A 144179-nucleotide genomic window follows, 5' to 3' on the forward strand; every position below is an offset into this window, starting at 1 on the left:
AGGAGCCACTAGGGAGCAAAGTAGCCAGAGAAATAACCATAAAGACAAGGCCCACAGGAAGGGCCAGCATGGGTGGCTAAAGATCCTGATGAATCTCCTGACCCGGACAGAGTCTGAGGAGCCAAGGGAAAAGGAAGAAAAAAAATCAAAGGAGAAATATATCTCCCCTCAAGACCCCAAATACGTAGAGGCATCTGTAGACCCACCAGAGCCAACCTTTAGGAAGAAAGACAGGGAAAGGGAAGACAAAAAATCAAAGGAGAAATGCATTTTCCCTCAAAGTCCAGAATCCCTAGAAGTACAAACTGAACCCCCACAGGTAACCTCCAAGAAGAAACACAAAGAAAAGGGAGACAAAAAGTTAAAGGAGAAATGCATCTTCCCTCAAGGTCCAGAATCTCTACAAACTGAACCATCAGAGGTAACCTCCAAGAAGAAACACAAAGAAAAGGGAGACAAAAAGTCAAAGGAGAAATGCACCTTCCCTCAAAGTCCAGAATCCCTAGAAGTACAAACTGAACCCCCACAGGTAACTTCTAAGAAGAAACACAAAGAAAAGGGAGACAAAAAATTAAAGGAGAAATGCATCTTACCTCAAGGTCCAGAATCTCTACAAACTGAACCATCAGAGGTAACCTCCAAGAAGAAACACAAAGAAAAGGGAGACAAAAAGTCAAAGGAGAAATGCATCTTCCCTCAAAGTCCAGAATCTCTACCAAATGAACCATCAGAGGTAGCCTCTAAGAAAAAAGACAAGACAAAGAAAGACAAAAAATCAAAGGAGAAATGCACTTTCCCTCAGTGTCAAGAACCTTTAGAGCCACTGGCAGAACCACTAGAGCCAATCTCTAGGAAGAAAGACAAGAAGTCTAGCCTCAAAAAAGCCTTTTCTTTTAAGAAACATAGTAATGAGGAAGCCAAAAGATCATCAGGCTTAGATTCTAGAAGCCCTGAGGCACGGAGACCTACAAAGCCTACTTTTCTTCCTTTGTGCTTCAGCTATAGACCTGCAAGTTTGACTACACTTGGTAAGCTGGACTAATTCATGTAGCTGTGTCAATTCTGCAGCTCCCTCCTTCCCCTCTCTCTCTCCCAAGTGACCAGACTTCTGAAAGGGTTGGTAACTTTTGAAGGGTGTCAAGTCCCATCTGTCCATCATTTGCTCTTTTGTGAGTAGGGAGAAAATTGAAGGGGGCCTTGAGAAGATCATCTTGACTTCCTCTAGGCAATTTCCCTATCCCCTCCCAAAAAGACTGCTGATTAAATGAGATTGGGAGTAACTAAGTTCATTAGCAGAATTGCTGTCAGGCACTACTCTTTCCCCAAGAAAATGAGAGGATAGTAGTGATAAGAGGACAGCAACTCATATTCCTAAAGTTTTCCTTATTTTAGCCCTTTTAGGAAGATAGTATAAATACCCCATCCCCATTTTACAGATGAGGAAACTAAGACTCAGATAGATGAAGGTCATATGGCCTATTAGTAGCAGAGTTGGACTAGAAGTCTCCCGACTTTTTATTCATGGTACACTACAGTTACTGAAGTGGTATGTTTCTAGGTCCATCACTTCCAGTTTCTGTTTACTGGGTCTTCTTTTATTTTTCTATTACATGCTCACCCGCCTACTTAAAAGAAACTTCCCTGCAAATCTTTTACCTTCACTCTGCTCTCTTAGCATGGAGGAAAGCATCAGATAATTCCAGGAACACAAAGTATTAGTAACTAATAACAAACAAATGTGTTCTCCTAATCAAAAGAACTAGCCTTTTAAAAGAGTGGGAAATATTTAACCCAAAGGAATAACTTTCTAATGATAAAATTTCTGGTACCTGAAAGGGAAAACTACTTTGGCTACAATGGAGTCTTCCTAGTGTATCAGATTATCCCATGTAGCTGCCCCATGTAGACAGCACTTAGTTTAACCTTTTTGTGAGTATAAGGAGGGTTTGGTAAATACCAAATCACCTAAGATAGTATCACTCTAATAGAAGGTGCTGGGAAACTTGATTCTGGAAACCAAGAGAATTGGCCATCTTAAGTGGTTTTGGTAATATTAAAAGAAAATATTCTAGGAATTGAGAAGCAAGGGAGAATAGGGAGAAAGAGAAAGCACTTAGAAAATATGCTGCAGAAATTCAAAGAGGAAAGATGAATTAATTTGAGGTCACTCAAAAAAATCAGGGATATGGAAGTATGAGTTAGCTATATGGGGTAGCTACATGAGATGATATCTTAAGGAAGCCCTGGAAAGACTCCACTGAAGCCAGAGTGCTGATTTGGAAGCCATAGTACATTAGAACTGGAAGAAACCTTAGATATCCACCTTCTCATTCTGTAGATGAAGAAATTAAGGTTCAAAGAATGGTCAATAAGTCAACACATTAAGTACTGTTTCCAATACCATGCTAAGCATTGTAGATACAAAGAAAAGCACAAACAGTCTCTGCTCTCAAGGAGCTTACATTTTAATGTAATAGATACATAAAAGAAATACACAGAGAAGAAGGCAGTGGAAGCCTGGAGACAAGGAAAGGCTTCCTAGAGAAGGTGGGACTTGAACTGAGCCACTTGCTCAAAGTAACACAACTTGGTAAAATATCAGAGCTGAGATTTGAACCCTTTTCCACTGTACCCCAAATCTGGAAATTTGAGTTTAACCTCTTACCAACTGTGGGCCTTTGGGCACAGCACCTAGGCTCTTTTGAGCTTCAGTTTCCTTATTTGTTGAATGAGAGTACAAGCCCTATTTACCACATTAAAAGGGCAATTGTGGGGATCAAATTGTGGGAATCAAATGAGATAATAGATTTCCAACCACTTTAAAAATCTAAAAGTGGTACAAAAATGAAGGATGCAATGATGATGATGATGATGATGACAACTACAATTATAATGCTATCTCTCCTTTTAGCATATATGCTCTTTGAAAATGGAGATTATTTTTGTTTGTTTGCCTTTGCTTAGATCCCCATTGTATAACACAGTTCCTAGAACATAGCAAGAGCTTAATAAATGCTTGCCAATTGATTGACATAATAACTGATAAAGGGTAGTTCCTCTCATGTTAATGTCTTCATGTGATAGGTGAGGCAGGACCCAGAGTCAGCTAGAACACTCATTCTATTGCTTTATTCTCAGTTATAAACTCCCTGGCCAATAAGTATATATGGATTTTTAAAAATATATTTTTTTTCTGTTTCCAGATTCTGATGAAGTGGAAGTACATGAGACAGTGTTTACAGAAGTCAGGACTCTTGATTCTACTGGACTTTCCACCCAAGATGGGCAGCCCCCACCAAGGGACCAGGGGCCTTCAAACAAAGGTTCGGAATCTAGTAAGCATGATTTTAACCCAGATCCTGCATGGACTTTTGCTCTGAGATCATAGGGTGAGAAGGCAGCATTTTTTCCCATTGTTAGTCACAGAATATTAAATCTGATCTCTAGGTCAGTTCCCTAGGGCAAGATCTATAAAACTTTGCAGGTTGTAACCATAAATAGGATTGCAGAGTTTTAAGAGACCTTGGAGAACAAATATTTCATTTTAAAGATGAAGCCATTGGTATAGTCCAGTGAAAAGCACCTTGTCTCTGGAGTCAGAGGACTTGGGTTTAAAGCTTGCCTCTAATAATCTACCTTGATAATCCTAGACAAGTTATTTCATCTCTTTCCTCATCACAAAATGATGGAGTTGGACTCAAGGTCCCACCCAGCTTTAGATCTGTGACCCTATGAAACTAAAAACCTAGATACATAAAGCAATTTGCTTAAGGTTGCCCAATTGGTTGGCTGGTGGCAGGCCTGAGAACAAAAACCAATTCTGATTCCCAATCCAGGGCTATTTTCTTTCTAATATATTGTTTTCTGTCTTGTTCATCTTTAAGCCTTAGAACAGGAAGAGTTCCATTTGTTTCAGAAAATTACCTAGGGAAACAAGACTCATATTCATTTGGTCAGTGAACAGAATTGCTAGGTAGCCAGAATTGCCAGGTAGCATAGCTATAGCCCTCCCCCATCCATATCTTCCTCTCTTCTTCGCCTATCCATGTCTTCCTTCTCCCCCAATCCCACCAATGTCCTGCCTGGTAGAAAGAGCTAAGTTTCCTCCTGAGATGCTTGATTAGGTTGAAAGTCAAGAGGAAAAGAATCTTGAGCACCAGATTTGGCTTCTAGAAAACAATGTGGTCATTTAAGGAGCATCTCTTTAGATGTTAAAAACTAATCTCTTTCTCTTCTCTTCCTTTAGATGAAATTATTCAGAACTTAGCCGTTCTTCTCAGAGAAAAAGGTGACAAGTGCAATGAAAAGGTGAGAAATGTGTCCTAGTCAGCTTCACTGACCTAATAACTCTGCCTATTCACAGCTTATTCTGTTTTCAAAACCCAACCTACATCCCATTCCTTTTATGAAATCTTCTTACAGGAGTATAGATTTAAAGCTAGAAAAAACTTTAAAGATCATCAGCTCTTATCTCTGTATCTTACATTTAGCTAACTGAAGCAAACATTAAATGATTTGTCCAATGTAAGTATCAGAGGCAAGATACAAACTCATATCCAAGTCTAATACTCTATACATTACAACAAAATACCTAGGGTAGCCCCTGCCCATCTCAGAGCTCAATTCTACCTGTATACTACCATTTAGCATACCAAAAAATCTACATACTTGTGCTACATACATGGGTATTGTAGTCATTGTTATTATATTTATTATATAATTAATGGTAACATGATACTTGATTTTTCTTTTTGTCATTCCATATACAAGATAGCCTAGTATAGCAGAAAGAGGAATGACCTACTTGGTTTTACTACTCATTGTATGACTATTATCACCTCCTCATCTGGTCTCATTTTCCTCTTCTGTAAGATGAAAGGATTGGATTAGATGGTCTCTAAAGTCCCTTCCAACAGTCTAAGTCTCTCAGTCTTCCTTTAAGACTGTGTCTCTCTAATTATATGCATACATTTCTTCAGGACCAGTAATTCATTTTTTCCTTTTTTTGAATTTCTCCATAAGGAAATCACAATCAATTGTGTGCCTCTGGAAATTTTACTCCCTCTATGTTACTCAACAGTGGAGGCTCTGAACCTTCAGTGTAGCAGATATGACTTGAGTGAACATAGATATGTGCAGTGGAAAGCAGCATTTTGGGCACTAAAATGTATCCATAGAAAATATTAAACTTAAATTAAATTTTGCAAAGTGTTCTTTCTTATACCTTCTGGGTGTCACACTTAACAACTGTTCATCTTGCCTAGCTCTTATCCCAGCCCTAGGGCTAAACAGAGGGTTGAACATGTAAGCATTTGGCTTCACATTTTTTGGTTAGTCGATGGATCAAGAATGAGTTTAATTTCTAAGGTTTCTTCCAATACTAATACTCTATTATTTTGTCCTTTTGTGATTAAGTATATCACTCAACAAGTATTTATTGAACACTTATTATGTACCAGGCACTATGCTATGAACTGAAATACAAGGAAAGGCAAAAACAGTCTTTGTCCTCAAGGAGCTAAAATGAGGGAGACTATATACAAGATGCATTTAGGATAGATGGAAAGTAACCTTTCAACAGCTGAAGGGATTGGGAAAAAGCTTCCTGTCCTCTACATAGAGAATGAAAAATGGGGCCATTTGATAAACAGAGACCATTTCACTTAACTTGGAATGCATGATTGGCAAATTTTTGCTTGTCAAGTCATTCTTCCTGCCTACTTCTGCCTCTTTCCTATTTGATATTTATGATAATGATAATAATTTGGCCCTCTTTTATATATATGTTTATATATATGAAAATATATACATATAAAATATAATATATTTATTTTTTATATGGATTTGTTATTTTATTGATGAGGAGAGCTTCCTTTGTAGAACTCTACCAATGGAGGCTGACAACTTATCTGTAACTTATAGATTAGAGAGAGAAAAGTGTTCAGAATTGCGCGAGAATTTAAATGATTCACCCATGGGCACATACATAGTGCAAGAGACAAGGTTTGATCTCATGCTCAGCCTTCTATCTACTATGCATTCTTTCTGTTTTTCTGTCTCTGTTTCTGTCTCTCTCTGTCTCTGTCTTTCTGTTTTCTCTCTCTCTCCCCTTGACCTTGACCTTCTCAGACAGATACCCCTTCTGCCAACTACAACTTACAGTTTTAAGTACAGAGAAATTAAATGACATATGGGCCATAAGTCATTAGACATCAGAGGTTAGCTTTGAACTCAGGTCTTAGAATTCTGAAATCTTTTCTCTGTCTTACTTCCTCTCCTCTTCCTCATAGGCGTATGAATTTGCGGGTCTTGGTCTATCTATTTAGTACATCTCATAGCCTGTTTTTGCTTTCATTTTCTGGTTGTCATCTCTTGGAAACTCTAAAAAAAATTCATGCCAGGAATGTGATGAGAAACCCAGCCTCTTTCTTAAAATGGAGAGGAGAGTCCAGGCCAGGAAAATGGTAGGATCTAAGACAGAAATAGAAATGAGATGGTCAGAGTATGTTCAGTCAGCCAGCATGGCTAGAACAGAGGGTTTTTATGAGACATTAAGATCATTGTATCTGGATGAGAAAGAGACCTTAGGGACTAGGAATTCTTCACTTTCCTGTGTGTGTGTGTGTGTGTGTGTGTGATGGATCCCCTTTGGCAGTCTAATGAAATTTATGGAACACTTCTCAGGGAAAAAAAAAAAATTAATGGATTTACATAGGATTATAAAGGAAACCAATTATTTTGAAATACAATTATCAAAATATTCTTAAAAAATAAATTCACTGACAGGTTAAGAACCCTTCATCTACTCCAACTTCCTTGTTTATTTTGACTTCCTCATTAATAAACAAGCAAATATTTATTAAGCAGCTATTATGTGTCAGGGACATTTTTATAGAGGAGGAAACTAAGACCTACAGTGAGAGGATGTGATTTTTCCAAGATAGTAAGTAGCAGAACCACATGTTCAGACTCAAAATCCTGTGCTTGCCTCCCAAACTCAGGCTGCGATGAATAATCTTATCTTTTGTTTCTGCATTGTAGATTAAAGACCTAAATTTTAATGCAGACTGGAACAACCTTTTCTTTACCTCCATCCAAACCTTGGCAGATGTTCTTAGAAATCAGGAAGAGAAGCAGGAGCCATCTGGGAATCAAATAGAGATACACTATCATTTCCTTAACAAATATGCAGGCAACACTAACCATGCTGTTCACCGAATCATGGGCTGGAGAGATCCTTCTGTCACACACACATTTGGTCATATATCTTACAATAATCAGCAGGTAAGTTGGGGGCAGGGGAAAGGGAATGAAAGAATGTCCAAGAGTTTTTATATGACCTCAGAAGATGATACCTATCCCAAAAAACAAGTCCTCCCTATTTTTCCTTTGAGGCAATTGGGGTTAAGTGACTTGCCCAGGGTCACACAGCCAGGAAGTGTAAATGTCTGAGACCAGGTTTTTGTTCCTCCTGACTCAGGGCTGGTGCTCTATCCACTGTGCCACCTAGCTGCCCCCAAGTCCTCCCTCTTTCTGTTCTCTGCTCATCCAAATCCTACCCAACATTCATAACACAGCTCAGTTTGTAGCTCTTCCGCTCTTTTCCTAATGATTCTAATCCATATGAGTCACGCCCTTATCTAATTTTTCTCTCAATTTCTATGGTGGCATAATACCACCATAGAATGATGGACGAAGCATTGAAGTCAGAACTGAAAGAATTGGATTCTAGATGTTGATTAAATCACTCAAATAAGCCTTAGTTTCCACACTTGTAAGAGAAATAGTTCCTTCTCTGTCTATCTCACAGAATTGTTCAGAAAAATCAAACAAGATTATAAGCATGAAAGTAATATGAATGAACGAATATTTTAGTTATGTGTCTATAGGTTGTATTTTAACTGTCATTCAATTAAATTCAATTTAATTCAAGTATGCACCCTGTGTTAAGCCCTAGGGAGAACTATAAAGATGAAATAACACACAAGTCCTGACCTTACCCTCTACTAAGTGGCCTCAAAATTCCACTAGTACAAGCAAAATAGAAAAGGAGCAAAGGAGAATAGTGACAATGTGTTTGAGAAACATGAGGAAAGAGAGATCACTTTTGCCTAGGGGAGGTTAGGGGAGGCTTTTTGCCAAACAGGACCCCTGTAAAGATGGGATAGGTTTCTGTAAGCAGAGGTATGGAGGAACTGGGCAGTATGGAATAGCAAAGGCTCAGGGACAAGAAAGGGCTGACAAAGAAGACCTTAAAAATAGTTTAGAGTGACTATAATGTAGAGTACATGAATAGTATGAGAAAAGTCTTAAAAAGTTAGTCAGAGACAACTGTAATCACCTTGATATCCCTCCATACCTATGGGAAAAATATGAACAAATTAAAAAAAATTTTTTTGTTCTGACATTTTGTTAATAGCTGACATTTGGATTACAATTTTAAAACTTTATAAAGTATTTTTCATACATTATCTTATTTAATCATTTGTAAATATTATAGGCAGTAGCTATGTAGAATAGTGGGCTTTGGGGCTGGAGTCAGGTAAATATGAGTTCATATCCAACCTCAGACATCCTCCCTTGCTATGTGATTCTGGGTGAATAACTTAACATATTTGCCTCACTTCCTTATGTGTAAGATAAGGGCAGACTCGAGAAAAAGATGGCAAGTCATTCTAGTATCTTTCCCAAGAAAATTCTATAGACCTTTTCACTTAGTCAGTACTTTGGATATACCCAGCATTCATTCATTAATTCAAATTCTTTCAGTATGGCTTCACCTGCCTCCCTACCTAGCCTTGGTGCTATGGCCTACTATGATAATGTATCACTAGCCATTCCTGAGTGGGGTCAGCCAGATACTGAAGGGTCTTGAAAAGTGATGGTCTCTATCTCAAGATGTCCATTTTCTCTTCACAGCAAGAGGCAAGTACGCCATTCCTAAGTCCAGACTGAATCTCAAGCCTCTTTCTTCCTTTGAATTACCAAACGTTGGAGCCATTAGGAGATGGGAAGATGCTTTCTTAAAACCATGGACCTGGTGGAAGCCTCTAGAATAAAATCGTTGAGTGCTCCCATGCCTTTTATAACTTGATCGAGAGGTCACTTCTTATTGAAATGAAGAATACACCAATATGGACATCGAGCCAGTTCTCTGGGAGAGTTTCCTGATGGAAAGAAATAGTGACGTGGTTTGGCAAATCCTCTAATGCATTTCAATAGACACCTGTATTGGCAGGCAGAGGCCTTCTGGTAGATGAGGATAGGCATACAAAAAGCCAGTGGTGGTTTGCTGACTTGGCAGTAAACCCAGAATCAGAAGATCTACTAGGTCTTACTAGTAAGGTGTGTGATCCTGAGGAAGTCCTTCTCTTCTCTGAGTCTCAGTTTCGCCATCTGTCATTTGTGAAGAAGAACATTTTTACTACATACTTCACAGGGTTGTTGTGAAGAAAGCAACTTGTAAACCTTAGTGATGCACTGCAAATTCTTATTACTATTACTCAAGGAACTCAGGGTCCAGTGGGGAAGATAAGACACTCACTACATTTTATAGTATGATATGATAATTGCCATGGTGGAATTGCAAAGGTCTGTGGGCATCTGAAAGAGTGGAGAGGGGATACTGAAGGTGTAAGGGAAGGAGGGAGGAAAGGAAGAAGAAAAAAATGGGAAGAGAAAGGATGAGAGAGAGTGAGAGGTGGAGGGAAATAGGGAAGGAGGGAGAAAGAAAGATCCCAACTTTATCACTAGCTTTATGTCTATGAACAAAGGAGCCTTATTCAGCCTCCTCATCCGTAAAATGATTGTGGGAGAGTTGGGACCCTTTCAGCTCTAAATCTATAATCCTATGATATTATATAATCAAAGGGATATTTATTATAAATTACTCCTTTGTGGAAGTAATAGGAAAATTTAGAAGAGGAGAGGGTTTGAAGAAAAAAACATTTTAGAAATGCTGAATTTGAGATGTCACTGAAATACTCAGTTGGAAATGTCAAATAATCAGTCTGTTATTGTAGCTGAGGAAAGAAATTAAGCCTAGATCTGGGAGCCATCTAGAGATATTAATGGAACCCAAGGGAGATTTTGAGCTGAATAAATAAAATAGCATAGAGTAAGAAAGAAGAACCCAAAGCAGAGACTTTAGGGACACTAAATTTCAAGAGTGTAACATAAGTGAAGAATGAACACGGGAGACTTGAGACGGAACAATCAGAAAGAGGATGTACGAGCAGAGTCACAAGAAAGAGAAGATAATCAACAATGTGAAATGCCACAGAGATCAAGAAGAAGGTTGAGGATTGAGAAAAAAGACCATTAGATTTGGCCATTAAGAGAACACTAGTATCTCTGGAAAGAGCAATTTCAGATATTTGATGAGGCCAAATTGCAGAGGATTCAGAAGAGAAGGAGAGGAAAGGGAGTAGAAACACTGATTTTAGATGGCTTTCTCAAAGGAGTTTACCTGAGAAAGGGAAGAGAAATCTCAGATGACTCTTAGGGATGATAGGATCAGGCCAGGGTTTCATAAAGACAGAGGACATGAGTATGTTAATAAGCAATAAGGAAGGAAGCAGGAGAAAGGGAGAAACTGATAAGAAAGAGTAAGGAGGATGGTAAGAGCTAACGGCCAGAGAAGTCAGAAGGGAATGGGATCAAGGGAACTTCTAGAAAGACTGATGTAGACAAGGAGAAGGGTTACTATCAGAGACCAGTGTAAATGAGAACATAAAGGGATGAGATGTCTGAATGATAAGGTGTGAGCAGGATGGAAAAAGTAGGATTCTTCTTACAATTGATTGATTTCGTGTGTGTGTGTGTGTGTGTGTGTGTGTGTGTGTGTGTGAAGGATAAAGTAAAGTCCTCAGCTGAGAGGATAGAGGAAGAGAGAGGCCATAAGAGTTTTAGAAGAGGAGAGTGGAGTAGCAAATGTGAAGGAAGAGAAGGCTGATGTGAAGTCAACATTAGGGTGACAAATTTTTAATGGATTCAAAAAACAGTTTTGTGATTTCCTCCAGTTCTGTTCAATATACATGAATAATAGGAGTGAAGAAAGTGGTGAGAGTAATATTAAGAGTAATCTAGCTAAGAGGGATCAGGAAAAGTCTGTTATAAATCGAGCTGAACTCTGAAGGAATTCAAGAGACAGTGGTGAAGAGGGAGCATATCCAAGGAATGGCTCTGTAGCTCCTGCAAAGACATGGCAATAGGAGATGAATAGTACATTGGATTGATTGTAATGTAAAGTCTGTGAAAGAGAGTAGTGTGTAATAAGACTGGAAAGATTGGAGCCATATTGAAAAGGATTTTATATATTATTTTTACTTTTTGTTTTTTGTTTCTTGTGTCTGATTTCAGTCTGATTTTTCTTTCACAATATGAATAAAATGGAAATATGTGTAAAATGATTGTACGTATATAATCTATATGAGATTGTTTGCTATCTTGGGGAGAGGGGAAGGTTAGGAAGGTAAGGGGAAAATTTGGAACTCAAAATTTTACAAATTACCAATTACATTCTATGTGACTTTGGCCAAGTCACAAATCCCCAGTTTCTTCATGTTAAAATAAAAATCCTAAAATCCTGGGATTTAAAGTAGGGAGGGATATCAATATCATTGTTAATAATGAGCTTTCTACTAATTTCATCTCTAAGGGATATTGTGAGAATGCCATGAGGGATGAGTGGTTGAGAAGGTACTCTTGCAAATTTGACTGTCACCCTGTTTGGGGTATATCTGATAGGATAGCATGAGGCATGTGGAAGGGAAAAGGCAAATGTCATCTGGGGAATTCAAAGGATTTTCAGATTTTAAATCTGCTTCTGTTGAACTTGAACATCTCCATCACAGGAAGCATAGGTGACCCCAAATTGGTCAAGAGTTTTAGTTTGATGACCAGCAGATGATTTCAGAGAGGCTTGGAGAGACTTATATGAACTGATGCTAAGTGAAATGAGCAGAACCAGGAGATCATTATACACTTCAACAACAATACTGTATGAGGATGTATTCTGATGGAAATGGATATCTTCAACAATGAGATGATTCAAACCAGTGCCACTTGTCAGTGATGAAGAGAGCCATCTACACCCAGGGAGAGAACTGTGGGAACAGAGTGTGGACCACAACATAGCATTCTCATTCTCTCTGTTATTCGCTTGCATTTTGTTTTCTTTCTCAGTTTTTCTTTTTCTTCCTTCTTGATCTGATTTTTCTTGTGCAACAAGATAACTGTATAAATATGTATACAAATATTAGATTTAACATGTATTTTAACATATTAAAATGTATTGGACTACCTGCCAGCGAGGGGAAAGATAGAGGAAAGGAGGGGAAAATTGGAATAAAAGGTCTTGCAAGGGTCAATGTTGAAAAATTTACTCATGCATATTGTTTTGAAAATAAAAAGCTTTAATAATAATAAAAAGTTTTAGTTTGAGTTGTCAGAAGACCCTTAAAGCTGGCATGTAGGGAGGGGGTGAAGTGGAGGTGATTAGGGAATGAAACAAAGGGCAGTTGCCTCAGTTCACCCAGGTGGAAGGATCTTCAGAAGTACAAATTATATTACAAATCACATCCAATCTGATTTTTCTTGTGTAACAAGATAATTGTATATATATATATGTACGCCTACTTGAGATTTAACATATATTTTTACTATGTTTAACATATATTGGATTATATGCCTTCTAGGGGAGGAGGTAAGAGAGAAGGGAGGAAAAATTAGGACACAAGGTTTTTCAAGGGTCAATGTTGAAAAATATATTTTTGCATATGTTTCAAAAATTAAAAAGAACAACAAAAAAAGAACCTAGAACTCAAAAGATTTAAAAACAAATGTAAAAAAAAAAAACCAAATTACATCACAAATAACATCACTACATTTAACAGGGAAGAAGATATGGAAAGGAAGAATCAGGATTTGTCTTGCCCTAGGACCCTACCTATTCTTATTCTTTTCTGTACAACACCACTGTACATTACAGAGGGAATAAAAACAGTATACTTATGCAAAGGTCTGTTCCACTCATCTATTTTTCTATTTTTTAACCAACATCAAATAGTTTTGATGTTTACTTCTATATAATATAGGTTGTCTCAAAAGTTTTAGCACAGTGTAAAATTTAAATAACTCTTAATAGTTTTAAAATGAATGAACATTTTAAAGAAATCCTATATAATTCAAGGACTGAAAGATGTGATTAATTTTGAGAGTCACCTTACTTTCTAAATATACTCTCCAAAAAAAATCTTTTTTATTCAATCAACAAGTATTTAGTAAGCTAGTTTCTATGCACCACTTTTAAAGACAAAATAAAATAGTTTCTACTCTCAAGAAACTTATGTTCTTGTGGAAAGACAATGTGTGTGGAATATATATATGTATATATTTTTATATACAAATATTTATAGTTAATGAATAATTAGCAGTTGAGGGAATCAAAAAAGTTTCATATTTGTTCATGAGTAGTTGAGCTAATATGATAAAAATGAAAATATTATCTAAATGAGCTTATTCAGTGATACGCAAAACTATTAAAAGAATATTTCATAGAGCTAAAAAATAATAAGGAAACCCATGCAGGGAAGCAAAAAGGTCAAGAATTTCAAGGGAAAATAATGGGGAAAAGTGGGAAGGAAGAGTTAGATCTTGAACTATGCTACAAAGTAGAAATCATAAAATGATTTGATACATAACATACAGAAACTTTTATGGTCAGTTAGTCAATAAACATTTATTAAGTATCTATTATGTGCCAGACATGGTTCTAAGCATTAAGGATACAAATAAGAAAAAAGACAATCCCTGCCTCAAAGAGTTTATAATCTAATGGAAGAAGATAACACATAAAGGAAGCTGAAAAAAATAAGAGCAGGGTAAAAGTCTGGGAAGTATAGTACTATATGTAAGAAAGAACCAACCATCTGGCTTGGGATTCTCCTTAAGTGGAGGTTTTGGGAATAGAAGGATGAAGAATAGGCATTTATATAGCATTTATAACATGCTAGATACTAGTCTAAATACTTTTCATAAATATCATGTCATTCAATGCTCACAACACAGTTACTACTAGATAAAGGCAGATAAAGGTTAGGTGACTTGCCTAGAATCATGGAACTAGTAAGTTTCTGAAGCTGAATTTGAATTCAGTTTTTCTAGCTTCCAGATGCCAAATCAGGGTAATCTCTAGTTGTCTTGATTTATATCTTGCCAGATCCAGATGGCTCTGGAGGGGAAAATGAGGCTGGTGACCTTGCCCAGCCCTCCCTCACTTAAATCCAACTCACTTGTAAGTCATGGTATCACCTCCCAGAGTCATGGTCCTCTTTGAGAACAAGGGCAAATAGCAATCATCTAGCTAATTCCTTTTGGGAGGAGTTCTTGGAGGCACCTTCCATTCAGTGGGGCCCCAGGGCAAGAAAGTAGGAAATCTAAGGATTCCAGGGCTATTATGTTCTTACAAAATAATGAGATTCCTGGGTGTAAAGGATTGCACCCAAGTGGGAAATGAATAGCATAAGGTTTGATAAGACCAAAGACCCCAGTTACCAGTGGAAAGAGAAAGTATATAAATGCATGTAAATATATATAAATACTTTTTTTAAAAGAAAAGTTTCATGTAGTAAGTGATCCTTGAGCTGTGACTTAAAGAAAGAGAGGGATCATATGAGGCAGAGTTAAGAAAGAAAGAAATGCATTCTAGGCTGAGGGAACAGCTAGAAAAAATGAGATGATTGGAGTGCTGAATATGGGGAACAAAGAGAAGGTTAGTTTGACTGGATCACAGAGTGTAAGAAGTATAAAATAGAAAAAATTTGGAAAGATGGCTTGTGGCCTGGTTGTGAAGGATTTTAAAAGTCAGACAGAGTAGTTTATATCATTATTGTCATCATCTTCCCCATCATCACCATCACCACCACCACTATCATCATCGTCATCATCATTGCTAACATTTATTTAGCTCTTTCTACGTACCAGACACTGTGCTCAGAGCTTTACAATTATTTTCTCATTTGATCCTCACAAAAACCCTGGAAGTTATTACTATCCCTGTTTTACAGATGAGGAAACTAAGATAGGCAGAGGTTAAGTGACTTTTTCAGATTCACTTAGTTAGGAAATGTTTAATGTTTACTGAAGTTTAAATGAATGGGAGGAATGACATGGTCAGATTTAAGTGTAGGGAAAATAATTTTAGCAACTTTTTGAAGAATGACTTGAAATGGGAAGAGACTTCAGGTGAGGAGACCACATAGGAGGCCATTGGAACAAGCTAGATAAGAGCTGATTACTGCTTCAGCTAACTTGATGATGGCTGTGTGAGTAGGGATAAGAGGATAGATGCAAGAGATGTATAGATATAAAAAGCAAGATTTAGCAACAGATTGGATTTTTATGGGATTGAGGATAATACCCAAGTTTATGAATCTGTATGAAAAGAAAAACTGTTGTGCTCTTTTCAAGAATATGGAAGTTCAGTAGAGGATGAATTTTCTATTGGATATCATGAATTTGAGATGGGACACCCAGGTTTGAAATGTTTAATAGGTGGTTTTTAACACAGAGAGAGACAAAAAGACAGAAAAAGATGGAGAGAAAGAGGTGAAATTGCAGCAGATGTGAGAAATATTGGATTTACTTGTTCCAACAGTATTAGTAGTACAAATCAATATTCCGACATCTGGGATGCAAACATGGTCATTATGGGTCACAGTGACAGTTTCTGTATCTGTGATATAGGTGTTGAGATGTGTGGCTAAGAGATCCTTTCTAACAGGGGACAGTCAGGTTAAAATTATTCCCCTGGAGGAGGGTAGCTAGTACATATGGGATGGCATCCAGGGTGGGGATGGCGACATTTGGGAATGGGGCCTTTGCAAATAATGCATCAGGTCCCATCTGTGGGCTCCTTGAGGATGCTGAGGGCACATCCAACAATCCTGAATGTCCCCACTGCCCATGGAGTTTCATAACCTGACTAAGGACTAAGGAGTTATCTCCCCACTGTCAGGGGACCCACAGAATGATACCAAGAGAGCTGGAGAGAAAATACTAGGCACAAAGCTCGCATTTTCAGAGTGTTATTAAAAGTACATCTGGAAAAGTAGAAAATAAGAAAGAAAGAAACCTAAAGTGAGGAGAGGCAATTTCACCCTTTCTATCCAGTCTGTTTCCAATGTTTCCAGGAGTCCCGTGGAAAAGTCCTCTATGGATCAGTCATGTCTGGGAGAGAAGAAGTAACAGGAGAGGCACTTTTAATTCTAGAGACATGAGTCCAGCTGAGGAAAACCTTTGAGTTTGACTGACATTGGAGTAGTCAGAATGACCTTATACGGTCCTTTCCACTTTATACCCACGGAGTCAGTATCTTGAGTCTTCCAAGATTTTAAGTACACCATGTCCCCTGAATTTGGTGACAGTCTGAGAAGGAGTATTTGTGGGTTTAAGGAGATGTTTATTTGCATATTCTGAAAGGGCTTTCTGAACTGCACCGAGCAGTGTGGCAAACTGAGTGGTGGGATGCTGTTCTGAATCTATAAGAAGTTCAAAGGGATTAAACTTAATGTTCTCCCAAGGTGCAATGCAGATTCTAAGAAGCCCTAATAGGAGATTCTTCACCCAATCCTCTCGAGTCTCTAAGCATAGTTTAGTAAGGACTTGCTTGAGGGTATGTTTCATTTTCTTCACCTTCCCAGAAGAAAGAAGATGCCAGGCAGAGTGGAGATAAGTAATCTTAGGTGCTTCAGACACTTTCTGAATTATTTGAGAAGTGAAGGTTGGGTCATTGTTACTCTTTAAAGAGCTGGGCAAGCCAAAGTAAGGTATGATTTCTTTTAGCAAACACTTTGATATTTTCTGAGTCTTCTCAGTCTTGCAAGGGAAGGCTTCTACCCAATTAGTAAAGGTGTCAACAGAAACTAAAAGCAGTTTGAAGCCCCTGAGAGGCAGCATGTATAAAATCTACCTGCCAGTCCTCCCCTGGACGTGTACCCCTCTTCTGGGTGAACTTGGGGGGGTAAAAGTCCTTTCAGGATTTACTTGGGCATAAACTGGACAGCCCTAACAGATCTGTTTAATTATTTCTCCTAGCTTGTGACCAGTGAAAATAGGTTTCACAAGGGATTGGAGAACATTTATTTTCCAAGTAAGTAGCTTGGTGGAAGCCAAAGAAAAGTTTTCACTGGCTTGCCTTTGGGATTAGAAATTTGTCTGAAGGTGTTTGAAACCACCCAGAAGGAAAAGGGTGTTAACCTCACTCCCCCCCCCCTTTTTTTTTTTTAGTAAGGGCTTGTTCCTGGGAGCTATACAAGAGAGTATAGGATTTGGGGAATTAAAGGTGCCATGGTAAGGAGCAAACCTGCAGCAGCATGAGCAGCTGAATCTGCAAGCTTCATTCTCTTGCCTAAAGTGAATCCCCTTTCTGTTGTCCTTTATAAAACATAACAGAAACCTCTTTAGGTACATGGACAGCTTGCCAATTGTTTTGCTGTCAAAAATTCCCTTTCTTTCCATATAGTCTCATGAGCATGAAAAACAGGTCAGTATAGAGGCTCATTCTCATTCCTTTCCCCAATTCTAAAACTCTGTAAGGACAAAAATGCTCTAAACCTAGTGGATGGTTAGATCCTCCAATGGTTGGCCTAGGGTAAGCTTAGAGGCTTTCTTACTTAGAAAGGCTATAGTGGCCAGTACTCTAAGGTAGGATGGTTGCCTCAAAGACAACAAGTTTCTTTGAGAAGTAAGCAAGGAGTCTGGAATAGGGTTCCAGAAACTGAGTCAAGACCCCTAGGACCTGGTCCCACCTTCCATCAATGAACAGTGTAAAAGGCTTTTGGTAGGACTAAGACTGGGCCAAGAGATGAATATAGCTTTCAGAATCTTAAAACCTGGCCAGATCAGGGCCCCCATTCAAGGGTAATTGTGTCAGGGTCTTGAATAGAATCATAGAGGGTTTTGGCAATAACTAAAGTTAGGTATAAAATCCATCCATGCCCAGGAAAGCACACATCTGTTTCTTTGAAGAAGGTTCAGGGGATGATTAAACAGACTGATAGGCAATGTGGGCCTTTAGACAAAGAAACTTCACAGATTTGGGTGGAGGGAGGGCCTGGAAGTTAGGGGTCTGTATGGTTGCAGCCAGAGAGGCCTCTTGGTTGGGGCTGCAGATCAAGATACCATCTACATAGTGGATAGCCAGGGCATGTCCAAATATGTGGAGGCTGTCATGGGAGCTCTGAGCTACCTCCATGTTATGGACATGACTGCCCATGTTAATTGGTAGAGGTTACATTCTTCTGGATTTGCTCCTTCAAGGGCAAAAAGAAATTGTGAATATTTATGCAATGGTGTGCAAAAGAAAGCATCTTTAAGATCTAGGGTAGAAAACCATTGTGTCCCCTAGGATACTTGTATTAGACCCATGGTTTCTACTGACCATTTGCCCTGTTTATAGGAATTTGCTATAAGAGGAAAAAGCAAGAGCCTGATTATAATAGCATCAAAACAGGTCTTTCAGGCTTCAGCCTGAGAGCACATTAATGACAGGTAAAGCATCCCTAGCTCTGTTTGACAACTGATCATGCAGTAACAATTCCAGCTCATAGTAAGACTGTGCAATAATCAGACGAGAAACAAAGAAACAGAACTGGGAAACTGAGTCAGAAGGATCCCACCCTAAACAGAGACTAAGGTTGTCCTCCCAACACTTGCCCAGATAAGCTATCCACCTGTGACAGTTCAGGAAGGCATTCCTCTGAGTAACTTATGGCATTTCTCTCAAATGGTGGGTTACTGACTTAATGATCAGGCAACTAAATTCAAAACTCAAAAAGAATATCAGTTACAGTCCAAAGAGATTGTATCTCTAATAGCAGATTCTACTAATGGCAGCTTACGGCTACATACATTATTTTAAAAGTTAACCAGGACTTACACACAAAGGAGATTTTATTTAACATGTTTTATATGTTTAAACTAATCCTAGTGCAAAGGATCAATCATTAAACAAGCTTATAGATTCTTAGTAAACACATTCCTTGTTTAGAAACTACAAATGCTAAACAGGCTCATTTCTCAGGGCTGATGACTTTGTTTACACTGATAGTTTCAAGAAAACTGGCAAGCTTACAAATCAAGGGGAGTTGACAAAGATTCCAGACAAGAGGCTGAGCTTGCTGTTGCCTACTGCAACTATTCTTAGTGTTTTCATGAGTTGTGCTGTTTTATACTCCCCACTCTGTGAAGGGGGAAAAGAGAGTAGCATATCTCATATTCTGAGGTGAACTGAGCTGGTAAGGATTTCACCTTATCCGTCTTGTTTCACACACAGTAATTACCAATTTTAAGTTTAACATGATGACAATAATTCCAAATAACTTAGTTAACAATTTTATAATTTTTCTAAGTAATAGCCAAAATAGTCTTAGCCATGGGATAAATTTTGGGAATTATTCCCCCATGTTTCAAGATTTTTTTTTTCTTGCAATCTTAAAGTGACTAATTGACAAACTTCTTAATCACTCCTCTCAAAACTTTGAGAATCTGCTAAGATGTTATTTTAATTTTACATAGCTAACTTTATTTTTATAGGCCCTAACTTAGCTGGAGCTGAAATCCACAGGAAAAAGTTAGTGTTTTTTCCATCAAGAATGTTAAGAAATCTTTCCCAGCATTCTAATTATAGCATAAAAGGTTTTTGCTTGTTTGTTTTTGCTGCCTGCATTTTAAATCTTTCCAGGTAACAAAAATCTAGCTCACAGGACAAACATGACACAGACATTTTACACAAAGATGCAGACACAAACAAAAATGACATGAAAAGGAACTGCCCCATCTTTGCCAAAAGCCATAAAATTTTGCCAAAAGCTAGACTATAGAGCCTATAGATCTTTTCTGATGTCCCAGAGAAGGTGAAAAGATGGCAAAGGTTTGCAAGAATTTCCAAGTTTGGATGGCCCCAGTCAAGGAAAACTTGCTGAGGGGAGCGTACAACACCCCAAACAAGCTTTCTCTTATTTGCTTGGGGTGTCCCAGCTATAGGATTGAAGGAGAAAAATGGGGAGGGAGCTTATCTTGACAAGGAGCGAATCAAGCCAAGGGAGGCCAAACTCTTCCTGTACAGGCCACCAAATGTTGAAATTGGGAAGGAACCCCAAAAGGACTGGTGCTATGAGGTGTCTCAAAAGTATTTGCAGGCTTGAACTCATATCCAAGTCAAGGAACAAAATTTATTGCAATTGTAATGCCAATTGAAGCAGACTAAGTTCCAAAAGAATTTAGCAAAGAACCTGCCGCAAGAAAACACATTTATCTAGTTCTTCAAGTCATTGATGTGCTAATTTTAAGGCCTAGAGGTAGAATTAAGGAGTGGTCTCAGGAATTTGGTTATCACTGACCAGTAAATCTAGGACTATCCTAAAGCCAGAAGACTTTAGAATCATTGACAGACAGATTGTTAGAACAATAATATCCTAAGGTTAGAGAGTCTCAGGATAACTAATATATCTTCCCTAAAGTTTAAGGGAAGAAATATTATTATATTCCTAGGCCAGAAGACTTTTATAATCATTGATAGACAGATTGCCAGAATAATAGCACTCCAAGGTTGGGGGTGGGTTGGGGCGGTAGGACCTCAGAATCACAGATTCCAAAACCAGAAGACTTTAGAATCATTTGACAGATTATTAGAATACAAACACTAAGATGGGGGGGACCTCCCTAGTGCTGTCTCCCCTCGAAGATATACTCCTTCAGAGTCAGGAAAAACTGAATTAAAATTCACTCTCAAATACTAATTAGCTGAATAGTGACTTAACCTCTGTCTCTGTCTGCAAAAAATAACATCTATCTCCCAGTATTGTTGTGAGATCAAATGAAATAATATTTGTAAAGTGTTTAGCACAGTATCTGGCACATAGTAGGCACTTAATAAGAGCTTATTTCCTTCCCCTTCAAGAAGTTGTGTCTTGCTCAAGCTAATGTAATAATCAGGAGATATCAAGGATATAACTTAGAGCAGAAGACTTTCTGACTGGCTAAGCTTGGAATGCTCTGCCACAGGTTTGTCCCTATGAACGTTTGGGGTGGCTTCTCTAACTTTGAGCATCAGCAAGAGAGTTCATCTATCTCTAAGAAGGTAACATTCAATTCCATCAAAAATAAAATGTAATCTAAACTTGGAGAGATGCAAAAAAGAATAAACAAGAAAGATTCCTTCCCTAAGGTCACATAAAAGGAGGATTTGAACACAGATTTTCTGACTTCAAATCACTTCCTCTTTCTATTGTTCCATAGTGCTTCTCAAGTGCACTGAGCTAAAGGCATTTTACACAAGCCTGTGACTATACTTTCCAATGATAAATAACACTAGTCATCCACTGACCTAACAAAATCTAATTCATATCTTGAAGGCTGAGAGAGAAGGGTGAATAATATATTCACTCTGTTAGAAAATCAAGGATATTCCCCTTAGAGAAAACTGGCAAGGAGAAGATGATCAAGGGACTCTGCCCCAGATCCCATCAAGCTAATAAACTTACCTGCCTCCTTGATGTAAATCTGCTCATTGGCACCTTATTAAGAGGACAAAGAAATCCTTAGATTGAATGATAGTGACTTGAGATGACATTAGGAACTACTTTTATATTTCTTATTCAGTCATTTCAGTTGTAACTGACTTTTCTTGAGTCCATCTCTTAGCAGAGATACTGGAGTGGTTTTGATGAGAATTAGGAAAAAGGTAACTCCTTTTGGTTCTGCGCAAGGATACATAGCTAAATGCAGTCTAGCACAGAATCCCCTGTAAAGGAATTTACAGGCCCAAAAACTTAGATTGATACAAAAGGTTTATTGTAAGGGTTTGGAAGTAAAGGTAAAGGTAGAAAGATGCCAGGGCCAGAGCTGGTCACTGGGCGGACAGGAACCTTTACATGGCCAGAAGGATACCATGTTTGGGGGCTCCTGCAAAAGAGATTGGGCTCCAGAGTTTCCTTTTTATAATGGGGACTCTTGGTAATATTGAAGGTGGGTGGAGTCCCAGGCTCCTGGCTGGTTTTGGCCAGGGTTAGCATTGAATAGAATTCAATGGGTTTTTAGATAAGGAAGAAGCTGTTTGTGGGGGTTGGGAAAACCTGAGCAGATAGTGGGGGGCTGGGAAAGCCCAAGTTAGCTCATATCCAGTGGGGGCTGGGAAAGTCTGGATATCATTGGGATTGGGTGCTTTTTGACCAGGATTTGTGAATCAAAGATCCAAGCTTCTTCAGCCATGGGGTGTTGGGAATCAGAAAGGAATCTTAAAGGGACCTCAACCCACATCAGTTTGCCATTTCTTTCTCCAGGTAATTTCTAGTTGAGAGAACTGAAACAAATAGGGTTTAAGCTCTTGCCTAAGGTCACACAGCTAGGAAATATGAGTCCAGATTTGAATTCAGGAAAATGAGTCCTCTTGACTCCAATTCTAGCTGTCTACTCATGTGCCACCCAACTGCCCTTTTTACACTTAAGACAATCACTAATAGCCTGAATTTCTGGAGGGGCAAACAGCATAAGATCTTTTTTCCTTTATTCAGAGGAATTGGGGATGGCCACCTTCCTCTGAATGAGTCTTAGAGATCTTAGAACACTGACGGGAGGTGGCTTCTGGGAAGCCATTTCATAGACTCCTCTAAAGTCTACTATTTTGTAGCTTCTTATTTTAATTAATTATTCTGGATTCCTACATGCTAAATTCTGGAATTTGGGGGTTTTGTTTGGGGGGGTGGAATAGCTATAAAAAGGCCTTCAAGTCTTCTGCCAACATCTTCTAAATCCGGTGCCTTGGGGGTAAATCTGTGTTCAACACAAAAGTGTTCATCCCAACTTGGTTATGGCTTAGCCAGATCCTTCCCTTCCAGTAACAATGCTGGAATGAGTTCAACCAAACAAATATGTTCTGGGCACTGGTGATACAAGATGTAGTTGAAGCAGCCAAGAACTTTGCATTCTAAAAGGGAAATAGCTTGTACATTTGTTTTAAGCCTGAAGATTGTTATGATATGTTTTGCAGTTGGTTTCCCTTCCTTTGAATTCCAACTTCTCTTTTATCATTCAGGAGTAGTTATGGGTTTTCACATTGCCCTCCCTTTTCCAAGACACTGCAAATAAGCCACAACCAATCCTTTGATTAATGTTCCCGTCCTCTTCCAGGCATGAATTGGGAAGAAAATGGAAGAAAAGCTCTTCCAGGGTATCCTGTGTACACTGTCAGACCAAATGCTTGAACGTACTCTGGTTCATACTCAAACCCCAAGTTTAAACCTTTGGACACTGTAACAATTGACCATGGGATCAAGAGCCAAAAGGAATTTTAGTTTAATCCCTTAATCTTTTAGATGAAGAGACAGCCCAGAGAGCAAAAGTGATTTACTCAACATCACACAGCTACTTAAGGGTAGGCCATTTTACAGATGAAGAGACTGAGGCAAACAGGGCGAGATGCTTGCCAGGGTTACACATTTAAAAAATGTTTGAGGCTGGATTTGAATTTATAAAGATGAGTCTCCTGGATGCCCAGTGTAGTGAAATCTCCACTGCACCATTTACCAAATATATAACTCAAAGCTCAGATACACAGACTTATCTTTTGATTGACTTGTTTTGAGTTCATACAGTGGTTCAGAAAGTATTAAGTGCCCATTATATGCCAGGCATTCTGCAAGGAGCTGGTGACCCAAAACCAAAAATGAAATGGACCTGCCCTCATGGAGTTTACATTCTGGGTTGGGGGCGGGAAAGAATATGATACATACATAAAAAGTGCAGTAAGTCCAGACCTAACAGCAATATGCAGACTACCACTCATTTATGCCCCAAGGAGAGTCTTGATGACATTTAAAATCTTGACTAGATTGGGAACATGCACAGACATTCTGTAAATAAATGGTAAACATGAGTTTCTTAGGCTTAGACTGTGTAGCTAGAACTGGGGGACATTCAAAAAGCACTAGTCTGCCTCATCCCTTCTTGGAAAAGGCTGCCCTTTCATTGGAGTGATTTATTCCCTTCATACTGATGACTTTCCAATTAGAGAAGAGAATCAACATGTACCGGGAGAGTGCAGGAGCCAGCTCAAACTGGGTCATGAGATAATAATATCCAACAGTTGTTTTTTTTTCTCCCCCATCCCCCTGAGGCTGGGGTTAACTTTCCCAGGGTCACACAGCTAGGAAGTGTCTCAGACCAGATTTGAACTCTGGTCCTCCTGAATTCAAGGCTGGTGCTCTATCCACTGCGCCCCCTAGCTGCCCCATATGCAACAGTTTTATAGCTTTTATTACCAGACACACTGTTAAGCACTTTACAATTATTTTATTTCACCTTCAAAACAATCGGGAGTCAGGTGCTATAGTGACTCCCCATTTTACAGATGAGAAAATCGAGGAAAACAGAATTAAGTCTCTTTGCCCAGGATCACTGAGATCACACATGTACTTTGAGGTCAAATTTGAACTCAAGTCATCTTGATTTTATAACCCGTATTCTATCTGCTACTGCCACCTAGTGGCTTATAAAAGTCAACTGTTAAATTTATTAAATGTGTAATATTGCATTATTGAAATGAAATATACTGAACACAATAAATAATACATTTAATCCAACAATTATTTAACTAATAATTTAATATAATAATTCATATAAACAATCATTACAAACAATTGTAAATAATTATTTGATATAGTAAATTTTTAGTATGAACATTTCAACCTTGCAAACTGGCAAATGCAAAATGACAAATTGTTTGGCTGATTGCCTAAACGTTAAGAAAGTGATGGAAAAAATGTTAACAATTCATATTAAACTTAGAAGAATGCCCTGTATACATTCCCACCCGCATCCCCAGGGAGATGTTGTTAAACATTTTAACAGAACACCACTCTCTCAGACGCTTCCTTATGGAAGCCAATTTTTTCCCTTGAGTAAAGGTTTTAGTTAGTTGCTTTAGCATTGTTCTTTCATTGTGTTTCTAGATGGGAAACTATAATCTTGTAAGCATCAAGAGGTCCGGAAAATGAGCCAAGAGTACAGGACAAGCTGGCTTTTGCAGCCAGTCCAATATCAGTGCCCCAAGGAGCAACGAGACCTTCAGGACTGTGGCTAAGATGAGGAATCCATGTCATATAGAAGCGGTGTTAAGTCTGAAACCGTTCTTCCCTGAGACAAGGGTCCTGCAGGGGAGAGTGTTCCCACACTGGGTGGGGAGGAGGAGAAAGAAATGTTTTTGCTTTGGGTCTTGTTATCTCTTTGAAATAAATATTCCTTTGTAACAGCTAATTGGTTAATTAAACTGATTATTAAAGCTAATTGTTAATTGGTTATACATATTGGAGTACTCCCTGGCAGTTAACAGAGAGACCCACAGTAGAATCCAGACTGAAGCTCATAGCATTAGACAAAACACGGCTCAGCCCTTCAGGGATAACTCTTGAACTCTGAGGGAGAGAAGTAGACTGACTCAGGAGAGTGAGGTCACATATATGTATATATATATATATGCAGAATACATATATGTATATACACATATATACATGCACACACAATACAGTATATATGCATGTATACACATGCATATATATACTTCACATATAGAGTTTATATTTGAATACATATAAGTACAATATATACATGCAAATATGTATATATAATATATGCATACAAATGTGTACAAATTTACACACATGTATGTGTGTGAAGGGAGGGATGGTTTCTTGATCTTATGGTGAAATTTGGTTAGACTCTATTCATAATTTCTTGCATGTAAAGATGATCAATGGGGTGGATATTAAATAATTTGTGACTCAGATGAAGGATGGGGGAGTTATTAAAAGCCAAGATTCATTATTCATTTAGAGTTAGAGAATCAGGATTGAGTACAGGAATCAGAACCCCGGCTTTGTTTCTAAGATTCAGTAAAAGAGAGGAAATCCTGGTTCCCACCTTGTTCGGGGGGGGGGGGTGTCTAAATAATGCAGAAAGTGACTGAAGAAGGCATCTAGGGAACTAATTGTTCCAGTTCATTACCTAGTGCTAAAATTTATGGGAGCATTTCCCCTCCACCCTTAATTAAAGCAAAGTGAGTAGGACTGAAAGTGCTGCCAGGCAACAAAATCCTATAATTATTTTCTCCTCTCCCACCCTATTCCCCTGGTACCAAAGCAACATGGGTGTGACCAGGATTGGCTGCCTGATACACACCCACTCAGGATTTGTGTCTCCCTACTGTGAAATTGCCTCTCTTACCCTTATTTCTTTTGCTCTTCAAGCTTTCCCTGGAAATTCATTCTAACCCAGATTTCACATGGATGAAATGTTGGGTAAGGAATCCACATAGCTTGATTCTCTCTTGCCTCCATAGTTCCTTAAGAATGATCTAGGACATTCAGAATTAGGAACTGGATGATATTCTAACTTAGTGGTCAGGTAAAGTTCTGTTTGCACTGAGGGTGGGGTAGAAGCAATATAGACTTAAAGGGATCATGGCTATACAGCAGAATGGGGCAGGGGAGGGAGGGGATCTTAGAAGCTTTATATATAAGTTAATTCCATTTTATAAATAACAAAATGTAGGTCCAGTGGTTTGGGAGTGGCTAGGTGGGCACAGTGGATAGAGTGAAAGATCTTAATTCAAGTGGGAGCTCAGGCACTTAGTGACTCTAGGGCAAGTTTTCTCACCTGTAAAATTAAGATGACAGTATTTATCTTCCAAGACTCTTGTAAAGGTCAAATGAGACCTATTTATAAAGCACTTTGCAAATCTTAAAACAATCACATAAATGCTAGCTATTATTACTGTTAATCAATGACATATTCTTGCTGAATATTCTTTCTATGTTACTGCTAAGTAAAACTACTTTTGTTAAAGGTTTAATAGACATTAGCATCCTGGGCCTGAATCAGGAAGACTAATTTTCCTAAGTTCAAATCTGGCCTCAGATACATATTACAATGCAAGTTGAGAAGGGCAAGTTTGTTTCAGTTTTCTTCTATATTAAATGAGCTGAAGACAGAAATGGCAAACAAATCCACTATCTCTGCAAGAAAACCCCAAATGGGGACACAAGGATTTGAACATGAATGAAAAGACTGAACAACAACAAAGACAGAAATTACAAGACCGTACTTCCTGATAGCCCTGAGTTAGGCTTAGTTCAGAACATTTTTCAGTCAGCAGTATTGGATTGCAATGACCTTGTGACTTTCCTCATGTCTGAAGTGGAGACAATAGTATAGAGGAAGGGTCTGTCCTGTACCATCTTCTTTTTGCTCTTTTACTTGGTATCCTCATCATGGTCCCCCATGGAATCAGGTGTTATCCCTATGCAGATGACTTCTAGATCTACAAACATAGTTCCAGTCTCTCTCCTAAGTTTGAGTCACCAATCATCTATTTGATATTTCAAAGTCATCACCAATTCAAAATGTCCAAAATAGTTTATTATTCTACCTATTTCTATCTATTCTCTATTTTCCCTCACAAACCTACTGTTCATCTGAACCTTCCTGTTTCGATCGAGGAGTCCATCATCCTTTCTGTCACCCAGGTCAGCAACCTCAGCATATATTCAACCTCTTACTCCAAGGAAAACCTTATCCCATATATTTAATTGGCTGCCATATTTTGGTGCTTTTTCCCCTTCTACAATGTGTTTTCTACATGGAACCTTGTTTCCACTTGAACAGCTACCACATCATCACCTGCTGTCTGTACTATTACAATAGCTTCTTAATGGTCTTCTTGTCTTGCAGCTAGATTTCTTCAAGTGTGGGTTAAAAGTTCTTCAACTTATACATCAACACTCAATGAATAGTATAGTGGTATGGAATAGCCTTTATCTTAACCATCACAAAAAAGTACAGTATGCAAAGGATTCCCATGTGCCCATGAACAAATGCAGAAACATAAAACAACCCAAATTGCCCATTTGTTGTTGTAGAATCATTTTAGAATGTCTAAATCTTCAAGACTCCTCCTGGAATTTTCTTGGCAAAGATGCTGGAGTGGTTTGCCATTTCCTTCTCAAGCTCATTTTACAGATGAGGAAACTGAAATAAACAGGGTAAAGTGACTTGCCCAAGATCACCCAGCTAGAAAGTATCTGAGACAGGATTTGAACTTATGAAGGAGTCTTCTTGATTCCAGGATTGCCACCTCCCTGCCCTAAACTAAAAAAAAAAAAATTAATTAGATTTCCCCTGAAATATAACCACATTTAAGAGGACTGATGAATATATACTTCCCTTTTTCTGACCTATACTTTTTCAGCAACTCATTGATTGAACAAGGTCTCCATGGCATGACAGGGCAGTGGTTCTCTTCCTTCCCAAAGGAACATGGTGCTGAAGAAATTTTCTTCCTAGGAGGATGTGTTTGACTTCTTAATTCAAGAACTCTTGAACACTTAATTCCCATAAAGTAATTTCTAAGGCACAGAAATATCCATTCTTGGAAACACTCTAATCTTTGACTTTTGCTCAAAAAAGGAAATAAGAAAGGCCGATGTCCAGGAACTTAAGGTCTATCAAGAGGTCATTGGGCAATACAGGCAACTTTCCATATGCATCTCCTGCCAATTTCCATTTTATGTTCCTGGGGAGGAGGAGGAAGAAATGCCCTTCTTTCCCCATCCCCTTTGATGAGCTTTGGTCTGGAAATGTAGGAAAAGAAAGGTCATGAAAAGAGAAAAAGCAAGATATTTCACAACTCATTTTTATAATAGGGAAAGACCATTTTTAAAGAGTCTCTTTCCCACTAAGTTTCTGTCAGTGTTCACACTCATTAAAAACCAATCAAGAGTTTCCTGCGTCTTCTGGGCAAAGTGCTAGGATATATGTGTACCCCCATTGGAGATATTCTTCCAGCAAAGGTCTTTTCTCTCTAACTTCATCAAGTTGATTTAGGGAACTCATCAAATTGACCAAGTAATCAACTTTCTTCCCCTCAACCCCCTCCCCCCCATTAAAATATTATCATGTGATTTCAAACTCGTAGTAATCTTAGATGCCATTTGGGAATGGGGCCATCTCCAGTCAACCTGATCTATATCTGGCCACTGGACCCAGATGGTTCTGGAGGAGAAAGTGAGGCAGGTGACTCTGCCCAGCCCATCCTCACTTACATCTACTTCACTTGCCTGTATGGTATCACCTTCCTGATGTCACAGTCCTCTTTGAGAACAAAGCAACAACTACAACTTTCTATCTATATTTTTTTCTATCTATTCCATATGTCTTGTTGTCTTCCTCATTAAATATAAGCTCTTTGAAGGTAGGAACAGTTTTTTACTTTTTTGTGTATATCCAGTGCTCAGTGTAGTGCTTAATAAATGTTGCTTAAGCACTTTTAATATTTCATAGATACCAGTACAAACTATGGCAGTTGTTTACCAAAATTAGGGGACACATCACTGTCAAGTTATACCACTGAAGTCTTTATCTTGTTTTTTTAAAAATCTACATAGCTGGGGCAGCTAGGCGGTGCAGTGGATAGAGCACCAGCCCTGAATTCAGGAGGACCCGAGTTCAAATCTGATCTCAGACACTTAACACTTCCTGGCTGTGAGACCCTGGGCAAGTCACTTAACCCCAGCCTCCCAAAAAAAAAAAAAAATCTACATAGCTGCTTAGTAACAAAAGGGAAACTTAAAATAAAATGGAAATGATTTATCCTAAGTTAACATATCTATTCCTGCTATACTTTCCAATCAATTCCCCACTTAGGGATTTTTATCTATTTTGTTGTTTTTGAGAAATAGCTAAGTGGTACAGTAAATAGAGGACAGATTAAAGCGCTTTAATTTTAAATTTATTTGAAGACTTGTTCACACCTAATTTATACTTTTGATTGTCTACACTTTAGGGGATTACACTTTTTAAAGTGGGTATAAAACCCTATACTATCCTACCATCATATATATGCATATACTACATACATATAGATATGCATATACAGTCAATCCTCCTTATTTGCAAATTCAACTATTAGCCAAATTTTATTTGTGACCATCCCCCATGAAAATCAATTCTGGGATAGCTACAGTAACAAAAAATTTTCCCTATCTGAAGTAGAATACAATTTTAGTGCTTAAACTACAAGTAAGTGTCCTTTTCAAAATCTATTTAGTGTATTTTATGCATTTTGCTTTTGCTTTGGGGGGTAATTTTGCTGTTTAAACAGACCTTTAAGTATAATATTGAAGAGCTGTCTAGTATTCTTAAGTTGCAAGAAAGCTGTGAGGTGCTTCATAGAGATATGTGTAAGATAAGCTTTGTTCAAGCACAAGTCTATTAACCATGAGTTCCCTGTTAATGAATCAACATCATGGTACATACAGAAAAAGGAAAAGGAAATTTGCTGATCTATATATGATACCACTCTGGAAAGTGCTACAGCAAATGTTGTAGATAGAGGTTCTCAGGGACCTAAACCTATATTTCCCTTAGGAGGTTAGGATGAGGGTTCCTTTAGTATTCACTAATTCATTGTTCATGATTCTTTTTAGAGATTAAGTACCATGAATGATGAGAAATGGCAAGGTATGTATACATTTATTCCAATTGTGAACTAAGATATTGATATACAGGAAACTGGGGCAAATAGGTGATTTGTCAAAGATCACACAGCTAGTGCCTGCGGCCAGATTTAAACCCAGGAAAATGAGTCTTCTTAACTCCAGAACCAGCACTCTATGCACAGTTTGCACTGTTCCACATAAATAGGGGGGTGTGTGTGTGTGTGTGTGTGTGTGTGTGTGTGTGAATGCAGATAGCATCTTCCTTCACATGTTCTTTGTAGTTAATTTGAATATTTATAATAGTCAAAATGACTTATTCACTCAAAGTTGTTAAAATATTGCTGCTACGGTATTCAATGTTCTCTTGGTTCTGCTTATTTCACTCTTGATTATTGAAAGTCAATCCATGGTTTTTTAGAAGCTTATTGAACTCATCATTTTTTTTAGCCCTGTATTATTCCATCACAATCATACCACAATTTGTTTAGGCATCCCCCAATTGATGAGTATCTCTGTAGTTTCTAGTGCTTTGCCACTACAAAAAAAAGAGTTGCTATAAACCTTTTAGAACATATAGGTTCTTTTCTGTTTTCCCTAAGCATCTTTGAAAATAGACTTAGGAGTGATATTGTTGGGTTAAAGGATATAGCCAGTTTAATAATTCTTGGGCATAATTCCATATTATTCCCCAAAATGATTGGATCAGTTCACAATTTCACCCACAATGAATTAGTGCCCCAATTTTTCTATATGCCTTTCAATATTCGTCCCTTTCCCCTTCAATCATTTTAGCCAACCTATTAAGTATAAAATAGTGTCTCAAAGTTGTTTTAACTTGCATTTCTCTAATCAATCATAATGTATAGCATTTTTCCACATGACTACAAATTATTTTGGTTTCTTCATCAGAAAAAAACTGCCTATTCATATGCTTTGACCATTTATCAATTATACTTGAGACTATTTTCATAAAGATTTTCTAAAGATGAAAAAAGAATTCGATGCTCTGTCTCCTTCCCCAGTTTGCCTTGGAAGGCCATCTATTTTCTTGTATGAATTAAAAGTTGTTGATGTCCTCTTATTGATGGCTATAAGGTTACTATCATCTCAGAAGTGGAAGTACTAGGTAGTATGGTGGGTTCAATTTGATTGGAAGATCAGAGTTCAAATTGCATCTTAGATAATTATTAGCTGTGTGACTTTGAACAAGTTTTCTAATCCATATTTGCATCAGTTTCCTTATCTGCAAAATTTGGTCTATGGGAAGATCAAATGAGGTAAATTATAAACAACACCTTACAAAAGTGTTATTTAAATGCTAGCTGTTGTTTTTATTAGTTTTGTTTATTACTATCATTTTTATCTGTTTTATGGGTAAAATCCCAAATTTCATCTAGCATACAAAGTTCTAGTGATAAGTTTCTTTATATTTGACTAGTGTAGTTTTTAGGCAGCAAAGTTTGTTGCTGGGACCATATCTGAAGACTAGAGCTTAGCACACATTTAGCAGGCATATTATTTGGGGGACCTCCTCAGGGACCTGCTTCTGCAATATGTAATAAGACAGTCAAAAAAGCATTTATTAAGCACATATGCTATGTTAAATACTGGAGATACAAAAATAAAAGCAAAAAATTTCCTCACCTTCAAGTAACTGACATTCTAATCAAGACATCACACAGAGAAGGCTTGAAAGTTCTAAGTTAGAACTATCTCAAGAAAGAAAGGTAGACTAGAGAGAGATAAAAAGGAGAAAGTAGGGACTGTCTCTGTAGAGAAAATCAGCTGGCAGATATATTTGCCATTTTAAAGAATTAAAAAAATGGAAAAGGAAGGAAAACATTTTGCTCAAATGAGAGCAGAGGAAATTGCAAAAGAAAGGGAAGATATATACACAATGAATTCTGAATATTTTGGAAATCTTTATTGATGTGCATTGTATAATTGATCCTAAAACATCTGTTACATCTGGCAGTATATACAAATTTAGTGTCACAACAATAATTATTATTGCACTCTATTCCTACCCTTCTACACCAGGGAATGTACATTCCTAGGTCACGAATGGAACAAAAACATCCTATTTTCCAGGAGTCTCTGCTTGTATACATCTTGAAGAAGAATGGGCAGCAGTCAATTCTCTTTGCAAATGGATTGTCACATTGTTCTCTAGACACTGTGGAGAGGTATGCAGACATATGTAATTCTTCCTCTTCATAAATCTATTTCCCCCCCCCAGTATTAATACAAAAAACTCCACAAAGGGAAACAGAAGAAAGAAGAGATCTCCAAAGGAGCTTCCCATCAGATATCTTGGAAGTATACCTGAGTTCTCAAGAGAAAATTTCAGGGGATCACAGGATCATCTTCTTAGAAGTGCATTGAAAACAGAGTTGATCAAAAACTATCTTATGTTAAATGATCCCATTTAAGTATATTCTCAAACTCAATTTCCTCTTCCTCCCACCGTGTCCATTGTTCTCACTTTTGGGCTCAAATTTGCCCATGAAAATGAATGTATTTTATTATTTTCCAGGAAGGCTCATCAATTGAGCATTCAAAAATATGCATTGTTTTCTGTTTTTCTTCTTTCAATATACTGCATTGGTTTTGCATCACACATTTTGTTAAACAAACTCTCTTCCCAGTCCTGGGACTAGGTCATCTGTTTGTTCTGCAAATGGTATTAGCCCGGAGGTTTTTTTTTTTTTTTGTTTTGTTTTGTTTTTAGCCTTCTTGTGATCTGAAGAAATGGACCTTCTTAATGAGACTGAAAGAAGTAAGGATGGATATTCAGAGCCCTTTTAGAAGCTCAGGGAGGATACAGGGTGCAAAGGCTTCATTGAATTCCTTGGGTTTGAACTGGCCTGGGAATCCCTGAGACAAAATACCTGCTGCCCCTTTATTCAGGACTATAGGAACCCAGAGACAAATTTCACTGCCTGAAAGTTGAGCACAGTATAGAAGCTGGAGGCATAATAAAAGGGAAAAGAAATTAGTCTTTTTAAAAAAACAACAACTTTTTCTCCCAGAGTACTGGATCCATAATGGAGAGGGCAGTGAAGTTAATATATAGACACTAAAAACAGCAAGGAATGCTGACAGCTCAGACATAAAAGCCTGTTGGACTTCATATCCTGGAGCTGGTTCTCAGGGACATTGCTGATTCACTGGGAACAACTGCCCATTTGGATGGGCTTTCTTTCCATGTAAGAGGGAAGAGCTTTGGCAGAGGTTCTCAGGAGCTCAGGGATAAAGAAAGGGTATGTTGACACAGAGGTCCCCAGCCACATGAAAGCCAGGATTTCCATGATCATCAACACAGCCATTCCAATCTGGAATATGACAGGAGGCAGAAGAAAGCTTCCCACAAAGTCACACGGAGGCTACTTCTGGTCCCTCTCAAGATGTGTAGATGCCTGGAGGGAGAAAAAGTTTTATACTGTGTTGAAGACTGAGAGAATGCACTTTCTTCCCTCCTTTACAGAGGTGGGGGCTATGGATAAGGTAATATTGTATGTCAGAAACAATCAATGTGCTGGTTTTACCAAACTACATCTCTGTCTCTGTCTCTCTGTCCCTCCCTTTCTTCCCTCCCTCCCTCCCTTTCCTTCTCTCTTTCTTTCTCTTTCTCTCTCTTTTTCTGTGTGTCTCTCTCCCCCACCTTCATCATCTGTCTCCCCTCCCTCCCAGCCTCTTGCTCTCTTTTAAATAAGAGATGGCTCATTGAGTAGGTAAGGGGAAGGCATACATTCAGAAACTAAAGTGATATCAGAACAAAGACATTAATGAAAATTTAAGAAGAATTTTGAAAAGAAAAAGTGTTCTGAAGAATTCCTAGTAAGCTAGACTGAGTTTCCATCCCCATTTTATTGCCATAGCAACAACATCTTTCACATCTTCAGCAAATTATGTTTTTTATAGCCTAGCTAAACTTCCTTTCCAAGTCTTATACAAAGAAATAGATTTACAATAAGAATAAATTAAAAGATACTGTTTGCTCTATAGGATTTTTTCACTATATAAAGGGATTCACTGTAGGACTCTATTAAGTAGGGAGTTCCTTAAATATTTTTGAGTTATAATTCAATTTACAAAAATTTGATTTTTATTCAAGTATCTACTTGAATAGCCAAAGAATCGCCTTTTCTTTATGAATATAATAATTTCCAAAAAATTATGGTATGGAAAGATACCAAATGCCTCCTCCCACTTTTGAAAGATCTTTTGATCATATTTTCTCAGTGTCTGAAACCTTTGGACCATGAGCAAAATAAACCTTGTCAGTACATAAATGCCATGGAGATCTTGTCCTAACCTGGAATCCAAAGAGTCTAACTGATTCCTAAAAGGAAATGAAGTCAAAGTTCAGGTAAGAACTCAGATCTCCCTGCAAATAGAAATAGAGTGCAGACTGGATAAGTGCAGAAGCTGCTGTAACTAATCCAATTAAAACTAGTTCTCCCTTCCCTACCCCTGACCAGATTAAAGGGGTTGGGACATAACTCTCAAGGGTTTTCTAACATTCTAAGTTACTATTGCTCCCCCTAATATGTCAAAGTGTCACTGAAACTCGACTAACAATTTTGATTATGAAATTTTGTTTTTGTATATAAAGCCTTTCCCTGAGAGGACAAAATCATGAATTGCATTATCTGAGTCTATTTCCAAGCAATAATGCTTGTAAATATTAATATAGGGATGACATATATTATTATATGTATCATATATATGACACAAATATTATTTGTTATGTTTGACAAAATAGAAATGTAAAACACAAAGTATTAAATTTTTTCTCCCACAATGAATTATCATAAATCTGGTAGAAGACGATGGAAGGAAAGAGGACCCAGTTATTGGGTTCAAGTTGTCAACAAGGGCTATAAGCAGTCTAGACAAATGCAAGGATGCCCCAGTCAGAGGCAGGCAATCAGAGCTGACCAGAGAAAGCTCATGAGAAATAAGTGAGAAGGGGTGAAGGTAAACAAAAGACTGTTTGCCAACCTGAGGGTCATCAAATGTCTGACACGTGCTGATGGGATGAGGGCGGTAGGACACCCAAACCGTCCCAGAAGTGGGAAGCAGAGATGGGTTGCCATGGCAGGGGGAAGACCTAGATGAAGAGAAAGTAAGAAAATGTAAGAGCTCTGGTTTAGGAATCAGGAATCCTAGTTTCTAGTCCCAGCTTTATTGCTAATTCATTGTGTGATGTTGGACAATCATGAAATTTCTTGAGATCTCAGTATATTCCTGTAAAAAAAGGGAGACCACTCGCCTTGCCTAGCACAGGAATATTGCTGTGGGGATCAAGTGAAATAATGGATGTGAAAGCATCCCATAATGGGGATGGTAAACCTCCTTCAAATAAATTGTGGTGAAGCTCAGATAAGATAATGTGTTTAAAAAGCTTGGATCATTTTAAAACACTATATAAATGTCAATTATTTTATTGGTCTACTGGAGAGAGAACTGGATTAGGTGACCTAGATACCAGTCCTGGCTTCCAAAACAGTACACCCCTACCTGTGGGGAAAGAGACTGGAAAATGCATGGGTTTTGATTTTACTTTCATATGTTCCTTCTCTCCTCGGACACTGTTACTACCCGGAGGCAGTTCCTCATCATGCACATGTGGACTATTGCTGTGGCCAGTCTTCCTCTCACAAGCCTCTCCCTACTTAATTCCATCTTCCACTTATCTATCAAAGTGATTTTCCTAAAGCTCAAGTCTGACCCGAGTCACTACCCTATTCTTGTGACTCACCATTGTCTCCAGAAGCAAATATAAAATTCTCTCTTTAGAAATGTGGAAATATGTTTAGAAGAATTGCACATGTTTAACCTATATTGAATTATTTGCTGTCCAGGGGGGATGGGAGGGGGGAAGATAGAGGGAAAGGAGGGAAGAAAAATTTGAAACATAAGGTTTTGCAAGAGTGAATATTGAAAACTATTTTTGCATGTATTTTATTGTGGCTGTTGCTGAGGCAATTGGTGTTAAATGACTTGCCCAGGATCACGCAGCTAGGAAGTGTTAAGTGTCTGAGATGATATTTGAACTCGGGTCCTCCTGACTTCAGGGCTGGTGCTCTATCCACTGCGCCACCTAGCTGCCCCTTTGCATATATTTTGAAAATAAAAAGCTATTATTAAAAAAACCAAAAAAAAAACAAAAAACGTCTTTAGCATTTGAAACCCTTCATACCCTCATCCTTTCCTTCCTTTCCAGGTTTCAGTGGTACTGACACTCCATCTTCCCACGCTAAGCATTTTCCCTGGCTTTCTTCAAGTCCTTTCCACCTCCCACAAGAAGCTTTTTCCTATCCCTCTCAATTCTGTCTTTCCTCTTTTGATTATTCTCTATTTAATTTTTTTAATGATGAAATTAAGGGGTGAGAGAGGAATATACTGGGAGAAAGGGAAAGAGAGAAGTGGAATGGTGTAAATCATCTGCCATTAAAAAATAGGCAAGAAAAAGCTTTTATAGTGCAGGAGCAGGGGAGAGGAGAGTGTGAGTGACTACTTTCATCAGAAGTTGTAAGTTTGGGGAATGCAAATACAAGTTGCAAAGAGGAAATAATATTCACACTCAATATGAGTATGCAGGAATATGGGAAGGGGGAAAGGGTGATAATATGGGAGGGAAGTGGTCAGTAGCAAAACACTTTTGAGGAGAGACAGGGTGAAAGGAGAGAAAGAATAAATACTGTTAGCAATAGAAATTGTAAAAAAGAATTGTGAAGCAAGTTTTTCTGATAAGGTCTCATTTCTCAAACAGAGGGAACCTTGTCAGATTTATAAGAAATAAGAGTCATGTCCCAATTGATAAATAATCAAAAGATACAATCTATGCCCAAAAGACATTCATGCATATATTTTGACCTAAAAATAACAATAATAATAACATAAATACCAAAAGAGATTCAAAAAAAGGAAAAAAAGTTTATTCCTTATTTCGGAATGTTTATATAGTTTATTTTTATATCATTCTTTGCATATTTTCTATCCAATTAACTCCTGAAGAATAGGAACTGTTTTGATTTTATTTTTTTTTTCTTTCTTTGAATCTTTAACTCTTAATATAGTGTGGCATACAGTAGGTGCTTAATAAATGTTTATGGACTGACTGACTTTTGGTTGAAACAAGTTTATTAAATATATTTTAGCTTTTATCACATAAACAAACAAAAAACAGTCCTCTTGGTTTGCAAACAATTAACATTTGGGTTTTCAGATTTAGCAATTTAATAGCATGCTTTGGACTCTCCCCAGAATCCTCCACCTTTTCCATGCCTGCTGTGGAATATCTGAGAAACATCTGTCCTGGGGCCTTCCTCTCCTCATTGAAAAATTCATTGATAAATTGGGTACCACCATTTTAGGAAAAGTCCCAATCATGCTTTATTTCACTCATATCTGGGCTCTTTCTGGAATCTTCCTCACTTGCCATTCTGTCTCCTTTCCCCTCCACTTCTAGTTCTCCTATTTGTCTTATCTTCCATCATTAAAATGTAAGCTCTTTGAAAGCGGTCTTGTATTTGCATTCCCAGAATTTAGCCCAGTTCCTGATACATTAAAAATGCTTTGTAAATGTTTTATCTTACTAAGGTTGGTTCAATGTCAGCATTTTAAGGACAGGGAGACAGTAATCATGTATAATTCAGTCAATAAAGTTGTTAAATATGAGACATTATTCTAGGCACTGGGTGATGCAAAAACAAAAATGAAAGTTCCTGCCTTCAAGCAGCATTTTATAGTTTACATTTTAATGTTATATTTTAACTGAGGCAGCAATATATGTATAATTATGCATGTAAAATATACAAAATAAAAACAAGTCTGTTTTATGAGAGATTGCAAATAAGTAGGGGAGAGGGACATGGATCAGAAAAAGGCTTCTTCATTCCATAGCGTGATGGCTTGGACTTAATAGGTGCTTTATAAGTGTTTGATGGTTGATGAATGAATAAATGAATGATAGGATATTACAGAGCTGGGAAGAAACCCTTCTACCATATTCTATGTTGATGAGGCAGATATTTGTGTGTTATAGCCAATTTAGGGTTCTACAATTTCAGACAATCAGTCACCCTCTAGGAGAGATATAGGAATTCACAAAACTATACTTGTGTCCACTACAAATTTATGTTGTTGTCATTCTTGTTTTTCAGTCACATCCAACTCTTTGTGATCCTGTGGACCATATTGTCTATGGGTTTTCTTGGCAAAGATACTGGAGTGGTTTGCCACTTCCTTCTCCAGTGCATTAAGGTTAAACTCAGGTCTTCCAGACTCCAGGCTTCACTGCCTCACAAATTTACTTAATTTAATCTCAGTGAAGCCTCATAGAACCAAGTCTAACTTGGTTCTTCTAACTCCTCTTTGATTCTGTGCTCACTCACTACCCTTGTTCCAGACCTGCTCAGCTCTCTTTAAGCCTCCCAACACACTCCTTCCCCACCTTCTCCACTGAGGATTCCTCATGTTTCACCAAAAAACAAACAAACAAACAAAAAAACCTGAGACATTTTACTGATACTTTCCTCTTCTCCTTTCTTAGTGCTCATCTTAGATCACATAGATTTCTTCCTCCACAATCTCCTCTTTTAATCCTGTCTGTGTTAAATAAGTGGCCCTTCTCATTACCACAGCAAAACTCTTGCCATGTTCCCTTGGTCCTATTTCCTCCCATATTCTCCAGAGGACTACCCCTAGTATGATCCCCACTTTCTCTTCAGTTTTTATTTTCTGTCTCCTTCCTGGATACCTACAAATACATCCATGCCTCCCTTCTATTCTCAAAAAAAAAAAAAAAAAAAAAAAAAAATTAAAACTACCCTTTCAACCTTGATAACCATTATCCCATAACTCTCCTCCTTTATCTGTTTAATTCCTCAAAAAAAAAGTCATTTCTATTCAGTACCTCTACTTCTTCTCTTCTTATTCTCTTCTCAATTTTTTGTAATATAGATTCATTTGAAACTTTTCTCTCCAAAATCCCCAATGATTTCCCAATTGCTGAATCTAAAGACATTTTTCTCATTCCTCACATCCTAGTAGACCAAAACTTCTTAAACTATGGGTCATGACAACTCTGAGATACCACTACATAGCTGTTAGATTGGCTAGAATGACAGGGAAAAATAATTCAGAGTGTTGGAGGGGATGTGGGAAAACTGGGATACTGATGCATTGTTGGTGGAGTTGTGAAAGAATCCAGCCATTCTGGAGAGCAATCTGGAATTATGCCCCAAAAGTTATCAAAATGTGCATACCCTTTGACCCAGCAGTGCTACTACTGGGCTTATATCCCAAAGAGATTTTAAAGAAGAGAAAGGGACCTGTATGTGCAAGAATGTTTGTGGCAGCCCTCTTTGTAGTGGCCAGAAACTGGAAACTGAGTGGATGTCCATCAGTTGGAGAATGGCTGAATAAATTGTGGTATATGAATATTATGGAATATTATTGTTCTGTAAGAAATGCCAACAGGATGATTTCAGAAAGGCCTGGAGAGACTTACATGAACTGATGCTGAGTGAAATGAGCAGAATCAGGAGATCATTATACACTTCAACAACAATACTATATGATGATCAATTCTGATGAACATGGCCCTCTCCAACAATGAGATGAACCAAATCAGTTCCAAAAGAGTAGTAATGAACTGAATCAGCTACACTCAGGGAAAGAACTCTGGGAGATGACTAGGAACCACTACATCGAATTCCCAATCCCTCTGTTTTTGTCCGCCTGCATTTTTTATTTCCTTCACAGGCTAATTGTACACTGTTTCAAAGTCCGATTCTTTTTGTACATCAAAATAACTGTTTGGACATGTAAACATATATTATATTTAACTTATACTTTAACATGTTTAACATGTATTGGTCAACCTGCCATCTGGGGGAAGGGGTGGGGGGAAGGAGAGGAAAAATTGGAACAAAAGGTTTTGCAATTGTCAATGCTGAAAAATTACCTATGCATAAAATTTTTGTAAAAAAAACAATACATTTTTAAAAATTAAAAAAAAATTAAACTATGGGTCATGATCCTGTATGGAATTACATAACTGAATGTAGGGAGGTCATGAAATTATGACTTATTACTTGTAAATGTTTAATTTTTATACCTATTTTACATACCAATATATCTGGGGCGATATGAAAATTTCTCAGATTAAAAAAAAGGATTACAAATGGAAAAAGTTTAAGAAGCCCTGCTCCAGACTTTTGTGTAGCATTATACTTTTTTCTTCTGGTATTATCAATCCTCCCTGGATTTTATTTTACTATCCTTTTAGTTCTCCTCCTACTTACCTAAAGATTTCTTTTCATCTTTTACTGGATTCCCATCCCTATTCTCTAATTGTGAGTATCCCTCATGGTTCTGTTTTGAACCCCTTCTCTCTTCTCTCTATACTACCTTTTCTAATGATTTAATCAGTTTCCATTAGCTCAGCTATCAACTCTATCAGTCTCTGTCTTCATTTTCAATCCCTTATCTCCAACTGCCAATTGGACGTTTCAAACTGTTTTTTTCAAAGGCATTTGAAAATGGAAGTCATTATCTGCCCATCCAAATCTCCCTGTTACTGTTGAGGGTATCACCATCCTCCCAGACCCCAAGGTCTGAAAGCTAGAGCCATACTTATTATTTGCTCTAACCCCACATATGTAATCCATTGTTAGATCTTATCATTTCTGCCTTTAGAATATTCCTTATGTACTTCCCTTTATCTACATTTACACAGCTCTCATTTTAGTTCAATTCCTCATCACTTTTCACCTTGACTATTATAATTGATCTGTCCTCAAAGCATCCTCCACGCCCAAGGACCAAAGTGATTTTCCTAAAGCTTAGCTCAGGTCATGCTATTTTATCCCCTTTCCTTTTCAATAAACTCTAGAACTGTTCAAGATTCTTTACAACCAGGCCCTTTTCCCATCTTTCTTTTTCTTTTTATACTTTATTGTGATATCATGATCCAGTGATCCAAATCACTATTCAGTGATATTAGCTAAAGCAGTTTGATGGTGCAATGGGTAGAGCACTGGACTCAGAGCCAGGAAGCTCTTAGTACAAATATTGTCCCAGACAGTTACTAGTTGTGTGACCTTAAGCATATCATATTATCTGTCTGCCTCAGTTTCCTCAGATGTAAAATGGGACTAATAATGGCACCTCCTAGAGCACATTGAACAACCCTAAGGTTGTTGTAAGGTTCAAATGAGAGATTTATAAAACACTTAGCAAAGTATCTGGTACATAATAGGTAATATATAAATCTTTATTTCCTTTCCCCCCTTTTTTGCTGTTCCTCAGATACTACATTTCCTATTTCTATGGCTTTGCATTGGCCATCCCTGATGCCTAGAATTCTTACCCTTTTCATCTCCACCTTGAAGGCTTTCCTTGATCAATGAAGCTTTGCCCTTTAGGTTATTTTCCTTCTGTTCTGTATGCATTTTATATGGACCTTTTTATTTATAGCCCATGTCCCCTATAGTATATAAATATTTTGTGGTTTTGTCCTTCTTTGTATCCCCAACACTTAGCACAGGATCTGGTACTTAGGCTGTTCAAAATATGTTTATTGATTGTTTCACTGATTGATCTTTTTTTCCTTTGGAGATTACTAGTAGGCAGCATATTTAAGCAGGAAGGATCAGAGCCCTTGGAATAGTGTCTCAACTACCCAGAGAAGTATAAAGCAATATATGTTAGAAAATTTGCAAACAAGAAAATCAGATATCTATCCCTACAGGAATTAAGGCATGGAGGTGTAGTACTCCTGAATAACTTTCCTTGGATGGGTGTTATTCTTTGGTGTGAATGTCTTGGAGAAATCTTGTGTACAAGTTCTATTACAAGTTGTCTGAAATCTTGGGCATGAATGACACCTAAGGCAATGATATCACTCTTACTGAGTTAATAACAACTCTGCTTTTACTTGACAACACTTTCTGATATCCCCTCTTTTTTTTCCCCAGAGTTCACAAGACCCTGAAGGAAGAAGGGTGGGAAGAGAAAGGTTGGAAGAGTGGGGTTATGAGGATTTTATTAGGGAAAGTGAGCATTACACCATCTTTTCTGGAATTTTTGGAGCCTCCTCTGAGCCCTTTTTTCTGATAGAGTTAGGATACATTAGACATACTTACTGCTCTCTTTTTTTTGCTCTCCAGGATTTTCGGTGTCTTGAGAAGTCTTTCCTGGTGCCATTTGTGTCATGGCTGGTCCTTCCAAATAACTTATTCACCCAAGGTGTGCCATCCACAGGGTGGCCCCTGGACACAATTATATAAGAGGTGAGATTGTCTATAGCCTCTGTCTCATTGAAATGTATCCATTCTAAGCCCTATCTCTTTAGGGACTTTTTCTTAGCTTACAGACCTGAAATAATTAAGTCCTGCTTATAGAATAAGGATTTAATAGGAATATATTAGGAAATCCCCCAGTGTGTTGGCTATTGCCAAGAGACACACAGGTAGGTTGTAATCTGTATCATTAAAAGGAAAATTCATGCAGTACATTATTCAAGTAAAGAAGATTCTATTTTAACTGTTTGGACATGCATACATATATTGTATTTAACTTATACTTTGTCATATTTAACATGTATTGGTCAACCTGCCATCTGGGGGAGAGGGGTGGGGGGAAGGAGGGGAAAAGTTGGAGCAAAAGGTTTTGCAACTGTCAATGCTGAAAAATTACCCATGCATGTATTTTATAAATAAAAAGCTATAATAAAAAAAGATTCTATTTTTAAAATTTTATAATTAATTAATTATATACTTATAATATATACATATATATATATAATTAATGGCTACATTTATTGTGAGCATTTGAAGGTAATAAATTGCATTTCTCTTCATAAAAAATTGCATAATAGTTTACTTCATTATTAACACATATGTACTTCAACTAAAATTTTTGAGAGACAATGCATCCACCCAAAAGAGAAAATAACTTGGGCAACAGACCAGTTACAAAATCAGTCTCTTAAGTCTGGCTAGGATCCTGATTATTTCTCATACAAATATTAGACAACGGCTGTCCAGGTTGTTGATGCAGACTAAATTGTGGCTTCTCTCCTCAAATCAGGAATCAGCTGAGAATTAAGTATAAGAGAAGAATAGGCTGATTTTTCTTCTGCAGCAAGATAATTGTATAAATATGTATGCATATATTGGATTTAACATATATTTTAACATATTTAACAGGTATTGAATTATCTGCCATCTAGGGGAGAGGGTGGGAGGAAGGAGGGGAAATTTTGGAACACAAAGTTTTGCAATTGTCAATGCTGAAAAATTACCTGTGCATATGTTTTGTAAATAAAAAAACGTTTTAACAAAAAAATACTGATTTATATATATATTTTAAAAAGAGAGAGAGAGGGAGAAGAATAGGTAACCGGATTATGTAGATGTAGCAGGGCAGTGGAAGAAGCAGGTGGAATTTTCTTTCACTATGACCAAAGAAAGTGTGGAATAAATCAGTTGGAATTAATAATGATATTAACATGAATATTATGATTTCAAGGCTGCCCAGAAATAAAATGCAACCATTTCTGGGAAGGACAGCAGGCATTGGGTAATAGCCCAATAAGAACTGACCTCAAAGAATTAAAGTAGATTACATCATCCAAGGAGACATTTGAAGGGTGGAGTTTAATTACCTGACCTGGGAACGTAGCCCAGGGTTTTCACTGGAAGCCAAAATGGTTGTAAATCAGTCCCTGTATCTCCCGGAGCCCTGTTCTTACCTCTTACATAAAAAAAAGAGGCCCACTCCCATCCATCTCTAAAAAACACGTACTTCACAAAGGTCTTGGATACTGCTTCCTTCACATTCACTAGAAATACGGTGACTTTCTGGTTTGAAGTCTTAGGTAGAGCTATATCTAGAAACCAAAAGGAAGGAAATATCAAAAAAAGAAAGATTGATCCTGACATAACAAATGGTAAGCCCGCCACCTATATGTAGTAACAGGCGGGAAAAACTTTTTTTAATGCTCTCCAGAAAACATCTAATTTTATTTTTTTTCACTTCACCAAAAATCTATTTTCTCCTCTTTCCTTTAGAGTGAAGAACATTTTTAAACCCAGCAAATGACTTTCTCAGTAAGTCAACAAGCATTTATTAAGCATTCACCATGTGCCAGACGCCATGCTAAGCACTAGGGATATAAATAAAAACAAAAAGAAAGCCATTGCCTGCCCTCAAGAGCTTACATTCTGAAGAGAAAAAATAATGCTTAGAAGGGAATCTGAAAATTAAAAGCAACTCTGAAGCATCACCTCACACCTATCATATTGGTTAATATGACAGAAAAGGAAAATGACAAATGTTGGAGGAGATATGAAAAAATTGGGTCACAACTGCATAGTTGGTAAAGTTGTGAATATTTCCAACCATTCCAAAGAGCAATTTGGAACTGTACCTAAAGGGATATAAAAATGTGTGTATTTTTTGAGCAAATATTACCACTATTAAGTCTGTATTCCAAAAATGTTTTTTTTTTTAAGGAAAAGAATGTACAAAACTATTTATAGCATATTTATATAGCTATATATAGCTATAGCATAAATATAGAATATTTATTTTCTGGTGCCAAAGAATTGGAAACTGGATGCCCATTATCTGGGAAATTTCTGGACAAATTGTGGTATAGCATTGTGATGAAATACTATTGTGTTATAAAAAGTAATGAGCAGGAAGGTTTCCGAAAAACCTGAAAAGATTTACATGAACTGATGCAAAATGAAGTGAGCAGAACTAGGAGAACATTGTACACAGTTACATCAACATTATATGATGATCAACTGTGAATGACTTAGGTATTCTCAGCAATACAATGATCAAAGACAATTCCAAAGAATTCATCTTGGAAAAAAGAAATCTACTTCCAGAGAAAAAGCTAATGAAATCTGAATTCAGACCAAAGTATCAAAGTTTTTGTTTTTGTTTTTTATATTTTTCATTTTTCTTGGGTCTTTTGGTCTATTTTGTTTTTCACAACATGACTAATACAGAAATGTTTTTCATGACTACATATCTATTATTACATTTTTCAAATTTCTTGTATTCTCAGTGGAAGGGAAGAGGATGGAGCATGGGAAAGAATTTGAAGCTCAAAATTATAAAAAAAAAAAAAAACCTCACAAAACTTAAAAAAATGTTTTTATAGATAAGTGGGGGGAAATATTAAAACTTAAAAAAAAAAGAAAGAAATAGTGGACCAACACAACCTGTTGGATACCTCATCATTTAGCATTTACTTTAGAAAATATCCTTAGAGTTTAGAGTCAGAGGACCCAGGGTCAGGTCCTGAAACTGCCATTCAATCAATACCTGTAGCAAGCTACTTAACTTTTGGGGCTTTAATTTCCTCACCTACAAAATGAGGGGATTAGACTCAATTACTTCTGAAGTCTTTTCTGACTAGAGGTATTATGAAACTCAAATGAAATAACAGATGTAAGGCACTTTTACTCTGCAATTATTAATATTCTTAAATCTAGAGAATTAAAAAAATCAACAACTCAAGCTCTAATTTATAGCAATTGCTGAGATATAAATATTCATCCTGAAAATTCAATGATCAGCTAATGCAAAGCTGGTTAGAGCTAGTTCCAGCACATCCCTGCTTCTAGCACAAGTTTACTGAGAGTAAAGCTTCTAAAATTCCAAAAAGCTTCCTTATTGAATGAAGCAAAATGTTCTAATTCCACAAAAGTAGAATCTGATTTCTTGCCTCTTTGGAAATAATCTGCCTACTAATATTTAGTATACTACTCAGGTTTACATCTAGAAGGGACCATAGAGAACATCCAATCCAAACTCCTCAATTTATAAGTCACCAGGGGGCAGCTGGGTGGCGCAGTGGAGAGAGCACCAGTCCTGAATTCAGGAGGACCCGAGTTCAAATCTGATCTCAGACACTTAACACTTCCTCGATGTGTGACCCTGGGCAAGTCACTTAACACCAGCCTCAGGAAAAAAAAAAAATCAATTTATAAGTCACCGGGCAGTAAGTGGCCCAGCTGGGATTCAAACTCATTTTCTGTCACCCAATTAAGATATCAGTTGATTTGGTTGAACTGCTTTTCCCCCATTCTTTTTCTTTTTTGTTCCAAGGGATAACTATCTGAGGAGATTCAAGGAAGGATGTATCTGGAAATGATGGTGATATGAAAAAAAAAGATAATAATATTCAATAATGATGAGGAAGAAGTGTGAGAAATAAAACTTAGATTGTTGTGACCTTTGCTGTTGGTCCAATTTGGGCCTTAGAACTACACTTGTTCCATTTCTGTTTAGAGAACATCTTGCTGTTCAGTTGAGGCAGCTGTAGCACAGTGGATAGAACACTGGGTTTGCAATCACATTCAAATAGAGAACTATGGAGATTGAATGTGGATTAAAGCATAGTATTTTCACTTTTTTGTTTGTTTCTCATGGTTTTTTTTTCCCCCTTTCGGTAAGATTTTTCTTGCACAATATGACAAGTATGGAAATATGTTTAAAAGGAATGTACATATTTAGCATGTTTCAGATTGTTACAGGCAATCTGGAAGGAGGGAGGGAGAGACAAAAGTTTAAAACACAAAGTTTTACAAAAATAAATGTTAAAACTATCTTTACATGCATCTTGAAAAAATACTATAGAATAAAAAATATTTAAACAAATTAAAAAAAAAAAAAAAAAAGAATAGGCCTGAAGTCAGGGGGACCCGAGTTCAAAACCAGACTCAGATACTTATTAGCTAGGTGACTCTGGGCAAATCACTTAATGTATTTGCCTCAGTTTCTTCAACTATAAAATAAGGAAAATATGACATCTATCGCTCAGGATTCTTGTGAGGATCAAATGAGGTAATATTTGTAACCATCAAAGTGCTTGACACATAGTAGGTGCATAATAAATGCTCTTTTCCTTTTGAAAGAAAACCATATCATACAGGCCAGTTTGAACTGCTAGACTATTAAAGTTTCCATAATATTTCACATCATTGATTCAGAGCCAGAAGGAATATAAGAGAAGGGCAGGTAGATGGTTTAGTGGATACAAGACTCACTTTTCTCAGTTCAAATCTGGCAACAGATACTAACTGTGTGAATCTGGGTAAGTCACTTCACCCTGTGCCTCAGTTTTCTCATACGTAAAATGTGCTAGAGAAGGAAATAGCAAACTACTCTACCATCTTTGCCAAGAAAACACCAAAATGGGATCACAGAGCATTATATGTGACTGAACCAATTACTTATTTTTTATAAATAAGGAAATTGAAGTTCAGGAAAAAGGAAATTACTAAAGTCATATAGACAAATTATAGAAAGACTGTTTAGCACTGTGTTTAGAACAGTGTTTGGCACACAGTAGGTGCACAATGTATATCTATTGACTGATTGGAATTTAACAACATCTTGAAGGACCAACTGTGTCAAGTGATACAGTAGCATATATCAGAGAGAATAGGATGAAAATTTTTATTTTAAAGTAAGATAATAATATTTACTTTTAATTATTCATCTTCAAAATGTATTTATAGAGATATAAAAATATAATAAATTATGATAAAATTACTAAAAGAATTATTTTTAAAACATTTATGTCAATTCAAATAATTGATGAGTCTAGTCCTGGTTTCAGTAGTAGAGAAAGAATGCAAACTAGGTATTCTGTATCCAAAATGTAGCACTTGGCCCACTGTGCTATACTGTGTCCATTGTTTGGAGAGAAGCAAGATAAGACAGTTCACTGAAGTTGAGTTTTTTTTTCTGTTTGTTTGTTTGCTTGCTTGCTTTTTGGAGAAATAATGGGGTTAAGAAACTTGCCCAGGGTCACACAGCTGGTAAATTTTAAGTGTGAGGCAGGATTTGAAATCAGGTCCTCCTAACATCAGGATCAGTACACTATCTAGCTGTCTCCTAATTTGGGGTTCTTAACTGTCTTTGGTTTAAAGCTCTAAATGAGATGTGCATTAATTTGCTAAAATTAGGTTCTTAGCCTCTAAGGATAATTTGTAATTCCCTGCTTCATTTTTGAGTTCAGAAGATTCTTTTTTTTTGACCATGGTACCTTGAAAGGCAAATGGAATTTAATATTGACAGACAGCTTATCAAGGATTCCCATCAGGAACGAGAGGCAGCTGTGCTACATAATTCTTAGTTATTATTCATAACTTAAATCGTTTCATAATTATCAGTTATTATTCATTCATTTGAGCATCAGAGAGGAACATAATTCTTAGCTATTTGAATTGTGTGGATCAAATTAAATAATGTTAATAAAGCACTTAACATACAGTACCTGAAACATAGTAGGCACTACATAAATGCTAACCATTATTATTGGTATTATTGTTGTTTTTTCATTCATATATTTGAATCTTGGAACCTCAGAACCTTAGAACCTTGGACTAGAAGGACTGGTTTGATACCTTAGCTCTGCCATTAACTAATTGTGACCATAGGGAAATCACTTGAACTCTCTGGAACCTCAGTTTCCCCTTGCTTTCCTTACAAGGGTAGTATTGAGACCCAAATGAAATGATGAAAATACTTGGTAAATCTCAAAGTGCTGGGTGGTTGTTGTTCAATCATATACAACTCTTTGTGACTGCATTTGGGGTTTTCTTCTCAAAGATCCTGAAGGAGGTTATCGTTTTCTTCTCCAGCTCATTTTCCAAATGAGAAAACAGGCTTGCATGACTTGCCTAGAGTCACATAGGTAGAAAGTGTCTCAGGCTGGATTTGAACTCAGGTCTTCCTGACTCCAGGCCTAGCACTCCATCTACTGAATCACCTATCTGCCCTAAAGCACTGAATAAATGTCAACTATTATTAGATAACCTCTGAAATCCTTTCTAGCTCTGAGGTCTAAGATTCAAATATATGAATCATATAACAACAATAATAATACCACTAATAATAGCTAGTATTTATACAATGCTTATTATGTGCCAGGCATTATGCTAAGTACTTTATTAATATTATTTCATTTGATTCTCACAACTTGAATATCTAAGAATTATATTCCTCTTCATTGCTGACAATTACATAGCACTTTATAATCATTATGTCATTTAAAGAACACAATAATTCTATAAAGTAGGTATTATAAACATCATTATCCTATTTTATAGATGACAAAACTAAAGTCCTTAAAAATGAAATTATTTCTTTTTCTTTCTTGTTTTCTTTCTCAAGGTTTTTTCCCCTTTTGGTCTGATTTTTTCTTGTATAACTTGGCAAATATGGAAATATGTTTAAAAGAATTGTACATATTTAACCTATATCAGATTATTATTGTCTTAGGGAGGGGAAAGGTAAGTGAGGAAGGGAAAAAAATGGATGTTGAAAATTATCTTTTTATGTATTTGGAAAATAAAATACTATTGAAGGAAAAAATGAGACAATTAAATTACTCCTATAGTATCTATAAAAAAAAAAAAAAAAAGTTTTGAGTTCCAAATTCTATCCCTCCCTTCTTTTCTCCCTTCCCCACTTCCTGAGATGGCAAGCAATCTGATATGGGTAACCTATGTTTAATCATATAAAACATTTCCATATTAGTCATTTCAAACAAGAGTCAAACAATAACAACAAAAGAGACAGAAAGAAAGAAAAAAGAAGAAGGAAAGAAAAAAAAAGAAAGAAGGCAGGGAGGAAGAAAAATTTGAAACACAAAGTCTTAAAAAAATGAATATTGAAAACTCTCTTTACATGTATTTGAAAAGTAAAATACTTTTAAAATTAATTTTTTAAAAAGTTTAGTGTTTGTCAATTGGATACATAGCTGATTGGTACATCAGGAATGGTGGGTGTGAGAGGAACTCATGTGAGTTCTTGATTGATGTTGGAAAGAATTATGGAAATATTCTTACTATTACCCATCTGTTCATTTGGGAAAAAATGGGATAGTGGGGCTGAAAAGTCAGCAATTGTGCCTAAAACCACCTCTCTCAAATATACTTAGGCTCCTGTGGATTCCAAATAACTTCCTAAAAAATGTACATAATTTAACATATTTGGACCTTCAATGCACAGCAACTTCTCTGAACCATAGACTCCCACCTCCATCCCCTCCCAAACACAACCTCTTATCACAGCTAAGGATTCCAAAAGCCATTTTCTACTGTTATGCTCAGTGCCCAGGCACATGACCAGACACAGTGCTAACAAAGTCAATACAAGGCCAAGCTGCAGTTAGTTACAAGGAAGCCTTTGTTCCTGAATTGGCAATGGTCCTGACCTGATGGAGCTAAGCAAGTAGAGAACTGGGCCTGAGGGTAGAATGAATCAATTATTTACTATGAATTAACAAGCAGATTTGAGTCTAGTGGTAGAGTTGATGGAAGCCAAGTACCTTTAATGAGTATGAACTGTTCCTCTAAGTTCAGGTAGAACAGTGGATAGTGCTTTAGGTCTAAAATCAAGAAGACTTGAGTTTAAATGTGGCCCAAGTATTAGCTCTGTAATCACTTAACTTCCAGCTGCCTCTGTTTCCACAGCTGTGAAATAGTTCCTCCTTCCCAGGGTTATTGTGGAGATCAAGTGAGATAATATTTGCAAAATTAATACATTTTTGTTAAGTAGTTTCAGTTGGTTCAAACTCTGTGATCCTATTTGAAGTTTTCTTGGCACAGATACTAGAATGGTTTGCTATTTCCTTCTCCAGCTCATTTTACACATTAGGAAACTGAGGCAAATAAGGTTAAGTGATTTGGCCAGGATCACATAGCAAGTAAGTGCCTGGAGCCAGATTTTAACTCAGGTTTTCCTCACTCCAGGTCCAGTGCTACATCCCAGGCTTCTTAAACTTTTTGTACTTGTAACCCCTTTTTACCCAAGAAATTATTTTGCAACGTCAAGTATATAGATATATAAAATCTGATGTACAATAAAATTTGGTGTACAAATCAAACATTTACTGATAATGAATCACAATTTTGTGACTCATATTCAGTTACACAAACACATATAGGGTCACAACCCAGAGTTTAAGAAACTTTGCTTTATTCCTTGCTGAATGCTAAATAAACACTTGTTTCCTTTCTTCCTATTGGCAGCCAGAGATTCCCTAAGCATACTATAAGAAAGTGGACAGTCCATATTCCACCATGATTTGCCCTTCACATCACTACAATCTAAGGAACTCTGGACTTTGCCATCCATCCTAAAGAATAACTGAACTTTCCTGAAAGCATTGCCATAACTCAATCCGAATGTGAGCTCCTCAAGACTACAAACCATTGGCTTTCTCTTTGTATTCCCAGTATTTAATACAAAACTTGGAACATGGTGAACAATTAATAAATATTTTCCCATTTTTATTTATAATCCCAGTCATTCTTGAATTATATGACTCATTTGTATACTGTTCATCAAGACAGAGCAAGAGAAATAGCTACAAATTTCCAGTACTGGCTTCAAATCTCACCTCTGAGAACATCTTAGGCAAATCCTTTTATTTCTCTGAACACCAGTTTTCTCATCTGTAAAATGAAGAAATTGAACTAGATGGCCCCTGTGGTCTCTTCTGGCCTTAATATTATGATTTTATAATTTCCAGAAGCATAGGATTCAGAGTTTCATATTTGTAGCTGACTCTAGAGGAAGTAAGAGGCTTGCTTCAGATCACACTGAGTGGGCAGAATGGGCAGAGCACTGGACTTGAAGGGAGACCTAGGCTCCATTGCTGAGCTGTATGAGCCTGGGCAAGTCAATTAACTTCTCAGTCTCAATTTCCTCATCTGTAAAATGGGGATAAAAACAAAATCTAAAACAACCAGGACTGTTGTGAGGAGCAAATAAGGTAATATATCTAAAGAATATCATAAATCTTAAAAGATTACATAAAGCTATTATCATTAGTAAAAAGGCCAGGACATTTCCATTATCCCATGCTTCCTCTCAATTATGACCTTAGGCAAATAATGTCATCTCTACAGGATTTGCTTTTCCTATATGTAAAACCGACAGAGCGTACCATAGTACTGCAAAGATCACATGAGATAAATTCTTCATTGTGCTTTGTAACAATAAATCAATCTGTCAATGTGAAATCATACACATTATCATGCAATGATTTTCACTTCCATTATCCTATCTGAGCCTCATAGCTGCCCTATGAACTTAGCTGAGCAGGGATCATTATTCCCATTTTAGAGATGAGAAAACGAAAACTGATAGTTGCTTTATCCATGATCACACAGTAAATGAGAGGCCCATTTATCAGACCTCTGCAGGGTTGAAATGGAGAAGAGGGCTGGCTTGGGATCATTATTCCTCAGGTGGAAATCTCCCAGCTTTGTCAAGACTGTGATTATGGCACAGCTTGTGCTAAAGGTGAAACTTTAGCTTGTTAAACACAGAGGGACTCTGTTGACTTTTCCTTCAAGAAGATAGATAAAAAGAGAATCCTACAAAACAACCTTTAAAACTGTAACTATTTTAAACTGATTTTTTTAAAGTTGTGAAATAATTTCCAAATTTCACTTTCAGAAGTTAATTCTTTGTGAATTCCTTCCATAAGGAATCCCATAGGAAAAATGTAGTACCTTGGGACTGGGGCATAACACCATCCTCCATGGATGATACCTGCACAGGACATGCTGAAGGTGAATTCAGGGGTATCTGTGGAAGATACGGCTCAGCTGGAGATGCAGGAGATAACGTTGGTGATGGCACTACGACCGAAGGAAGCGTTTGTACAGGCATTGATACTGGTGATTGTACTGGGGATGAGACAGGCAACTGCACAAAAGGTGACAGAGAAGACTCCATGGATAGAGATGAGAATGGAAGTCCTATAGGTGATTGCACAGGAGAGAGATGCACGGATGATTGCATGAATGATGGAAGTGATTGAGCCACTGACTGAATAATTGGTGACACAGATGACTGTTCAAGGGGTGATGAAACTGGCAGCCCCATAGGTGAGACAGGTGACAAAGGTGATGATGGAAGGGAGATAGGTGAGACAGGTGACTTTATGAGTGATGGAACTGATACTGTAGATGATTGCATGGAAGGTGATAAAGGGAGCTGGACAGATACAGATTCAGGTGCTTGCACAGCAAAGGAGTCAAGTGGACCATCATCATCCTTCACAGTTCTCTTGGTGACTTCATTCAGAGTGTGGCTTGAGAGTTCTGACAAACTGGCTTGTATGGTCTCTGGGTTCTGCTCATCAGTCACTTCCCATTCCCTGCATCGGTAGAGATGTCCAAAACAGAACACTTCCACCCGTGGGAACATTAAATTCTTGGTGGGGGATTCCAAATAGACAGCATCTAGTAAAGATAACAGAATGAGTATCTTCATGTCAATCTTAAAACCTCCCTACACTGGCAAAGCATTAGAAAATAAAACTTCACATTGAGATTATTTTATTTTTAGCTTTTTCTCATAATATTCTATTTTTCCAGTTACATGTAAACATAGTTTTCAACATTCATTTTTATAAGATTTTTAAGTTCCAATCTTTTTTCCCTCCTTTCCTTCCTCCCTCCTTCCCCAAGACAGCAGGCAATCTGATATGTTACACATATACAATTATTTTAAACATATTTCCATATTTGTTTTGTTGTGAAAGAAAAATAAGAACAAAAGGGAAAATTATTTTTTGTTTTTAATTGCTAAAATCCCATAGAGAAGAGAAAGAAAGCATCTTTTACTGAGAACTTGAGGGCAATTCTGGTTCAGCCACTTAATGTGGGCAACCAGGTGACACAATGCATAGACCGCTGGACCTAGTCAGGAAGACTCATCTTCCTGAATTCAAAACTGGCCTCAGAAACTTACTATGTGATCCTGAGCAAGTCACTTAATCCTGTTTGCCTCAGTTTCCTCATCTGTAAAATGAACTGGAGAAGGAAATGGTAAACCACTCCAATATTTTTGCCAAGAAAACCTAAATGAGGTCATAAAGAAGCAGACCTATGGAGTATAAAATTGTCTAACCTACAATAAAAAAAACCAAGGCAAAACTCTAATGTTACTTTAAGGGTTCATGATCCTCTCTAATGAAATAGACTTCAGCTCTTCATCATGATCTGAGATGCTCATGATCCCTAGGATCTTTTTTTGGTAGGACTCAACACCCAAACATACAAAAGAGACATAATAAAATACAGAATAATCATTAGTTGATAGGTCTTCCTCTTGAGGATCAAAAATTATATAGCAGACCAAAAATAGTATGGGGAGGAAGGGGGTTTGGAATGGGTAAAATAGGGAGCACTGACAAAATAGTCACAATATGATGACCTGTTCATGTTGGACATGAACATGTACAGGTACAAAAATAAGTTGGAGGCTTTCCAAAGAATCAAGTCATCTCATCCACATTGGCTTTGCATATGGAATTTGAGTAACACAGGATATATGATCTTCATAACTAATAAACAAATAGTAGACCTATTTTTAATTTGAAGCTTATTATAAAGGCCTGCTATAAGAACCTATCTTATCTAATTATCCCTACATAATTTATATTAAAATAACAAAATGATCAATCCTGATTGGGATAGTGTTGAGATCTAAATTAATTCTCACAGACACAACTGAAATGACTTAAACAGCACTTACTATATGTGACCTCAAGCAAATCACTTGAGGTCTCCGTTTTCTCACCTAAAATGAACTAAATGGTCTCTCAGGTCCCTTACAGCTCTAAAATCATGATATTATCCTACAAATTTCCTATATTTATCCTATCCTACATTCTGTGCTGGACTGTCAAGGAACACTATTCTAGGCTGCCAAGGCCTTAACATACCAGTCTTTGGGGCATACCTGGATAAACTTTGGAGACGAGCTGATTGGGAGGTGCATATAGTCTGTTTTTATTCAGTCATCCTCTCAGTGGGGATAGCAGGAAGTAAGAGAGCAAGCTCCGCTCAGAGCTGTCTAATTATGCTTCCTCTCCTCCCAGATTACCTGTGCCCACCCATTCAGCACTGTCTTAGATGGAGCCAGTGGAAGGAGGAGTGTGGAGTTGAGTTGCACTCCAGGAGGAGATCTAGCAAGAGGACATATCCTTTGCCATCTCAAGGAACGTATTAGCAGTTTCTTCTGCTAATATTAATTAACTAATACTAATAACTCCTGCAAGATATAACCTCCTGCCTCAGAGGCCAAGCCCCTTTTACTTCTCTGGGTCCCACTCTGCCCAGGTTGATGTGGCACACAGGCTACTTGGTAAATCTCAGAGAGAGAGGAATTCCCCTAAAAACATTCTGATATAGACAATGGATACCAAAATTTATAAGAAATCTCAAAGCAATTTTTAGGGGAAATTTTATATTTCTAGATGCTTATATGAATAAAAAAGAAAAAGAAGAGATCAATGAATTGGGCATACAATTAAAAAGCTAGAAAAAAAATTAAAAACCTCCAATTAAATACCAAATCAGAAATTCTGAAAATCAAAGAAGAGATTTATAAAATTGAAAGAAAACTACTGAACTAATAAAAAAAACCAAGAGTTGATTTTATGAAAGAACCAACAAAATAAGTAAGCTTTTGTTAATTTAATTAGGAAAAAAAAAAGAAGAAAACCAATTTACTAGTATCAAAAATGAAAAGGGTAAATTTGCTCCCAATGAAGAAGAAATTAAAGCAATAATTAGGGGTCATTTAGCCAACTGTATGTCAATTAATCCAATCAAAATGGATGAATATTTACAAAAATATAAATTTCTCAAATTAACAGGAGAAGAAATAAAATACTTAACCCTATTTTAAGGGGGGGGGGGGAAATTAACAAGCCATTAATGAACTCTTTACCTATTAAGGCAAACCTTGATATAATATATATGAACATAATTACAAAATACTTTTCACACAAAGAAAGTTACATCTAAATAATTGGAAAAGTACCAATTGCTCATGGGTAAGCCTTGCTAATATAATGAAAATGACAATTCTACCTACATTAATCTATTTCTTCAGTGCCATATCAATAAAACTACCAAAAAATTATTTTATGGAGCTAGAAAAAAATCTCCAGGATCAGCAAATGAATTATACCAAACATTTAAAGAAATGAAAAAAAAAAAAAAAAAAAAAAAAGAGCTAGAAAAATAGTACAATTCATCTGGAAAAACAAAAGGTTAGGAGTATCAAAAGAATTAATGAAAAAAAAAAAAAAAAAAAAGCAAAATCCTCGCCATACTACACCTAAAACTATAGTATAAAGCAGCAGTCATTAAAACCACTTGGTATTCTTGGTATTCATTCTATTCTTATAGAATGGTGGATCAGTGGAATAGGTTAGGTACACAAGACACACACAGTCAATGACTGTAGTAACCTACTGTTTGCAAAATCCAAACATTTCGGCTTCTGGGATAAAAATCTATTAATGATAAAAATTGCTGGGAACACTAGAAAATAGTATGGCAGCAACTAGGCATAGACCAACATCTCACACTCTATACCAAGAATAAGGTCAAAATGAATTTATGATTTCTAAATCATAAAGGATGATACTATAAATAAATTAGGAGAGCAGGGGATAATTTACTTGTCAAATTTTTGGAGAAGGAAGGAATTTATAACCAAAAAAGAACTAGAGAACATTATGAAATGCAAAATGGATCATTTTGATAACATTAAATTAAAAATGTTTTTGCACAAACAAAACTAATGCAGCCAACTTTAGAAGGGGAGCAGAAAGGTGGGGAAAAATTTACAGCCAATGTCTCTGATAAAGATCTCATTTATAAAATATATATATAGAAATAGAATCAAATTTATAAGAATACAAGTCATTCCCCAATTGATAAGTGGTCAAAGAATAGACAATTTGCTCTATAGTCATATGAAAAAATGCTCTAAATCACTATTGAGTAGAGAAATGCAAATTAAAACAATTCTGAAGTACCACCTTATACCTTATTAGACTGGCTAAGATGAAAGGAAAATAAAATGATAATTGTTGGCAGGGATGTGGGAAAACTAGGACACTAATGCATTGTTGATGGAATTGTAACTGATCCAGAGATTCTGGAGAGCATTTTGGAACTCAAAGAGCTATAAAATTGTGCATACTTTTTGATTCAGAATGTCACTATTGGATCTGTATTCTAAAGAAATCACAAAAAAGAAAAAATGTTGAAAGCAATTCTTTTTGTGATGGCAAGGAATTGAAAATTGAATGGTTGCCCATCAACTGGGAAATGACTAAATAAGTTATAGTATATGAATGCAATGGAATTTATTTGCTCTATAAGAAATGATGAGCAGGCTGATTTCAGAAAAGCCTGGACTTACCTGAACTTACCTGAACTGATGCTGGGTGAAGAAAACAGAACCAGGAGAACATTGAACACAGTAAAAGCAAGACTGTATGATAGACTTAGCTCTTCTCAGCAATAAATGATTGAAAACAATTTCAATAAAACTTGGGATGGAAAAAGCCATCCACATCTAGAGAGGGACCTATGGAGATTGATTGCAGATTGAAGCATACTATTTTTATCCCTTTTTTGTTTGCTTTTTCTTTCTCATGATTTTTCCCTTTTGTCATGATTTTTGTTCACAACATGACCAATACTGAAATATGTTTAAAATAATTGTACATGCGGGGCACCTAGATGGCGCAATGGATAGAGCACCAACCCTGAATTCAGGAGGACCTGAGTTCAAATTTGGTCTCAGACACTTAACACTTCCTAGCTGTGTGACCCTGGGCAAGTCACTTAACCCCAGCCTCAGGGAAAAAAAAAAAAAATAATAGTACATATATGACCTATATCAGATTGGTTGCTGTTTTGGTGAGGGGGAGGTAAGAAAAGGAGAAAGAAAAGAAAATAGAACTCAAAATCTTATAAAAATGAACATTGAAAACTATCTTTGCATATAATTGGAAAAATAAAATACTATTGAGAAAAAAAAAATTATGATCTATGACTATGGTCAGATATAACTAAGGAGATTGATTCTGTAGATCAGGTTTGACAAAAACTTCTGATTTTCTACCACTAGAGGGATACACGTCCACCACCAACAGAAGTAGAATTTCTGAATGGAAGGGAACAGAATCCCAGGACTTTGGGAACTGGTTTCACATTCAGAGACTGGTATTTACTCTATTCTTAAAATTCTTCAGGTAAAGAGCATGATACGTTATTCCAGATAAAGCAGTTCCCTGAGTATTAGATTGAAGATTTACAGAAAAGGAGAAAGATGTCTTCCATTCCACTCTATTTTACTCCTAGTCCTTCAGCTTCCCCACACTTGAGCAGAGTTCTTCTGATTAATGTGAGTTCCTCATATGCAGCTGGCTAGTCTTAATTATTATTATTATTATTCAGTTTTGGGTGACATGTTTTAGGAGGAGCATGCAAGTACAGAAGAGAATAATCAGTATTTAAAGGGATTTGATTAAAATCATCTGACTTTACGTAAGGCAAGAAAGTAAGGCAATCTGCTTTGCAAAAAATTATCCAAAATGAGTTAAAGTAAAGCAGAATGGTCAATGGGGCAGTAACAATAGATTTAAAGGACTTGATGACCAGTCTTGTCTTTTACTTACTAATTGTGTGACCTTGGGCAAACCAAATTCATATGTAAAATGAAAAGATAATCTCTACCAAATCTATTAACTTTAAATCCTGTGGAGGATAAAGAAGAGTAATGTTCAATAGAAATTTACCTAATTTCTATTGACCAGCCATAGTTTGAATATCCCAGTTACTGAAGATTTTCTGAATCTGAATTTTCAGTAAATCTGAAGATTTACTGAAGAACCTATTGGTTCTTCCTTCATCCCTCCATGTGATTCAGCAAAGGATGGAGGTTTGTACCAGAATGATTTTGTTTCAAAATATGGACATTGTGCAATGTGGTGAGTTAGAAAGAAGACCAAATAAGTCAGGAAGATCAGAATTTTGAGTCTTGACTAGTTGTCTACTTTGGGCAAGCCACCTAAGTTCTTTGAGACTCAGTTTCTCCAATTGTAAAATGGTGTGTGTGTGTGCTGAATTCAATGTTCCCGAATGTCCCTTCTAAATCTATAATACTGTGAGTACAAATTATCCAAATATCTCATGAGACAATATAATGGACAGGTCATTAAGTAAAAGCTATATCCAGTATTAATGTCATGAAAAGGAAAGAACAACTCTAGGGAGGAGATATATAAGTCTTCAGGAATGTCAGGATACAGGATCCTCCCGGTGGCAAAGAGATCTCATGGATGGAGACTGAGGGTGAAGAAGGTGGATGAATTGGGAACAGGAAGAAATACCTGCTCAGCCTCACTTTAGGAGGGAGGAGCAGGGTAAAGGAAAAAAAATAGCCTTCCAAATGTCTAAATATAGGGTCAGACTGAAGTGTTGATGATGCTACTTTGGTGCACTGCCAATTCCAAAGTCTGACTCTTCAGTCATGCCAGTTCTTAGACATGAATTATCTGTGGGTGTGAAGCATAGGGTTGCACCATTCCCATTCTTTTGGTTTGAGAAAGGAATGGACTTAGGGTGCATTATGTGAACACCAATGGCAATTTATCTACTCTAAAGCGATAACTATTTCTTGGTCAAAATTGCTCTTATCCCAACCTCAGATGGCTGAAAGTAATCAAATTTAGCCTGCTTAGAGAAGTATAGGATGTCACAATTGAAGGGGGCTTCAAAGGTATGACCTACAGGACTCACCCAAACAACACAGAGGCCAGTATGTTCGATCATTTCAGTCATGCTGATTCTTTGTAACCCCATTTGGGGTTTTCTTGTCAGATACTGGAGTGGTTACCATTTCCTTTTCCAGATCATTTTACACATGAGGACACTTGAGGCAAACAGGATGAAGTGACTTGCCCAGGATCACAGAGCTAGGAAGGATCTGAGGCCAGATTTGAACTCAAGAAGATGAATCTCCTTGACAGCAAGTTTGACACTCAATTCACTATGGCACCTTAGTATTGGTTCTCAAACTTTTTTGACTTGGGATCTCTTTACACTCTTAAAAATGATTGAAGACTTCTCACCTGCACCCCACAAAGAGCTTTTGTTTATGTAAATTTTTTTCTGATCATGCTGTTACCTATCCCAATGACTTAATGACTTTATTGTAGATAGAATAAAGACCTCAGTGTCACTTTTGAGACTTTGAACCTTCTTTCATAATATTCCTATATTTTTTCCTTATTTTCTAGTCTAGGGCTTCTTAAACTTTTTCACTTACAACCTTTTTTCATCCAAGGAATTTTTATGCAAACCCAGGTATAAAATAGGAATATAAATCAAACATTTACTGGTGATAAATCATAATTTTGCAACCCTTACATTCAGTTACTGGGGTTACAGCCCATAGTTTAAGAAGCTTTGCTCTAGACAAACTAGACTACTCACTCTTTCCTAAACTGTACTTTCCTACCTCTTCAGATCATAGATTTAGATGACCTTAAAGGTCATCTAGTCCCACCTCCTCAGTTTTCAAATAAGAAAACTGAAGCCTAGAGAGTCCCAGATGAATGACTTGCCCAAGATCACACAGGGAATAATAATCATTTATCAAGTGTCTATTTCCTCATCTGTAAAATGAGCTGGAGAAGGAAATGGCAAACCACTCCAGTGTTCTTGCCAAGAAAATCCCAAATGAGGTTATGAAGAGTAGGACATGACCAAGAACAAGTAAACAAACTGCTAAGCATTGGACATTTAAAAAAACAACAAAAAACAAAACACCAACCAAAACCCAAAAGATAGTCCCAGTCCTCAGAGAGTTTACAATTTAATGGAGGATAGGTTTGGGGTGAGAGATAATGAGGTCTGTACTAGACATATTGTGTTTAAGATATCTACTGGACATTTAGTTCCAGGTTAAAGTTGGATTTTGAAGGTCAGTTAGAGACGTGAGACTGGAGGCCAGCAGAGGGATCGGGGCAGGAAAGACAGATCTAAAAATCACAGACACAGATATCAGAGGAAGGATTTGGATTTAGGTCCACTAATTTGAGAGTTAGTATTCTTTTTGGGGGTCATCATAGTGACTGTCAGTTCACAAGAGTGCTTTGTTAACCAGAATACCATGATCTTCAACCATTACAGTGAAATATGAGTTTAAATATCCTTTGTTTTTGGAGATGAATTTCTTTGGTAAACCCTTCCATATAACTTTTTTAAAGACCCCTTGGGATAATGGATCCTCAATCACTGGAGGTGTTCATGCAGAACTAGCTAGCCATGGAAAGAGGTCCCTGGGTAGGACCTGGAATGTTGTATCTGGAATCAAGGAGAACTAAGTTCAAATCCAGCCTTAGACACTTACTAACTGTGGAACACTTGACAAGTCATTTCCATCTCGACCTCAGTTTCCTCATCTGTAAAAGGGGGCTAATAATTGCACCTACCTCCCAACATTGTTGTGAGGATAAAATGAACTAATAATACTCTAAATAATACTCTAAAGCAGTTTGCAAACCTTAAAGTGATATGTAAATGCTAGTTATTAGTAGTGTTATTATTATCTCTTCCCTTTTACTCACTCAGTCTCTTCAAGTATAAAACTGTGTCCTGATATCCCCGGTAGTAGTATTCATGCAGGGCCTGAGGAGAAAAGCATCATGAAAACCATTGTTTCTTCCACTCCCACTGAAATACTGGAGGGACTACAGGGAGAAGCAGGGCTTGTTTTTTCTGTCCCTCAGAACTATCAAAGGGTTAAAAATGTATCCTCAACTAGATCAGTAGAAAGTAAGCTCCTTAAGGGCAAGGAGAAATTCATTTGTGCCTAGCACAATACCTGACATACAGTAGTTGCTTAATAAATGCTTGTTGAATTCAGTTGAGCCCTTACAGCCTTTTTTCTTCCAGGATTGATATTCTATTACACTCCCCACAAATGATATTTTAAGTCTCTTCTCTCTTTCCAAACTTCCTGCTTTCACCATCTTCTCTCTAAGCCCCAGCCATGGACTTCACCACCAACTTCATAAGAAAATAAAAGACTTATACTGTGTACTTTCTCATCTCCCCTATTCCACACCACTAAACTCTGGTTGTCATCATTCTTCATTCTATTCTCCTTTGCAATAGTCTCTGAAGAGGTAATCTTCCTCCTAGCTAAAATCAACACTTCATCATGGCACTCTTGATTCCACTTCCTCCCATCAGTCCCAGGAGCCTGTCCCTCAATTATTCTCTATCTTTCTCTTATCTTTAATTTCTCCTTCTTCACTGGCTCCTTCTTCACAAGCTATATCCTGGCTATTTCTCTCCTCTCAACATTTGTTTCCTTGGTGACCTTATCAGTTCACATGGGTCCAGTTGTAATCTCCATGCAGATATCTCTTAGTTTTCTCTATATTCAGTCCTAATCTCTCTGCTAAACTTCAGCTCCATAAGACCAAAGATTAGGTGGACTTTGACAACTGAAGTCTTATAGGCATTTCAAACTCAAGATATCTAAAGTGGAACTAAACAGTGAACAGAGCTCTGGGCCCGGAGTTAGGAAAATCTAAATTTAAATCCAGCCTTAGAAACTTATATACTTTGTGACCTTGGACAAATTATTTTTAAAAATTTTTTTAATGTTTCAGTTTCCACAACTGTAAAATGGAAATACTAATAAATCTTTCTCCCAAGGTTGTTGTAAGGATCAAATGATGTAATATTTGTTAACCACTTAGCACAGTGCTTGGCACATTTTTGTTATTCAGTCATTTCAGGCATGATTGTCTTTTTATCACCCCATTTGGGTTTTTCTTAACAGATATTGGAGCAGTTTACCATTTCATTCTCTAGCTCATTTATAGATGCGGAAACTGAGGCAAAGTTAAATGACTTGCTCAGGGTCACTAAGTGTCTGAGGCTAGATTTGAACTCAGTTCTTCTTGATTTCAGGTCTAGCACTCTATCTAGTACATCACTTAACTGTTTCCAGCACATAGCAGGTGACTAATAAATGCTTGTTTCCTTCCTTCCTTCCTTCCTTCCTTCCTTCCTTCCTTCCTTCCTTCCTTCCTTCCTTCCTTCCTTCCTTCCTTCCTTCCTTCCTTCTTTCCTTCCTCTAAAATGCATCCCCTTTCCAAGTGTCCCTGTTTCTTCTGAGGTACCACTATTTGCCAACCTTGAAGTTATCCTTGACTTTTTCTTCATTCTCACTCCAGGATCCAATCAGCTGCCAATTTTTATTGAGTCTAATATCTTTTAGTCTGTTCTCCTATGTCTCCTCTATCTCTACTCTGGTCAGATGGCATCATCCCTGTTTCCCATCTTGCATATGGCTACCTAACTGATATTACTAAAAACAATGTGGCCATGTCACTCCCCTTCTCAAAAATCTCCAGCACCTTTGTATTGCCTCTAGAATGAAGAGCAAACTTTTCTGCTTGGCATAATTGGCATGAAATGGTTTCCACCTACTTTTCTGATCTTATTATTAACTTCTATATACTCATCATTCCAGTCAAACAAGCCTGCTCTTTCTTCTCTATATGTAGCATCCTATCTCCTCTCTCAGCACAGACTGTCCTCCCTGCCTAGAATACAATCCTTTCTCACTTTGCCTTAGAGAATCCCTAGCTTTCTTTAAGGTGCAGCTCAAATTCCATAGCTTACAGACTTTTCCTGATCCTCCTAATTGTTAATGAAATGACTTTGGATAGATTTTGTACTTGCTCTCTGAGAACAAAAGCTTTTATTTTTGTCTTTGTATACTCCAGTGCCTAATATGGTAAGCACATAGTAAGCACTTAACAAATGCTTGTTGAGCTAAATTTCTCTCTCTGCTTATGTGAGTCTAGTCCTGTGCACTGTCTCCCAATAAGCCTATAAATTTTATGGGACCTTAATGAGAATTCATGAAAAAAGAAATAAACATAAGACTGTTTAGCCATTAATTTGAGTGATAACTTCAGAATGCCCCCAAATTCCCCAATTTCCACATTTGTTTCATTGGTCACAAAATTGGTGCCACAAAGGCCCTCAGAAAGTATCTACTTTTTCATTTTACAGAAGAGCAAACTGAAGTCTAGGGAAGTTAAGTCACTCACCCAAAAGGTACATTGGTTCCCAGGTAGGTTGGATTCCAATTTAAGTTGACCACAAGTCAATGACCTCAATTCCAAAGAAAGCACACTGGATGAATCTGGATTCAAATCCCTTCCTTACTGTCTTCGGCAGGTCACTTATACTCTTAGGCCCTCACTTTTACTCATCTCTAAAATGGAGGAAGGCTAGCTTAGATGAACTCCCTTTTAAATTACTCTCTATGATCTTGAACAACCTTCCTTGCTTTTCAAAAGATGATTATAGAACCCCTTACCACTTACCATTAGATCTGGGGGAAAGAGCGCATGGGTCATTCGGGTAATATTTTCCAAGGAGAACTGGAAAGTACAGTTGAATAACTGGAAGTCATGAAAGATAGCCGGGCAGTCTCTGGGGCAAATATCTTGCTGGCCGCTGAAAGCTGAGATGGTAATTGAGTCTGTCCAGTAGGAGCACGGCTGCATTCCGGTGAAACCGCCATCAATATACCTCTGTTTTTGGAAGTAGGAGGAAGAAAGGAATAAGAATGTTGGAGGTTGTGGGTTACTTATTTGTTTATTTTTTTTGTTTATCAATTATGTCTTTAGGAGTATTGAAGTGTCTTTGGGAAATACATCTGTATTAATGTACCAGGAAGTTTTTCATTCAAGGATATTAGAATTCTATAATGCTAGGATTACATAGGGCCTTAGGAATCATCTACATCAAGCACTAGTTTCTGGCTCTCAAAACTATTCCCGACAAAGATTCTTAATTCTTTAAATTTATAACATAGAAAATTAACTCTCCCTCTTTTCCTTTGTCCCACCTATATTCTGTCCTTTCTTCCAACTTCAAATTCCTCCCTTTCATTAGCCTTCCTGTTTGGCAATTAGAGTTCTTTATGATTGCTCCAACTTTCTTTCCAGGCTGATTAATCCTATGCACTCACTCAACCTTCCAACCAAAAATAGCCTCTCTGTTTTCTTATGTGACATAAAACATCTCTCCCTTATTCCCAATATTCCTTCCCTCCCCACTCTGTTTTTTGAAACCCCTAGCTTCTTTCCTAATTCAACTCTTTTGCATTCATGTAAGGGACTGATCCTTATCTCCAACTTTACCACTGTCTCCTAAAATCACTTTGAATTTATTTATATCTTGATTTACTTCACTAGGAATATATTCTATCTTTCCAGGAGAATGTAGATTCTTTGAGGGCAAAACCATTTCATCTTTCAGTTCAAAATTTCCTATTTATAGGAATATAGTAAGTGTTATTAAGAATTTAATTAAGCTATTAATGCAGGTGCTAAGAATATCCCACAATAATTTATCATCGTCATAGATTTAATGTTGAAAGGGACCTTAGAAGTTATCAAGTCCAACTCTCTAATTTTACAAATTAGTCAATTGAGTCTTGGATGAGGAAGATGACTTGCTAAAGATCACCTGATTCCTAATTCACATGGTTACCAATGGAGGATTTTCATTGACCTGGATGTTGCCTGGGAAGGGAGGATGGGAGATGCTGGAACCCAACTCTGGCTCCCTTGAGCCAATGATTAGAATTTCGGTGTGAGCATTTACACCTCTGAAATAGTAAATAATACTTGATTTGTTATTTTGTTGATCACCTTAACCTAATGAAGTAACAGGAAAAATGTTAATAAGGAAGATTAAAAATTTGTGTTAGGTGTGTGCATTTTTTTTTTTTTTTTGGAGTGGTTGTTAAACTTTTATTAGCACGCTTCTAGGTTTAGGACTAGTACTAAAACACACACCCAAATATCTCTCAGAGAATGTATACATTTTCATAAGGTTACTCCTTTGGCTAAAGTCATTGTCTCCAAAAGACCTTTGTGAAAATGGAAGGGAAGAAGCTGGGAGGGAGAAACCTATGAAGTCATTGTCATGCCCAATCAATTAAATTCTTACCCATCTTTTAAAATCCAACTCAAATGCTCCCTCTTCCATGAATCCCTCCTTGATCTAATTCAGTTTATTATGATCTTTCCCTTTTGAGACCTCAATGGTACTTTGAATCTCTCTTAGGCACTTATCATGCATTATTTTATATTATAAGTATTTGAAAAGAAAGAAGCACCTATTATACACCTACTGTGTACTAGGTATTGTGTTAAGCACTTTACAACTATAATCTCATTTGAGCCTTAAAACAATCCTGGGAAGTAGGTGCTATTAGTATCTCCATTTGATAGTTGGGAAAACTATGGCAAGCAGAGGTTAAGTGACTTGCTCAGGGTTACACCTCTAGTAAAGATCTGGAGCTAGATTTGAACTCAGGTCTTCCTGCCACCAAGACCAATACTGCATCCACTGAGCCACCTGTTGCCTCTTTGTGTTTTTGTCAAGTCCCCCTACTAGAATATAATGCTCCATGAATGCAAGAAACTATTTATCTCATGGTTTGCAGCTGAAGTGCTGGATTTGGATCCAGGAAAACCTGGATTCAGATCCAATCTCTTATGTTTCTATCACAGATGAGTCCCTTGTCATCTCTTGGCCTTAGCTTGTTTCTCTGGAAAGTGAGCAGATTAGACTAAATAATCTCTTCTTAGACCTTTTTCTAACCCTAAAACAATCCTCTTATGATGTCTCCCAGACACACAGTGCTCTAAACACAGTAGGTTCCTAATAAATGCTTATTGAAAACATTGACTTCCCCTCTTCCCAAACTCTTCCCCTATGAAAAGCCTATGGAAGTACTTGAGGGGTACTCACCTCACCCCGGTAAGTTGGTGGAATGAGGCCACAGTATACAGGTATAAAGCAGCTACAGTACAATGCCTGTGGAGAGGGCACAGGAGGCAATTTATAGTTAGTATAAGCAGGTGGATGCATATTTCCAATGAAGATGTATATTCAAGTAATATCATAAAAGAACTGAATTCAGAACTAAAGGAGACCGTTGAGATCATCTAGTCCATGCTCCTATTTTACAGATTAATCAAGAATTAGAATGGTGAATACAAGGGATAATATTATAAAAATATATATATAATAAAAAATTAAAAAAAAAAAAGAATTAGAATCGGAAATGGACAAGTCATATATGGACGAAAAAGGATAACAGAAGAGTGGCATGAGTGTTGCAATGGTCTCAGAGAGGCAAAGAATTAGAAATTTCAGGGCATCCCATTAATTGGGGAATAGCTAAACAATTCAGGATATGATTGTGATAGAATACTTTTGTGCGATAAGAAGTTATGAGAAAGATGCTTTCAGAAAAGACCTGAGAAGATTTATATGAACTGATACAAAGTGAAATGAGTAGAACCAAGAGAACAATATTATTGTATGATCTATGAATTATTTCACTATTCTCAGCAATATATTGATCCAAGATAAACCAAAGGATTTATTTTTAAGATATCATCAACCTTCAAAGAACTGGTGGAGAATAGATACAGATTAAAGCATATTTTTTACTTTATTATTCTTGTTTTTTTTGGGGGGGTGCTGGCAACATGGTTAATAGGGAAATGTTTTATGTGGCTACATATGTATAATCTATATCAAATTGCTTGACTTCTTGGGTCAGGAAGGAGGAAAAAATTTTGGAGCTCAAAATTTAAAAAAGGATGCAAAACAAATTTTTTTTTTACATGTAACTGAAAAAAAATTTTTTTAAAAAGGAAAATAACCAGAGGAAGTCCTCCAATATGTTGAGTGGAGCTGTGGTGGGAAATTTAAAAGAAACTCATGAACAAAAGAAACACATCACACCAGAAAAGAAGAGATGTATAAATAGTGGGAGTACCCACATCACTGAGAACATGATTCCCTTTAAATAATTCAATTAACTCAGCACAAGGACAAGTTTGGAGGGTTCCAGATTTGTGATTTCATTAATGTAGGAAGCTGACATTGTAGAAACTGCCTCTATTTATTCAGATGAGCTACTTACCTGTAACATATTCTTTTTTTTAAGCATACAAAGATTTATTTGGATATTGTTTACATTTTCATAGATTTAGAAGTTAGGAATAATGTAGATATTTGAATCTTGACAGGAATAGAGATTTTACTTGATTTTATGGGTATAGGACTTAGGGAATTATTGGGTGAAAAAACTCCTCCTATCCATGCATTTTTTTTAGTTTATTTTAAAATACACATTGTTTTATGGCAGAGATAAAAACTGTAATATAGTGGGTTTTTTTTTTTTTTTTTTTTAACAAAGGAAGTTTGTACTTTATTTTATTTATTTATTCAGGCAAGGCAATTGGGGTTAAGTAACTTGCCCAGGGTCCCACAGCTAGGAAGTATTGAATGTCTCAATTGGATTTGAACTCAGGACCTCCTGACTCTAAGACCAGAGCTCTATCCTCTACACCCATCTGGCTGCCCCTGTAATACACTCTTGAGAGAGTTGCCTGGGGTTCTAAAAGGCAAAAAGACTTACCTAGATTCACAGGTCCTCAACCTAGCTTTTTCTGATGCCAAAGCCCATCCCATACCCACTACTGAATCCTGTCTCTTGCAAAGTGCAACCTATTGCAGCAATAATTCAGTCTCATTAACAAATGTCCCTGAGAGAGAGAGAGAAGGGTCCTTTTCCCTGGCTATTTTCTCAGGGGAGCCACACTGTAGCCAAGGCCAAGAGAAACAAGGGAGAGTCCTCTCCTGGTCTCAGGGGCTTATGGAAACAAAGAGAAATTGGTAGAAAGCAGTCATGATCAGTAATAAGGGACATATGAGGGAACAAATAGAAATTCCTTACTCCAAAGTAATCAAAGAAAGAGGGAAAGAATATATATATATATATATATATATATATATATATATATATATATATATATATCTCCACCAAATTATATAAAAATATATAATACATATATATATCAAATACATATTTAGGCACACCAAATACATACATATATATTCACATACATTCAAAACTATATATATGTGTATGTGTGTGTGTGTGTGTGTGTGTGTGTTTATAGCAACTCTTTTTTTAGTGGCAAAGAACTGGAAATTAAGGGAGTACCCATCAGTTGGGGGGCAGGGGGAATGGCTGAGTAGCCATAGAAATCATAATGGACATCCTAAAATATTATTGAATCATAAATAATGATGAAAGGGACAGTTTAAGAGAAACCCGGGAAGATCTGTATAAACAGATACAGAGTAAAGGGAGGAAAAACAGAACAATTGATTCAATAACAAAAAATGAACCAACAACTGTGAAAGACTTAAAGAATTATGTATAATGCAATAAACAACCATGATTTCAGAGAACTGATGAATTATGAACCCAAATTCTGAGGGAGAGAGAGAGAGAGGAGGGAGGGGAGTGAAGCTTCAAGATAGAAAATGAAACATGTTTGGAGATAATTTGAGGATTTGTTTTACTTGATTGTGCATATTTGTTTTTGTGGTTTTATTTTTCTTTTCTTTTTCAATTGTGGGTGGATTGGAGAGAAAAGAGCTACTTTTAAATTTAAAATGTAAATTAAATGAAAAATTTTTTTTAAAGAATGGTTTCTTTGGGTCTTTAGCTGACTTCTATTTTTGAAATATTTAAAGATGATGTGTATTTGTTTGAAGATTTTTCTTTTTCATTTGTTTTTCCAATGATGGCTATTGGAATAGAGAGAAAATACAAGCTTCTTGAAAGAAAAGAAAAACCAAGTAGTCAGGAAACCCCTGTGTTTTTTTCCTGGAACAAATCTGATCAGAACCCATCTTCCAGCCCGACCCCAGTGCATTTTAGCACCTTTACCTCAATGAGCTCTTCCTTGGAAGTAAATTCCGACACCACTACATTCTCCCCATCTGTCACCCGTGTAAGGGCCACATGGAGCCTTCCTGTCGCCAACTTGTAGGAATCCTCAGGCAGGACTCGATACAGAAACTGCTTCATCATCTGGACCATCTTGCAGGAAGGAGAAAATGGCCCCAGAAAGGACTTCCTGACCTCTGCCACACCAGTGTTTAAGACTTTGAGATACTCATCTAAGGTAAAAACAAAGGAAGGATGATCAATATCAAAGTGCCCCAAGATGGAGAGTGTCCTGAAATAATTTCTGGCTTTCAAGGGCAATCAATTAATCAACAAACAATTGATTAGAAGATTAGAAGATCAAGTCTCTCCATGATCTGGCCCCACCACACCTAGACAACCCTATCTCACTTTCTTCAAAACAACATCTTTTTACTACCTTTTACTGAATAGTGAGCATGATTTAGTGATTGAAGAGTCGACTTAGAAGCCAAGTAGTATTGATTTCAGGTCCCTTCTCTTACCTGAACTGATTATGCAATCCTGGGCAAATCACTTAATCTCTCATTTCTTCAGGAAATCTCCGAGATTATAAATTATATATAATCATAAAATACATGATAGAGGGATTGAATATCAGTGAAACCATATATCCAGAATCTGTCCCTTATACAGGGACACCCTCATCTTCACATCTGCCCTTTTGCTCACACCATTCTCTCCACTACCTGCTCCTTCCTTTTATCCTAAACCATCTCATCCTTCAAGATTCAGTTTAAGTCCCAGCTCCTTCATGAATCCTTTACTGATTAATAAGAATCTCTATGGAGAAATCATTCTTCCTTTCTCTTTCCTGGCACTATACCACATTGTAGATCATGTTTATATTCAATTTAGCTTCAATGATTTATAGACCTTGTTTTGTAAAAATTAATGAGATGCTATATAAAATGAGCAATTAAGTAACACAGTGGATAGAGTTAGTAGGCTCAGTGTGAGTTCAAATTCAGCCCCAGAAATGTTCTAGCTATGTGACATTGGGTATGTCACAACTTCTGTCTGCCTTGATACACTAGAGAAAGAAATGGCAAACATCTCCAAAATCTTTGTCAGAAGTCCACAGAATCATGAAGAATCAGATATGACTGAACAGCAACATATAAATATTATGGTTATTATGTAGGTTATCTATTATTACGGATATTCATGGAAAGCTGGTCTATCTAAAGTAGGGGTTCTGAACTTGTTTTTATGATATAGACCTCTTTGACGGTCTAGTGAAGCCTCTGGGTCTCTTCGCAGAAAAAATTCTTTTTTCCAAGAAAATTGGTGGTGTGTCAGTTCCAATGATCTTGTGATGAAGACAGCCATTTGTACCCAGAGAGAGGACTATGGGAACTGAGTGTGATTTACAACATAGCATTTTCACTCTTTTTGTTGTTTGCTTTCATTTTATTTTCTTTTTCATTTTCTTCCTGATTTGATTTGATTTTTCAGCAGTAAGATAATTGTATAAATATGTATGCATATATTGGATTTATCATATATTTCTTTTTTTTCTTGAGGCAATTGGGGTTAAGTGACTTAACTAGGGTCACATAACTAAGAAGTGTTAGGTGTCTGAGGCCAGATTTGAACTCAAGTACTCCTGACTTTAGAGCTGGTGCTCTTTCCACTGCACCACCTAGCTACCCCAGATTTAACATACATTTCTACCATGTTTAACATTAAAAAAAAAAAAAAAAGAAGAAGAAGAAGAAAATTGGTGGTGTGATTTGCCCAGAGTCACAGAGCTGGTAAGGTCCTGAGGTCATATGTGAACTCAGGTCTTCCTTATTCCAGGACTGGTACTTTATTCATTGCACCACTCAGAATGTTTTTAATGCATAAAATACAAAGGAAATAAATTTTACCAAAACACAATTATCAATATATTTTTTAATTTATTACTATGCCCAAAAACTATTAAACTGTGCTTTCCCTTTGACCCAGCAATACCATTATTAGGTATATACTCTAAAGAGATCAAAGAAAGATGAAAAGGACTCATTTGTACAAAATATGAATTGATGCAAATGAAATGAACAGAACTGAGGAAAGAATATATACAACAACCATACCATTTGTGGGGGGGTTATAGAAATGTCAGCTATTACTTAAAAAAAATGGTAGGAGCAGGTAGGGACACATGAATAAGATGCCAAGCCTGGAGCCAGGAAAACTCATCTGAATTCAAATCTACCTCAGATACTTTCCATCTGTTCAAGCCTTGATAAGTCACTTAACTCTGTTTGACTCAGTTTCCTCATCTGTAAAAGCAGCTAGAGAAGGAAATGACAAACCATTCCAACAATAGCCCATATGGGGTCACAAAGAGTCAGACATGACTAAAATGGTTACATAAAATCAAAAATTGTATTAAAAAAATGAAAATTGAAAAAAAAAAAAAGAGCCATTTATCAAACTCATACAATGTATTAAGCAGATCTGACAGTGTATGCAGAATTCCATACCCATCATTCCCCATCATTTTCCAAATATGGAAGGAGCTGACTTTTCTTATCTCTTCTCTGGGACTAAGCTTGATTAATATAATTACATAGTCTCACTCTTTCCTCTCCTCCTTTTCTGAGGTCAGAAAATGTGGATTAAACCCTGTCTCAAACACTTCCTAGCTGAGAGGCCCTCAGTAAATCACTTAATTTTGTTTGCCTCAATTTCCTTATTTGTAAAATGAGCTGGAGAAGGAAATGATTAGTCACTCCAGTATCTCTGCCAAGGAAACTCCAAATGGGGTCAGAAAAAGTGATAACATGATTAAATGCAACTGAACAACAGGAAATTGGCTTAGCTGGGCCCAGCTTAGAATGCAGTTATATCTGTTGGTATCTTATACTCTTTTTAGAATATGAGCTCCTTTAGGGAAGAAATCGTATTTTATTCATTCCCGTAGCACTTAGTACAATGATTTGCCCATAGTAGATATTAAATAACTTCTTGGGGAGCTAGGTGGTGGGTGCAGTGGATAGAGCACTGGGCTTGATCAGGAAGATCTGAATTCCTCAGGCTCAGAAGCTTACTAGCTAGGTGACCCTGGCTGTATGTCTTAGTTCCTTATCTGTTTTATAGGGACATACTGGAGAAGGAAATGGCAAAAAAAAAAAAACAAAACAAACAAACAAAAAAAACCACCTCTAATATCTTTGCCAAGAAAAACCCATAGAAAAGTCTGTGAGATCATGAAGAGGTAGACAGGACTTTGGAGTTCAACCTTCTCATTTTACACATGAGGAAACTGTGGCCAAAAAAATGTTAAATGACTTCTCGGAGATCACAAAAGAGGCAGGATTGAACACATGTCTTCCATACTAGCCAGGGAGTACTGCAATGTAAGAACAATTATTCTCCCGCCTCCCCCCATTTTACACATTGGATTTAATTCAGGTCTTTCTGAATCCAGACCCAACTTTTAAATCTATTCATTGATCCACCCTGCTGCCAGTCAACCTCATTGGGTTATTATGATGATGTGGTTAGTGGCAGTGCAGAGAGTTGAGGTGTAAGAATCCCTTTCTGATAGGAGCAGGTTCAACGTGAAAGAATTCACGAACCCCTCAAAGAAGGAAAGTTTTATTGGCACTGAGAAGTCAGTCCTGGCAGAGAGATAAAGGTCCTAGCAGAGAAATAAACAGAGGTGTTAACACTAATGCATCTCAGTGCCAATAAAACTTTCCTTTTGTCAGTCAAACTTTTCAGATTTGTGAATTCTTTCACTTTGAACCTGCCAGGACCAGAAGGGAATTCTCACACTCAACTCTCTGCACTGCCACTAACTGCATCAATGAGATTCAAATGAAAATATGAAGAAAGTACTATGTAAACTTTAAAACATTGTAAAAATCCCAATTATAACAATTCTAGCTATCTTTTAACAAAATAATGAACTTCCTGTCATGAGAAGGGTTCCAATAGAAAATGGATATCCTGTTAGTGATGCTATAGAGAAGATTCCAGCATTGGGTGGGAGAGTCTCACAAAATGACCTGTGCGATAACTTCTGACTCATTATTCCTATGATTCTAAATTCATGTGATTCCTATATAAGACAACATCATAATATAGTAACTCCTGTTGTCCTTACAAATAGTCCCATAAATCAGGACACCAGTGATTCTAGAGATAGAAACCAAAAACCAGAAAGTTTAAGCATTTGTCCAGTGTTAACAAAGCAAGTGAGTACCAGAACCAAGACTAATAATCATTCCTTGCATTTATATAAGCATTATCGTTTTAAAACTTTCATATCCATTATCTTGATGGAGTGAATAAACAAAAAGGCTCCATGACTTTAGTAGTTGGGTAGGCCTTAGAGAGGAGCATTAATGGGAAAGAGCTACTCCCAGAAGCAAGCAGGGAGGAGCACTTAAAGGATTATTTTAAGTGGACCTTTTTTTGTCTTAAGCAAGGCTTTATTGCAGTAGGCCCTAGTGGAATTCCTTGTCAAATTCCTTGTATTAACAAAAGTATCATGACCCTATAGTTACTGTGTCCCTTAGATCAGAAGGCCAAGTTATAGATGTCAACCCCAGAAATTATCTTTCTTCTATAAAAGCACCTACTGGTATTCCACTTTTTCTGCTAATTCCTTTTTGGAGGCTAACTCCCTTTAAGGTTAGCCTGCCAGTCAATGGCAGAATCCTCTCTGAATTTATTAGGACCTGCCACCTTATGGCAGCAAATTCTTTAGGAATTTTGCCTGCTTTATAGTGTCTTTCTTCTTGTTATAGCAGGAACTCAATCTGCCTTAAAAATGTCTTTCCCCTTGTTATTGGGTTTTTCCCCTGTTTAAATGTGAATTCTAACTCCCTTTTAAAAATTAGCAGTGTAACATATATTGTATCTAGGTTATATTGTAACACATGTAAAATGTATGGGATTGCCTGTCATGGGGGGGAGGCAGGGAAGGGGGGGATAATTTGGAAAAATGAATACAAGGGATAATATTATAAAAAAAATTACTCATGCATATATACTGTGAGGGAAAATTTCTAAATAAATAAATAAATAAAAATGCACAAAACAAAAAAAAATTTTAAATTAGCAGTGTAATAAAATCTTTACATCTTAATATGGGGAGTGTCTAAGTCTTACAAATTATGTTATAATGCCAGCCCCAAATCCCAATATATTTTTGCCAACTCTGAGCCCCAATATTTGATGGCCTGCATTGGGAGAGTCTTGGAATTACAATAATTGGGGGGATTCAGCACTTCTGCATATTTGACCTAGATAGCAACCCTATAAAGACAAGCAGAGCCCAAATTGTTTCCAAATTACAGATGAAGAAACTAATCTTTGAAGAAGTAATGTGATTTACCAAAGGGTCACACAGTGAATCACTGGTAAATTTAGGACAAAAAAACCCATCTAGTGCTTTTTATTATCTCACATATCTTCCAGGAAACATATGAAAGGCAACATAGTAAGAATTGGAATTAAAGGTTCTGAGTTCAAATTCTGAGTTCTCTGTGTCTTACTTCCTATATGATTAAAATCACTTTCTTCTCTAGGTCCATTTTTTTTTTTTTTTAATCAGCAAAGTGAGGCAATTGAATTAGATGGTACCTGAGGTCCCTTCCAATGCTGGGTGACCAAGAGTCTAAATTAGATCTTTAAAGTGAGAGTGCCTCATTTGGTTTCCCTCCAGAGATGAATAACAATCCTTACTTGGATTAACTATGCAGTGCAGTGGAAAGAGCCCTGAATTTGGAGGTAGCACCTGGATTTGACTCCAGTCCTGTTCCTAAAATTTTTATAGGAACTTCCTTTCCTTCATTCTTACCTTCCTTATCTCTCAAACAAGGCAACAAAATTAAATGATTACTAAGATCCCTTCTGTCCCTTGTGGTCCAAAGCATCTTGGAAATGTTGGTGATTAAGACAATGCAGGAAAGTACTGGGTTGCTAAAAGCATGAAGGCTAGGATGACAATGAATAGGTTGTTTATAAGTATGACTACAAATAAGCAATTTTCCCCTCCTGGCCCTGAAGGGAAGGCAGGAAGACAATCTTTAATGTAATTAAACAACTAGAGAGTACAGATACCTAGGTGTGTGCTCATATCTGGGACCCACCTGAGAAGACAGACAAGCTGCCTGCCCACACTCAGGGTGCGGTCACCCCTCTTTTTCTGGATTCTTTGCTAGTAGTTCTCACTACACCCCTAATGACCTCTTCCCAACGTGCCTTCAGAATCCTGAAAGGTTGGATTCAACTGGAAGCTAAGTGGGTGGATCTTTCAGTTTAGGGTTTATGTTTTCCCCTTTTTATAAGGATTGTGAAAAAGAAGGGAACCTTTCCTTGAATTCTGTTTTACTAAGGGTCACATCCCAATGTTGGTGGAGGAAAATTCCCTTTACCTGCAGGTACCTTCTCTGAGATTTAGTTTCTTCCTTTGGAAAATAAGGGGGGAGGACTAGATGGGGGACACTAGTTTTTAAGATGCCTTCTAACCAAATACATTCATTCAATAAACATGCATTAGGTGTCTAATATGTGCCAGATGCTGGGGAATACAAAGACCTAAAGGATAAAGAAACAATTTCTACTCTCAAGAAACTTTCATTCTATTTAGGGAAAACAAAATAAATGGAGAAAATTAAATATTTGATGGATAGATAGATAATGTAGATATATGCATGTATATGTATCTATATATGTCTATATGCATAAATACACATACATATCTCTATATTCTACATGTATGGAAATTATAGATTTGCATCAGCATTCTTTCCACCATTTTGGAGAGTCTCACAGAAAATGTTCCAGATTTGCCTGGAAACTCTGGCTATGCTTACAATAATATTCTTTTTTTTGCTGAGATAGTTGGCTTTAAGTGACTTGACCAGGGACACACAGCTAGAAGTGTTAAGTGCCTGAGGCTAGATTTGAACTCTGGTTCTCCTGACTTCAGGGCTTGTCCTCTATCCACTGGGCCATCTCCCTGCCCCTACAATAATATTCTGTATTGGCTAAGATGACAGGAAAAGATCATGATAAATGATGGAGGGGAGGGGGGAAAACTGGAACATTAATGTATTTTTATTGGAGTTGTGAACTGATCCAACCATTCTGGAGAGCAATTTGGAACTATGCCCAAAGGGTTATCAAACTGTGTATATCCTTTGATCCAGCAGTGTCTCTACTGGGCCTGTATCCCAAAAAAATGATTAAAAAAAGGAAAAGGACCCACATGTGCAAAAATGTTTGTAGCTTCCTTTTTTTGTGTAGTGGCAAGGAAATGGAAAGTGGGTGGATGCCCCTCATTTGATGATTGGCTGAATAACTTATAATATATGAATGTAATGGAATATTACTGTTATATACGAAATGATGAGCAGGCTGATTTCAGAAAAGCTTGGAAAGGCTTACATGAACTGATGCTAAGTGATGTGAGTAGTACCAAAAGAACATTGTACACAGCAGCAAAAGGATTATGTGATGACCAACTGTGATGAAGTTGGCTTTTTTCAATAATAAGGAGAGTCAAGGCAATTCTAATAGACTTGGGGAAGACCCATCTGCATTCAGATAGAACTATAGAGACTGAATGAGGATCAAAGCATAGTATTTTCATCATTTGTGGGGGGAGAGGGTTGTTGTTTGTTTGCTTTTTTTTTTCTCTTTCTTCCCCTTTGAACCAATTTTTCTTGCATAGCATCACAAATATGGAAATATATTTAGAAGAATTGTACATATTTAACCTTTATTGATTTGCTGGCTGTGTAGAGGAGGAGGGAGGAAGGAAGAGAGGGAGACAATTTGGAACATAAGATTTTGCAGAGGTGAATAATGAAAACTATCTTTATATAAATATTTTGAAAAAGAAAATGTTATTTTAAAAACCAGGAAAAAATCCAATAATAGTCTATAATTTTATGAGTTCAGTCATGAGATCTGGGTTCTAGTTTCAGCTTGACTGTACTTTAGGCAAGTAACTTCATCTCTTAGTATCTGTTTTCCTCATCTGTAAAAAGGAAAAAAATTATATTGCTACTATAGCCACTGATTGTGAAGGCTGAGCTTATTAGAACACACAATAGTTGATTTGGGGAACAATCCCAGGTTATGTGAGTATGTATGACTCTGGGAAGGAGAAAGAAGACAGAAGAGAAAGACAAACACACACACACATACACAATGTACACAGAGACAGAGACAGACAGACACACAATGAGACAGAGACAGACACAGAGACAGAGACATCAGACTCAGAGAAACAGAGGCAGGTACACGCACACAAAGACAAAGAGAAAGAGAAACAGACACAAGAGACAGAGAGCTAGACATAGATACACAGAGAGACAAGGACATACAGAGAGAGAGAGAGAGAGGGAGAAAGAAAAGAGGCAGAGACAGAGAAGAGACAGACACAAAGAAAGACGAATTCAAATTCTAGATGATCTTTCATATTAAAAGGAGATATGTGGGATCATTACCACAGATGTCTCTCCACTGCCTACATCTATTAGGAGAAAAAATTACCAAAGAAACACTGACGATGGTGGTATGGATTAGGTATCATGAAGTATAGTAGCCAATTGGGTGAAACTACCATTTACGTTCTTCTACCAGGGCAGTACGGTGGTACAGTGGATAGAATACCAGAAGAGCTAGGTTCAAATCCAGCCTCAGACACTTTGTGTGTGAGTGGTGACTCTGGCAAGTCACCTAATCCTGTTTGCCTCAGTTTCCTCCTCTGTAAAATGAGCTTGAGAAGAAAATGGCAAACCACTCTAGTATCTTTGCTAAGAAAACTCCAGATGGGGTCATAAAGAGTCAGATATAATTAAACAGGGGAAGCACCAAGCATCAAACTTTCAGGATTCTGCTCTTTGCCATCAGAAAATAAAGAATCTTGTATTTCAATGTCTTCACTGATTAGCTTACTTTCCCCACCCCCAAGTGATTGATGGTTCTTGTTTCAGCTCTCTACATATATATGTAAAATTGATTTAGTAAGAAAAATATCTCATTAGATTCTTATTGTTCAAAATCAGTGCCAGGAATAAACAAAATAGCCTCACCCCCGCGTCTAGTTTTGGAGACAGTCCCTGGGGCTATATTGTGGTAAGAGCAATGAGCCTGCCTGGGAACCAGGCCCAGACTCTGGTCCAGAGCCCCTTGCAGGTTCTGAGCAGGCCCAAAATGGAAGGGGGTAGGGAGAGAGATCAATGAAGGGCAGCAAGAGTATTTATAGAACCAGTATTCACCTCAAGACTGAAGATAAGCCCAGGCTGAAGGCAGAGACGTAGGAGAGGTGGGCTTTCCCTGGCTTCTTTCATCCCTGGCCCTTTTGGCTACAAATCAGCTAGGTGGAACAATGGATAGAATGCTGGGCTTGGAATCAGAAAGATATCTTCCTGAATTCAAATCCGGCCTCAAGACAGTTATTAATGTGTGACTTTGGGCACGTCATTTCACCCTGTTTGCCTCAGTTTCCTCATCTGTCAAATGAGCTGGAGAAGGAAGCGGCAAACTCCTCCTGCATCTCTGCCAAGAAAACCCCAGATGAGGTCACAGAGTTAAATATGACTGAAATATGATAAATAAACAGAGCCTTTAAAGCCTCATTATACTATAGTACAGGATGTTGTAAGAAGCAAATGAGATAATACATTTAAAGTATTATGTCCACATCAGCTTAACTGTTTGATCACAGGACTCCTTGTTTCCCAAGGCCCGTTCTAGTACCTATGAATTAAATCAATTATCCATGAGGAAGGAGAGCATGATAAGAGAATGGAAAGAAAAGTCTAAATATTTTATTTTTGGTTATATTTTTGGACTCTGAAATTGTGGGAATTGGCAATAACATATCTCAATTGTGTTAGCAATTACTGAGGAGCTGAGAAACTAATTTCCCCATAGTTTAGCAGTCTGGAAGCTTTCTTTTGGTAACATAGACCCATTTGGCAATCTGGTGAAGTCTATGGGTCACTTCTCAAATCATGGTTTTTAAAGACATCAAGTAAAGTGCACAGGATTACAAAAAGAAGTCAATGATATTAAAATGTTTTTCAAAAACAAGTACATAGAACCTAGATTAAGAATCCTTGTGTTGAATTATCTCCCAGATAAGATTTCCTTTCTTCTTCCTCACTCTGTCCAAGTTAAGGCAAAAATCTCTTTTTAATCTTCCCTGAGCTAGTGGGAAAGTAATTAAGCATTTTAGCTAAAAAAGGCTTCCAGCTGGACTGGAGGGTAAAGAAAGGCAAACAAGAGGTAATCTTAAATGAAATTGTGCACTTGTAATGGTGGCATCTTGAAAGGAAGATTTGGAGTGGATTATAATATGAGCCATGTTGATTCACTTCCTCAGTTTAAGCAAAAGGGCTGAATCCAGACTCTGTCTTTTACTAGTTATGTAATTCACTTAAGCTCTTCTCACCTGGAAAATGTAAAACATTTAAATAAATATATATATATGTGTGTGTATGTGTGTGTGTGTGTGTGTGTATCCATATAATATATAAATATGCATTTATATATCTATGTTTAAATGTTTTATATTTTCATATATACAAACACATAGATGTGGATATAGATATAGATAATAAATATTCATACACACACTGTATGCTCATAGAGTTAGAGCTTTTTGTTATTTCAGATTTTTCATGACCCCATTTGGGATTTCCTTGACAAAGATATTGCACTACTTTGCTATTTCCTTTTCAAGCTCCTTTTATATTTGAAAAACTGAGATAGAGTTAAATGACTTGCCCAGAGTCAACATAGCTACTAAGTATCTGAGGCTATATTGGAACTCAGGAGATGTGGTCTTCCTGACATCCGGCCTAGCACCCTGTCCACTGTACTAGCTAGTTGCCCAGTTCCTTATCTGTAAAATAGTGTGTCCACACTCAAGAAAGAAATGATAAACCACTTCTCTGCCAAGAAAATCCCAAATGGGATCACAGAGAGTCAGACATGACTGGAAAATGGCAACTATATCTAATAGATCAACTAGCTAACAGGCTCTCAGATGCTTTGGAGAACAGTGAGAGCTGGAAGAGACAAGGTCCTTTCTCAGAGGTGTGATCTTGAGCAAAGAAAGGAATTTTGACCTCTCTGAGCTTCTCTCTTCCTCTGTGGAATAAACGTAAACCTGACTTCCAAACCCTTCAGCATTGCTGAAAAAGAAAAAATTCAGGAGGGCACATACTGAATCTTGTATATTAACTATGACTTCATTTTCACATCTGTAAAATGGGCATTATGATGAATGCCTACCTTCCAGGGTCATTGGGAGGCTTAGATGAAGGAAGGTATTTAGGGCTTTAAGCAAATCTCAGAGTCCCATGCAAAGAGAAGCAGCATTTAGAAATTTAGATTTAGAGCTAGAAAGGACCTTAAAGGTCATTGAATCCAATCTATCTCATTCCCTTTCTTTTCCTCATTTTACTGGAGAAGCGGTGGACAGAGAGCTGGATTCCAAACTAGGAAGATCTGGATTAAATTCTAGCTTTGGTTATATTCCTGAGCAAATCATTTAACTACTCTGCAACTGCTCTAAGCAATACTAAGGCTTTAATTAGAAAAGAGGCCTTTGGAACAAATTGTGCTCATCCACCCATTCCATTGAGATAAGTCTTGACATGCTTGGGGTAAACAACACCCTCCTAACACATGGAGGGGATTGTGGCCCTTCAGCTATCCTCAACCTGACTTAGCCCATCTTCTAAGATAGTTTATGAAGGTGTGGCCACTGGACATGCTACAGCTTTTTGGAACCACAGGTGAGAGTTGGGTGAAAAGTGGACACCTAAGGTGATTTTCAGCCCTAGAAAGTACTTGACAATCTCTCACATCCCAGGCAGTACTGACCCACATTAGTCAAGTTCCTCTTGGAAATTTAGTTCCATATTAGTATTTGGTAGAGTCGGTAGTTTCTCTTTGGGGAGTCATAGATCTTGTCCCTATCTCCTATCTCCCATTTTATAAAAAGAGAAACTGAAGTTCCCCCAAAGGTTTAATTTGGCCACAAAGGAAGGATGTGAAGCTGGTCTATTTGACTTCCGATCCATTCTCATAATGTATGAACCATGGAAACCAGATGTGAACCAAGCCGAACCAGGAAAATGAGAAATTAGTAAAACTACATGCCCTAGGAAGCTTTTGTCTGCAGCTCCTACTTATTCCAAGACTGAGAAAAAAAATCCCCTAACTGGGACTGTAAGTTACTTCAATTCTTTTTTTTTTTTTTTTTTTTTTTTTTTTTTTTTAGCTGAGGTAATTGGGCTTAAGTGATTTGCCAGCGTCACACAGCCAGGTACCTCAATATTCAATCTACTAACCAATACTCGGATAAGTCCTCAGTTTGCCCCTTTAAAAAAGTTGAATAATTGATAGAAGAATCTCTTTATAGTCAGAAGAGCTGGAAGGCATCTAAGAGGCTATTTAATACAAAAATCTTTTTATACAGTGATTGGAGGCACCATAGTGCCCCTATCCTAGAGTCAGGAAGACTCATCTTCCTAAATTCAAATCTGACCTCGGTCATTACTAGCTGTGTGACCCTGGGCAAGTCATTTAGCCCTGTTCGCCTCAGTTTCCTCAAATGAGCTGGAGAAGGTAATAGCAAATCCCAAATGGAGCCACAGAGTCAGATGTTATTGTTATTTTAAAAGGGAAGAAACTGAAGCCCACATCATGTAAAGAAGAAGCAGCATCAGAGGGTAGATCCTAGACCCTCTGCTCTGTAGTTAGAGATCTTCAGCTGTTCCCACACTGACTCAGCATTGAATCCCTTCTCCTTCCTAGTTGCATGAACTGAAGTAGGTCACTTCTCTATTAGTTTCAGTTTCAACTGTCAAATGCAGAGTTTGGACAAGATCATCTCTAAGGCCCCTTTTAGTTCTGATATTTTTCCCCTTTACTACTTCAGATCAATTCAGAATAAAATCCCTTCCAAGGGATGAGTTCTTAGGAATTTTTAATCTGTCAGCCCTAGACATAGTTGCTAAGCAACCTGCTTCGAGTTCAGCCATTTATCTATAAAGGGTTTTTTCGCGGTGTTTTCTTGGCCTTGCCACATGCCACCTTCCCCCACTGTGGTGCCTGCTAGAAGAGAGAGACAGAGACAGAAACAGAGAGAGGCAGAGACAGTCAGAGACAGAGAAACAAAAACAGAGAAGAGATATGAGGCAAAAAAGGACAGAGAGACAGAGAAAGAGAGAGAGGGAGGAGCAAAGGGATAGAGAGAGACAGAAACAGAAGAGATACACAGAGAAGGAAGAAGAGAGAGAAATAGAGGTTTAGAGACAGAGAGAAGAGAAAGGGGAGAGAAAGACAGAGAAGCAGAGACAGACATAGAGAAACAGAGCGGGAGGGGGAAGGAGGAAGGGAAGGAGAGAAAAACACCTCAACACCAGTGTTCCAAAATTACTGATCATTCCCAATAAAGTGGGAGGAGTCACAGAGACTCCCCAGGGAAGCCTTCTGAAGCTGCCGCCCTTCCCAAACAATGACCTCAACAGTTTAATAAAAGCCATCATCCAATGAAGTGAGTGTACTGTTTGATAGGACAACTCGGGCCAAACAGTTGCCTTGCCCTGGGGTGCATCCACCTGGAAAGCAGGCGAAGTTTGGGTTACATTTCCCTTCCCCTCCTATCACTCAGTGTACCCAAGGTATCTTTTAGATCTGATAACTCATTCACCCTTTGCTAACAGTAAGGACTCATTCAGCTATGACCTTTTAGAGGGACAGAGGATTTGGTCCCATTATCTCCTTTGATCTTCACAACACATTCTTATGAGGTAAATACTACAATTATTATTGTTCCTATTTTAGAGTTAAGAAAATTAAAGTGCCCAAAGTCACATGTTTCAGGAGCAGCTAAATAAGGCAGTGGATAGAGTGCCAAGTCTGGAGTCAGAAAATCATAATCTCAACTCTCCTCAGACACTAACTAGCAGTGTGACCTTGGGTTTAATTTCTTTCTGCCTCAGTTTCCTCATCTATAAAATGGAGATAACAATCACAGCACCTACTTCCTATGATTGTTATGAATATTTCTCATCACATCAGGGCTAGATAGCCACTAACAATATGTTAAAACTGCAAGACATTACACTTCAGATTAATGTCAAAACCAATCTTGACTCCCAAAGGACCAATGATGAAATGAAGGGTTAAAGTTCTTAAGCCAGGGCCTAAGACTGTTTTTTCCTAATATTTAAAAACTCTCTCAATAGAGATAATGATGTGAATTTACTCTCTTCCCCTGTCAGAAAGAAACCCATCTGACCATTATTCTACATAACTAAGTCCTAGACTATGCACTTTTCATAAATTATGAAGATGGAACTTCAATTTCCATTGACTATCCCCCAATCTTTGTGCATCTTTAAGTTATTTGTTTTATTTGTTTTCATTTTAATACATATTGCTTTATGAATCATGTTGGGAGAGAAAAATCAGAACAAAAGGAAAAAGCATGGGAGAGGGGAAAAAAAATCAGAAAAAATAAATGAACATAGCATATTCAAACATCACAGTTCTTTTTTTGGATGCAGATGGTATTTTCTGCCCAAATTCTATTTACTGGGATTGCTTGGATCATTGAACCACTGAGAAGAACCAAGTCTTTCATAGCTGATCATTGTACAATCTTGCTATTATTGTGTACAATGTATTCTTGGTTCTGCTTGTTTCATTCAGCATCAGTTCATGTAAATCTGTCTAGGCCTTTCTAAAATCAGCTTGTTCGTTATTTTTTATAGAACAATAATATTCCATTACCTTCAGCTTGTTCAGACATTCCCCAATTGATGGGCATCCACTGCTCTTCCAATTCTTTGCTACCACAAAAAGAGCTGCACATTTTGTTGGGATACAGACTCAGAAATGTCACTACTGGATCAAAGGATATGCACAGTTTTACAGCCCTTTGGGCATAGTTCCAGATTGCTCTCCAGAATGTCTGGATCATTTCACAACTTCACTAACAATCTATTAGTATCTGTGCATCTTTAAATAAGCTTTGAGATATTGATTAGCATAATTTTTGACAGGTTTGGAACTTGGTCTGCCAACTGCATTTCATTTGGCTCTTTGATTCCTCCTCTGAATTCCCATCTTTTTTTCCATAAGAGAAGGGACTGAAATCAGAGCTGAAAGGGACATCCTTCATGAAGCCTTCCCTGACTAATCCAGCCCCAACTCATCTCTGTCTCATCTGATTTTTTTAGCATTTAAAATGCTATAATACAATGTAAATAGGAGGGTTTTTTCTCATTTTTTTCTTTTGATATGATTTTTCTTGAGCAGCATGACAAATGTGGAAATATGTTTAGAAGAATCATACATGTTTAACCTATATTGGATTATTTTGCTGTCTAGGGGAAGGATGGGGGAAAAGAGGGAGAAAAATTGGAAAAAATTGGAAGGTTTTGCAAGAACGAATGTTTTAAACTATCTTTGAAAAATAAAGTTATTGTAATAAATTTATTTAATAATATTTATTTATACATATATAATATGATAAAATATAATGATGTATGATATGATATAAATAAAATTTATAATAAAAATTTATGATAATTAATAAATGAATGAATGAATGAATAAAGATATCTCCATCCTGCTTTACTAAAATTCCATGTTCAAATCCAGGATGGATGGGATAACTCAATGCTTTGAAAAGTCCCACAATTTATTTTTGTACCTCCAGACCAATCTCTCTTGTCCAATATGAGCAGTGGCCATCTTATAAGCACTTAGTGGGGATGCCCCTGTGCTTCATTCAATCTCTGATCCCCCTGTTAAATGTCATTTTTGACTCTCAAGAGCAAGGTCTTTCAACTAAAGAGATTCTGTATTTTACCATTCCCTCTTTTGCATATTTGGAAAAACCTACAAAAACAAAGTCCTGGAAGAAGGGGGCATCTCAGATTGTGAGGAAAATATAAGATCCATTTTATTAAAGGATACCTTTAGTAAAGTGTCATTGACTCAGAACCCTGCCTTGGTCTCTCTGTAGATTGGACAATTTTAATTCTCACATGATAATGTATGTAAAGTTTTTTTTAAAACTTTAAAGAGCTATATAAATGCCACCTATTTTTTACTATTTATACCATCCAAATTGGATAAGAATAAAACAAAAATATCTAACATTTAAAAAGTACTAATCATGTGCCTGGCATTGTGCTAAGCATATTACAATTATTATCTCATTTGATCCTCATAGCAACCTGGGAGGTAGATGCTATTATTATTTCCATTTTACAGATGAGAAAAGTGAAGCAAACAGAGACTAAATGATACACCCAGGCTCACACAGTCAATAAGTGTCTAAGACTGGATTTAAACTTGGATATTCCTAATTCTGGCCTCAGTGTTCTACCTGTTCCACCTAGGTATTTCCTACAGCTAGTATAATGAATCAGAACAATGTTTTGAATAGTGGAGATCATTAGAAGGGGGAGAGACATGGAGAGAGATGGTAATAACTTTGGGACAAATAGGGAATCCAAAGAAATAAGATAGGGGCAAAAATTTGTACAGATTGCAAGTAGGAGAATCTGAGATAGGAACCCTAGAGATTAAAAGGAGCCTAACTTCTTTTGTGCAGTGGCAGTCTGGTAAAGACTATGTTCCCTTTCTCAAAATAATATTTTTTTAAAATTGAAAGAACTATTAAATTTCAGGTTAAGACTAATAAAAATAGAGAATTTTTTTCCTTTCATGGATCTCCTTAAATCTATCCACAGTTAAGAATCCTGGACTTAGAAAATATGGCTATGACTTTTAGCCAGTTCCAACATGCTGGAAAGTCTTTGAGTGGCATCCAAGGTCCTGGGGATATAGTATGTCTACTTTCCAAATAACCAACTAACTAAATCCAAGAGAGACTCATCATCAGAAGCCATAACTACTTGGTGAGGAATTCCTTGGCAACAATAAAATAAAAATACCCAATGATCCTTAACTACAAAGAGTAATTATATTCAATTGAATAATTTCAGAGTTGTAAGGGAGCCCAGTAGTCACATAACTCCCATTTATTTTTAGTCTTTAGCCTTCACTTAAAGACCTCCAGTGGTCTGCTTTGATAGTGATAGTTGCAGGTGGCAGAAAAGGTGACAGAAAGTACTAAGAATCACACAGTTTTAGCATTATCTGTCTATAATAATAATAACAACACCTTAAGGTTTTTAAAAACACTTTTTTATTGCATTTGAACCTCATAACCTTGAGAGGAAGAAATGAAGGAAGGAAGGAAGGAAGGAAGGAAGGAAGGAAGGAAGGAAGGAAGGAAGGAAGGAAGGAAGGAAGGAAGGAAGGAAGGGAGGGAGGGAGGGAGGGAGGGAGGGAGGGAGGGAGGGAGGGAGGGAGGGAGGGAGGGAGAAAGAAAAGTTTTCAACTGCATTAATCTTCCAATTTAGCAAGCCAGGTCCTGAGCAAAAACATATAATTCCTTGCTGAGACAATACTCAAAGCATTCTTACTATGGGTATCCCTATTACACCTTGCATGCCTCTGGAATAGTGTTAGAAAACCTAGGGTCACATTCAAGCCATGACAAATTGAAGATTTGAAGATTTGAAGGAAAGGGACTACTTTGAAGAAAATATTAGCAAAAATGGAGGAATGAAGAGTGTTCGTGAATTCTCATTCCCTAATTTTTGCACAATTCCCTATGTTGTGCCAAGGACATCTTTGTCAGTCTTATGAAGACTATGGTCCCCTTCTCACAATGATATTTTTTTAATTGAAGGAACTGTTAAATTTCAGTTTGAAGTTAATTAAAATAGAGATTTTTTTTTTTTTCCTATCCAGATTCATGAACCTCTTTAAATCCCTTGCCCCAGAAAATGTCTTTGTGATTTCTAGCCAGTTCTATCATGCTGGAAAGTTTTTGAATTGGCATCCAGATGCACAATATTTATTCCACTTTCCTGAGTTCAAATCTGGCGTCAGACAGTTACTAGCTATGTGACTCTGGGAAAATCACTTAATCTTGTGTGTCTCAGTTTCCTCATCTGTAAAATGAACTGAAGAAGAAATGGCAAACTTCTTCAGTATCTTTGCACCCAAATGAGTACGCAAAGAGTCAGACATGACTGAAAATAACTGAATAACTTCTTTCAAGTTCAGTATCCTAAGCACTACTGATTACCCACAAAATTACCCAGTTCCTTGCCAGCCTGCCACAGCAGGAATGAAACCTTTCTATTATAAAGGTTAAGACATGGTTTTCCGAAAACCCCTGATAAAATTAATACATAGTTTTTTGCTGTGGTAACATTATGAAACACATTAGAAAAGAATTAATTGTTATTATTCCTTATATTTATATAGCTTAATAGTTACAAAACATTAAACAACTTATAGCCATGATCTCATTTGATTCTCACAACAACTCTGTGAGGAAGTAGTACCAGTATTAGGAAGCATAGTGCTTAGAGTGGTAAGCCTGGACCTGTGACTGACCCACATTCAAATTAGCTGTGAGAACTTGGATAAGTCCTTAAATCATTTTGGGTCTCATTTTCCTTATCTGTAAAATGGGGATAATCATTCTCTACTTCAAAGAGTAGTGGTGAGGGTCAAATAAGATAATATATTTTAAAATATTAAAATGCTACCTAAATTTTAGCTATTTTATAGATGAGGAAATCAACGAATAAATCAGTAAACATTTACTATGTATTAAGCATTTCCTATGTGCCAGACATTGTGCTAATGGAGTAGAATACAAAAACAAAATCTTGAAGTACTATTTAGATACTAGCTGTTGTTTATCATCCCCATTTTTAGATAAAGAAATCAATCAATGAATCAATAAACATTTATCAAGCACCTACTATATGCCAGACACAGTGCTAGTAGCTGGGGATATAAAAAGAGGTGAAAGCCAGTCTTTGCCTTCAAGGAACTCAGTCCAATGGAGCAGACAACAAATGCACACACACACACACACACACACACACACACACACAAGCTATATACAGATTATACTAGAAGTAATTATTTGTTATTATTTCCATGTTTATGTAATACTCTAATTATATTATTATATTCAAAGCACTTCCCATATTAAATTCTTTTATTCTCATAACAACCCTATAAGGTTGACTCTATTATCATCCCATTTTACAGATGGGGAAACATAGACAACAAGGTTAATGTTTTGCCTAGGTCACACAGCTAGTTAATATCAGAGACAAGATTCATGCACAAGTCTTCCTGACTCCTAATCCCAAATTTTATCCCCTGTGCCATTTTTCTTTCTAGATATCTTTTTAACTCCTTCCTGTATTATTCTGGAAACCAGACGCTTGGCAGATATACTGAAGTGTTTTGCAATTCATTTCACAGATGAGAAAACTGAGGCAACTAGGATTAAGCGACTTGCCCAAGGTTTCACAGCTAGGCTGAAGATGGATTTGAATTTCAGGAAGGAAAATCTTCCAGAGTCCAAGTCCAGTATTCTATCCACTGCACTATATAGCTGTCCTGGGAATTGGAAGCCCAAGTTTCTAATTCTTTTTATTTATTTATTTATCTTATTTTTAAAAACAGAATAAGAAAAAAGAAGTGTGAAAAACTAAAAAGGAATACAAAACAAGCTTCTAATTCCTGTTCTGACACTAATAATTTGATCCTATAGGCAAGCCGCTTAGCCTGTATAGAACTCCATTATCCCTTTTGTAAAATAAAAGGACTAGCTGGTCTTTAAGTCTGATTTAGCCATAAAAGCCTGCGAAGACTCTTCTCCCTTTGAAGAGTTGTTCCAGGAGCACAAAAGAAGAATGATGATGCTGCAGAGAGAACTAGAAGAAACCACCAGACGGGAGGGAGGAGAACCAGCAGAGAGAAACATCAGGAAAACAGCTGGAGAAGACAATTAACAACAAAGTGAAATGGTGCAGAACAGTTAAGAAGAATGAGTAGTAGGATGTAGTCATCTAAAAAATCATGATTAATCTTTGAGAAAGCAATTTCAGTGAGGGCTGGGATCCAAAGCCAGATTATGGAGGCTAATAAATGAAAAGAAAAGCAGCTGAGTGAACTTAAGCAGTATAAATAGTTTTTTCTATGACAGGGAGAGAGTATCACTTTAGAAGATAGTGTGGTTACTGAGCTCAGTGTAGAGAACACTAAGTCTGGAATCAGGAAGACTTAAGTTCAAATCCGGCTTCAGACATTAGCTGTGTGACCTTGGATAAGTCCCTTAATCCCCATTTGCTTCAATTCCTCATCTGTAAAATGGGGGGGAAAAATGACAAAGTACTCCAGTATCTTTACTAAGAAAACTCCAAATGGGGTCACAAAGAGTTGGACATGAAAGCACAACAATAAAGATCTTTTTTAATGGCTTTTTTCTTTGCTTTTTAGTTGTTTTTTTTTTTCACTTAATAGTATTTTATTTTATTTTTTTACAATTACATGTAAAGATAGTTTTCAACATTCATTTTTGTAAGATTTTGAATCCCAATTTTTTCTCCCTTCTTCGCTTCTCTCCCCCTCTCCCCAAGACAACAAACAATCTGATATAGGTTACACATGTTTTGTTTGTGTTTTAAGGGGAAAGATGAGCATGGTTTAAGAATGAAAAGAAGGAACCAGTACATAGTAAATATTAAATTAGAAAATATATAATATAAAAGATTGTTAAAGGCATTAGCTCCTGGAGGAGATGAATCATAAGACTGTATATTTAGAGAGTCTATCTAGTCCTCTAACACCCTATTTTACAGATAAGAAAACTAAGGCACAGATATGTTAAGTGATTTGCCCATGGTTATGAGATGGTATAGCTTCTAGGGAAATATAGAGGTGGTTTTAGGTTCCTTGACCTTGGGGGGCTTCTATTCCAAAGTCCTCTGGCTTTGCCTCCCCCCTAACCTAAGAATGCTATTGTTTTGACAATCTGCCTGATTCTGGAGACCACTCCTCAATTCTTTGCTGACTGATAATCTTGTCAGGGAGGACCAAATCCCAGAGACCCCTCCTCCTTCCTACCTATGAGCTATAGAATTAGCATATCTACAATAAAAAGCTGGATAAATGTGTCTCCTTGCTTCTGTTTCTCTGCTAATTTCTTTTGGAAATTCAGCCCACTTTTGTAATGGCGCTACAATTACAATAAACTTTGCCCCTTAACTAGGAGATGAGTTCAAGCCTTCAAATTCTTTTAAGACACCTCAAGACACCAGTCTGTGATCCCAAACTTTTGGGGTCCCTTTCCCAGCTTCAATAGTTACATTATAAGTGTCAGAGTGCCCTGACTCCAAATTTAGCACCATGATTTATTATGCTACATAGTCCCTAAGGACTCTTCACCTCATTGGCCAAACTTATCCTTTCTGGTTTGTACTTGAGGGTGATAACTGGACCTTAACAATTAGACCAAATTTAGATAGAGAAAGAAAAGAAAGAAAAGGCATTCTTGGGGGAATATCCATTTTGCAGCTATTATTTTATGCATCATTATGCATTTTGTAAATACAGAATGGTCTCTTGATGTTCATTTCCAGTCAGAGAAGATGACTTTTCTTTGATTTCATAGCTGGATGAATTCCATATTAAGGGAATATACAAAGATAGAAGGCCTAATTGAACTTGATGGGTGTTTTGCTGGGTTACACATCATTCAAATCAAAGGGGCCTTCTGGTCTAATTCAAATCTAATTTCCTTACTTTATAAAGGAGAAAACTGAGGCCTGCAAAGGGGCAAGGATTTATTTGAGATGGGGCCAATCTAATCTCCTTCCTGACTTGGAAAAGAAACAAAGTTCTTTTCAACTGACCACATTCCCTTGTTCTCTAAACCAGGGCCAAGTCCAAGGCCAAGTGCCTCTGTCATCACATTGAGATGCATGAGAAGTTAAGAACTTTAGTTGACCTAATTTGCTTCTGAACATCACCCACATAATGACATAGGTGCTCCCAGATGTGCAGCTCCACCATAAAAAGCAAACTCAGGTCCAAAGTGATCACATTTCTCCATCTGGCCCAGTCCTTTGTTGGTGGGTGGTAAATTGATAGAGGAAAGAGGGGATTTGTTCATCTATTTAAGAGTGAAGGCCTTTAACAAACATCTGTATTCAAACAAAGAAACATTTTGGGGATGTGTGGGTTCCTTTCTGTGGGCACACCCTTAGACTGTCAATAAAAATGCACCCAGAAGAGAGAAACAGAGAGGGACAAAAGGAAAATCACAGAATTTCCAAATTGGAAAAGGCACCCCAGCAGTCACAGAATCCAACCCATACTCAAAAACCAATTCCCATAACAACACACTTAACAAGTAATCATCAACTTAAAACCTACAATCTCCAGTGGAATCACATTCCATTTTTGTATGATTCTCTTTGTCTTTCTAAAAAGTTTCCCTTCCTTGCATCCAGCCTAAATTTGATGCTTTGTGAGATCAATCACTTTACTTGTGCCTTTGGATCTCATCTCTTCCCATTTATTATGGACCTTTTAACTTTGATCAGACCTCTCTTTTTCTTACCTTTAGATCCTAAATGGCTTTTTCTCTCCTTTCTACAAATGGTGGCCAGGTCTCTCCTTCATGTTAAACCAACCAACCAAATCAAAAAGCCCAACAACCATTCTCTTCTGTTTACCATACTTTTCTTATTATCTCCCAGGGTTGTCATGAGGATAAAATGAGATCATATGAATAAAGTGCTTTGAAAATTTTAAAACATGGAGAAGATCTAATTTAGTTCCAATTGATCAATGACGGACAGAATCAGCTACACCCAGAGAAGGAACATTGGGAAATGAATGTGAACTATTTGCATTTTTGTTTTTCTTCCCAGGTTATTTTTACCTTCTGAGTCCAATTCTTCTTGTGCAACAAGAGAACTGTATGGTTCTACACACGTATATTGTATCTAGGATATACTATAATATATTTAACATGTATAAGACTGCCTGCCATCTATGGGAGGGAGTGGAGGAGGGAAGGGAAAAGTTGGAACAGAAGTGAGTGCAAGGGATAATGTTGTAAAAAAAATTACCCATGCATATGTTCTGTCAATAAAAAGTTATAATTTTTAAAAAAGAGAAAATTTTAAAACATCATATAAATGCTAGCTATCATATGGCTATTGTTACTATTATAATTCTCATTGAAAGAAAGAGAGAAAGAAAGACAGAGATTGACAGAAAAAAGAAAAGAGGAAGGAAAGGAGGGAGGAAAGAAAGAAAAAGAGAAGAAAGAGAGAAAAGAAAAGAAAGAAAGAGAGAGAGGGAAGAAGGGAGGGAGGAAAGAAAGAAAAAGAGAAGAAAGAGAGAAAAGAAAAGAAAGAAAGAGAGAGAGGGAAGAAGGGAGGGAGGAAAGAAAGAAAAAGAGAAGAAAGAAATAGAGAGAGAAGGAGGAAGGGAGGGAGAAAGAAAGGAAGAAAAGAAAAAAGAAGAGGGAGGGAGGAAGAAAAGGAGGGAGAAAGGAAGGAAGGAAAAAAGGAAATAAGGAAGGGAGGAAGGAAAGAAAGAGAGAGATTGACAGAAAAAAAGAAATAAATAAAAAAAAGAGGAAGAAAAGGAGGGTGGAAAGAAAGAAAGAATGAAGGAAGTATAGTATATCCTAGATACAATATATGTGTGCAGGAAGGAAGGAAGGAGGAAAGGAAGGAAGGAAGGAAGGAAGGAAGGAAGGAAGGAAGGAAGGAAGGAAGGAAGGAAGGAAGGAAGGAAGGAAGGAAGGAAGGAAGGAAGGAAGGAAGGAAGGAAGGAAGGAAACATCCTGTCTGTATTCCTTGCCTCTATCTCCTATGTACCATCTTGGTCCAATCCAAACACTGATTAAAACAGTTTATAGTGATCTCTTTATTGCTAAACCTTAGTTCTGATCCTTCTTTGACATATTTGACAGAAAACAAAGAAAGTCCCTTATTACTCTGGCTACACCTCATGCTCTGGCTCTTTGTCTATGCATGACTATGTGTATTAGCCTCACTGCCTTGGGTATCCTCAGTCCAGAGCACACTGAAAAGTTAATCTAGTTTCCCTTTTCCAATGGAACAAAGAATGCCTTTTGCTTATAACCATTGTTAGCTCTTTGGTTTTATTTTATTTTTCAGAGTTTAATATTTGGTGTATAACCTCTATGGCTCTTTAGTCATTAATTTTTTGAGCTTGTCATAGTTGTCTATTTATGTCCTCCTTTTTCATCCCACACCTAATTAAATCTAAGTCTCTTGAAGATAATAACTGTCTTTTTTTTCATCATGCTATTCTCCAAGACTTGCACACAACAGGCAATTAATTATTACTTTTTAACTGCATTAGATTGGGCAGTCTTGAGCTGCATTTCTGGCTCATAGCTTCAAATTTCCATCCTTCAGCCCCCAGTGCCACTCCACCCCCTCTGCTCCAGTCAATGTTCACTTCCTTCTCAGCCACAGCCACCTGTGAATTTCCTCATTTTTCCTATTCTCAATCTTGAAATTCCTTAATATCTTTGTGAGTCCACTGCTCCTTTGCTCTAGCTTCTGAGGAAGAGATGAATCCCCTTTCCAAAATCAACTCAACTGTGTCCTCATATTGTTAAAAATGGGATCTTCAACAACTGTACCCTGGGTATACTTTTAAACCTACATATCATGCCCTTCTGGTTCCTTCAAAAGTTTCTTTTTTTCTCCTGATAGCAGGAGAGCTATATAGCTTATAGCACCTAAACCAGGAACCTGAGTGATTGGAAGAATTATGGTAACCTTAAGAATAACAGAGAAGTTCAAAAGAAGTGAAGTTTTTTGGAGAATAATAGCAAATTCAGAACTCAATTGAATGGGCTTAATTTTTTCAGTGACACTTATTTCATTCTTTGGCTATATCCTGTTTCCTTTGTTCTTCACTTATGTTATGTTTAACCCTATCTATTCAACTAGAAGGTCAGATAGTTGAGGGCTGGGAGTGGACTTTCTTGAACACTTCACACACATACACATATACATACATACATACATATATACAACCTAGTTAGAGACATAATAAATATTTGTTAGAATTTGTTAGAATATGGGTTAGAATATGGCACAACCTAATAATAATTGTCTTTTGCGTAAGCTTTCTATCAATTCCTATTTATAGTTTATTCTGGACATATCTGTTTTCATGTTACCTCCCCATTAAATTATGAGCTTCTTGAGAAGACATATTATCTTTTGTCTCTTTTTGTATCCCTAGTGCTTAACAGCACTGGTAGGTGCTTAATAAATAAATTGTGTCCCATTTGGCCCTGGTAACAATCCAGTGAGTAGTTCCTACAATTATTAACCCTCTTCCATTTTACAGAGGAGGAAACTCAGTGATTTGAAGTAACTTGTCAAAGGTCACACAGGGAGCAAGTGTTGGAAGCAAGATTCAATGCCAAGTCTTCATATTCCAAATATAACATCCTAGCCTCTCTGTCATGGTGACAGAACTCCAATAACTCCAATAATCCTTTAATATACTAGATGATAACGTATAATATATGTATGGTATAACGTATAGTATATGTATAGTATGATAGCATATCATACTATATGATAATGTATTTATTCATAAATGTGTAGGTGTGTGTGTGAATGTGTGGATGTATGTAATGTTCACAACAATCCTGAGAGGTATGAGCTTTTAGAATTCCCATTTTACAGATAAGAAACTGAGACTGAGAGCTCTGAGGTAAGATTTTAGGATGATCAATTTGGATCTGGAAAAGATTTTGGAGATTAAGCTCAACTCTCTCATTTTAAAGATAAGGAATCTCAAAGCAATTCCAATAGAATTGCGATGGAAAATGCTTTGTGCATCCAGAGAGAGAACTATGAAAACTAAACAAGGATCAAAGCATACAATTTTTACCTTTTGTTGTTTGTTAGCTTGTTTGTTTTTCTTTCTCATGGTTTTTTTTCCCCTTTTTGATCTGATTTTTCTTGTGTAGCAAGATGAATATGGAAATATGTAGAAGAATTGTTTAATCTATATTGGACTGCTTGCTATATTGGGGAGGGGTAAAGGGGTAAGAAGGAAGAGAGAGAAATTTGTAACACAAGGTTTTCCAAAGATGAATGCTGAAAACTATCTTTGCATGTATTTGGAAAAATAAAATCCTATTAAAAGAGAAGAACAAGAAGAATAAGAACAAGAACAAGCACAACAAGAATTGCACATGTTTAACTATATTGGATTGCTTTTTGTTTTGGGGAATGTGTATAACACACAAGGTTTTACAAAGGTGAATGTTGAAGACTACCTTTGCATGTATTTGGGAAAATAAAATACTATTAAAATCTAATACATATATATATATATATATATATATATATATATATATATATATATATATATATATATATATATATATATATATATATATATATATATATATATATATATATATATATATATATATATATATAAAGATAAGAAATCTGATGTGCCCAGGGTCATTAAGCTAACAAGTGTCTGAGACAGAATTTGAACTCAGATTTTCCTCACTCTAAGTGTAATAGTCGATCCACTGTACCACCTAGAAGCCATCAAAACCCTTATTATTTCTGTATAGGGCTCCTTTCCTTTATGAATAAAATATCTAGGAAATTATGAGCTTGTGGCCAAAGCTTCTAGTAGGAAGAAACAGGCAAGAACCTGCTGCCTCGCACGTAGTAGGTGTTTAATAAATACTTTTTCCCCTTCTCTCCTTCTCTCCCTCTCTATGGTCCTTTAAGAGACCAACTCCAATCTCACTTCCAGGAAGCCTCCTGTGATACCCAAGGTCTGACCTTCCCTCTGGAGCACATACAGTACTTTCTTTGATACCTTCTGCCTCCTGCCCAGGATAGTATTATGGGCAGCTAGGTGATTCAGAGGACAGAGCTGGACCTAGAATCAGGAACACCTAAGTTCAGACATTTCCTAGATATGTGACTCTGAGCATGTCACTTTACTTGTTTGCCTCAGTTTCTTCATCTGTAAAATGAGCTTGAGAAGAAAATGGCAAACCACTCCAGTATCTTTGCCAAGGAAACTCCAGAAAGGGTCAATGAATCTGACTTGACTAAAAACGATTAAATAACAAATATGTATACAGCTGTGTTGGTATTTTATCTCCCTGCTGAGCTCCTTGTGGGGCCCATCCCCTGTCTTATCAAAACTTTGCAACTTCCCCAGCTGGTTGTACATTTTTCTGCATACAATGGATACCTAATAAATGTTTGTTATAACAATGAGGGAGTGGTGTCTAGATAATGTGGCAATATACAAGGAAAGATAGGCATTTGTGCCACCAGTCTTTAGGGAGTCAAGCAGAAGCCCAGTGCCCAGAGAAGTTGACCTTCCTAATAAGGACTGAGTCTCAGGGCAGAATCTCTAAATCTAAATGTGACTTTAATTCCCACCTCAACCTAGAACTTGGCTCATCAGAAAAGGCTTGGGTAATAATTAAAAATCATCCTCCTCATCCTCCTCCTCTACATTTAGTTTTAATATTTGCAAAGTACTTTATATAGTTTTTACTCTTATAAGGTAAAATGAGATAGAGGCAATATTATGTGATGGCTACAGAACTGTCCTGAGTTCAGCAGTTCTGGATGGACTTAACTCTAAGTGTTCTAGGCAGTTCTCTGAAGTTATCATAGAAAAGGGATTACTCCTGAAATACTAAAATTACTCTAGTCCTCATTCTCATCCTCATACCAACCCTGTAAGATAGTTGCTAATATAATATTTATTTTATGGAAAGGAAACTGAAACAAACTTGCTTAGGATCAATCATCTATCTAATAAATGTATGAGGAAGGTTTTGAATTCAAGCCTTCCTGACTCTGAATTAAGCACTTTATCCACTGTCACCCAGATGTCTTTAGTGGCAAAAAAAATTTCAACAGAAAAAGATAAAATAAGAACTGGACATTCCTGGGAGAGCAGAAGAAATCCCTGACCTGGGAGGCGGAAGAAATGGATTCTTGTCCTATTTTTATCACTCCTACATTCACTGGCTATGTGACCTTAGCAAAATCACCTCACCAATATGAACTTCAGTTTCTTTATCTACAACTGGGGATATCAATTTCTGCCCTGTTACCATCAAGTTACTGTGAGTTCAGAAAGTGATTTGTAACAATGCTGATCTATAGAAATGTGAGCAGAAAGTAGTTATTTTTTCCTTTTCCTTTGGGATTTTTTGTGTGGCTTCTTCATTTCTTTTTATGCAATTGGGTTATTTAAATTCTCTCTCTCGTGTTAATCTGGGGTTATTGAGCTTCAGAGAGCTGGTATTAGTGGGTTTTTAATTTTATTTTAAATTTTTGTTAAATTGTACATAGAGAAGTCTCTTGATAAGGTGGGCAAGGAGGGTCTACACTTTGTGGCCCTGGGCAAGCCACTTAATCTCTTAATGCATCCCTCCACCCCCTTCCCAGGTACTCTTTTAATAAATTAAATTACAGAGGACTTGCCATTCCTCCTTAGTGTGGGGAGTTTCCTCACCAGAAAATCATAGATTTGATCAACAAACAATAACAATAAAAGCATGATACAATGGAAAGATCACTGATTCCAGAGTCAAACCCCACTGATGCTACTTAGAGACAGCTTAGGTAAAATAATGGGCCTCAAGTCAGGAAAAACTATGTTCAAAGCCTGCCTCAGACTTATTAGCTGAGTCACCCCAGGGGAATCATTTAACTTCTGTCTGCCTCAGTTTCCTCAACTGTAAAAGGAGAAGGAAGAGAATACACATCAGGATCTACTATGTTGGGTGTAGCCCAGTGGTTTAATGGATAGATGCTAAGCCTGGAGTCAAGAAGATTCATTTTCCTGAGTTTGTCTTTCACAGTTAGGAAGATTCATTTTCCTGAGTTCAAATGTAACCTCAGACACTTACTTAATCCTGAGTGAATCACTTAATCCTGTTTGCCTTAAAATATCACAAAGAGCCAGATATGACTAAAAAAAAAAAAAAAAAAAAAAAAAAAAAAAAAGATAACAAATGTATTTTTTACAAATATTATCTTATTTGATCTTCCTAACCACTTTTATTTAATCCTCCCAAAGCTATTGTGAGGATCAAATAAGACAATATTTTTTAAAGTGCTTAATTAGCACAATGACTGTTACATTGGTACAAGTGGGTGCTGAATAAATGCTTGTTATCAGGCTTCTTTCTTATTACTTGTATGGATGTTGAGCACTTCATTTTAATCTCCCCACGCCTCATTTTCCTCAACCGGAAAATAAAAGGATTGGATTAGATAATCTCTGAGGTCTCTGCCAGCTCTAAATCTAGGATCCTGTAGATGCACACACATAAATCTGAGCTACAGAATTGGCAAGTTGGTGTTTGTGACTTTTTGTTATTACCCTTATTGTTTGAGACTTGTCTCCTTGTTTTGCCAAGACTGGAAATGAAGTAACTACTCATACCCATTACTGATTGATGGGCTTAGAAGCTTTAAACCACAATCTTGACTCGTTTATTTCTACTAGTGGCTCTTCACCAATGGGAGTTCACCATATTGTTAGTGGACTTAACTGTAGATAGTTGATAAGCCTTAGCTCTACTGCACAACAGAATTCCCAAACCCAACTGATCCACCAGCCTCCACTAACAGCAGGGATTACAGTATGTGCCATTTTAGCCAGCCAAAAATCAGTTGATATTTTGAATTAGAAAATATCAAAACTAGTCCCATTTAAACTTTAAGATTCTATCATCAGATTATAAACTCATTAAAAGCAGGGATTGTTTTTGGCTTGCTTTATACCTCCAATGCTTAGCACAACTTCTGGGATATATAAATATGGCTTTTAATAAATGCTAGACTGACTAATTAATACCAATAATCTAAAATTATTTATCAATAAACTATTTCCCCCCAGAAAGGGCACAGCACTTTCCCCTTAAGATTATAGGATTTAGAGCTAGAAGGAACATTCTAAATCAAATAGTCCAGTCATTTATCAAATGAGAATTATGGGATTAAATGTGTCAAAGATCACATAGGAAGGGGATAAGCTAAAATTCCTTAGACTCTAAATTCAGTATTCTTTCACAGTCTGCTCCCCACTCTCAACCTTACCTCTTCAGTGAGAACTCTCCCAAAATCTCTCTAAAATCTAGAGTTAACAAAACTCACTCCAGAAAAGGCTTGAAGTTAAATTTTTCTTTGGCATTCACTAAACTCCCTACTTCTTTCTCCCTCACCCTTCTCCTCCCTTTTTCTTTTCCCTTTTTTTTCTCTTTTCCTTCCTTCTCTCTTTCCCCTTCTCCTTCTCCTTCTCCCTCTCCCTCTCTTTTTCTCTCTCCCCCTTCTTTCTTCCTCTCCCTTGCTTTTTCCCCTTTTCCTCTCTCCTCTCCTCCTTTCTCTTTACATCCCCACTTTCTCTTACTCTCTCATCTCTCCGCCTTCCTTTCTTTTTGTCTCTCCCTTTTTATCTCTCTCTTCCTCTGTCTCTCTTTTCCTCTCTGTCTCCCCCTCTCTTTCATCTCTCCCCTTCCTCTCTCTGTCTCCTTTCCTTCCCCCCCCCTTCTTGTCAGCACTTTCACCATAGCATTTTAAACCTTCCATCTTCTGGCTCCAGCCCACCTTTCCAAACTTGTTTCACATCTTTCCCTTTCACACACTCCAATTCCAGCCAAACTAGATGTTTCTTGAACTCAGCATTTTTTCTCTATCTCTGAGCCTTTGCACAAACTCTTCCCCCTTGCCTGGACTGCAAACTCTTAGGGATTTTTAACATTATCCAAGGCTCCAATCAAGGGGCCCCTCCTATCCAAAACCTTTTAAGTTGTCGAAGATCACACAGCTGAGAAATGTCAGCAGTAGAACTGGAGTCCATATCTTTTAATTCCCAAGTCGGAATCTTTCTATCATACCTCATTGTCCAGTTTTTATTTTTAACAGTTACATCAGTTCAAGGATGTTACCTCATGCTACTGGCCACATACTCTTATAATGTGGAAAGTGGATTTTTAAGAGATTTCTCTGTTCTCATCAGCCTAGGAGATTCTACTTTGAGCATTCCCTGACCTTTGTAGTGATCAGTGTAGTCCCTTTCCTCAGCTAACTTTGTATTTCTTGATCTATGTTCTATCTCCCTAGTGGAAGGTAAACTCCTTGTGGGGAGAAATTGCTCATTTGTTGGAATCTTTAAATTCCAATCAACAGTTTACACAGGGACTTGTTCATAGCAAGCAAGCAATAAATGTTTCTTAAATCAATGAAGATTACAGGAGCTAGAGCCAGAAGAAACTATTAAATCTAACCCATTCATTTTATAGACCAAGAAATTGAAATCTAGAGAGGGAAAAAGACTTGCCCAAAATAATCCAGTAAATTGCAAAGCCAGGATCAAGACCTGGATCATTATAGATAGATCTATATTTATCTATCTATCTATATGTGTGTAGATACATACATATATATGTATATATATATATATGCACACATGTATATATGGTGTATGTATACATACACATATATGTATGTATGTATATGCATATGTGTGTGTATTTTAAAGCTGTTAAGGTTTTAAGTTGCATGAGATTTTTGGAATACCCTGTATTTAGAATTAAAACCCATATAGTCCAAATCCCTAATTTTTCAGATGAGAAACTGAGTCTCAGAAATGTTAAATAGCTTCCCCAAAGACACATAGGTAGTAAGTGGCAGAAGTGAGCTTTAAACCTGAGTCCTCTTACAGCAAATCTAATATTTTTTTCCACCATCCTACCATCCTACATCTCTACCAGGTACCAGGCTTAAATCCCTTCTTCTTCTCTATCTCTTCTATTATAAGGGAAGCTAATCTAATAAAGAAAAATGAGAACATCTAGATGACACAGTGGATAGAGTGTCATGCATGGAGTCAAATTCAAATTTGACCTCAGACATTTGTTTGCTGTGTGACCCTGGGCAAAACACTTAACCTTTGTTTGCCTTAGTCTTTTCATCTGTAAAATGGGATAATAATAGCCCTTATCTCCCAGAGTTATAATGATGACAAGATAATAGTTGCAAGGCACTTAGTAAGAACTATATAAATGTTACCTATCATTATTATTGTTATTAATTCCCATTAAAGTGTTGCTCCTCTCAAGGGTCTTTGCTTTATGAAAGGCCATCAGACAGAATCCTAATCTAGGAAAATTATTTTCCAGTGGTGGAATTTCAGTCACTGTTGGAGATAATATTTGGGAGGTAGGGCAACATTCCCAGTTCTCTTCAAATTCTAACCCAAGAAGATGATTCAATGTAATTCAATGGGCATATTCCTGGAATGAAGTAAGGAAACATACATTCTAATCCTAGCTCTGCCACTATTAAGTTTTATTATCTTGACCAAGTTTCCCATCTTTTCTCTGAGTCTTAAAGAATCGAAGAATTCTTAGTGGGGGCAGCTAGATGGCTCAGGGATAGAAAATTGGCTCTGAAGTCAGGAGGACCTGAATTCAAATCCAGACTCAAATACTTAATAGTTACTAGCTGTGTGACTCTGGACAAGTCACTTAACTCCAAATGCCTCAAAAACAACAACAACAACAACAACAAAACATTCTTGGGAAAGACTTCAGCAGCCATCTATATCCAGAGGTATGGTTGAATTAATCCATCCTTACAAGGAGTATCCATTATAACACATTTGACAAGTGATCAGCCAGAAGTCCTCCAAAAATGGTGAATCCATCACTTTTCAAGGCAATCCATTTTACTTTTAAATAGCTCTAATGGTCAGAAAGTCTTTCTTGATATGGTGCCTATATCTGACTTTTTGACAACTTTAACCCATTGCTCCTAGTTCGGACTTTTGCTTCTCTGACCTCCCACCCCCATTTTTACACAAATCACTCTCAAAAGAAGATAATCATAATATATTCCCCTGAGCCTTCTCTTCTCCAAGTTAAACACCCCCAGTTTCTTCAATCTATCCTTCTGTGACATGAATTTAAAGCTTGCTAAGAAGTCTTCAAAGGTGTCAAGATCCTGCTTATCCCAAATGTTCTACAGCTTGCCAACAACTTTTCCATACTGCGATGCTCAGAATTAAACTCAATATTCTAGATATGGTGTGATAGAGCACAGAAGGAATTATCATCTCCTTGTTACTAGAAACTGTTTTAATTTTCTGCTTTGTGAAAGGGCAGCTCAATGTTAAAGTAGATAGAGCACTAGACCTGGAATCAAAGAGACTTGAGTTCAAAATCCACCCTTAGATACTGTCTAGTTATGTGACCCTGTCTGCCTCAATTTCCTCATCTGTAAAATGAACTAAAGAAGGAAATAGGAAACACTGTAGCATCTCTGCCAAGAAAATCTCAAAGGGGATCAGAAAGGAATGACTGAACAACAAAAATGGAAATAAGATTAGGGTAGATCAGAGTTTCTTAAATTTCTTTCCACAGAATGAACTGTGAGGTGCCACATGATTTCAATAGGGCTCCCATGAAAACAATTCCTGAAATGGTAATTTAATGATACTTTCTTTTAAAATTAAAAAAAAAATTTAATTATGCATACATAAAAGACTAAGTATAGCAAGCTCCAGCCTAAAAGAATAGGGTAGAAACCTATAAAGCCATTGATACAAAGGACTCCCAAATGAAAAAGGTTCCCTCTACCAATTGTGTCAACAGCTTCTCTGTAACTTAGTTTTAAAGGCACAAGCTAATAGAATGATGGGCCTAGAGTTAGAAAGATGTGAGTTTGAATCCCACCTAGCTTTGTGATCTTAGGTAAATCATGTACTTAATCTCTGTTTGCCTCAATTTCTTCAACTGTAGAATAGAGATCATAATAACATCTACCACCCAGGCTTGTGAGGTTCAGCTGAAATAATACTTCTAAAATGCCTGACATAGTATAACTACTATATTAATGCTAATTAGGATTATATTATTATTGCTTAGAGCACTGAGCTCTAAATATGTTTCTTTAATAATGGTTTTCTTAGATCCAAGAACAATTCTTTTGTTGTTACTCTAACACACTGTCTCTCGAAAAGGCTTATTTTCTTCAATGAATAGGAATATTTTAAGGTAAATAATTTGACCTAGGTAATACAGTACAAATGATATTTTAATATGATTTATTTATTTATTTATTTTGTTGAGGCAATGGGGGTTAAGTGACTAGCCCAGGGTCACACAGCTAGGAAGTGTTAAGTGTCTGAGACCAAATTTGAATTCAGGTCCTCCTGACTTCAGGACTGGTGCCACCTAGCTGCCTCCGATATTGCAAATTCTAAAGTGTTTCAAGACTCTTTGAGTAAGGGAAACCCTAAATTAGCTAAACTCTAAAAGTTCAGTGAAAAAAATACTGGGTTTAAAGTCAGAAGAACTGAGTTCAAATCCAACTCTGTCACTCATTTTATACAGTTAGAGCTGGAAGGAACTTTAGTCCAAGCATCTCATTTTACAAATGAGGAAAACTAAGGTCAAAAGATGAAATGACTTGCCCTAGGTCCTACAACTAGTCCATCAATGAGCAGAGACGTGAACCCATTATTTTTACAGCTATGGAAACTTGAAGCCATGAGGTCAAGTGACTTGCCTAAAGTCACACATATACTTTTAAATCTATAGGTTTCAGCTCCCTGCTCTGTCACTGGAGAAGGCGGGAGCAGATTACCTCTTCAGTCCCTTGCAATCCTAAAGCTGTGTGCCTGTTGCCTTCATACACAAGCTCTTCCCTGGAAGCCAGTATTTATTATTTCCATCATGTATGGATGGGAAAGCCAGAGGCAGAGGGAGTCATTTGTCCAAACTAGCAGAGAGAGGCAGGGGCCCTGCCCACCCATTGCCTGGGTTTTACCTCCCGAACCGCGCTCAGGACCTTCGCAAATCTCCAGTTCCCAATTGCCTACTCTGGAGTGCTTTCGTGCCACCCACAGCCAGGCTTCTGCCAGGTTCCCGCCAGAGGATTCACCAAGGGTGGAGGAAAAGCAGAATAAACTCCTTACTCATGCCAATGCCGCACACCGTCAGGGCAGCCACCACGGAGCCGGCCGACGTCCCCACCACGCGATGAGCCGTGTCCAGCATGCGGGGCGCCAGGTCTCGGAAAGCATCCACGGCTCCCACCTGATAGTAGCAGAGGAACCCGCTGCCGGAGAAGGAGATGGAGTGCGGGGTATCGGGGTCCCCCTTAAAGTCCTGTTCCATCATTTTCGCACCTGGGGTGGTCCTCCCTGGAGAGGGAGGAATCAGTCACTAGCTCTCGCCTTCGCAGGGCCCCTCGCCTGCCTTGTCCTGTCGGGACAAGTGGGGCCTCCCCGGAGCGGAAAAGGCTACAGATCTGAGCCCGAGGGCTGATTCCGCCCCGCCGGGGCCTGCTCGGCCTGAATTAATTTCGGTCTAAAAGCAATAGCCACCGCGATCGTGGTACCTGAAACCGCAGGCTTCTGGCCGAGGAAGCAGGAATCCCTGTTGAGCCAGTGCAGGCGGCGTCCGGGTTGCACGCTCCCAAGTGCCTGGTTTAATTGCCTTCTCAGCTCCCTCCCGAGTCCATTTTCTCGGGGTTTTGGCCCTGGCCCACGTGATGAGGGTAGAAGTGGGGGGCACCGCAGAAGATCCCTTGCGATCCCCTCGAGGGGAGCAATTCAGGACTAAATAACCATTCTCAGACGACCTGTCACTAGCTACAGGTGCCTCTCACAGCTCAAATATTCAGCCTGTTTCAGAGCCAGGCGATGGTTATCTGTGGGTGGTGTCTCCCTTTTTTTAGCGCGGTGCTGTTGCGATGCTGAGTGAGGGAGTGAGTTAAAGGGTTGGCATTTCTCCTGAGGGAAGGTGGCCCGGTTGCAGGAAGTACCGCTGAAAGTGTGCAATGGCTAACGAGGTAGGAGATCTTGTTTACACGTGGTGTGACACCCATGCCCCTACCCGCACTCCCCCCAGAAGTATGAGGTATCCACACACTTTACTCTCTAGGCCTTTAAAAAAAAAATTAAAAATCAATCACACTTCATGACCTTTTTTTATTAATTCTTCTCTATCCCCAGCTTGGACTTAATCAAGGCAATATTTTTAAGTCTGCCAAAGGCAAAATTATAAAATAGATTGTCTTTAATTGGCCATAACTATCTCTGAGAATTAGGAGTCATTATCCTTCTCCCCATTTGGGAGCTCCTAGACCCTGATAAAGCCCTCTGTAATCTATTATAGTTTTTGTTGTTGTTTTCCTGCCACATAATTATTTCTGAAGACTCATTAGAAGCAGACTTCTACCTTAAAGGCTAGACTTCAGCTGTCTGTACATCGGTTCTCTTCCACCACCATCATACCACACACTCCCATCTTAACTGCCTCCTTCCCTAGTTCCCTAAGGCATCTTACTGTGCAGGAAGCTCATAGAATATCAGAGCTGATAAGAGATCATGCAGGTCAGTTTGATCTTCAATTCACATATGAAGAGACAGAGATAGGGAAGAACTGTGTTAAAAGACATGATTCTTTGGGGAGGGAAAGAAGAGAGATATGTTTATAGGACAGCGATCTGCCTAAGATTGTACAGTAAATAGCTGATGTGGAATCCAAGATGAGGTCCTCCTATGGGAAATATTTTCTTCTACAATGAGCTGCCTTCTCAATGGATTTTTAAACCTATGACTGAGTTAACAGTAATAACACAAATAACAGAGGGGTTCCCTTCAAAGGGGAACGAACCAATGACAATGTTTAGTTCAAAAAAAAGATTCCAAAAGTCTAAGAATTTCAGGCAGCTTTACCTGAGGAGGGGAGATGTTTTAGAATGGGGGATATCTTCATACAACCTCTGGTACTTGTTCCGCTACCTAAGAGGCTGCCTTAGATATTTTATAGTTGAAAAAGAGTCATGACTTTTGCTGTTGGAAGGACATACATTCATAGATGGTTACAGCAAGAAAATCAACTAAGCCATCCTGCCTCATTTTACAAATGAGGGAATTCTGGCCCAGAGAAAGGAAGTGACTTGTCCCAGATTTTATTGTAATAATAATCAATATTTTTATAATGCAAATGCAAATGCATTTGCAAATGCAAAATGACCGGCAAAGAGGTGGCTATGGAATGTTGCATATTCAATCACATTTGGTTGATGTGTTGCTTAGTTTTGTTGAATGGATTTCTCTTATTTTGTTAAAAGACATGATTCTTTGGGGAGGGAAAGAAGAGAGACATATTTAAAAATGAAAGTGATATAAATACAAAAAATTTTAATAATATTTAAAATGTTCACAAAGCACTTTACAAATCTCATTTGATTCCCACGAAGGTCCTACAAAGTTGTACTATAATATCCTCGTTTTAAAATAAGGAAACTGATGCCCCAAGAAATAACTTGTCTGACAAACAGCAAATATGAGAGGCAGTTGTTGACCCCTGCTCTTCATGCTTTGGGGCTGACTCTCTCTCCATCATGCTGTAATGTCTCTTTAAGAGAATAGGAGAATAACAACCCCACAAAAATAACCATAACTAAGCTTATTGGCAAACAAAATTGTTATTGGTTTTAGTGAAAGATATTGTGAAAGGAGTTTTGAAGTTAGAGGAACTAAATTAAAATCCTAGTTCAATCACTTATTACATGAACAAGTCAATCTCTATGGGCGTCCTTTTCCTTCTCTATAAAATTAGCAAGTTGTATATCCATCCATCATATTGGTAAAGTTGATTTTTTTTTTTAAGTAAGAAGGCAAATGTTGAAAAGACTATAGGAAAACATATTAATTAATACATTGATTGTGGAGCTGTGAACTGGTCTAACCTTTTGAGAAAGCAATTTCAAACTGTGCCCTCAAAGCAGCTATATGGTGAAATGGAGTCAAGGAGACCTGAATTCAAATCCAAATTCAAACACTAGCTGTGTGATCCTGGGCAAGTCACTTAACCCTAATTGCCTAGACCAAACAAAACAAAACAAAAAAATAACAACCCCAAAACAAATTTTGCTCTCCATGTCTCTAAATTGTGCCGGCTCTTTAATCTAGAGATACTGAAAATAAGCTGATATTTCAAAGAAATTTAAGGAAAAGAAAAAGAACTCATGTGTGCAAAAATATTTATATCAGTTCTTTTTCCAGCAAAGAAATAGAAACTAAAATTGCCCATCAATTGGTAAATGACTGGACAAGTTATAACATATGAATGTCTTGGAATATTTACTATTTTAAGAAACAATGAAAGGAATGATTCCAGACAAATCAGGGAAAACCTGAATGAACAGAGGGAGAGAGAAGTGAGCAAAACTAGGAGAACAATTTGTACAATAAAAAAATACAATGTGAAAATTAAACAACTTTGAAAAAGTTAGGAAGATGGTTTTGAATCAATTTCCAGATTCTAGAATCAAGTTTCCAGATGACTTATTTTGAAATATATAATCCACCTCCTCACAAAGATATTAGATTCAGAGTATATAGAGAGATATATCTTGAAAACATGATCTTGTAGGGAATTTTGTTTTGTTAAACTAAATATAGATATTTAATATATAAATATATATTACAAGATCTTTTTCGGTTGGGGAGTAGGAGACATGGGAGGGAGAGAAGACAGACTATAGTTAATTTAAATGTAAAATTTAATTTAGAAATAAAATAGAGATTGAAGATCATGAAACATGCCCCAGCAAAGGGGATAGAGAAGACTAGTAGGGTACAATGTTGCATACATTGTCACTGTAGTTGAATATTTTTAGTTAAATGCTTTTCTTTGTTACAAGAAGAGTTTTGTTAGAAGGCAAGGGCAGAGATTTCCAGAAAGACTGGTATACAGATGAAACACAATAACTCTTTCTAACTTTAAACTTATGGTGCTACTTCTGTCTGAACTTGAAAGGACTAGGGAATAATAATATTTTGAACCTTGTTCCTGGGGAAGATGATAAGAGTAGAATTTGAAAGACCATACAGGGCAAAATTATAAATGAGTATGTATTGATGGGTATTTGATGCCCAGAACTGTGTCATATATTGTGGAATAACAAGGAAGAAAGATACAGTTTACAAATCAAATAACTTAGGGTCTGGTTAAATGTAAACTTACGAAGAAATTGGAGAGCAATATTAGAATATGTGTAATTTATTGTTATACTATGTGACACAAATCCTACATGCTGGAAGGACTCTGAGAAATGTTATGATTTGTGTGGACCTAGAATAATCAGGAAATTTTGACTGAGGCATTAATAGATGAGAGGATTTGGAATCAAGCACTTATTAAATTCTTACTGTGTAGTAGATATTATGTCAAGTTCTTGGGACACAAAGAAAGATCCCCCCCCCAAAAAAAAGTCCCTCTCATCAAAGAGCTTACAATATAAAGGGGAAGACAGCATGTATATAACGACATATATTTAGGATAAGTAGGGAAATAATCTATCTATGGTAGGCAATCTCAGAAGACAAGGTTTTAGCAGCTGGAGAAAAATAGGGAAGGCTGACTGCAAAAGGTAACATTTGACCTAAAAGTTTTAAAGGAAACCAGAAAAATAGAGGTAGAAATGAGGAAGAAAAGTCAGTATAAAGACAAAGAACTGGAATACCATTTGTGAGCAACAAGAGACTATTGCAGTTGGAATAGAAAATTAATATGGGGAAGTAAAATGTTAAGAGACTAGAAAAGTAGGAAGATGTATTTAAATGTTAAAAAAAAAAAAGGGATTTTAAATTCATCCATGATGTACTAGGGAGCCACTATTGCTTATTGAGAAGGAAAGTGACATTGATGTTGGAGTCTGTGCTTTAGAAAATTTAAACATACATTATGAGACTTTGATAGACTTCTCAGCAATATAATGATCTAAGACAATTCCAAAAGATTTGTGATGGAGGATGCTATTCATATCCAGAAAAAAAGAACTGTGGAGTTTGAGTGCAAATCAAAACATACTATTTTCATTTTTTGTTGTTGTTGTTGTTGTTGTTTCATTTTTTCTTTCTCATGGTTTTTCACTTCTGTTCTGATTCTTCTTTTGCAACATGACTAATGTGAAGCTATATTTAATATGATTGTACGTGTATAACCTATATAAAAGTGCTTGCCATCATGGAGAGAGAGGAAGGGAAAGAAGGAGGGACAAAAAAGAAATCAAAAATTAAAATCTTATAAAAATGTATGTTGATCTGATGGATGTGGATCCTTTCAACAATGAGGTGATTCAGGCCAATTCCAATAGATTTGTGATGGACTGAGCCATCTGAATCCAGAAAGAGGATTGTGGGGTCTGAATGTGAATCACAATATAGTATTTTCACCATTTTTGTATTTTTCTTGCTTATTTTTTTCTTTCTCATCTGATTTTTCTCATGCAGCACAATAAATATGGAAATATGTATAGAAGAATTGCACATGTTTAACATATATTGGATTACTTGTTGTCTAGAGGAGGAAGTGGGAGGAAGGGAAGGAGAAAAATCTGGAACATGAGGTTTTGCAAGGATGAATTCTGAAAACTATCTTTGCATGTATTTTGAAAATAAAAGGCTATTATTAAAAATAAAATGCTATTGTATAAAATAAAAATAAAATGAATGTTGAAAACTATCTTAACGTAATGGGAAAAAAATACTATTAAGTGTGTATGTGTGGGAATTTAAACATTATAGCTCCCCTAGCCTAGAATCTATGACAGTCTCCCATATACAGTGGGTGCTTATTAAATGCAAATTGAATTGCCAGTGAGTAAATGGAGAGGGCATTTCAGGTTGGAGAGATAGAAGGAGCAAAGAAAGGCATGCTGATAAGACTGGAACAGAGAGTCCTACTTTGGGGGATAATGTGAGCTACAACTGGATACATTCAGAATAGCGCTGGGAACATAGATTTAGAGCTGCAAGGAGCCTTAGAGATCATCTAGAATAATATCTTCATTTTACAGTTGAGAAGACAGACCCAGTGAGATTAAATGGCTTGCCTGAAGTCACAATGGCTTCAGAGAAACCAAAGCTAGGATTTGAATCCGGGCTTTCTGATGCAAAATCCAGTGCTCTGTCTACCTTATCACACTGCCTTAGATAGCAGGCTTTCAATAAAAAGATGTGGAAAGCCATTTTTAGGTTATTAAACAGAAGATGCTATGATGAGAGCTTATATGGCAGTACGTATTGATGATTATCTGTGTGAATAGAGTATCTAGGTTCTGAAGCCCCCTCAGGAAGCATGTAGGACATTCTTGCAAAACATTCATATTCCTACATGACCACTTGTCTCCCATGACTAATGACAAATGAAATTTAAAAAAAAGGTAAAGTGCCACAAGTCTCAACCTTGTTCCCTCTCCACACCCCTCCCCCAAGCATTCCTTTTTTTTAATTGATGGAGAAAGTTCCCAGGTTCATAATGTGAGCTCTAAAGCCCAGATATGAAAAGAAGAGACAGGAGATGGGTGGGGGTATTGTATTAGGAATAAAAGTTTTGTGCTTTTCTGAGAACCATATGGGAAGCAACCTTCCTCATGAGAAAAAGAATAAATCCTTTTTGTGTCTCTATTTGAGTTTGGCTCTTAGTAGATTATCCCTGTGGAATTATTTCACACATGTATAAAGGATGGATTAAAATAAAAAGAGGCCAGAAACATCAAGTCCAGTGAGAAGAATGTGGTAATAAGGATCAAAGTCAAAGCAACAGGGGGAATGAGGAAGGAAAGATGAGACCAAGAACAATTATTCTGAGGGCTCAATAGGTTTTGGTGTCTGATTGGGTCTAGTGGGCAGAGGAGAGATGAGTCAGAAATGACTCTGCATTTTTGGAACTTGAAGGTCTGGAGCAGGGTGGTGCCTTTGAAAGAAATGGGGAAATTGGGAAGGAAAGCCGGTTTGGGAAGGGAAAAGGATGATGTTACCTTGAAACATACTGAGTGGCAGGTGCCAGGAAGGAATCTGAGTAGAGGATGAGAGGAAATATCACAAGCTCATTATATAGTCCAACCTTTTCATTTAACTGAAAAAGAAACAGGTCCATTGACACTGCCTTGCTAAACTTACACCAATAACAAATAGCAGTTAGAATTCAAACTCAGGTCCTGATCTCAAATTCAGGACTACAAATACATTGCCTACAAGAAACTGAGGCCCAAAAAAGGGAAATAACTTGGCTTGAGATCATCACAGTTTCCAAGCAAAGGAGGCTCCTGGGAGTCAAAGAATGGAGCCATTTGCTCCTTTCTCTTCTCCATAAACCTCAGTTGATCCCTATGGCCCCATGTTTAGGGAATGTTCTGAGTGGAATCCAGAGGGAAGTTAAATGATCTCCATTTGGGCTAGAAGGACCCATTGCCTAGGATCCATAAAGCTCATAAAGCACCAAAATCCTTTGCCAGCTAACATATCTATTTTAGTTTAACTGTGGTAATTCACAGAATAAGGGACAAGACTTCACAGTTGGTCCATGGAAACAGGAAGCTTTTCCCCCTTAGCCCTGGAATAGTCTGCTAGGTATTTTTTCTGGAATATCTGAATACAGCTACAGGGTGTCAAAAATCATTATTGTGTTGGCCAAATAGACAGGTAGATAGTGTAGTGGATAAAGTGCCAAATCTGGAAACAGGAAGACATATTGTCTTGAGTTCAAATCTGGCCTCAGATACTAGCTGTGAAACCCTGGGCAAGTCACTTAACTCTGCTTCAGTTTCCTTATCTGTAAAACAAGCTAAAGAAGGAAATGGCAATCTAACTCTCATATCTCTGCCAAGAAAATCCCAAATGGGGTTGCAAAAGATCAGACATGACTGAAATAACTGAACAACAACAAAACCTGGATGAACTGGGGAATTCACCTAGGTCTTCACATTCATTGGCAGAATGCTTCTAAATGTAAAATACTGCCTCTTTTACATATAAATGCTTTGATTATTGAAAAGGGAGGAGAACATTCGTGCAAGGAAAAAAGCAATTAAAAGAAAGCACTTGTGAAAAAACATAGTTTGGGTAAGGGGGAGGGGGTGGAATGTAGAGGAGAAAGACTCTTTTGAAGATTGATAGATCACAGATAGAAAATAGTGGATAGAGCACCATCCCTAAAGTCAGAAGGGCCTGAGTTCAAATCTGGCTTCAGACACTTAATACTTTCTAGCTCTCTGACCCTGGGCAAGTCACTTAACCCCAATTGCCTCAGCAAGAAAAAGAAAAGAGAAAGAAAAAAAGAAAAGTAGATAGGATAGAAAATGACTCCTCCGATGAAAGTGATGTGGACTTACTCTCTTCCCTAGTCAGAAGCCTATCTAGCTATTATTAGGCAAAACCAGTTCCCAGACTACCTTATTTACAAATAATCAAAATATCATTCTATACATAGAATGATTGTGAAGATGGAACTCTTTATCAACCTCTATTTTCTATCCCTCAAATCTCTGGGTATCTTTAAGCAACCTTTGAGATATTGATGAGCATATCTTTAGACAGGTCTGGAACCTGGTTTGCCAGATGCATTCCATCTGGCTCCTCCTTGATCTTCTCCTCCTCTCCTGAGAAAACCCCAAGGCTTTCTTTCCCCTATAAAAGATCTGCTTATGATGAAGACTTTTGCTAAGTCCTTTTCAGGAGTAGGAGAGCTGTCCCTCATAGTGCCTTCCTTTTAATGGCATATTTCTCCTATAGCTAACTCTGGTAAGTCTGCTAAACTCCTTCAGGGATCTAAGTTGCCAGTAAATGGCACTTAATGGAGTATTTTCTTTTTTCTGGTTAATTGTGAGTTCCCCAGAGGAACTTGTCTTTTCCTTGCTAACAATATGCTCTCCCAAGGCTATTTCATATTTTCCACTCCTATTTTACCTTTTATTGTATCTGTAACCTCTGATCCTAAATAAACCTACCTTTTGGCAATGAGAATGGCCATTGTGAATTTGTCACACATTTATTTTGAATTAGGAATTGCTACCTTGACCTCATCAATGGTACTTCTGAGTAGATCTGTTTGAGGGCATAGCAATGATTGAAGTAAGAATATTTCAGGGTATTATGGTCTAACACCTTATCTGCATGGGACTATCTTAGAGCTTTTAAATTCATATCTGACAAAAGTATAAATCAAATAACTGGGGACTATGAGAAGATTCTATAAAGACTATTGCACTATATATAGAATGTTCTATCTGATACAAAGATGGATTTCTTGAGTTTTATTTCACAACAAAGATAAGTCATTGACCACCAGGCCTTTGACTTGAGTCATTAGAGCTAGTTAACAAACCACCAGGAGTAGAAGTAAAAAGCCAACAGGAGAAGATTTGAGGAATCCATAGAAAAAGCCAAAAAGAGGCAAGAGAGAAATCAGAGGACAGGGGGAGTCACAAGAAGCCAGGGATGGAAGATATAGAAGCCTTCCAACTGAGACAGCTGACTCTATCTGCCTTGCTGAGAACCTGCTGACTGGAGGAGAAGCACTGCTGTACTGATTGGCAGGTGGTGGATTGGAGTGGTTGCTGGGAACTCTTACAAAGACAACTGAACCCTGCTGCTGAGTGAAGAGCTATTAGGGTTTATTTGTAGTGCCACCTTCAAGACAAGAAAGGTGATACCTATCAGGGGTGCCTGTGTTGCCCTTTACTGTCTTCTATAAAGGAAGGGGAGGGGCAGCAAACTGACTTTGCATCTGCTTTTCCTGCAGCTATACTTTGCTGGGAGAAGAGCCTTGGATCTGATTTGAGGAAGCCTAATCACCTGCTATTTTCAGACCTTCTCAACTTGGTAGTACTCCAGCTAAAGAACATTGCTTGTCACTAAACTAGCATAACACTTTTTCTCAGCACCCTGTTGAGTGTGGCTCTAAGAGAAAAGAGCTTGCTTCATAGGAGAATAGGAGAGGAGCAGCTTTTTGCATCAGGAAAAGCATAAGGACTAGTAGAGAAGTAGTTAGAAGAGAAGCAGCTATGGTTAAGAAGGGACCAAAAACATTAAGGACTTCAGTCCAAAGTTGTCCCAAAATATATCAGTTTCCTAACTCATTGCCTCCAGGTCAGATTTCTGCAAGTGTACACCCCCTCTTACAATAGACTCTTTGTGCTTTGGTAGAAAATAGTGATCTAAGTTGATAGCTGAATTGTCATGTTTATTTCCAGACGTGTTGTGAAATTCAAATGAGATAATGGATGTAAAGCACTTCACAAACCTTAAAGTACTATATAAATGTCAGTTATTATTATTTTTATGATTACTATTGTTGTTATTAGCCTGAAAATTACCAGGCCTCTAAACTGACCATGACTTTTATTCCCTCAGATTACCTGAGAATACACATTCCCTGAGAACACACCTGCTGAATTCAAGCAACGTTTATAGTTATCTTGAGGTATGTTGGTAAATAGCTCTACAGTAAAATACACACACATACACTGTTTTAAAATTAATTTTATAATTATAACTTTTTTTTGATAGTACATTTGCACAGGTAATTTTTTTTTTTTTTTTTACAACATTATCCCTTGTACTCCCTTCTGTTCCTAGTTTTTCCTTCCACCCCCTCCCCTGGATGGCGGGCATTCCCATGCATATTAAATATCTTATAGTATATCCTAGGTACAATATATATGTGCAGAACTGAATTTTGTTGTTGTTGTTGTTGCAAAGGAAGAATTGTATTCGGAAGGTAAAAATAATCTGGGAAGAAAAACAAAAACAAAAAAAAAACAGTTTACACTCATTTCCCAGACACACATACACTTTTAAGTTTAATCTGCATTATTAACACTTAAATCTAGGCAACCAACAAAACAACAAATCAAGTCTTTGCCAACTTCTAAAGTGTACATACTCTCATTGTTAGATCTGATTTCAGAACTTTCTCCTCTCCCTCTTTATTCCTCCTCTGGTCTTTTATTAAGTAAATATTGTGATTATTCTTGCTTTTGTCTTCTAATGAGTAATTCTGATGTTACTCAGCTGTGATTATTCCTGGTTGTGCCTTTGGATGAGTAAAAGCTATAATACTTATATTGTCTTATAATTAAGTAAATGTTTTATGTTTGGTGTTTTACATGATGGTGTTTTGGTGACTAATTTTATACTGGTAAGTAGTAATGTACCTCAGGGTACACAGACATTTGGGTCCAACTGCTAGATGCAATTCACTGATACATAAATACCACTAGAAACCCTGAAACTTGGGGGATTCTGCTGGTGGAACCAGCACGAACAAGACTAAAGGGAACAGCTTTTCACCTCCTCCCGCTTCCCACTTTGCTCGGAATCCTTGTAGGAGCCTTGCTGCCACCATAAATAGAAGATGCTTAGAGTGTAGCTCATTGAAACAATTAAAATGTGTTATTTTAGCAGTGTAACAAAGAGGAAACTGCAAAGAGCTGCTCAGTTTTATATTTTGAAATATACCAAGAAATTAGAGGGATCCTAGGATGGTGAGGCTGGAAGGAATTTAGAGATTATCTAGTCCTAAAAAGGAGTTCTTGGCTAGTTGTCTTTCCTGCTCTTCAGAAGGCCAATCTGACATTGCTATGTTGGGATCAAGTTACAGTGTATTTAACTATGACTGATCAATACAAACTTGGAAGGCTCTGCCATAGGCCAGGAACAAATAGTCTGTATGAACATTTGGAATGGAGATATTTCTAAATTTGTTCATCTCATGTTTTTTTTTTTTTTAGCTACTTCAATGCTGCTTTGTTCATAAATTTTCCAGAAAGACCTTTAAGGTGTCCTTGTATGCTTCTTTTAACCTCTGTGTGATAACTTGCCTTATATGAATTCTCTGTAAAATAGTCTTTTAGGTCAAAGTTTCTTCCTAGAAGGAACCTTACAGGCCATGTGGATTTCCTCTATAATTCCTAAGTTCTTCATCCTAAAGCCTCACTCTAGCACTGGAACTCCCACTAGAAGATGGTTTCTCCCAGAACTTCCATTTTAGGAAGATATTTAAGCCAGCCATATCTTATTCCTTCCTAGGCTGCCCTCCAGACTTCCTTGATGTTAGCTCTGCAAAACCACACACCCCTTTTTATGTATCATCTTTCCCCATTAAAATGTAAGTTTCTGTGGGGAAGGACTATTTTTATGCTTGAAGTTGTATCATCCCTAGTATATAGTAAGTGCTTAATATATGCTTGCTGATGACTTATTCACTGATGACAAAACTGAAACATTAATGATTCTATCCCAATGGTCTTTACAAATGGACTGGTAGTTTCATATTATAGGAAACATGTCTTAGGAGTGTGGGAAGGATTTAACAAGCAGGTAGAGATTAGAATCAGGATGGCACAATATCCCAAAGTCCAATCCAATCTTCAATGGAATCAATAGAGCACAACCTGGTGGCTCCTTTTGATGGATAATTGCATCACTGGGAACTGCTTCCTTTTGGTGGCTTTTCCAACTATAGTTTAACCTGCCTCAACAAGCCTACCTGTCCTAATCTGTTTAAGATATATCCAAAAGAACAGGCATGGGTGTGGTGAGGGTTAGTAGTGACAGTCTCCAGAAATCATAGGGTCATAGAAGACCAGAGTTGGAAAGGATCTTGGAGAATATCTAGTACAACCCTCTCATTTTACAGAGAGAGAAACTGAGGTCCAGAGAGAACACTTGTTTGGAAAAAGTCATATAGTAAGTTATCAATGGAACTAGTATTAGAAACCATGTCTCTCTCTCAAAGGCTCATAGTTCAAGTCACAGAAGATATCTCTTAAACCTATGTGAAAAAAAAATAGATCTATCCTTTCCCATCCAAAGAGCATTGTCTTTGGCAGAGAAAACAGAGTAACTCAATCATCTTCCAGTTATTCCATCCACTCCAAGCAATAGTTGCATCTGTTTTTTGATCTTAGTACTTAGCACAGTTTCTGGCATATAGTTAGCCCTTAATGAATATTTACAATTAATTGACTATTCCTTCTTTTTCCCCAAAATAGCTTTTTAAAAAACCACTATTTTTTTCCTTAGTTTTCCTCAGTAACTTCAGTTCATTTTGATTTTTAGGGAAACTTATGGAACTGTGCCATGCTTTTCTAATCGTCTTGATCTATATTTTGCCACTGCACCTAGAGGGCTCTAGAGGGGGAAATGAGGCAGGTAACCTTGCACAGCCCTCCCTCACCTCTTCTCAGGGGTACTCCCTTCTTTCTAGGTTTTTGTGACATTATTCTCTCCTGGTTCTCGACTCATTTGCCATCTCATTTGCTGAATCTTTATCCAGGTTTGTCTACTAACTATGAGTGTCCATTAAGGTTCTGTCTGGAGCTCTCTTCTCTTTCTCCTCTATACTATTTCACTTGACAATTTCATCAGTTCCCATAGATTTAATCATCACCTCTGTGCAGGTAGTCTCAGATATATGTATTTAACTTAAACCTCTTTTCCAACTTCTAGTCTTATATCTCCAACTGCCCATTAAACATTTTACAAAGGATATCTCATAGACAAACTCAATGTGTCCAAAAGTGAATGAATGCATTACCTTTCCCCCTAAGGTCTTCCAGCTTCTGAACATCCCTATTGCTGCCTGAGATAACCATTAGCCTCCTCTACTTGCAACTGAGGTATCATCACTCCCCATGTCCAATCTGTTGCCAAAGTCTGATGATTCTATCTTCTCCACGTCTCTCATATACATGTTTCCTTCTTTGCCACTGACGCTTCCTTGGATCAGGTCATAAGTACTGCATAACTGGATTACTGCCTCCCTGTCTCAAGTCTCCACACGCCAATTCACCCTTTACTCAATTATCAAATTAATCTTCCTCAAGCACAAGTCCTACCATGTAACTTCCTTATTTAATAAACTCCTATAGCTGTCTCTCTCTCACTTCCAGGATCAAATTTCTTTCATGTTCCAGATAAAACCCAATCTTCTGCAAGAAGCGTTCCCCTATTTCCCTAAATGCCAGTGTTTTCCCTCTGAGATTATCCCCAATGTATCCTGTGTGTTCCTCCTTTATAGTTATTGCGTGTTCTCTCCCTGACTAGAGCTTCCTTAAGCTTCTGGAAAGCAGAGAGTCTTTTTTGTATCCACAACTCTTAGCACAATGCCTGGCACATATGGTCTGATTTGACCAGGCTGAGATGATCTCTACTCAAGCATTGATGATTTTGGTACTGTTGGCCTGAATCTTCCTTTTTTGTTTTATTCCTTAGCAGAGCACATGTTTTTCTGACACTTAGAATTAATTTCTTTCAGAGATTTGCATCTCTGTGACCTGGGTTTCTTGATGCCATCTCTGTGCCATTTGAAGGATTAGTTATGGATGAGATGATTCATAGATTTAACTAATTTTTACACCCTCACTGTCCCAGCTGCCAAGAATTTATTTATGCAGCCTAAAATATTGTAATTTCTATTAAGTGTGTATCTATGACCTCCCCCATCCCCAGACAATTTGGGTTTGTGTTAATAGTTTTATCACACTTAAGGGTATAGAAGTGAAAGTACACATTTAGAACAAAGACTAATGAATGCTTTTTGCACACAAAGGAAATCAAGAATTGTAAAGTGATAATACATTCAGTTTCTCTCCCGAGGAGAAGGAATGGGGCCAATAAAGTGGGAGGATGTATCACCATCCCTACTTCCAGCATTTATTACAGGTCAGAGTCCCACCTAGGATGCCTTGATCTCCTCAATCAGGAATCAACATAACCACTCCCACTGGCTTGAGTCTCCATGATTCCTCCCTCATTTATTGTTTACTTTCAAGAGTTTCTTACTAGCTTAGCTTCCTGCTTCTGTAGCTCATCATCCCCTGTCAAACCCATGTTCAAAGATAGATGCTCCAAGGTTTAGGAAAGTCTTAGTGTTAAAAAAAAAAAAGCAATTCCTCACAGCAGGGCAGATACCTGGATTCCAGGTCTCTACAGGTACTTTTATAGTAGGTGGGGCTAAGAATGAACTATATCTATCATATGAGAGGATTAGACTAGGTAATCTCCCATGTGCTGTCCAGCTCTAAATCTATGATTTTAGGAACTAAGCTGGGGGCCCTTGAGGGTGCTATCATGTTTGAGATTGTCACTCCTTTCTCATATTTCCCCCATTCTCCCCACCTCTCCCCACCACTAAGGGTATATTAAGTAGAAGTTTGACAATTAAATTTAGATGCTCTGCTCTGGCATTTCTAGACTTTCAACCTGCTGCTCAGGATCAAATTCTTCTAGTGAAATAGAAAAACAAGTGAGCATATCAGATAGTCTTCATTATTCTTACCTCTTCTCTCACTGGGTAGCTAAGCTGCCAATCAACATCAGACCAATCATTTGACAGTTTTAATCACTTGTTATAATTTAGTATTCTAGGCAGCTATGTGACACAGTGGATAGAGTGCAAGGTCTGGTATCAGGAAGACCTGAGTTCAAATATGGCCTCAGACACTTATTATCTAGGTAATTCTGGGCTAGTCACTTGCTCCTGTTTGCTTCCGTTTCCTTATTTGTAAGCTGGAGAAGGAAATGGCAAACCACTTCAGTTTCTTTGCCAAGAAAATCCTAAATAGGGTCATGAAGAGTAGGATACAACTGAAATATTGAACTACTACATACTATAATTGGGTGGTTTTCTGCTGATGGTTTCTATGATTAATGATATTAGTGAAAAAGGAGAGGTAGTATCCTCCTTATCCCATGTTTTCATGGACTACCTTACTATTTCTGGGATCTTCCATCAATGAAAAATATCTCAGAGCTCCTGTGTTTGAAGTTGGAGTAAATACTTGAGAACCACTGACAAACTCAGAATTTTTTTCTTATATATGTGTGTGTGTGTGTGTGTGTGTTGTGTGTGTGTGTGTGTGTGTGTGTGTGTGTGTGTGTGTGTGTGTGTGTGCGTGTGTGGTTTAATCTGAAGGTTTTTTTTGTTTGGTTGGTTTTGGTTTTGCTGGTGATTAAAGGGAGAAGAGCCCCCATAGGTCAGTTATTATGGAGGGGTAGGACATTTGATTATCATCATTGCTATCACCATCATCATCACAGAGTATCTTGTAGAACCTGCCCATGTTGGCCATTTGCTCAGCATGAATCAGAGGAGTGTAGGTATGATCCCTGCCCTCTGGCATTCTGTCCAAGGATGTGTTTACATTTTCTTAAAAATCCAATCATTGGAAAAATACCTTTTAAATACATAATGTGTGCAAGGCATGTTGATAGGTACTAAGGAGATACACACACACACACACACACACACACACACACACACACACACACACATTAATCCCTGACGACAAAGAACTTACATGGAGAAAGGAGAAGAGGAAGAAATACACTATATACACAATTTAAAAAAAAAACACAAGGAAAATTGAGAAGATAATATTAATGTTTAGGGAAGGAATTGATCAAGGAAGGCTTTACAAAGAAGGTGGCAGGGGAATTGAGTTTTGAAAGAATAAATGAATGAATCAAAAAAGCATTTATTAAGCATTCACTATGTTATCAAGTATCATGCTAAGCACTGGGCACATAAATACACTGTCCTCAAAGTAACAATTGGATATCCATGATCATGATAATAGTAATTAAAAGCCAACACTTTAAGTGCTTTACATGGGTTATTTCATTTAAATCTAATGATAGAGGCAACACACAAAGGGGAATATTGGCAGAGAAGGGCACTTTGGCTCAGAAAATTACAGGGAACTACAGGGAATCAAATGACACACCTTATAGGAAAAAAGGAACAATGGGAGAGTAGATTTGATAATGGTTTTTGTGTGAGTAAGGGAAGATGATTCGTGAGGCCATGGAGGAGCTAGCCAAAGAGTCAGGATTGAAGAGAAACATGGCTGGTCTGGTATTTTTCCTGACACAGTGGTCTGAGAGAGGCAATCATAAATCAGAAAATCAAAGATTCAAGGAGGATTCCAGAAGGATTCCAGACATGAGAATATATGTAGTGAATACACAGTTAAGAAAGGTAGAATAATAAGTTTTGGGAAGGTTAGAAATCTCTTCTGGCTGGAACATAAAATTCATTGAGAAGAATAAAATGAGATAAGGCTTGCAAGGTAGGTGGAAATCAGATTTTAGAGAACCCTAAAGGCCACATCAAAGAGTTTGTATTCCATCCCATTAGCAGTTAAAGAATTGCTGAGTATTTTTTCCTTTATTCATTCATTCGTTTGTTTGTTTGTTTACAAAGCCTTTGCATGGGTAATTTTTCCAACACTGACCCTTGCAAAACCTTTTGTTCCAAATTTTCTCTTCCTTCCCCCCACCCACACCCCTACCTAACAGATAGTTTAATACATGTTAAATATGTTGAAATACATGTTAAATCCAATATATGTATACATATTTATACATTTATCTTGCTGAATAAGAAAAATCAGGTCAAGAAGGAAGGAAAAGAAAAACTGAGAAAGAAAACAAAATGCAAGCAAATAACAGACAGAGTGAGAATGCTATGTTGTGTTCCACACTCTGTTCCCATGGTTCTCTCTCTGGATATGGATGGCTCTCTTCATCAATGAACAAGTGGAACTGGTTTGAATCATCTCAATTTTGAAGAGAGCCACGTCCATCAGAATTGATCATCATATAGTTTGTTGTTGAAGTGTATAATGATCTCCCGGTTCTGCTCATTTCACTCAGCATCAGTTCATGTAAGTCTCTCCAAGCCTCTCTGTATTCCTCCTGCTGGTTGTTTTTTACAAAACAATAATATCCCATAATATTCATATACCATAATTTATTAAGCCATTCTCCAATTGATGAGCATCCATTCATTTTCCAGGTTCTTGCAACTACAAAAAGGGCTGCCACAAACATTTTTGCACATACAGGTCCCTTTTCCTCCTTTAAGATCTCTTTGGGATATAAGCCTAGTAGCAGCAATGCTGGATCAAAGGGTATGCACAGTTTGATAACTTTTTGAGCATAGTTCCAAATTGCTCACTGAGGATTTTTTCTTAACCCTAACTCAATAATTTTATTTTATTTTTTAATATATTTTTATTTTCCCCAGTTACATGAAAAACAACTTTTTTTTTTGTTATACACATACATTGATTTTTTACATATTTCTAGATGAATCACGATGGGAGAGAAAAATCAGAACAAAAGGGAAAAACCTGGAGAAAAAAAAAAGAAAAAAGTGAACATAACATTCATAAAAAGTGAACATACATTCAGTCTCTATAGTATTCTCTCTGGATACAGATCATGTTTTCCATTCAAAATTGATTGGGATTGCCTTGGATCACTAAACCACTGAGAAGAACTAAGTCTTTCATAGTTGATCATCATACAATCAGCTTACTTAACTCTCACTGAGGATTTTTGTTTGTGCCAGGTTTGTACTTTAGGAAGATTGTTTTAACAGCTATAAATTGGGAAAGACTGGGGACAAAGAGATTAATTAGGATGATATTACAGTAAGAGATGAAAAATAAGGATCATTTGAATGAGAGTGGTAGCTCTATGAGTAGAAAGAAGTATGAGTGTGAAAAATATTCTAGAGTAAGAATCAACAAGACAGTAGCTTATTGGGTTGGTGGGGAGGTATCAACAATGATGAGGAGCTTACTAACATGGATGACTAGGAAGACAGTGATACTCTAAATAGAAATAAGGAAGTTGGAAGGAGGGAGTGGTTGGGGATAAAGATAATGAATATTGTTTGGGGCAAGTTGAACTTGAGGTACCATTTGAGACATTTAAATGGAAATATCCAGCAGCCAGTTTCCAGATTGGAATTTGAGAGAGATCAGGGCTGGATATAAAGATCTGGAAATCAACTGTGGAGGAATGATACTTGAATCCAAGAGAGCTAATGAGATTGTGGAGGGTAGAGACAAAAGAAAAAAAGTTCTAGGGCAGAGCCCTAGGGAACTGAAACATGGCAGGAGAAATGGCACAATAGTCCTTCAAAGGCTATGGAGAAGGAAGAAGTAGGTGGAAAGAGTGGCCCGGGATAGCAGTGAGACAAGGGAGGAGAGTATCTAGGGGGAATATGTGTTAAATAACAAACATTTTCAGAGGTCAAAAATAGCTGGCATTTGTATAGCATTTTAAGATTTTTAAAGCACTGTACACGTCACCTTATTTGATCTTCACAACTCTGTGTGAGGTGTTATTATTGTTATTATCCCTATTTTATAGAGAAGAAAACTTAGATTGACAGAGGTTAAGTGCCTTGTAGAGAGATCAATGAATGTTTAGTTTAGAGGGGATGAAGGCTTGAGCTAGGATGTTGTCTTTGTGTGTGGACACATAGGATCTGCTACGTGGCAATACATTTATTTTTCGTTGTTTGATTTTCTATCCTCCTCCTTTTAGTAGTTATTGCCAACTTCTCCTCAATACTTCCTATTCTCTCCCCAAAACTTTCTAGCTTAGCAGATGTTATCGCTCCTCAATTGCTGAGAAAATATGCTTCAACTACTGAACTTCCTCTTTTCCCCCATTCCTTACCTCAAAAATTTTCCATATCTGCATGCATCCTTTTTTTTATTCCTGTATCTTAGGAAGATGTGTACCTTCTTACCAAGGTCAGTTCTTCCACGTGAATCCCTCCCATCTTCTCTAGAAGCTTGTTCCTTCAAATGTACTTTGTGTATATCTCTGTGTCAGTGTGTCTCTCTGTCTGTATCTGTCTGTCTCTCTTTGTGTGTGTGTCTCTCTCCCTTCTCCTTTTTCTTTCCCTTCTCTCCTCCTATGCTTTTCTTTCCCATTCCCTTTCTAGTTCATCTTCAATTTCTCCTTATCTAGCTCCTTCCCTGTTGCCCATAAACATTGTCAACTCTCTCCCATTGATCTCAACATTCCTTCAAATTATACTGTCCTTTACCTCTCCAAAACTCCTAGAAAGAACCACAATTACTCAATGCTTCTACATTTTCACCTTCTACTCACTTTTCAATACCTCAGGGTCTGAATCCTGACCTCATCACTCTACAAAAATTGCTCTAAGGTGAACTATGGACACTGAATGCAGATTGAAGCATATTATTTTCTTTTTTTTTTTCCTTTCTTGTGATTTTTCCTCTTTGTTCTGAGTTTTCTTTCCCAACATGACTAATATAGAAATAGATTTAAAATGATTGTACATGTATAATCTATATCAGATTGCTTGCTGTCTTGGGGAGATGGGAGGTAAGGAAAGGAAGAAGAAAAATTTGAAACTCAAGATCTTACAAAAATAAATGTTGAAAATTATCATTACTTGAAATTGGAAAAATAAAATACTATTGGGGGGGGGGGTAAGCTACTTTAAAGTTACCAGTGATATCTGTTAAATTTAATGGCCCTCTCTTAGACTTTATCTTCCCTGAGCGGTGGGTGGTACAAAAGATCACTAGATTTGGAGTCAGGAAAACTGAAGTATTCAAGCCCTGACTCAGATACTTACTAGAGAGACACTTACTGGGCAAGTCACTTAACCTCTGTCTGTTGTATGGATCAAATAAAATAACATGTTAATCACTTTTCAAACCATGTAGTGCTATTTAAATGCTAGTTGTTGTTATTATTAACCAAAAAATGGATTTACAAGAAGGGAAGGAAACATTGTTGTTCAGTCATTTCAGTCAAGTCCAACTCTTCTAGACCCCATTTGGGGTTTTCTTGGAAAAGATGCTGAAATGGTTTGCCATTTTCTTCTCCAGGTCATTCTATAGATGAGGAAACTGAGGCAAACAGGGTTAAAAGACTTGCCCAGGGTCACAGAGCTAGTAAAGTATCTAAGGTCACATTTGAACTTGGGTTAAGTGCCAGAGCTGCTAGATGAAGCAGTGGAAAGAGCACTAGGCTTGAAATCAGGAAGATTCATCATCATGCAATAGACTTGGGGTGGAAAGTGCCATCTACCTCCAGAGAGAGAACTATGGATATTGATTGTGGATCAAAGCATAGTATTTTCATCTTTTTTTTTTGTTTGTTCACCTTTGTTGTTTTTTTTTCTCATGTAGTGGTTGTTGTTGTTGTTTTCACTTTGGAGCTGATTTTTCTTGAACACCATGACAAATATAAAAATATATTTAGAGGAATTGCACAAGTTTAACTTAAAAAAAAATACTCTGTGCCAGATACTGGCCTATATGCTGAGGATATAATACAAGCAAAAATAAAGATAGAACTCGCCTTTATGGAGTTTAAGGAGAAGAAAAATTCAAAAAGGATTTGAAAAAGAGAGGGGACATAGTTTCACAATACAGAGGAAGTAAGAAATAGCCAGAAAGAAAAGGAAGGCAGGCCAGCCTCAATCCCTCCAGAAAAATGAAGACTCCTGGAAGATTAGCCAATGGGAGTAAGAAGATTCACTTGTGGAAAGGTACTTAATGATGTGTAGGTCAGAGGGTCATGGGCTGCTCTAGGGCAAGGAGACCCCAAACACTGAGGATTGTTCCAGGACAAGCCGGCCATGGAGAGAGATCATGGTTTTGAAGTCCATTGGAAGAAAAATGAGGCAAAAGAAATAATGGAAAGATGAAAGTGTGATTAGATACACGCTGCTGAAATAACTGATTTAAAAGTAAAAATTTAAAGAAAAACAGTCATCTTACTTGTTGTTTCTTCTTAACCAGTAGTCTCAACAGTGAGGGGCAGAAGTCCTGATAGGTAAGCCCTAAGGTGATTGTGACCAACCAGTCAGAGAATAAGAGGATGGCTCATCTGCCAGCCTCTGCACAATAGCCAACATCATCCCCTTTCCACTTCTGAGGGGTTCTCTGCCCTGTTGTTTCCCTCAGGGCTAGAATTATCTAACTCAAAACTGCTAAAAAAGCACTTTCTCCACCATCCAGCATCTCCATACTCTTTTTTACCATTTCCACATCTACAACCTAATTTGGGACTCAGAACCATCCTAAAAGCAGTCAGGGCAAGGATTATTATCCTTGTATGGGATTGCCTGTCATGGGGGGGAGGGAATGGAGGGAGGGGGGGATAATTTGGAAAAATGAATACAAGAGATAATATTATTAAAAAAATTACTCATGCATATATACTGTGAAAAAAATTCCAAATAAAAAAAAAAATAATTCTACTCTCTTATACCAGCAAATCAGAACATTTTTTTTTGTACCATTTGAGATTACACAAGAATTTACATGTCCAAATGAGCTCTTTGGTTCTTCCCAGCCTGGGAGACTGATGATTGTCCCAAAGATGTTTCTACTTTCAGTAAATTTTATGGAGCGAAGAGGGGGGGGGGGGGTCTGATTTGAGAAGCAGCTTCAGAGCTGGTTAGTTCCCATTCACAAGAAGAAATTAGTCTTGCTTTTTATAATTCTAGTGCCCCCTCCTAGAAGAGATCTTTTCTGATCTACATCTTGGTTAGTTCTTTCCCCATCCCTACTGGGGTCCTTGAAAATACCTTTATATATTGTAATATAATTTAATAATCATAACTTTAAATTCAATTCAACATTTTTATATATTGTTGTTTAGTCCAGTAAAGAAGTACAAAAATAAAGATGACACCTTTCCATCCCTCAATCAGTAAGAATTTATAAAGTGCCTACTATGAGCCAGGCGGAGTAGCTAGGGTGGTATAGTGAGTAGAGCTGGGCCTGGAGTCAAGATTTTTATTCCTAACTTCAAATCCAACTTCAGACACTTACTAGCTGTGTGACCCTGGGAAAATCACTTCCTTGTTTGCCTCAGTTTCTTCATCTTTATAGTGAGCCAGAGAAGCACATGGCAAACTACTCTATTATCTCTGCCAAGAAGATCCCAAATGGAATTATAAGGAATCAAGCACAGTTGGAAAAAGACTCAACAACAACAAAAATGTGCCAGGCACTGTGAAGTGTTGGGGGAGACAAAACCAAACTAATAACTAGTATTTATATAACTCTTGGATATTATCCCATTCTAGTCTCTCAACAATCCTGGGAGCTAGTGCTATTTTTATTCCCATTTTACAGGTGACTTTTTACAAATGGAAGTTTAGGACAGATAAGCTTTCTTTTCTGATATTCTGTGATTAGTTTGTGACGCCACTATTCAATATGATTTGGATTATAGGTCTAAAGATGAAGGGGGACCTTTAGAGTCTTCATTGCCCTCCTAGCTGTGCTTTTGACTTTAATGACAGTTGTTGCCTCACCCTGGAACTCCCTCAGTGCCTGGTGCTTCCTAATCCTGGAACATGTCTCTTCCGTGATGGTCCCCTTTTCCCGTTGGTGAGTTCCTCCATTTTGGTCCAGGATGGCCAACCTTCATTCTCTTTCTGGTTGTGCTTCCTGTGGAAGGCGGAGATGGAGTGTGAATTCTAGTCCAAGCCAGAGCTTCAGGGGAGCCTGTACCCAGGAGAACATGCTCATTCATCACCTAAACACAGCTCTCCATGACCCTAAGAAGTTGATATAGGGAAGTCAGTAGTCAAAATAGAAGAGAATTATGTTTCAGGCATGGGAGAAAGGTAAAGAAAGTGTCTAGAGCTGAGAGATGAAGTATATTGCTTGTGGTACACCCAGGAGACCAGTGTCATTGGATGGAAAAGTATGTATTGGGGAGCAAGGTCTAAGAAGACAAGAAAAGTAGGAAGGAGCTATGTTATGAAAGGCTTTAAATGCCAAATAGATCATTTGAGATTTAATCCTGGAGGCAATAAGAAGCCACTGAAATTTATTGCATGGAGGACAGAAGGGGTTTTGACATGAGCAAACTTGTGCTTTAGAAAAATTACTCTGAATTGAACATGTTTAACCTATATTGGATTATTTGCTATCTAGGGGAGGAGGGTAGAGGGAAGGAAAGAGGAAGAAAAATTTGAAACTCAAGATTTTGCTGAAAACTATTTTTGCCTGTATTTTGAAAAAAGAAAAAGCTATTAAAAAAGAAAAATTACTCTGAAATATAATAATGTTTAATTAATGCATTAGTAAGGCAAAATCAATCAATCTCAATGAAAAAGCATTTATTAATGGCTCACTATGTAAAGCCTGGAACAAAATGCAACATAAGGTCAGAAGGAGAAGGTCATTCATTACCAGTTAAGGGGATTAGAGAAGGCTTTAGGGGACATGGCATCTGAGTTTGTTTTTTTTTTAAAGTTCCACATTAGTCATGTTGTGAAAGAAGAACAAAAGGGAAAAAACCATGAGAAAGAAAAAAAACAACAACAAATGAAAATAGCATGCTTCAATCTGCATTCAGATTCCATAATTCTTTCCCTGGATGGGGAGAGCATTTTTTTTCCCTTATGTTTTTAAGAATTATCTTAGATTATTGTATTGCTGAGAAGAGCAAAATCTATCAAAGTTGGTCATCCACACAATGTTGTTGTTACTGTGTATAATGTTCATCTGGTTCCGTTGACTTTTGAGTTGGCTTTTAAAGGACAAGTAACATGTCAACAAATGACAAGAGTGAGGAAGGATCCTCCAAGCACTGGAACAGACAGAGCAAACATGGAGGCAAGAGGAGAAGAGGAAAAAAAGCAGAAAAGTGTTAGAAAGAGAGAGGAGTAGGGATAAATATAAGGGGGAAAGGGGCTGGAAGGGCAAACCCTAGGGAACAAATGCCCTGGGATAGAGGAAGGGTACTGGGAGATAAGGAAGGATGAGGTTAGTTGACCTGGAGACTGGCCCTGTTTACCACATTTATTTACACTTTATCAAGCTTTTGGGGTTTTGAGACATAGTCTGGGTTAATAGGAAGAAGACAAGTCCCCATCTCCCATTTCCTGACCCTCTCTGACACTATAAGCCCTGCAGAAACTCCAAAATAATATTAAAAATATCATTAGTGCAGAGAGGGAGTTAAGGGACTTGATTGAAGGGACAGGCAATAAGGAATTTGTAACTAGCCTCTTATAACTCATTAAGCATGAAGAACTTGGGTTCATTGGGAAATCAAATTCTGAAACCAAATTTCTAGCAAGGCAGGCTTGGAAAAACCTGTTGATCCTCATCTCACAGGATAGAGATAGGAATCTCCCTCTTCATGGCTCCTAAAGCACTAAATAGTTGCCCAATATGGGCCTGGCCCAGAAATCCCTTTGCTTCTATAAAATGCCGGTTCCTCCCCAGTCTATCACTTTCCCTGGCAAGTCCTCCTTTCAGTCTAACATCCTCCTGCCTGATATGGAGCTGATTTCTTGGAGCCAAAGAGGCTCAGGAAGCTGAAATTTGCAGCCAGGGCTAGCTCAGAGTTGGCATGGCCAAAATCACGATAAAAAGGTAAAAAAGCACATAAGAAAACCAGAACAATCAAAAAAGAAAAAAAAAAATTGCCATCACTGAACTGGACATATGAAAAAGGGGAGCCTGAGAATGACTGGTCAGGTGGCTTACATGTCCATTGGACATCCAGGTAGAAATATAATGTTTGATGCCTTCTGAGCTCTCTCCCCTCCTTTTCTATGTCCTAGAATTAGGAAGTATTGAGAAGAATATCAGACTTGAAAGAGGGCTTTATCCTCTTGTCAGCAATGTGGTCATTTAAGATAATTACAATAGACTTGAGATGGAAAATGCCATTCATATCCAGAGGAAGAACTACAGAAAGGAGACTGAATGTGAATTGAAGCATAGTATTTTCACTTTTTTTTGTTTGTTTATTTCTTATGACATATCATATTGGTTGCTGTATTACGGAGGAAGGAGATAAAGGAGGAAAGGAAAAATATTTGCAACTCAAAATCTTAGAAATTTTAATGTTGTGTTTAACCTATATCAGATTTTTGCTCTCTTGGAGAAGAAGCAGAGAGGGAGAAAAATTTTTAATACAAGGTTTTTCAAAGTTGAATGTTGAAAAGTATCTTTGTATGTATTTGGAAAAATAAAATGTTATTTTTTAAAAATGAATGTTGAAAACTACCTCTATATGTAATTGAAAAAAATAAAATACTAATGGGAAGAGACCAGAGTATGTGTCCTTCTTGACTCTTTAAAAAAATTTAAGAAAGAGGCTTTATGGCAGTCTAGCATGGTTTCATTGAACAGAGTAGAGAAATAAGACTCACATCAAGGATATGACCTTTCCAAGGTCACCCAGCCTCATAGAAGAGCCACAAATAGAATCCAAGTTGCTGTTTCCAAAGTACAGTTTTGTTTTTTCATCATTCCAGTGCTCCCTTCTTCCCTCCTTTCCTTATCCCCTTTTCTAAGCCTGTGTCTCTCTTTCTAGGGTTGAGAAAATAGGGGAAGAGATCAGTTTAGAGCTTTTGTGCCACTAAAATTGAACAGGACCTTATAGTCATAAGATCTGGAGATCAAAACTTTAGAGCTGGAAGGAACTTTAGAGCATTGCTGTCTAACTCTCTCACTTTTATAGATGAAGAAAACGAGAAGAGAAACGGACTTGCCTAAAGTCACACAGCCAGTTTCTGACAGAGCTGCAACTCAAACCCAAGTCTCCCTTCTCCCAGTTCATCACTCTATCCACTGTACCACAGCACCTTTGTTGGCCTTCTCGTCTCTTGTTATTACTAAACAGACCGTTATGGGATAAATGGGCCAATCCAGTCTATGCCTAATGATACCAAATGTCGAAAACCAATCCTTCTAGTCACTCTTCTTCTCCTCTCTCCCAAAACACAGCCAGACAAAATTGGATTCCTTGTCTTCTCCCTTCTGGGTACTTAGAACATTGCAAGAAAAGGTCTAGAAGCAGAAATAAGAGTTGGAACTAAAAATGAAAATGAAGTATCCGTCCCCTGGCCAACCTAATGGCTGACTATAGGAAATCAGCCCTGGCTGAAGTCAAAATATGGAGGGGAAAGACCTGTGAAGGGAGATAGAAATGGGGAACAGAGAGAGCAAAACTGAGTCCAATAGAATGTCCAGGAAATGAACAAAATCTTGGTAAGGAAGTTTAATCTTGTTGCTATTGGGTTTTGAGGCAATTGGGATTAAATGACTTGCCTAGGGTCACACAATTACCAAATGTCTAAAGTCACATTTGAAATCGGGATCTCCTGACTCCATGGCCTGTCCTCATATCTTCATAAGGATGGAGGAGACCGAGGTATTTGGGTTAGTTCTCCTTATCTTGTTTTGAAGAGATGTAGAAGGAGGGAAAGGGAGAGGGAATAAGTTCATATAGCACCTATAATACACCAGTGGTTGTGCTAAGTCTTTTACAAATATTATCCCAACTGATCTTCACAGCAACTCTGGGAGGTAGATTCTGTGATTATCCCATTTTACAGACCTTGCAGAATGAACATGGAAATGAGAAATAGTGAGGATAGTGAGCCTTCTAGATTGTGAGCCTGGGGGACTGGGAGGATTGTGTTACACTATATAGTAATAGAGGAAGTGATTAGTGGGGAGAGGTTAAGGAAAAAGATAATGAGTCCTGTTTGGACATGTATATATATATATTGTACTTAATTTATACTTTAACATATTTAACATGTCAACCTGCTCTCTGGGGGAGGGGGTGGGAATAAGGAGGGGAAAAATTGGAACAAAAGGTTTAGCAATTGTCAATGCTGAAAAATTACCCATGCATGTCTGATAAAAACTATAATTAAAAAAAAAAGATAATAAGTTCTGTTATGGATGTTGAGTTTAAAATGACTACTGGATATTGAGTTTAAGATGTTTGGAAGGCAATTGGAGATGTAAAATTGGCAACAGAGAGGTTGAGGCAGGATAGAAATATTTGAGAAACATCAATTTGGAGATGATAATTAAATTCATGAGAATTGATGAAATCCACAGGTGAAGTACTATAGAAGAAGAGAAGAGAGCCAAGAACAGAGCCCTCTGGGACACCAGTGATAAGAGGGTGTAATTTGGATGAGGATTCAGCCAAGGAAACTGCAAAATAAAATAGGTAAGTCAAAGGAGAAGCAGAAGAGAAAGGTATTTTGAAAACCTGGAGAGAAGGGAGTATCAAAGAGGAGAAAAGTGATCAATAATGTCAAAGATTGCAGAGAGGTCAAGGAAATGAAGATTGAGAAAAGACCACTGGATTTGGCAACAAAGAGATCAATGGGTATGTTGGAGAGAGCAGTTTTGGTGGGAGGTTACAAGCCAGATTATAATGGAGAAGGGAGTGAGAGAAGAAAAAGTGGAGGCACCAATTGTAGATGGCCTTTTTGAGTTTAGCTACAAAGGGAAGAAGAGATACCATAATTGTCAAGAATGGAATGTTCAAGTGAGGATTTTCTTCAGGATGGAGATAGGCATTTTAGTAAGCAATAAGAAAGTGAAGTTGAAAATAAGTGAGAGACATGTTAAACCCCTATTGGATTGATTACTGTTTTGGGCAGGAGGGAGGAAGAAAAATTTGGAACACAAGTTTTTGCAGAGGGGAATGTTTGGAAAAATAAAATATGATTAATTTTTTTAAAATAAGTAATAGAATGGGGATAACAGAGGGAGCAATCTATGGAAGGAGACAGGATGGAATAGATTGACTTGAACATGTAGAAGGATGAGCCTTTGAAAGAGGAAAGTCACTTCATCACATAAGATATGGATGAAGGAAGAGATAGCAGGAGAACCATCTGAATAATATGAGATGAAGAAGAAAGGAGAAGACGGGGCTCATAGCAAACAAGTTTTTCTTCAAAATGTGAGTTAAGGATCACAGCTAAGGGGTGTAGGAGAGGAGAATCATGAGGAGTTTGAGGAGGGATGTAAAAATTTGGAAGATCTCTATGGAAAGTTGGGTAGCGAATTGAAAAGGAAGGTATCGTAGGATTGCCTAGCAGCAATGAAAGCTCAATTAAGATTGTATGAATTTATGTCATTTATAATTCATAATTGTGTAACATGTATAATTTACAATATCTATTTCAAATATGTAATTAATAATATATTATATAATACAAATAATGTTTAATTCATAATAATTCATAAATTCATAATGCATCAAACTAGAACATTGCATAATTTTCTCCATCTTCATTCTGTAGCATGTGTAGGATCAAAGTTGGTAGGAGGAGCAGAAGTGATCCAAGGCTGAAGCTTGGTAGGACATAATGCCAAAATTATAAGTTTAGGAAGCCAAAAGAGAACAGTACAGAGTTGAATTGGTTCACCAAAGAATCAAAATAAGGAAAAGAGAAGAAAGTGGCTAACTCAGGGTAGATGGCCTGGGAGAAAATTGAGGAGTCAAGGGTCATAGTTTTGGCAAAGAGTAGAGTTTTATACGGGAAGGCAGAGGAAGAGATGAAAAGTCAATATGTTTTGGATAAGGGGAATTTCAGAATTTGTGAACATAAAGGTGGCGCATATGTAGGTGATGGCAAAATGAAGGGTATGATCATCTTTGTGTGTGGCTGAGATGGGGTAAAGGAGTAGCTTATGGGAAGGGAAAAGGGCAAGGAATTGAGTGGTTAAAGTATTTGAGGAAGAATCCCTACATATGCTGATGTCCTCTTATTCAAGGACAGGAATTGATAGGAGAGAAAAACTATGAATCTTGTACCAAACTCAATGGGGAAGGAAGAAGAGTGACTTGGAAGAGCATAGACTATAGCTATCAGGATAGTGACAGAGTGTGAAATGTGAACTTCAAAGAAGAGAGGTTACTGAGTGATGGAGAAAAGGGGAGAACCTGGAAGTGGCAGTGGGAAGCAAGGAATATTCCAAGTCCCTCGCCTCAACCAGTAAGCCAAGAATGAATGAAGGGGCAGTCAGTGCTGGAAAGGGTGATTAGGAATCTGTCTCATTAGTGGGTGGGTTGATGAGAGAGTAAGGAAGTTTCAGGAATAACTAGCAGATAAAAGGACTCATTCTTTTTTGTAGTTATTTCTTGGTGATTTGAAGTTGTTGGGATGGGACAGTTGAATGGTTGTATTAAAAATACCATGCTACTATCATCTTTCTTACCACCTACAAAAATACGCAGATTTCCTGTATCCTTATAAAGTCTTCTCCTGACCATGCCATACTCCCAAGTTATCATTCTCTACCCCTTCTTTTTACAGCCTTAAACCCTATCCTCCACCCCAGCTCCAATACTTAGAAATGATTTCTTACCTGCTAAATCCAGTTATCCCTTCTCAGTCCTCATCTTATCTGGCCCTTTTAACTTGACGTTTTAACTGTCCAACCAATCCTATCCTTTGGACACTCTCTTCCCTTGGATTCTGTGATAGTTACTTTTCTTGGTTCTTCTTCCTGTTTGGCCATTCCTCAGACGTTCTTGCTAGATCATCATCTTCCTTCTACCAAGTCTGAATGCTTCCCAGGGTTCTTTTCTGGACCCTTTTCTCTTCCATCTTTAGACTCTCTCCCCTAGTGATCTCATTAGTTTACTTAGCTTTATTATATTTATGCATATGATCCCTTCAATGCAGTGTTAATCTCTCTTCTGAGCTCTATCCAATTCTGTGTCTTTACCTAGATTTACTATAGTCGATCCAACTCAACTAGTAAAGAAATTGATTCTGTTCCCTCCCACCCCAAACTCCCTTCTCTAAACTTCCTCATTGTTGTTTATGCCATCAACATCATTTTGGTCACTCAAGTTTCACCATGTCAGTGTTTTTCCTGACTTTTCTCTATCCTTTCCCCGCTCACAGTCAATCAAATGCCAAGTCTTGTCAGTCCTTTCTCCATCTTCCTTGTATCCCCCTTCTCTTTACTTGCATTCTCCTAGTCCAACTCTTCATCATTACTGACCCAGACTATTGCAGTTGTCTCCTCCAATCCTTGAGACCCTCCCTCTCCATTCTTCATACTTGCCAAATTAGTGTTCACATAGTACAGACTTAGCCCTGTCAATCTCTCCCTATGCCCCATCCTTTAAAAATCTTTAATTGTCTCTAGGATAAAACACAAAACCCTTAATCTGACATATCTAATGTATCTACTTATTTCAAAGCATAATTCAAGTGTCAATTTATATATGACAATACCTGATTTCCCTGTTTTGTTCAAGGAACAGCTAGGACACCATTATCACTGGGCTGAAGAGTCCATGTAGTAAAGGTAAAAAGGGTGTAAGACTGGGGTGGTGCAAGCAGGGAGGTTATGAAGGGCTTTGAATGTCATCTCTCAACTCTTCTACTTTATTGATTATTTTCTATATATCCTCTTTATAGATTGTGATAATTATTTTCATGTTTTCTTCCCATTAGATTGTAAATTCCTTGAGGACAAAGAATGTATTTTATCTTTGTGTTCTCAGAACACATAGAATTATAATTATTAAATAATAGATGGTTATTGGCTGACAAAGATAGCAAAAAAAAAAAAAAAAAGCATCTGCCCCCTAGGAACTTAACATTCTACTGGCAAGGAGATCCATTGGAATTGGCAATAAGAGCTCTTTAGTAACTTTGGGGGGAGTATTGGTAAGGTTGGAAGTCAGGCTGTAGGCAATTAAAAAGAGAATGAGAGGAAAGGAAGACACTAATTGTAAGAGGCTTTCTCCAGGAGTTTAGCCATAAAAGGGAGGTGAGATATGGCATGATAACTAGCACAAATGAATTAATCAAATGAGGGTTTTTGAGGATGAAGGAGAAATGGTCCTGTTTGTGGGAAGTAAGGAAATAGCCAGTAGACAAGGAGATTTTGAATATAAGTGAGAAACTGGGGATGATAGAGGGGACAATCTGCTGAAGGAAGACAGGATGAAATGGAATCACAAGGAATTTGTCTTGGCAAAAAAAAAAAAAAAAAAGCCTGACCTTTTCATGTGAGACAGAAATAAAAGAGGCAGAAGGAACCTAGTGAGGAGAGATGAGAGGAAAAGCAGAACTCTCAGAGAATGACCTCATTTTTTATTTTTCAGTAAAATATGAGAAAAGATTTTCATTTGAGAGTATGTTGAGAAGGAGAGCCATGAGAAGTTGGAGGAGGAATGAAAGAGCTTGGATTAGGCCCTGTAGTGAGTAATATAGTGTAAGAAATGAAAGGGCATTTGATTTCCACCATTATGAAAATTAAATTAGAGAAATTAAACTTAAATTAGAAAACTGAAATCCACATGGACATCAAGGAATATGAAGGACAGAGGCTATCTTCTCCCAAAAGAATGTAAACTCCCTGGGGGCAGGGACTAGCTTTTGTAATCAGGGGTGGAGATTCATGTTGTGCAACTTCTGTAACATCCAATTAATGAGGAATCTGGGGAAAGACTTCAGGATAGGAAATAAAAAACTGCCTTTAGAGTTTCAAAAATGTCTCTACTCACCTAGGCATCTTTCTTGCACTCTCTGTGAGTCAGTGGAGTATCTTGGTAAGATATTTTGTTTCTTACAATTCTGAGTTAATTGGGAGGGCAATAAAATGATTGCACAGCAACAGTGAGGGACCAGTTGAGATCATGTACCATAAATTTATAGGGGACTTAGTCAGAATAAGTACATGATTTTCCCACCGTTGTTCAGCATCACATGTGTAGGAGTGAAGAAAGGAGCAGTGGGAATGATCCAAGGCTGAGGTCTGACAGAGCATAATGGTTGATATGATAAGGGGACCAGGACTAAAGAGAAGACAATATAGAATTGAACTGATTCACCAAGAGATAGGGAAAGGTAATGCAGAGGTTGGACTAGGAGAGAACTTAAGGGTAAAAGAATAGGAGGTCACATTGTGAACAAAAAATAAAGTTTGGTATTAGAAGGTATAAAGAGAGATGGACAGACACAAGCTTCAGAACTCATGGACTTCAAGAATTGGGCCCCTTTCAAGGGATTGCTATCAAGTGGATAGAGCACAGGACCTGGCTTCAAATCCAGCCTCAGACATTTAACATTTCCTAGCTATATGAACTTGGGCAAGTCACTTAACCCTTCACACACACAAAAAGTTAGGTTCCAAGAAAACAAGATGCTCTACAGAATCAAATGCTGCAGGGGTGTCGAATAGGATGAGAGCTAAGAGGCATCAGATTTGACAACAAGGAGATCCTTTAGTAACTCTATGAAACCCAAAGCCATAATGCAGAAGATGAAGAAGAGAATAAAAAGAAAGGAAGTGGAGGTACCTAATGTAGATGACTCTTTTTAAGTTTAGCTGAAGAGAAGAGATATAGAAGTACTTAGGTATGGTAGTGAAGGAGTATAGCTTCTAGGGGAAACAGCAATCATTTTAAGGTTCCCTGACCTTAAAGTGCTTCTGTGCAAACAATCTGTCAATGATTCTAAAGTCTTCTGGCTTTAGATGACATGATGGTATACTTAGAGAACCCCAAAGACTCTGCTAAAAAGCTATTAGAAATAATTCAGAATTTTAGCAAAGTCGCAGGATACAAAATAAATCCACATAAATCCTCAGCATTTTTATACATTAACAACACAATCCAACAGCAAGAGATACAAAGAGAAATTCCATTCAAAATAACAGTCGATAGTATTAAATATTTGGGAATATATCTACCAAAGGAGAGTCAGGAATTATATGAGCAAAATTATAAAACACTTGCCACAAAAATAAAGTCAGATTTAAATAATTGGAAAGACATTCAGTGTTCTTGGATAGGCCGAGCAAATATAATAAAGATGACAATACTCCCCAAACTAATCTATTTATTTAGTGCTATACCAATCAGACTCCCAAGAAACTATTTTAATGACCTAGAAAAAATAACAACAAAATTCATATGGAAGAATAAAAGGTCGAGAATTGCAAGGGAACTAATGAAAAAAAAAGTCAGAGGAAGGTGGTCTAAGTGTACCTGATTTAAAGCTATATTATAAAGCAACAGTCACCAAAACCATTTGGTATTGGCTAAGAAATAGACTAGTTGATCAGTGGCATAGGTTAGGTTCACAGGACAAGATAGTGAATAAAAATAGCAATCTAATCTTTGACAAACCCAAAGATCCCAAATTTTGGGATAAGAATTCATTATTTGACAAAAACTGCTGGGAAAACTGGAAATTAGTATGGCAGAAACTAGGCATGGACCCACATTTAACACCACATACTAAGATTAGATCAAAATGGGTCCAAGATTTAGGCATAAAGAACGAAATCATAAATAAATTGGAGGAACAGGGGATGGTTTACCTCTCAGACTTGTGGAGGAGGAAGGAGTTTGTGTCCAAGGGAGAACTAGAGGCCATTATTGATCACAAAATAGAAATTTTTGATTACACCAAATTAAAAAGTTTCTGCACAAACAAAACTAATACAAACAAGATTAGAAGGGAAGTAATAAATTGGGAAAAAATTTTTACAGTTAAAGGTTCTGATAAAGGCCTCATTTCCAAAATATACAGAGAATTGACTTTAATTTATAAGAAATCAAGCCATTCTCCAATTGATAAATGGTCAAAGGATATGAACAGACAATTTTCAGATGATGAAATTAAAACTATTTCCACTCATATGAAAGAGGGTTCCAAATCACTATTGATCAGAGAAATGCAAATTAAGACAACTCTGAGGTATCATTACACACCTGTCAGATTGGCTAAGATGACAGGAACAAATAACGATGAATGTTGGAGGGGCTGTGGGAAAACTGGGACACTGATGCATTGTTGGTGGAGTTGTGAAAGAATCCAACCATTCTGGAGAATAATCTGGAATTATGCCCAAAAAGTTATCAAAATGTGCATACCCTTTGACCCAGCCATACTACTACTGGGCTTATACCCCAAGGAACTACTAGAGAAGGGAAAGGGTCCTGTATGTGCCAAAATGTTTGTGGCAGCCCTTTTCATAGTGGCTAGAAGCTGGAAGATGAATGGATGTCCATCAATTGGAGAATGGTTGGGTAAACTATGGTATATGAATGTTATGGAATATTATTGTTCTATAAGAAATGACCAACAGGAGAAATACAGAGAGGCTTGGAGAGACTTACATCAACTGATGCTGAGTGAAACGAGCAGAACCAGAAGATCATTATACACTTCAACAATGATACTGTACGAGGATGTATGCTGATGGAAGTGGATTTCTTCAACATAGAGAAGAGCTAATCCAATTCCAATTGATTAATGATGGACAGAACCAGCTACATCCAGAAAAGGAACACTGGGAAATGAATGTAAACTGTTATTTTTACCTTCTGAATCCAATTCTTCCTGTGCAACAAAAAAATTCGGTTCTACACACATATATTGTATCTAAATTATACTGTAATATATTTAACATATATAAGACTGCTTGCCATCTGGGGGAGGGGGTTGGGGGAGGAAGGGAAAAAATCTGAATAGAAGTAAGTGTAAGGGATAATGTTGTAAAAAATTACCCATGCATATGTACTATCAAAAAAATGTTATAATTATAAAATAAAATAAAAAATTAAAAAAAAAAAAAAAAAAAAAAAAAAAAGTCTTCTGGCTTTAGAATCAATAATCCTGAGGTTCCCCAATCATAGAGTGCTATTATTCTTTGTCCACAGTGTGATCTCCTATTGTTTTACCCTTAAGTTCTCTCCTGGTCCAGTCTCTCACTACCTTTCCCTGTCTCTTGGTGAACCAATTTAATAATTTTAAGGTCCCCTGACTTTAAGGAGGCTTCTGTTCTAACAATAAGTCAGTGATTCTATTTCTTCTGGCTTTGGAATCTATAATCCTGAGACCCTCTGATCTAAGAATGCTTTTTGTTCTATCAATAACTATAAAAGTCCTCTGGCTTAGGAATATATTAATATTTCTTCTCTTAGATTTTAGGGAAAATATATTAGTGATCATGAGACTCTCTAACCTTAGAATGCTATTGTTCTGACAATCTGTCAATGATTCTGAGTCTTCTGGTCTTATAATAGTCATAGATCACTAACTAGCAAGTCAGTGATAACCAAATTCCTGAGACCACTCCTCAGTTCTACCTTTAGGCTATAAAGTTAACATATCAATGACATGAAGAAGTGAATAAATGTGTCTCCTTTCTCCTGGGTCTTTGCTAACTTCTTTTGGAGCTTAGCCCATTTCAATTGGCATTACAATTACAATAAACTTTGCCCCTGGACTTGGATATAGGTCCGAGCTTGCAAATTCTTTTGAGACACTTCTGCAACCCCCAACCTTTTTGGGTCCCTTTCCAACCCAACAGTAGGATCAAGTAAGGTTTTTAAGAGATGGGAAGAGGGGAGGAATGAATCAATAAGTAAATAAGGAGAGATTGAATTTTGGAGATGGGGGTTATAGTAGGCACAATCTGCTGGAGAAGATAAGAGAAGATCAAAGCTCCATGTTGATAGGTGGGTTTTATAAGAAGAAGGGAGGAATCTTAATGAGGAGAAATAAGTCAAGTACAAAAATATCGATAGTAGGTCTTTTTGTGATGACAAAAAACTGGAAATTGTAGGAATACCTATCAATTGGAGAATGATTTTACACATTATGGAATATGAATGGAATGGACTACTATTGTGCTATAAGAAATGATGAGTAGGTAGATTTCCAAAAAGGCTGGAAAAAGTTACATGAACTGATCCTGAGTGAAGTGAAAAGGATCAAGAGAACATTGTACACATTAATGTTTAGGTTGGGGTCACTATGCAGTGTCACAAAGTGTCTCAAAAGAATTTGCAGGCTTAAACCCATTTCCAAGTCCAGGGGGCAAAATTTATTATAATTGTAATGCTAATTGAAGTGGGATAAATTCCAAAATAATTTAACAAAGAAATAGAATCAAAGAGACACACTTATCTAGTTCTTCATATTATAGATATGCTAATTTTATGGCCTAGGGGTAGAACCAAGGAGTGGTCTCAAGAATTTGGTTATTACTGATCAACACTTAGTAATGTTTGTAAGACTATACTATCCTAAAGCCAGAAGATTTGAAATCATTGATAGACAGATTGTTAGAACAATAGTCTCAAGATCATTAATATATCTTCCCTAAAGTTTAAGGGAAGAAATATTATTATATCCCTAGGCCAAAGGACTTTTATAATCATTGACAGAACAATAACGTTCTTAGATCAGAGGGCCTCAGGATCATAGATTCCAAAGCCAGAAGATTTAGAATCACTGACTTATTGTTAGAACAGAAGCCCCCTTAAGATCAGGGGACCTTAAAATTATTGTTGTCTCCCCTAGATGCTATATTGCATCAGTAACAGCAATATTGTATAATGATCAACTATGATAGACTTCATCCTTTTCAATAATGCAGTGATCCAAGACAGTTCCAAAAGACTCATGATGGAACAGATCATCCACATCCAGAGAAAGAACTTTGGAATCTGGATGCAGATCAAAGCATTTGCATTTTTTTGTTCGTTTTTGTTTTTTTCTTTCTTGTGATTTTTCCCTTTTGTTCTGCTTCTTCTTTCACAGCAAGAGTAATATGGAAATATGTTTAATATGATTGTACATATAAACTTATATCAGATTATTGTCTTGGGGAGAGGGAAGTTAGGGAAGGAGAAAAATTTACAAAATTTACAAAAGTGGATATTGAAAACTTTCTTTACATGTAATTAGAAAAAATAAAAATAATTTACATGTAATTAGAAAAAATAAAACATTATTAATTAAAACAAGGAGAAGTGAGTGGCAGATATTAGGACAGAGTGAAATGACAAGAAAAGAGGAAACTTATGGTGAATAACCTAGATTTTTTTGATTGACGTTTGGGACAAGAGGGTGGGGGTAGAGAGTACTAAGGAAAACATACAAGAAAAGGTTTGGAACAGCTATTACGATGAGTGGGCTAGGTACCCACTTATTATTTAGATTTAAATCTAAATAATGTAATTTTATAGTGGACACAATCTGTACAGTTTCATGACTTCCTTAATTTTCATTCAGCAGCCCATGAGAAAAGATGCAATCAACATTGCTAAGGATAATAACATCAATACTGCAACATCATCTATTTCGAGCCAGGATTCAGTGTCAGAAATTGTAAGAGAGGAATAGTTCTAAAGTAAAGAGTATTAATTATAATTATAGCAAGTTTTGTGAGACATCAACTGCACTTGTTATCCCAAGGTTATGATTAATAATTAACTTTAATATGACTATCTTGAACTCTATGACTATCCAGGAGTATGTTTGGATATCTTAGTCTTAATTAATATAACTCTTACTCCAATTTATTAATTATTATTTGCTTAATAGGCAGGTGAAATTTCCTTTTGCTGTAATAGTTATTAATATTCTATATATTAAATCTCTTAATCTCCTAAAATTAAATAACTAAGTTGTTGAATATACAATTTAATAGAGAAATCAATAATAAAACAAAGATATCTACAATTTTAATATTTTATTAGTGAAGACAATCATAACTAGCTACTTCAAATCCTCATGGCAGAAATTAGTCACTTCTCTTGACTACTAAAATTACAGTTTCACATCTTTTTAGTTCATTCAGGATAAAGTGTCTTTGGAAGAATTCTGTTCATTATCTTTACAAGATAAAGGATACAATAGTTTTATAATTCCATTTCTGTTCTTTCTTGAGATGAATGTGACAAGAAAAGATTTTTTTCAGTTCCCACAAGCCCTCACTTTTGAAAAAATAATTCTATTGATATTTGTTTTTATATTGCCTAAATTCAACCCATAGGCTTCCTTCTCTTCCCCTCCTAGATAAGCCCTTAGTTTTAATAATCTCTTTTCCAGACTCAGTTGTCATAAAAATTCCTTTTGTGTTTCTTCAAAAAATTTTACTTGAATCTAAAAAATACTTTATATTTTCTCTACAAGTTCCTCATAGATCCCAATAAAGCAAATTAAATATACACATAAACATTCACTGACTCTATAAGAAGTATCTCAAAGAAGGATATTTTAAAAATGTAACTCTTAAAAATTCAGTAGCAGTTTTTACAATCTTTGAGAGACTTTTAAAATATTTTTTAAAGTTGAGCCAGAGCTCCAAAGCACACAGTAGAAAAAATAGATGTGGATTGAATCATTAGATGTTTGAATGGGGGAAAGGAGAGACTCTGGGGTTAAGGTGAATAGGAATAACAAAGCACTTTGTGGGGAGGGAGAGTTCAAAGTCTTCTCTGACATTTAGTAGTTTGAGATTTACTGTCAAGGAAAGAGTGAGGTAGAGAATGCTAACTGCTGAGGATTAAGCCCAGGAAGAGAATTTTGATGATGAAAGTGCTGAACCAAAAAGGACCCTGTAAGTTTTTCATGAGAACCTGAATTTAGCCTCACACACTATA

General features: G+C 37.2%; 2 protein-coding genes across 4 annotated transcripts in view; one reads left to right on the forward strand and one right to left on the reverse strand.

Annotated features, from left to right (window-relative positions):
* BNIP5 (BCL2 interacting protein 5) overlaps positions 1-12371 on the forward strand; it is a 22370-nt gene extending 9999 nt beyond the window's left edge. Inside the window, exons 2-7 of one of the 3 annotated variants that reach the window (XM_074311122.1) lie at positions 1-319; positions 422-1028; positions 3204-3335; positions 4247-4308; positions 7042-7284; positions 8920-12371. The exon at positions 1-319 is cut by the window's left edge and continues 232 nt beyond it. In XM_074311122.1, the coding sequence (XP_074167223.1) occupies positions 1-319; positions 422-1028; positions 3204-3335; positions 4247-4308; positions 7042-7284; positions 8920-8955 (1399 nt within the window). In that variant the 3' untranslated portion in view covers positions 8956-12371. Of the gene's footprint in view, positions 1029-3203; positions 3336-4246; positions 4309-7041; positions 7285-8919 lie in introns of all 3 variants that reach the window. The other 2 variants (XM_074311119.1, XM_074311121.1) reach the window with 2 other exon arrangements.
* A 20877-nt stretch (positions 12372-33248) lies between these two features.
* On the reverse strand, positions 33249-105767 carry PNPLA1 (patatin like domain 1, omega-hydroxyceramide transacylase). Its single transcript, XM_074311123.1, has 10 exons — positions 105279-105767; positions 70302-70534; positions 67295-67360; positions 64852-65061; positions 62065-62125; positions 53126-53860; positions 44376-44460; positions 42713-42838; positions 35559-35667; positions 33249-33970 (listed from the first exon to the last, which is right to left on the reverse strand). The coding sequence occupies exons 1-10, from the start codon at positions 105481-105483 to the stop codon at positions 33938-33940; spliced, it is 1863 nt and encodes a 620-aa protein (XP_074167224.1). The 5' UTR covers positions 105484-105767; the 3' UTR covers positions 33249-33937.
* Positions 105768-144179: the final 38412 nt, after the last annotated feature.

Source organism: Sminthopsis crassicaudata, chromosome 4, assembly GCF_048593235.1.
Source record: "Sminthopsis crassicaudata isolate SCR6 chromosome 4, ASM4859323v1, whole genome shotgun sequence".
NCBI classification, from domain to species: Eukaryota; Metazoa; Chordata; class Mammalia; order Dasyuromorphia; family Dasyuridae; genus Sminthopsis; species Sminthopsis crassicaudata.

What these genes read in the sequence shown, in the direction of transcription:
- PNPLA1 (XM_074311123.1), bottom strand. Translation starts at nt 105,483, where the DNA reads ATGATGGAACAGGACTTTAAGGGGGACCCCGATACCCCGCACTCCATC. An exon ending in GGTGTGCGGCATTGGCATGA is followed by an intron (nt 70,535 to 105,278) that starts GTAAGGAGTTTA and finishes TTTTTACCTTAG; the next exon opens with ATGAGTATCTCAAAGTCTTA. An exon ending in CACCAACTTACCGGGGTGAG is followed by an intron (nt 65,062 to 67,294) that starts GTGAGTACCCCT and finishes TTCCAAAAACAG; the next exon opens with AGGTATATTGATGGCGGTTT.